General features: G+C 51.9%; 6 protein-coding genes and 1 long non-coding RNA gene across 30 annotated transcripts; 3 read left to right on the top strand and 4 right to left on the bottom strand.

Moving 5' to 3' along the window:
• Positions 1-7083: 7083 nt before the first annotated feature.
• CDK12 (cyclin dependent kinase 12) lies at positions 7084-37059 on the bottom strand. Of its 4 annotated transcripts, none has more exons than XM_074891987.1 (14): positions 35579-37058; positions 28560-29444; positions 24395-24571; positions 22720-22859; positions 21941-22111; positions 20901-21090; positions 19970-20026; positions 19309-19410; positions 17880-17957; positions 17274-17390; positions 16526-16657; positions 15527-15741; positions 13347-13805; positions 7084-10889 (listed from the first exon to the last, which is right to left on the bottom strand). In XM_074891987.1, the coding sequence occupies exons 1-14, from the start codon at positions 36628-36630 to the stop codon at positions 10207-10209; spliced, it is 4458 nt and encodes a 1485-aa protein (XP_074748088.1). In that variant the 5' UTR covers positions 36631-37058; the 3' UTR covers positions 7084-10206. The 4 variants fall into 4 exon arrangements, with proteins under 4 accessions (XP_074748088.1, XP_074748089.1, XP_074748090.1 ...); XM_074891988.1 differs by having other exon boundaries at positions 7084-10862; XM_074891990.1 differs by lacking the exon at positions 7084-10889 and adding an exon at positions 12044-12496 and having other exon boundaries at positions 35579-37056.
• Positions 37060-37328: 269 nt separating this feature from the next.
• MED1 (mediator complex subunit 1) lies at positions 37329-54239 on the top strand. 3 transcript variants are annotated; one of them, XM_074891984.1, is made up of 17 exons: positions 37329-37833; positions 39689-39795; positions 40621-40699; positions 41152-41206; positions 41335-41467; positions 42212-42240; positions 42625-42696; positions 43015-43089; positions 43699-43772; positions 44141-44230; positions 44960-45071; positions 45345-45469; positions 45657-45775; positions 46404-46605; positions 46804-46899; positions 47007-47112; positions 47941-54239. In XM_074891984.1, the coding sequence occupies exons 1-17, from the start codon at positions 37806-37808 to the stop codon at positions 51188-51190; spliced, it is 4752 nt and encodes a 1583-aa protein (XP_074748085.1). In that variant the 5' UTR covers positions 37329-37805; the 3' UTR covers positions 51191-54239. The 3 variants fall into 3 exon arrangements, with proteins under 3 accessions (XP_074748085.1, XP_074748086.1, XP_074748087.1); XM_074891985.1 differs by lacking the exon at positions 40621-40699; XM_074891986.1 differs by lacking the exons at positions 37329-37833; positions 39689-39795; positions 40621-40699; positions 41152-41206 and having other exon boundaries at positions 41383-41467; positions 42141-42240.
• A 394-nt stretch (positions 54240-54633) lies between these two features.
• Positions 54634-98404, top strand: FBXL20 (F-box and leucine rich repeat protein 20). 8 transcript variants are annotated; one of them, XM_074892072.1, is made up of 17 exons: positions 54907-55105; positions 55752-55965; positions 56066-56112; positions 71406-71467; positions 78685-78739; positions 81088-81162; positions 83605-83699; positions 84139-84207; positions 84384-84479; positions 86010-86136; positions 88143-88217; positions 89856-89986; positions 91427-91487; positions 92015-92059; positions 93391-93447; positions 94472-94684; positions 95839-98404. In XM_074892072.1, the coding sequence occupies exons 1-17, from the start codon at positions 55064-55066 to the stop codon at positions 95944-95946; spliced, it is 1572 nt and encodes a 523-aa protein (XP_074748173.1). In that variant the 5' UTR covers positions 54907-55063; the 3' UTR covers positions 95947-98404. The 8 variants fall into 8 exon arrangements, with proteins under 8 accessions (XP_074748177.1, XP_074748178.1, XP_074748179.1 ...); XM_074892077.1 differs by lacking the exons at positions 94472-94684; positions 95839-98404 and adding an exon at positions 93542-94459 and having other exon boundaries at positions 54906-55105; XM_074892073.1 differs by lacking the exon at positions 81088-81162.
• A 775-nt stretch (positions 98405-99179) lies between these two features.
• Positions 99180-100163, bottom strand: LOC141953545 (uncharacterized). The gene is made up of 2 exons (XR_012631925.1): positions 100024-100163; positions 99180-99588 (listed from the first exon to the last, which is right to left on the bottom strand). It is a non-coding gene; the product is annotated as an uncharacterized LOC141953545 (long non-coding RNA).
• Positions 100164-100360: 197 nt separating this feature from the next.
• LOC141953452 (transcription factor CP2-like protein 1) lies at positions 100361-105074 on the bottom strand. Of its 6 annotated transcripts, none has more exons than XM_074892008.1 (15): positions 104955-105074; positions 104700-104851; positions 104518-104591; positions 103782-103887; positions 103605-103711; positions 103366-103518; positions 103026-103136; positions 102834-102931; positions 102707-102761; positions 102479-102572; positions 102297-102387; positions 102100-102179; positions 101874-102019; positions 101629-101759; positions 100361-101562 (listed from the first exon to the last, which is right to left on the bottom strand). In XM_074892008.1, exons 1-15 carry the CDS (start codon positions 105017-105019, stop codon positions 100950-100952), a joined length of 2076 nt encoding a protein of 691 aa, XP_074748109.1. In that variant the 5' UTR covers positions 105020-105074; the 3' UTR covers positions 100361-100949. The 6 variants fall into 6 exon arrangements, with proteins under 6 accessions (XP_074748109.1, XP_074748108.1, XP_074748113.1 ...); XM_074892012.1 differs by having other exon boundaries at positions 101385-101562; positions 101629-101680; XM_074892007.1 differs by having other exon boundaries at positions 103782-104591.
• Positions 105075-105964: 890 nt separating this feature from the next.
• Positions 105965-109806, top strand: STAC2 (SH3 and cysteine rich domain 2). 7 transcript variants are annotated; one of them, XM_074892131.1, is made up of 11 exons: positions 105965-106150; positions 106489-106681; positions 106786-106883; positions 107169-107250; positions 107378-107475; positions 107566-107635; positions 107731-107786; positions 108669-108784; positions 108924-108975; positions 109106-109195; positions 109300-109806. In XM_074892131.1, exons 1-11 carry the CDS (start codon positions 106067-106069, stop codon positions 109393-109395), a joined length of 1035 nt encoding a protein of 344 aa, XP_074748232.1. In that variant the 5' UTR covers positions 105965-106066; the 3' UTR covers positions 109396-109806. The 7 variants fall into 7 exon arrangements, with proteins under 7 accessions (XP_074748232.1, XP_074748228.1, XP_074748234.1 ...); XM_074892127.1 differs by having other exon boundaries at positions 109058-109195; XM_074892128.1 differs by having other exon boundaries at positions 105966-106150; positions 107734-107786; positions 109058-109195.
• Positions 109807-110874: 1068 nt separating this feature from the next.
• RPL19 (ribosomal protein L19) lies at positions 110875-113684 on the bottom strand. The gene is made up of 6 exons (XM_074892137.1): positions 113532-113684; positions 112986-113092; positions 112412-112534; positions 112063-112183; positions 111622-111732; positions 110875-111062 (listed from the first exon to the last, which is right to left on the bottom strand). The coding sequence occupies exons 1-6, from the start codon at positions 113534-113536 to the stop codon at positions 110939-110941; spliced, it is 591 nt and encodes a 196-aa protein (XP_074748238.1). The 5' UTR covers positions 113537-113684; the 3' UTR covers positions 110875-110938.
• Positions 113685-114085: the final 401 nt, after the last annotated feature.

Genomic DNA, 114085 nt, shown 5'->3' with positions numbered 1-114085 from the left:
ATCCTCATCATCCCCACCACCCCCATTATCCCCACCACCCCCATCACCCCCATCACCCCCTTCATCCCCATCACCCCCACCATCCTCATCATCCCCACCACCCCCATCACCCCCATCACCCCCACCATCCTCACCCCCCCCATCACCCCCATCCTCCCCACCCTCATCCCCCCTCGCCGGGCGCTGGCGATGAAGACGCAGACCCCGAGCGTATGTCAGGAATCAGTGCCTGTCGCAGGCGTCTAATCTGTTTTTCTAAGCCGCCCACGAGCAGCGCGTTTGCCGAATTAGGCCGACAGCTGCTACGGGTCCTCTCCCCCTCCGCGCCCGCGCCGCGACGCCTGCCGCAGATGCCGAGGCCGGGAGCGGCGGGTACCGCCGCTCCCGGCCTCGGCATCTGCGGCTGGCGTCGCCCGCCTCGCACCTCCCGCCGCTCGGTGCCGGCACGCGGGCATCACCACACGAGGCCCGCGAAACCTCACCGGGACACCCAGCACCCACCAGCAGCTCCCACGGGAGCGGGCGCGGGGCACACGCGTGTGCATCCGCCTCTAATTTTTTTTTTTTTTTTTTTTTTGGATAGCAGTAGAATGCAATATGCAAATGAGATGGTTATTACCGCAATGTTCGTCAAGCTGAGCTGAGAAGACATTAATAGCCTGATGAATATGCATGTGAATTTGTTAATTAAGTTAATTATTCTGCTGAAAATGCATTCGTCTTCCAAGGACATTTTCCCAATGATTTTTACATGCTTCAGTCATTAGTCATGCTATATTTTATCAGGGAAATGAGTTTGCTTAAGTTGTAAAAAAAAAAAAAAAAAAGAAAGAAAGAAAGAAAAAGGAAAACGGGGGAAAAAAAAATGAAAAGGGAGAAGAAAAGAGAAAACAAAGCGCGGGGCAGGGCAGGGCTAGCAGCTTTGGGGGGGGGGGGGAAACTTCAGGGAAGAGCCAGGACCGGGGCTGCAGGTGGGTGCAGGTGGGTGCAGATGGGTGCAGGCACCCCCCATCTCCCCCCCCCGTCTCCCCCCTTTTTCCCTCTGATGACAAACTTTTTTTTTTTTTTTCCAGTGCCAAATTTCCAACACATTAATTAATTGTTGTAGCCAATTAACTGTAGTTGTGCAAATGAGTTTAGCACTAATTACCATGCAGTGCCTGTAATCACATAAAAAACTTGCTGAGAGGTGGAGGGAGCGGGGGGGGGGGAGCGGGGGCTCTGCTGGGGCGCGGGGGGACGGGGGCAGGATCTGGCCGTGGCGGGGTCCGGTGCTCGGCTGGGCCTGGGGGACAGGTGGGAGGGATGTGCCACCCTCGCGGTGACACTGGTGTCCCCAGGGCCGGCCGGGGCTCGCTGGAGGGGACACAGAGGGACCGGCCACTGCGAGGGTCACGCGGGGGCAGGGGGGGTCACAACTGGCTGGGTCCTGCACTCGGTGGGGCCGAGACCCCCATGTGCTGTGCCAAACCGTCATGGCAGGAGAAACCACGGGCCCACGTGGCACCGAGTGGATGTCCCAGGTGAGACCCCAAACCCCCAGCCCCCCCCATGGGCAGAGCCCCCACAGCACCCGGTTTCTCCCCCGGCCGTGGCCCCTCTGCCCACCTATGACACCCTGGAACAAGGTGGGGACCCTCCTGCCCCCCCCAGCCGGTGGTTTGGGCAGGGTTGGGGTGGCCAGGCCAGCGCTGAGCCCCCCGGCACTGGGTTGGCACCTCCCGGCGAGGGGCAGCCGGGGGCAGGGGGGCAGCCAGGGCCGCATCCCCTCCGCCAGCCGGGCTGGGTGGCAGGCGGGCACCGGCGATGGGCTGGCACCTTGCCCGTGCGGAGGATTAGCCGTGCCATGGATACAGACTCCCCGGGGGGCTACTGCGCTGCCGGCCTGGGGCTCTGGTGGCACGGCACGGCACGGCACGGCACACCACGGCACGGCACGGCACGGCACAGCACGGCACATTATGGCGCAGCCTGGCATCGCACGACGTGGCACAGCGCAACACGGCATCGCCGGCACGGCCGCCCCCCAGGGCTGAGCACCGCGGGGCTCCCCAGGGCACCCCCCGAACCCCCACCCGGGAGGCAGAGAGTTAAAGCGGGACCCGCCGCGCTATAAATTTTGCATCGTGCAGGGGGGAGCTGGGCGGGAGCCAGGGGCTGTCTCTAGGTAACAATAAACACCCGGGCAGGAGCAGCTGGTGCACCGACAATCTCTGCATCACAATGCCGGAATAACGCTAATAAACCCGCCCGCGCGCCCGGCCGTGGGGCGAGGGGCTGTGACTGGGGCGAGGGCGCAGCCATGGCGAGGGCCCGGCCGCAGGGCGAGGGGCTGGTCGTGGTGAAGGTTCAGCCGCGGCGAGGGTCTGGCCAGGGCGAGGGTCCGGCCATGGCAAGGGTCTGGCTGGGGCGAGGGTCTGACCGCGGGGCACAGCGTCCCACCGCCCCTCCACGTGCAAAGGGACGTCGGCGCAGGCCCCCGGCAGCTCCCGGCAGAGCATCCCGGGATATCCGGAACAAAAGGGTCCGACACCTCCGGCCTGAGCCGCCGTGGCTGCGTGGCCGAGGGCCGGGCTCCGGTGACGCCGCATTTCGCCGCCAAACGCCAAAGCCAGCGCACGGTGGACGCTCCCCACGTGTGACGTTGTCACCGGCTGTCCCCGTGGCCCCCACGCAGAGGTGGCACCGCGGCCGGTGGCCTGAGCACCGGGGAGCCGGCCCAGCGCCGCTGCACAGACGGGCTGGGAACCCCCCGGGGCTTCAAAGGGCCAGAGCTTGGCCACCACCACATTTCTCACCTCCCGCATGCCCGGAGCAGGGACCAGGTGCCTTGGGATGTGTCCCCCCCCCTCCCGCCTCCCTGCAACTTCTCCGGGCAGGCAGGAGGTGCGTGGGGGCCGTGGGGCTGGGGGGGCCGGGGGGGTCTGGCTGCGGTGGCCGTCCCCACAGGCTGCGGTTCACATTCCAGCGCAGGAGGCAGCTGTGCTGCCACCCCGGTGTGGCCCCCCCAGCGCCACTAAATATTAATGCCTGCCCTACATTGTGCCGCGGCACCTGCCACGGGTGAACCCCCCCCCTCGCCCCCCCCCGGCCCCTCGCAGGGCTGGGCAGCTGCCCCCAGCCCCGCCATTCAGCCCGGCCCCCCCGGGGCTGGGCTAGAAGGTGGGGGACACACACACACACCTGAACCAGCTGTGCCCCCCCTAACCCTCCCCAGGGTGGGAGGAACAAAGCGAGGGTGGGGGCACGGTGGGGGGCAGCAGGCACCGAGACCCCCCATGGTGGGGGAGGTTGGGGCAGAGGGGCTGCTGCATGGGATGGGGGTGGGGGGGCTGCCCTGGGAGCCCCCCACACCTCCCCCCGGCCCAGGGGTCCCAGTAAGACCAACCAGGCAGCAGATTGGGAGCGGGGTTTGCTGCGGAGAGAGGAGCAGGTCCGTGTGCCAGCACAACCCCCCCGGCACAACCCCCCCGGCACCGCTGCCAACTGCAGCTGAGGACGTGCCGCTCATCACACGTGTGCCAGGCAGCACCGAGGGGCCGGGGGAGGGGGGGGGGGGGTGGCCGCGGCCCCAGCGCCCGCCTTGAGCCGCAGCCAAAAGTCCGGAGCCGAAAAGTAGGGGGTGATTGATGGCAGCGTTTGGCGGGTAAGCGCACCCCGCGGCCCAATCCTCCCACCTTCCCCAATTCCTCCCCTGCCCCTATTCAGAGATCATGTTGTCTCATGTTGGTCCCAGAGGCACCATTAATTAAAAATACATCCAATTAAATGGCAGGTGAAAGCGTGCAGGCGCAGGCCCTCCCCCGGCCCCCCCCCCTTCCTCTCGCCTTGGCTCAGCTGCGCTGGCGGCGGCGGGGAGGGCGATGCGCCGGGTCGGGGTGCGGTGCCAGGCCCTGTCCCCGCTGCCACAGGAGTCCCCTGTCCCCATACGGGCGCCCGCTGCGGTCCCTGGGGGGTGTGTGTGTTGGGGTCACCCTGCCTGTGCCCCCCTCCCGCAGGCTGGGCAGCACATGGGGCATGGCGGTGGCAGCGGGCACGATGACCAGGAGGGGAATGTCCCCAAAAATGAGACGGGGAGGGGCACGGGAGCGCTGGCACAGGGATGTGGGGACATGGGGCACAGGGGCTGGGGTAACGCCGGGTGGCCGCCAGCCTGGGAGGTGGCACCGGGGGGTACACGGCGGGGGGGTTGGGGAACCCCCCAGGCTGCAGCGGCTTCGCTTTCCCGCTAATTGGAGATGTTAATCTCGGGCGCTTTTCCGCTCGGGGTGCTGGCAGGAGGCACCAGCTGTGCCGCGCCGCCCGCGCCGCCTTTTTAATCAAGCTGCCGGTGCAGCGGGGCGGGGGCGCGGGGGGCTCGCCGGGCCAGGTGGCCCTGTGGCACAGGGACCGCGTCACCCCGAGGAGCGGCGACAAGGCGGGACCCTTCCCAAAGAAACACCCCCCCCCCCCACCGCCAAGTCCCCCTTGGGCCTGGCAAAACCCCACCTGGGAAAGGGCAATGGGGGGGGGGGGGCACGGCCTGGTGATGCCACCTGAAACGTCCTCGTAGTTCCCAGCGCGAATCCCGGGGGATGGAAAGCGCCGGATCCCACCAGACGGGAAGCACCAGGGCTCAGGCACCCATCCATCGCCCCTTTCCCCCCCCCAAAAACCAACCCCAACACCCGCCTCCATCCTCCATCCCCAGCACATCGCAGCCTCCACCACCTCCACATATTTTTTGGTGGCTTTATCCCACCCCCCTTCCCCCAGCGCTGGTTCTTTTTCAATCCTTTTATTTCCCCCCCTCCCCAACCTCAAATGCCAAGGAAAGGTGTTAACGGATTTTTGGAAGGAAACGTCTAAATTGCAAGAAAAAAACCCTTCGTGCCGACAGCCGGAGCAGCTGGAAGGACAAATATAGCTGGGGAGGAGGATGGGGAACGCGGTGGGAGGCCGTGGCCGCGCCGAGAGCGACACCTGGTGACTGACGCACCCGGCACACGCGTGAACACGCGTGTGCACGTGGCCCCCAGGTGTGCGCACACGCGTTCACGCGTGTGCGCACACCTGGGGGGCCGCGTGCACACGCGTGAGCGGGCGCGCGGGTGCCGACGCGTCCTCCCGCGTGCTCCGGCGCACAAAAATGAGCCCGTGGGTGGGGAAACTGAGGCACGGCTCATCCAGAAAGCCGAGTGGGAACCCCCGCTCCGTGGTTTTCACCGCACTTGCTCCCGGTGGCAGCGCCGCGACGGCATCCTCTATCCCGTATCCTTCGCGGAAAGCCCGCTGCTCCTCCTCCTCCTCCTCCTCTTCGAGCCCTTTCCAGATCATTCTCCACCACCACGCCGTGCCACCAAGGTCGACGTCCGGGGTGCCGACACGCGCCGGCAGCCGCTGCCCACGGGCACACGCCACCACCACTGGGATGAGCGGGAGAGTTGCCCCCACGAGGACTTGGAGGGGGGGGGGATGAAGGAGCCAGGAGGGTTGTGCCGGATCCCACAGCGACGGCGGGACCGGGAGAGCCGCGGCTCCGCCGAGCGTAACCCAACGGGGAAGAAGCGAGCGGCGGAGATTTACAGCACCGGCTCCGCGAGCACCGCGCAGCCCCCCGGCCATTTGGCACAGCAGCTGCTGCCGGGGAAGTTCAATGCGAAAAATAAATTAAATAGAATAAAACGCTCTGGTCACCTTTGGATGGGGTGGCGGCGGCGAGGGGGACGCTGCAGGAACCGGGGGGCCGTGGCGGGGACGGCCACGGCTGCCGAGGGGCTTTGTCTGCCCGTGGTGGAGCCCAGGCCGGCGGCGTGGCGGGGTTGGGGCCCTTCTGCCGTGGCGGGGCGATGCCCCGGAGCTGAGGGGGGACAGCCCGGCTGCCCCCCGCCCCGGGCAGCGACCGGGAGGGTGGATGAGGCGCCCGGTTGCCCGTGTGGCTTCCAGCTGCCCCGCTCGTAAATCAGGAGGGCGGCCGGGCCGGGTTGGGTGCTCGCAGGCTCGCTCCCGCGTCCAACGGCGGAGTAAAGCACCCGGTGCCGAGGCCGCCTCCGCCCCCCCCCGCCATCTGCATAGGGATATATTTTAAGAGGTGTCAGCGGTGGGGATGCTAAACCCGGCAAAAGGAGAGCAAGAAAGCCGGGGCTGGAGCGGGAGCTGAGGGAGCCACGGCCGCGGTGCGGGGACCCCCCATCTCATGGGGAGCCCCGGAGCGAGACCACAGCCCCCCACCAGCACCCCTGTCTCCCCCCTGCCCTCTCTGCTCGCCCAGCGCTGGCGCTGGGGGCTGCCCACCCGCCCCCAGCTCAGGCAGAGGCCCTGGGAGGAGCAGGGAAGGGTCTGTCCGAGCCTGGAGAGAGCAGAAAGTGGATCCTGGGGAGCCAAGGGAGCCCCTGGGGCAGGAGCAGCCCCCACCTGCTCCCTCCCTGCCTGGATCCTGCCTGTGCACCAAACCCTCCTCCAGCCCCCCCGGGAGCTGGGTCTTATGTGGGGAAACCCCCGTGGAAGGGAGATGGGCAGCTGGATGGAGGACACAGCCCCTGTGCCACGGCCACAGCCCCCTCCCCGTGCTCTGTGGGCTCAGGGCAGGAGCAGAATCGGGCTCCCCGGGGCCCCCTCCAGAGCCCAAGGGGGTGCCAGGAGCTGGGGGAAGGTTTGGGGCCAAACCTGAGCCGAGCTCCTTCCCCTTCTGACCCCCACGGCCCCGTCTCCTCTCCCGCCTTCGCTTCAGCTCCAAGTTTCCTCCTTCCTGCTCCCGCCGGAACCGAAGCAGCCCCCGCGCTCCCGCTCGGGCGTCGCCCACCCAGGCGGACACCAACACCCCCGGCGGGCGGCCGGGTGCCACCCGAGGGGCTAACGAGGGACTCGCAATTAGCGGAGTCGGCTTTGGGTGCTCAGAGAGGCTGCAGCCTCGCAGGGCTGAGGGCTGGCGATGCCAAACCCCCGCTGCCCTCGTCGCTCCGGCACCGGGCCCGAGCTCGCTCACCGGCACCAAACTACGGCACCAGGACGAGGGAAAAAAAGGCTTTTAAAGGAAAAAACACAGTTACCGTGTAATCTGCAAAGGCTACAGCAAGTAATTCAGTGCAATGGAGCAAAAGGCAATACAGTAACAGGAAATATTTAATTTTCCAATCTCCACTTTCCATTTTTATAAACTGAAAAGAAAAAATTTAATATATTACAAAATATCTGTACAGAGACAAAGGTACAACCGAAAAAAGGCGCGCTCAGTCTCAAAACGAAACTCAGGAGAGGTACAGTAAGAGTCTTACCAGACGCTTCTCTGCTGGGTAACTGGCTACAGCGTGTTAGACATTGGCATTAAACCCAAAAACGATCCGTGTGGAGGAAGAAAGGAGGGGCGAATTGCCATCTAATGACTTGTCTGTAACCTGCACCACATTTTAAATCCTTTTAAACGCATACGTTCCCCCCCCCCCGCCCCCCAAGTAAATCCTTTTGTCTTCTTTGTACAGAGACCCTTGAAAAAAAAATTAAAAAAAAAGAAGGAAAAAAGAAGAGCTGTTGGGGGGCCGGGGAGGATGTGAGCAGCCCCGCAGCCCCCAGCTTTGTGACCGGGGGCCGTGTCCTGGCCGGGCTTGTCCCCCCGGGTGCCCGCGTGTTCCCTTCGCCCTTGCAGGGATCGAAAGCCTCTTGCTGGGACCAGTTAAGAAAAGCCACTGGAGATGGAGCAGCGGCCGCCGCCAGCGCCGCGGCTCTGCCCAAACCTCGCCGGGGTGGTCAGAGGGCTCGGACCAGGGAACGGTGCAGACCACCTCCTGTGGGAGCCCAGAGGCACCTCCCGGCCCCCCGGGGATGGACGGCAGATGCCATCGGCCCCCCCAGAGCAAGGGACAGAAGCCTGGGCTGTCTGTCCTTGACAGTGGGACAGAGGGACAGGAGCCCCCGCGGCCGTCAGCGTTACCTCGAAGGGCCTCAGCACCTTTTCAGCCCGTTGCAAAACCAACCGGTGTTGGCGAAGCGGCCCCGGGGGGGTGGGAGAGCTGCGGGCAGCATCGGCACCACCCGGGCAAAAGCTGGGCCAGGCCCCCCTAGAACTGCACCTACAAGTGGGAGCCCAGCGCCGGGGGGGGGTGTCAGGGGTGCCGAGGAGCGGGCAGAGCCGAGGGGGTCGGGGGGGCGCCGGCGGCAGGAACGCTCGCTGGCGGCGGGCGCTGCTGGGGATTTGCCAATTTGGAAAGACAATAACTAGGCATCGGCTTCCTAAGAGGATTCAGTGCTGGAACACGACTTTTCCTTCCAAATTGGATGGGCTCAGGAAGAAAAGCCAGAACAACAACAACAAAAGCTCCACCACAGACCAAAGCTGGCAGCTGCACGGTGGAAAGAGAAAATCTAGAAATTAAAAAACCCCTCAGAGGTGACTGGTTTATTTAGTGCGCTCTGCGTCTTACAGAACTTTTTTTTTTTTTTTTTTTCCCTGCGCATCAGGCATGAACTGGCAATTAAAAAAAAAAACACAAACAAAAAACCACCAACCAAACCCAAAACCCAACAAATTTATACTTGGAATTCTGATAAGGGTGTCGCTGCTCAGCGCTGACTCAACGCTCCGAGAGCCGCTGGTCGCTGCTGGCGCAGGGGCCTCGCGCGTTCCCAGCAGGGTCTGTATCTACAATCTGTGTTTCTTTTTCTTTTCTCTCCTGTCCTTCCTCCCACGGCAAAGCTGCTGGGTGCAGCCGCGGGTCTGGCTGTGTAAGGCAGGTTTTCCCCAGTTAGAGAAGCACCACCTATTCAGGTGCATATTTTTTTTAATTTTTTTTTTTTTTTAAATTTATCTCTCTTTATAAAAAGAAATGAAATCAAATCCTGTTAGTAGCAAGAAGGTCTCTCGGCCCCCCGGACTCCCACCCATTTAACACTTCAGAACACTGCCATCTCTAAAATTAAAAGAACCACCGTATGTTTTCCATAGGAAAGGCCTACTCAGAAAAAAAGCTCATAAATATGTACCTTTGTTTTATTCATCTCTTTTGTTTAAGTCTCATTGAAATGGACAACATCGCAAGGTTCTGCGGGAGGAGAAAATTCATTGTAAATACTTCCTTGACAACAACAAAAATATATATGCTTATAGAAATGATACATTAACGCCTGGTAAGCCTCGAAGTACTGAGATGCTGCTTGGGGACCCCAACCGACCCCCGTCAGGACACGCAACACCAGCCCAGAAGGATGCTGGGTACAAAAGACACTCCTACGTGGTGGCGATTCCCCACCAGAAGTTGTTTTGTTTTTTTTTTTTTCCTTTTTCTTTAATTTTTAAAGTGTTTTGGAAGTTATGAACGACAAAGAAATACATATTTTTAAGTGAGGTGTTCTCTTCAGCTCTTTAAAAAAAAAAAAAAAAAGAAAAAAACCCCCCTGATTCCTACTGCAAAGTTATGGCAGGAGAGATACAAAACCCAAAGAGACCCTTCAGAAAAGCCAATTTGCTCAGGCTTCTGTCAGGGACGTGGCCTGGACCCGGAGCCGCCCGGGGGGGTCCAGGAGGGGGGGGCCGAGCCGGGAGGGGCAGCCGGACGCTTCACGGCACGGAAACCCCGTCGGATAAACCGAGTACAAGCCAGTGCCCCAACCCAGGTCTCCGCAGCCAGGATAACTGATCCAGGTGCTGTTGCAAATTTTTTAATTTTTTAAACATTTTTTAAAGGGGAGCGGGAAAAAAAAAAAAAACAAACAACAAAACAATGAAAAAATTGCTTTGGGAACCAGACTCTCCCCCAGCCCCACCTGAACATTGCCCTGCGCTTCCCCCACTGAGAAGCGCCAGTGCCCAGCTTGTGAAACTTTTTTTTTTTTTTTTTTTAAATTTCCTTCTTCCCACATGGTTGGGTTTGTTTCATTCCTATTTTTAAACAACTCTCCCCCCCCCCCCGCTGGCTCAGGGCAGAAAGCTCACCGCCATTTGCGATGGGGTGTTTTTTTGTAATTTTTTTTTTTCTTTTCTTTTTTTTTGTGTCACTAACCAAGCGCGAGAGGTTTTGGCCAGCGAGACACCCAAGCGGGGACCCTACGGTCAGTCACGGGGCGCCCGCCGGCAGCCTAGCAAGGAATACAACGGGGAGCTTTGCAGCAGCTGAAATGCGAACGAGACCTTGCTCTGGCGAGGAGAAAAAAAAAAAAAAAAAAAAAAAAAGTCATGTCGCTAAAGGTGGAGAGGCGAGGGAGGGGAGGACCGGCGCGAAAGGCGCATCGCATCGCTCAGTAAGGAACCCCTCTCCCCCGACCGCCCCGCGGAGGCACTCTGCCAGGCCCACGGTACGCCTTCCCGTATGAAGAAGTCGCCTGGGTTGGGGCACCCCAGTTGGGACCTGTTCCTGCCCCACTGGAACCGGCCGTCCCCGGTCCCAGCTCGCCGTAATTTTGAATTTTGGCCTCTGGATGTACCAGCGTGTTGTTGCTCCCCTCGACTTTCGTAAAAGATTGCCCGACCGAGTGTATGGCGACGGGGACTCTGGCGAAGCGGAGGTCCTGGTCCCCTGGAAACTGGACAGATCCTGTGCCCTGGTAATTGCTCGTCTCCCCAAGGTGGCTCACGGAGCCCAAGAAGGTCCTGCTTTTCCCCAGAGGCTGGGCAGAAGGTTCTAGTAGCGTCTGGCCCGAATTCAGCTCCTCGGCACCAAATCCCCCCTCTGAGCCCTCGGTGCTGTAAGTCCTGGAGGGGTGGGACCTGCCGTAGTCCGCGGCTCTCGAGGCTTGGTGTTCGTGCGTCGCGTGGCCGAGCGACTCCGTCTCTTGCTGGGAAAAGAGCTGCAGCAGCGCGGCCGTCACGGCCGGGTTCAACTCTTGGGCTGCGCTGGCGAGATCGCCTTCGGAGAGCGGCGGCGGCGGTCCGGGGGGCTCGGGGGGTCTCTTCTCTGGTGGGAGAATGCGAGGAGGACATGCTGTGGAAGGGTTACTTCTTTTAAACACCATCTTAAAACATCACGCGAACAGATATAAATACATTTACATGAAAAAAAAATTAAAAAAACCCCAAAAACCGAACAGCCTACCGAGACAGTCCGCTCTCTAGGACTGCGCTGGGAAAGAGGCGGAGAGTTTTAAAAGCTGCCATTCATTGCAAGATCAATGCACATGTTCATTAACGTTCTCCCCGTCCTCGCCCCGTCCCCCACGCTCCCAACTAGTCGGCAACAGCTGTCCTAACACATGGGCACCCGTGGAGGGAATTCCTGCTCTCGGATCAAAGGCTAACGCCGAGCAGGAGCCAGATGTGGAGCCACACGACAGCACACGCTCCCCGAAAGCGGGGTCTCCCGCGGCACCTCGCTGCTCCGGTACCGGCCTCGGCGGCAGCGTGTGCCCCGACGGCTTAGAAAAAACACAAAAGCAAAACCCAACCCCGAACCCACACGGGCCGGTTCCTGACTGCACCCAGGATGGACTGAAGGGAGTGGGTGCACCCTCTCGTGTCACCCCACTTTGCTCCTTACCAGAGCCGGCCCTGCTTTTTGATTTTTTTTTTTTTTTTTTTTAAACAAATGACATTTCCAGCCCACGGTCCAAAACAATCTCAACCCCCAAATATTTGTGTCCTAGAGCACGAGAAAATCCTTTTGCCCGCCCCGTCCCCTTCTCCCCCAGCCCCCCCCCCCCCGCAAATGAGACCTGAAGTGACACGGATTTTGGTTTCCAAAGGACCCCTCCTAGCAGGAACAAAAGCACCCTTCGCACACCCCCACCTTCGCCACGCTCTTACTACTTTGTGTTACTGCTTTGGAGCCAGCAGGAAGAACAAAGCAGCCTGGTGAGGCGGTGGGGAAGGCGAGCAGAGCTCCGGCCCTCCCCCTGCTAAGGCACCAGAAGTGACACCGCGGAGGGGGGGGCTGCGGCTTCCCGCAGGACCCGATCTGCTCCCGGTGCCTCACGCGCCGGCTCCGCTCCCCAAACCAGTCCTGACTCCTGCAGAGCAACACAACTCAACTGACTCCGTCTCGTTCATCGACAAAAGGAGCGGCTACACGGTGATTAAAGTTATTACTGGCGATGACGTAAGAGGCCACGGACACCTTGTTTGAATCAGATCCTCAAATCATTTGCAAAACTGGTTATTAAAAAGGTCAAACTTTATTGTGAAAACCAGTAGTCTTCCAGGACCACCCCTCCACCCGTATCAGTCAGTCCACTTTAAAACTAGATTGTATTTAAATCCAGAAAACAATCTTCAGGTAATTTTAAAGCCAAGCTGATTTGGGGACAGCATATCATTTAAAATAATTATAAACAGAGAACAACGTTATTTAATTGAATCTGCTCTACAATAACCTAGTTATCTTCCAGTACTAGGGCAAAAAAAAAAAAAAAAAGAAAAAAAAAAGCATGATCACAACTGGCTTGTGGTGGGCGGGTGTGTTGAAGGCACGAGAACACAGCACGTTCAGCTACATTGCAGAGGAGTTGTGTATCGGGCCAAAAGAGGCTCCCTGGAGAGTCTGAGACATACTCAGGAGGCGCTTCTAGAATTGGGTGAGGTCGTCACAGGATGTTGCTAATAATTCAAAAAATCAACAGAAACAAAAGACATGGAGACATTTACACTCACCTTTGGAAAGGAAATCCACGAGTTCACTGATACAATCAGGTCTTTTAAACATGCCTCTTACTTGCTCTACAAGAACCAGCCCTTTGGCTCAACTTCAGAAGTCGCTGAGTTTCAGGACTCGTGAAAGTCAACTCTGTGTGTAACGGGGCACACCAGAGCTGGACGTGCGAGTTCCTTACACACACAACTGCCACTGTCCCTCCCAGCACTCTCCAGTATTTCAGTTCTCATGTTCTTTAAAATCATCTCCACACTTTTTTTTTTTTTTGAGAGGGCAGGAAGGGAATGGTGAGAGTTGGGACAAGCAATAAGATGGGAAAATCCACAGAGATTCAACGTCCTGTGCAAAAAAAACTACCTGAACGCGTAAACTGATGACTGGGGGTATTAGAGGTAGGGCTGACCCCCCAAGCTTCCCTTTCATTTTTGGGCAACAACCAAAACCTTTAATCTTCACTGACCCATTCACAGTGGAGCACTAACAGATTTCATATGCTTTGGAGATGCGAAGCCAAGGAAGCATTTTTGTGTTTGGGCTTTTTACAGTTGTTCAAACCTCCCGAGCAGTCCAGCACTTACCGCAGGGAGCGGGTCAGTGTCTTTCTCAGTCTTGAAATCTGAGGCTTGACCCTGTTCTAGCACCCAGCACCTTTCCTCCTCCCATCCACACCCTCTGTCACAGCACTCGAATGTCTCGAGGCCGCAGTTAAACTCGAGGCACTCGTCTGGGATACTTTAATTGTTCAAACAAGTGCACAGCATCCAAGATGCACAAGCAACGCTCGTGATTAATTACCTGTACTTTCCTCCGGGTGCATTGTAGGGGTTTTCCTCGGCCCCCGTTGCTCGCTGCTCTTCTCCCCGTTGCTCTCCTCCAGGCTGATAACAGGCTCCTGGCTCTTCATCAGCTGACTCAGCAGAACGGCCAGCACGTTCTGCATATCTCCCTGAGCACTGGCTGCTTCTGGAGTCGCCTGCTCCTCCGGTAGCTGGGCCTCCGCGGGCGGCTCCTCCACAGCTTCCTCTGCTGCCGCCGCCGCTGCCGCCGCCTGAGACTCGTGCTGCTGAGTGGTGGCTTCTGTCAGAGCGTTGATGGACTGGTTGAGAGCCTCCAGCTGCTGCTGCATCTCTGGGTTAGAGTGTACGTTCAACAGCTGGGCCATCTGGGGGACACTCAGATCAGTCTGGCTCTGCAGCAAGTTCAGTAAAACAGCCAGTTCGCTCTGATTCAGCTGCTGGGTGATTTCTCCAAGGCCTGCAGGAAACACGAGCAGCATCACAGGAAGGTGAAGCGAAGCTGGGCCACGTGGCTTTGTAATCACCACACAGCACATACCAATAAACACCTCTTCTCCGTGTCCCCCGGGCCGCGGGAAGGCACTGAGGCTCTGGGAGGAGGATTCCTGGATAGTTTGCTCAGCTTTCCACCAGCAGTTTGCCCCCCTCAAAGCTGCGATCAGCTCTGAGCAGCGCTGCAGCAGCACCCCGTGGTACTGCGCACACACTGCACTCGCCCAAGGCTACAGCAGGGAACTGCTCCATTAGCCACCCAGGGAAATTCCTCGCCACCCCCCTCAAATCTACCCAGCTGAGCCAAACCTCGGTTAGCTACGCGAGGGCACCCCAAGAATCAGACCGGTGGATGTCACCGGTTACGGCAGCGAGTCTGAGGACGCGCGATGCCGAGCAGGAGCCCTCAGCCCCCTTTGGTGGCCACTGGGGGTGGCCATGGGGGCAGCACATCTTCCCGGGTCCCCGCGGAGGTAAAGCACTCCCTCCTGCCCTGGGAAGCGGGTTTCCAGGGATAAGCTGCTGTTTGGGAGGGAGGAAGGGTGTGTTCCGCTGATGCAGCAAAAGAAATTAGGTCAAGCAGAAAGCAATTCCTTGCTGAGAGCTGGCCTGGGATCAGAGGACTCTGTCCTGACCCGCAAGTATCCAGGTTAGTCTAAAATCCAACCCTTGAGTGGCATCACCTCCCCTGGCACCACGCTGGGGCAGAGCCTCCTGAGTGACAAGTGACAAAGCTGTCCCTTCATGATGACTCCAAGTCAAACTTTTTGGGAAGAAGGGTGCAAAGGTTTGGTTTTAGAAGCTTAGAATTAAGCTTCTCTTGCTGGTAGGCAACTAAGAACGTGACACTCACTTTTCTCAGCTGTTTGTTAATCCAACCACCACCTTTGGTCCATCTGCCATGTTTCATTGAACACATGGATTGTGCACTCCCTGGAGCAAGAACTGTCTTCCCTGTTACTTGTCAGTACAACATCTGACACAAAGGAAGCTTTAGCCCATATCTGGGTTTTTATAAGGCTTCTACAGAACAATCAGCATGGTCTGGGCAGTTCTGTGTATCTCTGCATTCCCAGGAACCAAAACATCTCCCCTCCAACTATTTTCTAGACACAGAAGGTTGGTCACAGGTTTGGAAACCGTGCACAAGTCTTGGTCCTGCAAGACTTTATGACTAAGTGATCTTTTCCGCAACAAGGAAAGTGCAATAATGCACACTTTTGCCCACCAGCCTGTTACATCCCATGCCTAATCTTTGTATAATTTGATCAATAAGATCAAAACTTCAGCTCATCTGCACACCCTTTACATGGCTGCACCTTCCAGCCTATTATCTGTTAGTTTGCTGGCTTAAGTGACTAACGACTCCTTCCATTATCCTGGGGGAAAGCATGCTTCTGAACCAATAGTGTAACTCATAGAACAAATTCACAGTCAGCTCATCAGTGAGTGACTTTTGAAGGCTAGCCAGAACGCTCTGCAGCCAATAGTTTTTACAGCAGAGGGAAAAAAAGGAAAAAAAAAAAAGTCAGGATAGGAAGATTCTGGAATGTCCTTTCTGTAGAAATAGAGGTGAAAGAACCAGACTGGCTTGAAAATAGACATGAGCCTCTCACACCCCGAGCAGAGAGGGCAGGGAGGTACCACGTCAGGAGGAGCCTTTCACAGACCCGACGGGGCACTGACCTACTGCATCTCCAGCACCAGGCTCTGGTTTGAGCTGGGCAGGCTGTGGGTGCACAGGACTGCTGTTGTTTTTGACAGGGTCTGTGCTTGTAACAGAGGTAGTTTCTTTCCGAGAAACTTTTGATAACGGTGGCTCCTCCACTGCAATCCCGCTTTGCCGCTGCCGTCGGCGTTTCTTGCTCCACAGCTCGTGGCAATCCTGCCAGTGGGGAAGGCTGGAAGAGAACAACACTTCGCTGTCAGGAAACATGGCAAGAAAACCAATTTAATCCTCAAAGACCACAGAAAGTTATTAGTGCCGTAAAAGCGGCACAGATGTTCCCCTGACTGCAACCATACTATTAAACCAAGAAGGGGCGAGTCCTAGAACCAGGAAAGGCAGCATAATTGCATGCAAATTATTTAATTTGCACTGGGATCTCAGCTCTGAATGGACTGGGTTAGCTACAATGCACACAAGCCCCGGTGAGCCAAGTCTGCCAAGCTTTGAGAGGCCGGTGGCTTTAAGAAAGCAGCTGCCTTTAGGAACTCTGAAGGAAAGAGGACTCAAAAGCTACTGCCACGCTTGCACGCAAAGCGGCTAGAGCGGAGCTTTATAATCGGTCTGATTGGAGTGGGAGAAAAGAGCTGCGGTGTGGTACTGCTCAACAGCCACTCTTCTAGTCAATTAACAAGCAGCATAGATGAGGCCTGGCCAGTCCTCCAGGGCACAGAGGACAGGGATATGCTACATGCTACTCTTGCATGTCTTCCAAGAGTTTCAGAGCACCTTACAAGCATTAAACTGAGCTTTATAAAACCAGCCTGTTATCAGGCAGAAAACCAACAGCACAGGAAGAGCTACTTGCTCAGTCATATGACAAAATGCAAGGGCAGAGTCGAGAAAAGAAATCGTAACTTAATTCTGACTGAGAAAAACCCAAGGCCAAGGCAGTGGCTCCTTCCCAAAGCTCACGAGCAGAGAGCCCACTGCGGTGGAGGATGCCAGCTGGGACTTACTCCGGAGGTGCCATTTTGCTGAGGTCAACATCCTTAAGGAAGTCACTCTGCAAGGCCTGTTCTGCTGTGCAGCGCTTGCCCGGGTCTAGCGTCAGCATGTGGTCCAGCAGGTCGAGAGCAGACGAAGGAATGCTGCACAGAGAATTGGAATAAGGCTGGGTTAAGGGGTTGTTCTGACCGGGGCAGAACCTGCTTTCAGAGAGACCTCTCAGCCCTAAGAGAAATCCCTGCAGTCCAGATTTATTACCACGGGACGCAGCAGCTCGAAGACATCACCAGAACAGACACCAGATACGCGATATTTTCAGTCTAATTTTTGCTATTTATGAAGAGCAACTCTGCCACAAATCCCAGAGGATTTTTGCACAGTTATACTCTCCCCCCAGAGAGCACATCTCTGGAGTCAGACGGCCTCAGCGCCGCGAGAATGCCACCCTGCTTCCCGGGGGTGCTTCCCGGGGCAGACCCTAGCTGGAAGTGCCACAAGCTGCTGAGGCAGGACACCCCTCCAGCAGACACCTGCGGCAGAGCGGATATTTAGAAAGGGGAGAACAACCCCAATTCCAGCCTTCCCAGATGGGAGAAGCTCTCCTGGAGAGGGCTGCCCGAGGGCAGAAGGCAAGGAGGGGAAGCACTGCTTTATCCTGCCAGGTAGACTAGAGCCAAAGGAGAGCAGATGAGTCGTACAATGTAACAGAAGGCCATTACCCCCACGCAGCCACTTATCCTCTCTTCTACCAAAACTCACAAGGAGAACTCCTCACGCAGGCGCCTTCGGTATTGCTTCTTCGGTTTCATAGTGTTGAAGTAGGGCAGCTTGATGACATCTGGCCACACCGCTGGACAGGGGCTCCCGCAGAGCCGGCTGAGAACCAGAGAAGCAGAGGACGATCAGCTGGCGGAGTGCAGCTCGGGGGAGGACAGTCACCAACCCGAAGGAAAAAGTCTCCTTTCTAAGCAATTTACTGTACCAAGAACCAGGGTCTGGGCACACTTCAATAAAGATTAGATAACCCTCAGGTTAAAAATGAGGTATCGGGAAGAGGAAAAATGCTTGAGTTTATAAACCATCCAACACAATGCATTTTCAGCGTGAGCTGTAATTTAGGTTCATGATTTTTGCACTTAACTAACAGCAGCAAAGTTTACTGAGGGTGCATACATTAGCAGCCACACACTCGATGGTAGGCATGGACACCTAAATGCCTAACTATTCCCATCTGCAGTTACAGTCATTTGCTGGTCCCATTTTGCAGGCAGATTAGAGAAAGAGGCCTCTTATAACACAGAGACTGTGTGCACGAGCAGTTCCTGCAGTACCTCTTCTCATAGGCATGCATGTGCAATGCTTTACCTGATTAATTCAAGCTGAGCCAGTTCCAGATTGGCTTGGAAAATAGGCTTCTTTGTAAACAGTTCCCCGAGGATACAGCTGGAAAGAGGAAAAGCAAGAGGTCATGACAGCAAACCCTTGGGATGATCGTTTGAACACTGCAGCGTTTCTGTTCAGAAGCAGGTTTGCCTGAGGAGAGTTATTTGCATCAGGGCTTGTAGTTGAGAACTGACAAACTAACCTATGTGTACAGAGTCACCACTTCTACGCAGCTGGGAAATAACACTCACTAGTAGGCTGGTTAACATGTCACAGGCTTCACGCTTTAACTCTTTGCTGGGAAAGGAGGATGTGTCAATAGTAGGACAAGAAAAACAGCCAGGCATCTCATTTTTCCTCCAGATTCAGCCCATTTATCTTTTCAGCGTTACTGAGGGATATCTGCTGGCCCAAAGTATCCTCAGCTGCCAGTAGCTTATTGTTTGTCATTGTCCGCACAACGTTCGTACGCGCACACGACATTTGTACAGCTGGAAGGGAAAGAAGAGGAGGGAGGGGACAACCCTGACTCATTCAGGCCTTAACATCTACCCTTAAGCCTCCGACAGGAATGACAATTGGTGTCAAATATAGCTGTGGGCTGACACGGGCACCTGTCTGCTGGAACTGGGCTCATCTGGCACAGGACACCCAACAGCAAGCAGACCGCAGAGCCCAAGTTTCCAGAAGTAATTATCAGGGCCTGACTTTGACCAACCTTTGTTGTTTGTGTACTAAGCTCTGCTGAAAGTTTACCTGGGAGTCTCACAACAGGAAGCACACATTCTGGGACTTCCAGGCCCATTTCTAAATGCTGAATCCTCGAGAGTCTGATTCTGAATCATTTGGAAAAGTTTCCGTCTTTGTGGCTGAACTGCCCAGATTCCTCCCGCTCACGGGGCTCCCTACACTACTAGAAACCTGAAATCTCTACTTTAAAATGTTTCCTAGATTTGGCTGAAAAAATTAGGCGACGGAGCAATTTGAAGAGGTTACAGAAAACCTCTCTACTAGGTCATTAGAACCATACCCTGAAGCTATGACCAGCACAGAGTAAACTTGTCACCCCTTCTGATCTTCGTGGTCCATCATTACCAAAGGTTGGTTGCTCTGGTTTTTAGATAGCGAGGACAGAGACCTTTCACGCTCTCACACGTCGATACCAAGAAAAGTCTCGTTCTAGGAGTTTTTGCTAAATGGTATAGCTTTAGTTTGGTGACACACACCTATTTCCTCAAAGCACAGAATTTTGGAAGTAGTCCTACACTATCACAACACACTTCGCGTAGCTGGAACAGATCCAGTGTCAGGAACTAGCACAAAGCAAAGGCCACCTTCCAGCAGAACTATTCGATTCGTGTGCTGATGTTCACAGCCCAAACAGGACAAGAGACACAAACCAGGCACTTACCCACAGCTCCACACATCTATGGCTGGTGTGTAACGCTCCTCACCTAGCAGCAATTCTGGAGGTCGATACCACAATGTAATGACTTTATTTGTGTATGGACGGCTGGAACGGAAGATACAAATGTAAACTGACGACAAGAGCCACAAACCCCTTACAAACTGTAATTTGTGCTTCCAAACTGCAGAGTTAGGAATGTCAGTAGAAGCAGGGGGCTTTCAGGTGCCCCGACTTCCACAGCACCCGCCCGAGCTCAATAAAGCTGATGAGATATGACAGATTTTACAGGTCTGCCTGTGGGCACAAGACAGTAAAAGCTGCAGGTACCCAGGACTGAAAAATCCTGACCTGCAACAGGCAGCAGCAGGCTGCCATGACTGAATAGTGACTGATCGCAGAGCAAAACGTGGCTCGTGGCAAGCAGAGAAGATGCTTTGTTTCCTTATCAGCTGGTTTGCCTAATGAAGAGCTATTAATACCAGCCAGGAATATCTTTTTCCAACGGTTGGAGCTGCATTATACCACTTACACTGGAAACCATTTCTCAGGCAATACCAGGACTTCCACTTGAAGGGACTACGTGGATATTAAGAAGAAAGGAGCTCATCCCACCTAGGTAAACCATTTCCCCCTTCCTCCACCCCTCCACCCCGCCGTGCCTCACCTCTCCTCTGAGCTGTAGAGTCGGGCGAGTCCAAAATCTGCAAGTTTGATTTGCCCACTGAAAGACAAAAAACAAGTCACTGGTTTGAATCACCGCTGGGCTCCCAGGCTGCAAGCAGTAAAAGGTAAGGAAATCCCCTCCCATGTAGTAGAAAGGCCTAACAAAGCAATGTTTGCAGTAACTACTTTTGAATATGTCTGACTTAATTTTCCAGATCCTATTTAATGCTTCAAAGAAGCGAAAAGAAAAAAAAGCAATAATTCAGTCTCATCTTTATCACAAACCCTCCCCAAAAGGCCCATGTTCCAGAGAAATTCTTTAGATGTATATCCAGACATGTGGATGCAATTATGCACAGTATTATTCTCAGCAGCTCTAAGTTTTGTTATGGATATCCAGATAAAGAGTTGAGAATTAACAGCGAATGAATAATTCTTACATATTCTGTGATAAACTACGTTACTGCCAAACACTGCTATCTAAAGAAGAGAGAGCATTCACGGAGAACTGCTGCTTCCTACCTTAACCCTCAATGGTTTCTCTGCTACAAGCACTTCCAATAAACAGTATTTTTGCCAAAATACCATGGAGACCAAGCGTACACAGAGACCCATTTACTTCAAGTCAACATGAAAGAAAATGAACTGTGAGGAGCTGCAAAGCGGTGCTACCCCCAGCAGTTCAGCAGGAGGCTGCGAGGGCTCTGCGGCAGGAGCCGTGTCCTCAGCCGGCAGCAGCACCCAGGAAAGCCACTGCTTAATTACAGCTTAATTACAGCCCTGGTGGAAACACGCAGGGTTGTGTTCCTGCAGTGGATCAACCCCTACTGCTCCCAAGCACAGGCAGGGTGAAGAGCACGACGTGCTCTCAGCTGAGCCCAGGCAGAGCGCAGGGAAGAGCTGGGACAGAAGCGTATCTACTCCCAGGTTACCTGTTGTTCAATAAGATGTTGGAGCACTTAATATCTCTATGAAGGAAGTTCTTTTTGTGACAATAATCCAGACCCTCCATTAACTGTTTCATGAAAGACTTGATATGGTCCTCTGAGAAATGTACCAAGCCAGATTCTAGCAGCCCCATTAGGTCATGGTCCATGTACTCAAACACAAGGTAAAAGGCACCTGGTATAACAAAGAGAGAAAGGATTTAAGACAAGAGAGGAGAGACAAAGGAAAAGGAGGAATGAAAGTAGATTAAATTGTTGAAATATTCTTTTTTGTGCACTGTTGAGCATGTTCTGTGGACAGTTTTCTTTAATGCAGTCTTGTGATATTTAGGGCTTACTGGGCATCCTAGATTATTTTTTTTTTCCCCCTCAAGGGGAGAAAAAACCCAAACCAACTAAGTAGCCCCTCTAATGCATCAAGCTGATATCTGAAATCAAAATATGCCCCCAAAATAAATTCCTCTGAAATTCTGGTCACGTTTACTGATCTGTTTTTTCTTTCAAGCTACTTTGCTGAAGGGATACTGCTATGCGTGGCTTCCGCTGACGTTTGTGTTGCTCCCGTCTCTCTCATGGAAGAGAAGGCCCCAAACAAAAGGTAGTGGGATGCAAGAACACCCTTTTTCCACAGTGACAGAGGACAGAAAACTTTTCACTTACTGTTAGTAAGTTTGTGGCCACTAATCAGTGTTAAAAGTAACCCTGTAAATGCTTGGGGTTTGTTTGTTTTTTTTTTTTTTTAATTTTAAGACAGCTCTTTTGTGACTCTACAGGAATGCAATGCATCCTTTGAAGTCCATGTCTACCTCTGCCCTGCAGTGCGACAAATCATTTTGACTGGAATCTATCCTTTGATGTAAGGCCAAATCCAGATGCCAAACTTGCTGGAACTATGTATGAAGGAGGAATGCAAAAAAGAAAATCTACTTCAGAGTTTAGATTTTTTAGTTTTACACTAAGGATAAACAACTGGAGTTGCATCACCTCTTTGGCTAATCAAAACCACACCCTGCAGCAAATACTACCTTTGTCCTTCTTGAAATCCAGTGCATCTTGTTTGTCTGTGACAATTTCCTTCATGTTAACAACACTGCGGTGGATGAGCTGCCGAAGGATTTTGATCTCGCGGATGGCCGTGATGGGGAAGCCCTCCTTTTCATTGTCCAGTCGCACCTTCTTGAGAGCCACCAGTTCACCTGCCAAAGGACCCAGTGTCACAGCCCCTGCACACACCACTGCTAACAGGGGGAAGCTGGAAGCAGCTGTGAGCACAGTCGACATCCAGCAAGAAACAGCAGAGCCTGCTTTAGTTACCACCCTACTAATTTTTGTTAAATCGCTCTGTCAGAAGTTATCACACCAACAACTCAAGACAGGTGACACCAGAGGAAAGTCACACAGGTGACCATAAATTTACCCCGGAAACCACTCCAGGCCCTTTCACAAGCTCTGCTACAATAAACTCTGACAAAGGCACACTGAAAAAGCAGAGGTTCAGCCGGCATCAACAGCTGCTGTAGCTGTACCTACCGCAACCGTCAGACCCGACACCAAACCACACACACAGGGCACACGATTCCACAGGCAGAGAGGGCAGCTGGGCACTCAGTTCGGATTTCAGAGCTTCTGTTCTTTTGCCCCTTTTGAAAACACCTGATGTAAACACTTACACCAGGGCTGGAACCATTTCTAGTTCTACAGGTATTTGTCACTGACCAGCAACACCGCTACCGCTGGGCTGGGTTTTAAGCACACCTGCAGGAACAAGGCCTTAAAGAAGTGGAGTCAGTCTGAAGCCACTTACCTGTGTCCTTGTCCTTGGCTTTGTACACCTGCCCATACGTCCCTTCTCCAATAATCCCAATGATATCGAACTTGTCCACGCAACGCTTCCCCCAGTCGCTCTCCGTCTGCCTCCTTTCCCCATACCGAGGACAACAGATTCTGGAAGAGGGAAGAGGACCGTTAGACACCCGAGTGCTCCACCTCACCCGCCATCCCACAGCCAAACGCCCGTTCGACTGTTTTAAGCTGAACCCTAAAAACAGAAAGCAAAGGTCAGGCACCCCGTCTTTACACTCCTAGCGAGTGTTCAGCAGAGTTTAATGAATTATGCTCTCTAATCTCAACAACTCCAGATACAGGCACTGCTACACAGGACTACTATCCTTCTATTTTATTCAGACACTAAAGCACGCCAGCCAGAACACTCTCACTATCGGATCTTTTCACTTTGGTTACGCATTTATCAGCTGCATACAGCTAACGAGCAATACATTGCCCCTCCTGGGGAAATAAGTAGTGCAAAGAGGGGGGAAGACAAGCGAAGTGGGTATGATGCCACCTCGTTTCCACAGACTTTGAGGCGGCAGAAGCATTCTGCTGGAGGGGGCATGCGGTTAGCTACACAGATTTCTACAACTATCTCATTGCATACTTCTAACAGAGTAGCTTGAAGGAGAAGCAAACCGGTATTTTTATCCAAAAAACACCAAAGAATTATGCTACAGTAGGACAAAAAACAGGGTTTGAAATCTTTGGCAGAAACACTGGACATTTGATTTTTGTTTAAAACAAAGTGCAGCTAGCGCTCTGTGTACTAACGCCAAGGCAGCTTGCTCCCTTGACAACTGCATAAATTTTGTTATCAGGGGGACTTGTAGATACCGTGCAACGTGAGCAACACTTCAACCGTGCATGAAGAAAAGGTGTATGTCTCCTGTTTGGAATAAGCAACCCCTAGAAGCACCACGAGCTCTATACAGGGACACTCACCAGGAGGTTTCTCTGGCCTGCAGGCTATAGGCTCAATCTAACGAGGAGAAGCTTTCGGGGCAGAGGTGGCTGGAGATGGAATATGACACACTCCAGCAATTTCTACCCCTGAAATGGTCAAAGGGACAACAGAATCTGTCACAGCTTCACTACCACACCTGAACCGTACGTAGGCTCCGTTTGGGTGCACAATTTACACAACCTCCTCTTCCCAAACTGCTGTACTGTTAGTTCTCAAATAGATGGGGCAAGTGGCCTTCAACTGTGAGTGGCCCACATACAAAACAACCCACAGGAAACAGGTAATACACCCTAAGAAAAAACAGAAATATGAACCTGCTTTCTCCACATTTCACTTCCCTCAGTAAAGACAGCACTCAGACGAGTCTGGGGACAACAGAATTTCGATACAACTGAACCAAGTCTGGCTAGAGATTTATAAGTAAGTGCATGTTAAGTGTCCTCCCTGTGCAATAAACGGTGGGGAGGCTGCTGAGAGCTGGCAAAGCAGCTGCCAGATTCAATTTCAAAAACGACTGCACGTTCAGCAGCGCCGTCTCCACACAGAGCGTGCAGTCAGCTCTTCTAGGAGAGCTGGGGGACACACCGAGACTTACAGCTTTGGAAACCTACACTGACGTCTGCGTGAAGAAACAGAAAACCTAACAACTCAAAAAAGCCGGAAAAAAGAAAGCCAGCCTTACTTTGGTCTCTTTTTGAACGGTTGCTGAGGTGGTGTGGCTGCCTTTGGTTCCGGGGAGTCAGGAGGAGACGGGTCCCCTCCAGGGAGCTCTGGAGGGAGCGGGAGGTCCGTGAGTAAGTGTCGTGGTCTCTGCTCTCTATCTTTCTTCACAGGTTTTGGAGGAAGAATCTCTTTTGGACTAAACTCCGAAAAGTTAATACAATACAAAAGTCAGACTTAACAGCCAATTAACAAACAAAAAAAGCCTACTGTAGGACAACAGCTCTCTATTTGAGAACGTAAAGTTTAGGAGCCCAAGTTTAAGTGCCAAAATTAGCATAGCCAAGTATAAAACAAAACAGCCTTAAATTTTACAAATGATAATACATCAGGAGAGAAAAGTGTTAGGTTTGAACCCCTGTCTTCAAATAAACACACAGCTCTCTGCAACTAGAACTTGCTCAATTTGCACAAATAAGCAGTTATTCTGAGTTTCCTGTAAGACAGTTCAGGTTATCAGCCAGCACCCACTTTCTGACCCTCACTTCCTCTATTTAGTCCATTTATTGTAATGAAATTAAATGCATGACTTGTTAAGGACCACTATAAATACGAACCCACAACTAAATCTCTCTACATAAGTAACTTTTAACTTCTTAGCAAGGACTGAAATGTAGCTCTAACTTGTGAAAATTGCTGAGAAACCAGAAGGCGACTTTTTTTTTTTTTCCTTTTTAAAAAAAAAAATCAAATTTCCAATGGCATCAGACGCTTGGTTTAGACTGGCAAGAGTCTCATAAGCAGAACCTAACGTGTCTCTCATGTACGCAGCGGGGAGAATTCCTGGGTCTGAAGAGTCAGGAATTCTTCTCCACGCAAATCTCCACTTCACCAGGAAAAGAAAAAGATTAAGAGATACGAACAACCTTCCAAGGTTCATTTTTAGGGCAGGCAGCAGGAGGTTTGCTGTTTGTCAGCATCACCGAGTCTAACGCTTCACCACGGAGAACTCTGCATAAACGAAGTGATGGAAGTAGGTCGTTTTCCCAATTTTTTTATTAGACGCTGCCTAATCTGCAGGACAATCTCTTGTGAAATATAGTTAAGAAACAAGGAAGACAAAGGAGGATGCTATCCTGGCACAGAGCTCTGACATCTCTAAAAGCTGAGGGAGCAACGTTATCCCACTGCTACGGAGTCACCAGGCAGCGCAGAACTAAGCGCAGGTCACGCCAGCCCAGAGCTGCGGGGGAAGCAGCACGGAGGGGCACTGCTACCAGCGGTCCCTCGCCTAGAAACACCACAACTGGCAGAGCCGCACGGCCTGAAGCTCACCCCATTAACTGCAAATTCTTAATGTGCACAAGGACACCCAGCCGGGTCACCTCACCGAGGAGAATCCATGTTAAACCTCAGAAGAGGTTCTTCAAAGCGGGGTCTAGACAGCCCGCACGCGGGAGGCAAGAGGCTTTGTTCCAAGCGAGCAGATCAGCTAGGCTTTGCTTTCTTTACGGCTTTCGTACGTGTATTTGAAGCACTGATCTAACATCCAGTTCTTACAGACTGAACGTTCACAGTAACAAAAACAGCAGTTGTTTGACTTTGTGTTTAATCTACTTCTAATTGGCAATTAATTTGTTCCTGATAGTATTTAAATATCTAATATATGTGCTAAGCTTGGGCCCTTTGACCCTGTCAGAAAGATTCAGCCTTTTTCCAGACACAAATCAAAAGCCAACTTATTTGCAAGACTTCTTGGGGAGGGCGAGGGTGTGTTTGTAGGTTTAACCCGCGGGTGCCCAGCCTTCCACCAGGTCCCTTCTCTCCCACCTGCCAAACGGTTTCCATTTTCTCGCTGACACACTGTTATCTGTGCTTAGTTACATACAGCTTAGTTAATCGATTTGCATATCAGCACTAGTGCTACTAGATGGTCACTATAACTTTAATTACCACCAGAACGCTTGGACAATTTCACCAGGCGTTTCTTTCAAAGTGAGAAAGTCAAACAGACCCTTCAGAGTTGCCCAAGCAGAAAAATGACAAAGTGCGAACACCAGCTGCCTGACAAAGACTCCTAGAAGCTACCTCCCTTCCTCCCCTCCCCTTGAATAGCAGGAATGTGACCCGTCAGGTCTGCATTTTTAACTGTTAGTGCTGCAAACAGTCAACCAGATGTTCCCAGGAACCTATGTAAGCGATGCGACTGCCGAGCGCAACGCCAAACACGGCCAAAGTTTGTACCACTCGCTCCTCAACAGCTTTTCCTCTCCTCCTGCTAGGTGAAGCGACCCACGACACACCTTGACTGCTGCCAAGTCTAGAAGCGTTACAGACAGATGGTAAGTCTTGAGAGCTCGGCAAGCATCAAGACAAGTTAAAGAGTCTCCCATCGAATGAGGCGGTTTTGTACTTGGTCATTTCAAAGCACGTTTCCAAATCCTACGCTCACCACGGTCCCAGAGCTGGAGCATTCTCCCAGTCTCAGCATAACGAAAACAAAAGTTTATCCAAGAAAAGTTTTGTTCGTAAATACAAAGGCAGCTGATTAAGAGTGAACTCCTGTACAGCCAGTGCCATATGCAACTGCCACTAGCCTCAGCAAAATGAAGCGGGATTTCCCGTCCTTTTATCGGGAAAAAGTCACCGTAAATCCATTTACTAAGCTTAGCAACCAGCTGTATTATCGCCCACACTCCTAAGTTCGTAGTGATGGCAGAGATAAAACACACTTTGGGAAAACTAAGCCACACCTGGGTAGTAAAAAAAAAAAAGTGCTTTAGGTGTGAACAGCTAAAAAAATAAAATACAGTATTTACAGGCCAATTTCTGTGTCTGGAAATAAGGGATCACGCAGCAGAATCTTGCTTAGACTGGCATTTGAGTGGGGAGAATTCTGCGATCTGTTAATAGCTACTGCTCATCACAGATACGTTTAAACTACATGGATATTTGCTGAACAACATTACAGCTTAGGAAGGGCAACATCAACATGCAGAAGCCCAACTTTTACGTGGATGGCAGTGACAACATTACCCTAATTTACATCGATACCAGGAGAAACCATGAAAATCAATTAAATGAATCTGAGTATGTAACATACTGTGTTCACTTAAAGCCACGGGGTAATTATAGCAAGTCATAACTATCGTGTAACACACTAGTCATTAAAAAACCATGCTTTACTAACCACCTTTAGTGACAGTTGGAAAGATACAGAAGTTGTTAGGAAACTACAGGCTAAGCAGATCAAGTAGAAAAAAACCCCTATCAGTGATGACCTTATGTTAAGAGCTCTACAACATACTAACAGCTACAAAAGGGGAAAAAAAAAATTAATTTGTTTTTCTTCCTCTCCACCTCCATTCTGGATGTTCTGTTCCTTTCTCCTCTTCCCCCCACCAAAAAAAACCCCACAGTGAGGTTTTTTCTCAGACAAGTTCGTATTAGAAGCCAAGATCACCACCAGGCAAGACCCAGAGCAGCGAGAGCTACAACCACAGGACAGAATTAAGTCTGCATGTTTTGATTATAAATGATAGGAAATGGAAAGTTGAAGTAGGTGTGGTTTCACTCTTTCATTTTCAAACTCTTTTTCAAACAAACAATACCTACTTCTTAAGCAATAAGGATTGTATTTATTATTCAGTAATTGAGACAATACTGAAGTTAAACCAATGCCATTTTTTTTTACACGCAGGCATGGCCAGCACGTTCGATGAATTTGGAACAGAAATAACTCTGGTTTGTGTTCTTCTACTGGAATTGTTAAGCTCTTTCCTGTTACTTAAGTACAGGTTTTGGAGGAACTAAACAAAAAAGCAATTTCAAAATAAGCCTGTGCAAATGGCTGCAACGCAAGGGGATGCATAATTCGGATCCGTGTTTCATTCCTGTCATAAATATGAACGAAGGGTGATGCGTAACTTTTACTAACCAGCATTAAAACAGCAGCCAACCCTCTCTTTCTCACCGAGGTAAGATGTAACTACCTGCACAGGATCATAAAACTCTCCACATAGAGCTGACAAGGCCAAAACCAGGAACGGCCGTGCAAGAAGGCATTTATAGCAGCGGCACAGTCCTCAGCGTACGCTGCAGGGTAAGCTAGTAACTGCCAAACTAAAATCTGTTTACTTCAATGTTTTGCTTTTAAATGCAAACAGGATGCTCTCGTGTGACCTTACCTATCCAAGTCATCTTCCCCAACTAAAATAGGGGGGAGCGGAAGCGGAGGCAACGTTGAAGTTTTCAGGTGTGGGATAGCAGCCGTCACAGACACTTGTGTTTTTGTAGCGACTTGGACAGAGGACTGAGAGTTCACCTGAGAGGATAAAGTAGACGTCCTTGGGTGGGAGGAGGATGGCAAAGACGTTGGGGCTGAAGAAGGGACCTGAACGGGAGTCAGTTGGGATGGTGGCAAAGGTGGAACAGCAGGTGATGGAGGCAAAGGCGGCAACGGCGGGGTGGGAGGTGGCGGCGTGGTTGTCGGCAGAGGCGGAGGAGGTGATTTTATTGAGGGTAGTGGGGGTGGAATCTCCTTCTCTGCTGTGTCTGTCTCTTTTGGAGATAGGAGGTCCTCTACCGCTGCTACAGGCTTCAAGTCTTTTGTTCCCGTCTGTTTCGAATCTCTAACTGGAACAGGATGTTTCCTCTCAGAGTTCTCCTCTGCCTTGATTTTTGTTGTCTCTGCAGGGGCTTTAGTCTCTGCATTCGTATACAGTAAATTAACTAACTCTGTATCTGAAGATGATTTTTCAGATTTAACAGTTTTGATGGCCTTTTTAGATTCTGTTCCAGACTCCTTAAGTTCAGCTAAGCTGTTCTCCTTTCTAGAGAGGAAAACAGGTGAGCCCTTTGCCTCCTTCCCATCCACCTTGGCTGCAGCTGCTGCCGCTGCCGCTCGCTCCTTTTTCTTCCTGCTGAGTTCTGCCCCCAGGCTGGAGTTCAGCGGTAGCCTTGTCGGTGAGATACTGGAATGGCGACTGCGTGACCCAGACCTCTGCTTTTTACTGTGAGATGATGAGTGTCTTGAATACCCAGGACTCCGGCTTCGGGACTTCACAGACTTCCTGTGGAGAGAATGGGGAGAAGGTAAGTGAAACGAAGCATCTCTCAGCCTCTGAGCTACTCACCAACATCAACAGCTCTCTTTGAAAATAATCTGGATCCATTATTTGTCAACTAAGTTCAGAGAGTCCATAACACCTGTCAGGAGAGACTAAAGCTACTGAAATGAGTTTATTGACTAAAGCAGTACAAGTTTCAGTTCATCATCCAGCCTTCCAATGTCAGGACTACCCTCACTATCACACTGTTAAGACAGAAACGAGGGATCAAGATTGGACAAGCCTCAAGGTAAAGACAAGATCACAGAGGCACGCACTGAACAGAAGACTTCAGTTGAGAGCATGAGCTGGCAGTTTACGAATCTTTCACAGTAATTATGTACAACTTTAAAGGAAACAACGGATGAAATATGACTGCCCTCATGGGAATGCTGCCTCAGGAAACATCTCACTTCAAGCTAATTTTTCCCCCTGGTTCCTTTACTATCATCAGAACTCAAATTTGCATATTGTGATTGAGGAGACAAAAAAAAAAAAAACACAACAGGAATCTTAATTCTGTTTGAGGTATGTCCAGAGGGTCTCAGCCTTCCTCTACAATAAACAGGCTCTAAATTAGGTATATATGCAGAAATAAAAAAAAAAAAAACACACTGAAAATCTGTGTGGTGATACAAGCAACAAGCAAGGCAGGAAACACCCCCCACCGTCAGGGAACACAGCGCGAGCTCGGGGTGAACCTAGTCAGGAGACAGTAACCACCACAGGCTCACCGGAGACTGGCGTGGAAACAAGATAAAAAATAAAATGGAACTGGAAACTGGTACTTCCAGTGTCCACATCAAAATAACTGACACGACTGAACTGTTTCCTCCACTTGAGGAGGAACTAGGACTTTGCAGGTTATGAGACAGCGTCCTGTAACTGCACGTGTGGTGGGCTCTGATGGGCGCTCAGCTGGGTGAGCCAACAGGAAAATGAGAAATTTTGAGATCAGACCCTATGAATAGTACAAGAGAAAATAAGCTCAAAGTTTATATTTTTATTCTGTGATTTATTACTCGGAACATATCTCGTTTTGAAAATACGGAATTCTCTCAAAACACAGTTCCACAGAAGGTATAAACACACCTAACAGCAAGCAGGTTTATACACAGCAGCTGCCGGCTCGCTTGCAACCGTACTCAGACACAACTAACAGCAAGGTCTAAACTGTTTATAGTGCTACACAAATGAATATTATCCTGAGACAACAAACATTTGGAAAACAAACTGGGTAACTGAGACAGACCAATGCAAAGTTCCTGGCTAGACCCCACCAGCACCTTCAAGAGTTGTGACCCTGCCCTGGAGGCGAAGGGTCTCGCTGCACAGTGGTGTGGAGTTCACCTGAACCCTCTCCCCTTGCTACTCCAAGCACAAGCATCCTGCCCTCACACGAGTAAGTACAACCCCAAACCTCATGCTAACAGCGGTCAAAGAACACCACGGCCGTAGGTAGTCCTTACCTTTAGACTTGCAAAATAAATAGACAACCAGAAGGAGGAAAAAAAAAAATAAATAGTGAAGTCACTCAACTATTTTCCTCTTTAACACACCGTTCTGCGATGGGAATGCTACCTCAGGATTGTCTCTTTTTCCAAGGTTTCTGCTTAATGAATGAATGGTTTCAGACGCAGTTCACCGTTGGGATAACAGTTCACCTGCCACATCCCAGCACAAAGCTGCCAGGAGCTGAAAAAGCCGTTACGTTTTCACTGTGCTCAAAGACATTTACAGGCAAAGGAAAACATTCCTAATGAATCCTGTAGGATGTAGTTTACTGCAACCACAAATAGTTTTGGGGTTAGCATTCCCTACTGCAGTTCTTTCAGGATTGATTGTTTAAGATGTTGTGATACTCCGTTTCCTGCTCCCTGTCTCCCATCCTCCCCCGTGACGAGCGCCCCAGTTACTCCGACTCAACTGGTTGCAGAGCAACATTTCAACAAGATCACTCAGCCGATCTGCTATCAAGTAAACTTCTCCAAAAGTCCAGTTTTACCTTATTTTTAATAGTGCAGCCACTAAAGCCACCTGCACGGACACAAGCGAGGGAAAGGTGACTCTGGAGGAAGCGGTGGGGCGTGCAGACAGGACCCCTTCCTGCTGCTGCGGAAGGAGCTGCACCGCAGACCCAGCACTTCCGCGGGCTGGGGGCGACTCCCCGACCTTCCACCAGCAAACGGACGCGCTCCTCTGTTCCACCAGGACTAAACCCCCTTATTCCCCCTCCTGGTAGTCTTCACCGCTCCACAGGCACCACTCACACTTTTTCTCTTCAGCTGTCTAATGATAATTACCTACAGTTATTATACAAAGAGCTGTTGTTTCTGAGCCCATTTTCCAGCTTGGTGTTTACGGCTTCTTTGTCAGACCTGAAAAAGGCGCCGCATCCAGAAGCTTGTCTGCTTTCCCAGCTCTATCAACACAACCAGTAACAGACCACTCTACCACAAATCTCACCTCCAACAGCCCCAACAGCACTACGGCGCTTGCTGAGGGGCAGTCGCCCACTGCAACACTTGCTTTTATCACTGCTGAATATCTCCAAAAAGATGCAACCAGACAGAAGATGGACAGGCAGATTTTGCTTTTTGAAGATATTCTTCCCATCCTCCGGAATGATCTTTTTGGGGCTTTACCTGCAGCCAGTTCATTAGCACTTTTACTCCTTTCACCCTTAATGTGTGTTAAGGGAACGCTCTACAGCTTGCTTACCTTGCTAAGATTATCAGAGATGGGGGCAACTCAGGCACACAGGCAGTTCTTTTTTGGGATAAAAATGCTCTGGGGTTAAAAAAACCTTGTTGTCTCTAGCACTGGAAACTAGAAATACAAGATACTAACCATGACGACTGAACTAACATAAAGAAGTCAGAGATGATGGTTCATCTAAAAATCCAAATTAAGAAGCATTATTAGATTAATTTAACTGATACAAACAGAAGATCAGAATGGTCTTTGGAAGAGCCCTCCAGACCTCCTCATGCTGAAAACGACCACAGCTAACAGCCATTAGCAGAGGTGACCCTGACTCGTTGGCAGAACAAAGCCTCACATCTACACACTTCCCTATCGCCCACCGTACAAACTCCTGGGAACATCTACAGACATCAAAATCTTTTACCTGCTCCAAGCCACAACCGAAGTTAAGAGTAAAGTGGAAACTCCTATCTGGGAAGCCTGACTGCGTACCCCGCACTCTAATTGCTCAGGAAAGAAGCTCAAACAGAAGGCCAACGTTTCTTATTTATGAATGCCCGATGACCTTTTGCCGTGGCAAGGATCTGCGTAACAGCGGCCACTACTACAGCACGTGCACACCCTCACACTTCGCTGCTATACTTAGCACAGAGCACAACCCACCTTCAGCGAGCTGAACTCTGGAATTTCTTCTTCTAGTTTTAGCTGCAATGACAACAGTTGCTACAAGGAACAGCAAGCCACATCTGTTATTTTCCCTGCTGACCAAATCATCCTCATTTCCTCCTAAATCGAGAGCAAGTTGTCTTGCACAGCCATTTGAAATGGAAACATTCTGTATTTTCTCCAATCAGCACAGCACATTGATTCAGTTTCCTAACACTGTATTTCGGACGTGAAGATTAAAGAAAACAGAGAAGGCACCAAAAAAAACCCCAACCGTATTGTCAGTCAGTGGAAATAATTCAGTGTCCCAGAAAAGCCTGCATTACCTCCTCTGAAGAATTTAAGCCAGTCTGATGTTCACTGCCTAAGTGAGTGTGCCAGTTAAAGACGTTTTCTCTCCCAAACTGTTCCTGCCCCTCCGCAGGAGCCAACAGAAGAGATCATGCAGTCACTCCCAGGCTACGCTGGGGCAAAGTCAGCTGCCTCCATTTACACCCTCCTCTGCAGCAGATCAACCAAAGCTGGCTCCGGGGAAGCTGGCGAGGAAGGCTCAGCTGGCCCCCTCCCTCAGGTGAGCTCCTCAGCAGCCATCAGCAGAGGGGCAGCCCCACCTTTGGCTTCTGGGCAGACATTTGACCATGAACTTACACCAAGTGCCTCACCGTACAGGCTGCAAGCTCAGCAGAGCAAAACCAACAATGAATTACAACTTACAGTTTGCCTAATGTATGGAAAACACATTAAATTCCCTCTGTCCCTTTACTAGAATCACTTCAGGTGGATGTTTTCTGAAAGCATAATCCATATTTTTTTGTTCTGCTTTAGAAGAACACCACAGTCATTAAGTTATCTGCCCAGAAAAGAGAGTAGCAGGTTATCAATTGAAGTCAGAATTCAGTACAAGCTGAGCGTAAACAGTAAGTAACCTTTGGAATCTATTTTGGTTTGGGGTCTAGCACTTTGTCAGTGAGGCAAAGATGTCCTTAAGGAGTTTCTTACGTGGGTATGTAAGTTCAGGGAAGCAGCACAAAGTGCTTCAAAGTTGCTCCCATAATTAAGATCAGGAAGAGATAACTGCTTGATTTCTCAAGTCAGAAGCAACTAGCCATTTACAAAAAGAGCAAGCTTCAGGTTCTCCTGGGAAGTGGAGCAACCTGGTGGGAGAAACACGCCTCTATAGATCACTCCAGTTTCCACATGGTTTCTGCCTGGTTAGGGCTGAACATGGACATTTCGCAGGTGCCATAATACACAATTACACCATGAAGTGTGTGCATATATATACACACACACGTTTTCTACTACCATGTTCTCACTCTTCCAAAAGCATTAATTAGCAAATAACATGCAAGAGCAGTGCCACCAGGGCAAAAAGGATTGAGGGGAAGGTGAAGAAAAACATCAAGGACTATCCCTCAGAACCTCTCAGGTGTACCCAGAGAAAAGAGGGCAGAGGAGAAACAGCCTGAAGGAAATTTTCACTATGTAAAATCACAGTGGAGTAAGTAGATTTTACGTAACAGCTTCCAAAAACCCAACACACCTCTCTCACGGCAAGGACAAAGGCACTATTTCAAGCCCACTATGGAAGATGGTATCCCTGAAGTAATGAGAAGAGCTCTAGTAACAAAGGCCAAATTCCAAAAGCCCCGAGTTGGGAACTGCTGATCACATAAATGCGCTCTGGAGGCAGCCTCTTCGCTCGCAGCTCCTGTTTGGAGCAGAGGATGCAGTACAGCTAACACAGCACAGAGCATTTCTATAGCGATTACATTCCAGGTCACATCTTAATTGCCATGGAGCTACAACCAAAGCTCCACAGCACCCGTGGTGACAACTGGAAACTCACTTAACATAAGCTGAAGCTAGAAAAAAAAAGAATCAACATTAGACTATGTGTTCGTGCATGTAACAGGACGATTAACAAACATCTGAAATAAAACACGCAGAACTACCTTCAAATAATAGTTTCCTTCTGTAGCAAGGTTACTGACCAAAGAAAAAAAATGAGAAAGTTATAGTTAAGCCAGAATACAGCTGGTTCCTACTTGCCCTTCCAGAATGCCCCGATTTCAGAATGGAAGCAAGAAACTCTAGTACTGAGAAAAGCAAGTTTAGGGCAGGAAGGTGGAGTTTACATGTGGTCATCTAATTCAAGGGAAGAGAAAAGACAAGTCAGTTCAGAAAGAGCAAAATACACTCAAAACAAGCCACCCTCCCAAAAATTGTGATCAAGCTCCCACACGTAGTAAACAGGTAAAGGCTTCCAGAGACAGGTGAAAACATTCTCCCTGGCTGAACTTCCTGCCAGGGAAGCGCCTTAGATCCCACACCAGGAGCTGAACGGCTCCGTCTCCCTTCAGAGCACAACCCTCCCCAGGAGCCTTCGGCCCTTCTGCGGGGGCCACCTCCAGAGGTGGGTGTAATTTAATCCCAGGAGCTCATTCAGCCCTCGGCCGCGCTGCTGAGAACCAACATGGACGCTGCCCTCCGCCAGTCAGGGAGGTGCCTCCCAAAGCGCGAACACCATTTTAAAGTGAATTGCCACCAACCCAACCAAAGCGATTCCACACAAATCGCTCTGCAGCCCAGTCAGGCAGCCAGTGACCTGGGCCCCACCGACATGAGGAAGGGGGTTAACTCCTCCCATGCCCAGAGCGACCCCAACCACCCCCAGCCACCTCCCCGTTCCCCAGGGCAAGGAAAGCCACGTGGAGAGCACGCACCTGGCGATGGGGCTTCGGCTCACAGACCGCTTGGCGGCAAAAGGGCTGCTGGAGCGGCGTCGGCCGTAAGGGCTCGGTGACCTCCCGCTGTACGAGCCGCTGCCTCTCTCGTAGCTCGAGGAGCGTCTCCTGTTGTAGGGGCTTATGGACCTCTGTCGCCGGCTGTAAGGGCTGGGAGAGCGCGTGTTCGACTGGTAAGCCACGGGCTCCTTGTAGGGTGGGCTGATGGACTGCCGGCGCGAGGAGCCGCCGGGGCTCTTCCTGTAGGGATCGTAGTTACTGGATGTGTGAGAGCGGGGAGGGCTGAGATCGTACTCCTGGATGTAGGAGGCTCCTGAGGGGCTGTCGTCCAATTTAGGGCTGTCGGACCATTTTCTGTGAGGACTTCTGGACTTCCGCTTCGGACTGTCAATTGTTTTGTAACTTTTTGGAGCATCCCTTTTCCGATGGCTTTTACTGCGCTCTTTGTGGCTGGACTTGAGCTCCCGATCCTTCCTGGATTTCTCCTTGTGCGCTTTGGCTGACCGGGACTCCTTGTTGCTACTCTTTGAGGACAGTGACTTGGGGTGCTCCTCGCTTTCGAGGAGCCTCTTGGAGGAGCCCGATATTCTCTCCTTGGTGGACCCGGACCTGCTGGATGCCTCCAGGCTCTTTTCTAACTTCCTCTCTTTTTCCGCCTGTTTGCTCTTCATCAGCTCACGAATGCGTTTGTGCTGGTGGTGCCGGTGCTTCTGTATCCTCTCACTCCTGTCCGCTTTCCTTTCCTCGTTCTCCCTCCTGTCCAGCTTGAGGGCCACATCATCCGAGAAGGTATCCGAATCCGAACTGATGTCATCGTACTCCACCAGCGGCTTGATCATCGCGCCCAAGGGTGCTGCTGCCTCCTGGGCTGCCAGCGGTGACTCCTTGGAGTGCCTGGACTTATGCCTCTTGTGCCTGGAGGCCAGCCGGTGCCTCTCCTTGCTGTTCGAACTCCCGCTGCCAGGCGCGTGTTGCGAGGACCCCCCGCCGCCCCCATCCTTCTTGCCCCCATGTCTCTCCGGATTTGGCATTCCTCCTCCACTGTGCTCGAGAGAGGGGAGGGGGGCAATCCTCCAAAACCCCCAAACTTCAAACTTCCTCCGCGCCCGCTCCTCGCACCATTCACCCCGGCCTCAGCCCTCCCTGCCGCCAACACCCCCTCCTACATGGGGAGCGGGGCAGGGAGCGCGGCCCCGCGGCGGCTGGAGGCCCCGGAGGAGGCGGAAGGGGGGGTGGCAGCAACCGGGAGGGGAGGGGGAAGGCCACCGGCCTCACCGCCTCATCCGAGGGGCCCAGGCCCGGAGGGCAGCGCCGCCGCGGGGGCGCCCCGGGAAGGCGGGGCCTGGGCCCGCGATCCCTCCCCGCTCCCTCAGCACCGGGCGTCCGGGCCCCGCGGGCCGCCGCGCCGATCCCTCAGCCGGAAGGCCCACGGGGCACCACCGCCGCCCGCGCCCCCCCTTGCCCGGTCCAACCCGGCCCGGCCCGGCCCCGCCGCCGCCCCCCGCTCACTTCCCAAAGCGAAACGGCTCCGCGTCCAAGGGGGGCACCCGCCAACTCTCGCGAGACCCAGCCGCTTCTCGCGAGAGCGCCGCCACCCACCGCCCGCCGCTCCCGCGAGACCTCGCGCGCGGCCTCTCGCGAGAGCCGGGGCCGGTGACGCGCGGGTCAAACTTTATTGGGGCGCCGGGCGCGGACAGCGCCCGCCCCCCCCAATCTTTAGAGAGGCGCCGCCGGCGGACACGCGCGCGCTGCCCCTCAGCCTGGCCCGGCCGGGCGCGGTTTGAAGGCCGCTGTTGAGCCGGTCTGCCCGGGAAGGAGCGCGCCCAGCGGGGCGCTGGGGCTGACCGCGGCCGGTAACGGGAAGGGGGGGAAGGCCCGGCCCGCTCTCGCCAGCCGCCGCGCTTGAGGGAGGCGGGGGGCGGAGCCTGTGGCCGCACGCCCCGCCCACTCCCCCCTCCCGCCGCGCGCGCGTGCGCTCCCGCCCTCTCGCGAGACCCGCCCGCCTCTCGCGAGACTCGCCCGCCCCTCGCGAGAGGGCGGCAGCGCAGCCGCGGCCGGAGCGATGGCGGCGGCCGCCGCCGTGTAAGGCCGGCGCGCAGCGGCCCGGCCGCGGCTTCCCCCCCACTCCCCCTCCCCGCCCTTCCTCCGCTCCCGGCCCGACGTGACGCCCGCGGCCCGCTGTGGGCCGCCCGTCCCCGCCCGCGCCATGAAGGCGGCGCCAGCCGGCGCTGAGGGTGAGTTGCCGCCGGAGGGGCGCGGCTGGCGCTCGGGCTTCCCGCCGGCCCCCTGAGGAGACGGGGTGGGGGCGGGCCCCGGCGTCGCCGAGCTGGGGCTGAGGTGCCTCTCCCCGAAAGGCGGCTGCGGGCCGACGGGGGGGTGAGGATCCCGCGGCCGGTGGCACCGTGCCGGGGTTTCTCCGGCGCCGTGACTCGCTCCCCCGGCCGGGGCTTGGGGCTTCGTGCCGGCTGCGGAGCGGTTCCATTTTTGAGGGAAATAAAGGCGAATATCCTCGTGATGCTCTTAACTTTGCTGAGATCTGGCAGAACTCTCCCTGCCCCTGGACTTAACGCGATCTTATGGATGTACATAAATACCTGGAGGGAGGGGGTAAAGCAGAGGGAGCCCGGCTCAGTTCAGGGCAGAACTGGAGGCCACGGGCCCAAACGGAAAGTCAGGAGCCTCCACCTGAGCATCAGGAAACACTTTTTCACTCTGAGGGTGCTCAGAGAGGTGGTGATGTCCAAAATCTATCTGGACAGGGCCCAGGACAACCTGCTTGGGCAGGGGCTTGGACCAGGTGACATCCAGCCTCAACCACTCTGTGATTCTAACGTAGCTGAGAGGTATAAAGTGTCTGAAAAATGTCTGGCAAACATTTATTTCTTACACTTGGATTTGGTGGGGTCTGCACTGGGTTTATAAAGTGTACACGCATCAGTAATGGAAACAAACCCTTGACGTTTTGCGATGAGGGCTTCCAGCATTGCATGTGGCAGTTAAAATGTCGTAGACATCTGTTTGCCTTGGCCCCACTAGTGCCAGTGACAAGATTAATTTTGGCAGTGATGTCCGCTGAGATTTTTTACAAATGCAAGTGTAGAAAAAGCTGTCTCTTGGTAAAAAATGACAGAATTGTAGTAGTCCTGAAACCTGAGTTCTCTCTGCGCCTGTGTCCAGCTAGATAGTAGAGAAAAAATGAACCATTTAATCCTGGAACTTTTTTAGCCAAACTGTCCAACACTAGGTTTTTTGCTTAGTCACTGATCCTGTATCCCTCCTTTTCTCTCATCAGAGAGATATTATTCATAACATTGGAACTTTCTAAACTCTACAGAAATGAGCTTGTAGAACCACAGGTCTGGGGGATATGAGAAGTGTTTTGTAAAGGCTGAGTAGGTTCCAGGCTGGTAGAGATCCGTGGCCCCTCCAGTTGTCCACTGCTTCATTGTCTCGCGGTGGACGGAGCCGTGCCCGGGCTCTGGAGCAGCACCGAGGAGACACCAGCCCGCGGGTTTCAAGCCCGGTGAGGGAGGAGTGTGTCTGATCAGAGAATTTGTGACAACTGGCAATTGGACTGATTTGGTTGAGGTTTTCGGTGGTGGAAGAGTCTTAAAATCTTTGTTGTACAAGAGGTTGGAGAGTGGGAAGAGTGAACAGTGAAGGGGAATCTAGGAAATGAAATTTAACCTCACTTCTTTAACACAACGTTTTCTACTCTCTCTATTTCCTCTCCCGGGGAAGCTTCATCTTTAGACCGTGCTGTTGTATCTTCAAACGGTGCCCTGATAAATTCCTGTCATGCCAGAACTTAATCTGATGGGGCCACATCGTTCACAGTCCGTGCAGAACAGGAGCTGGGCTTTTCCCAGCGGGCCCGTAGGCATTTTATGGTCCTTTAGGTTTCGATAGCTTGTGATGTATCCTTAATGTTTGCTGAGCCTTAAGGTCTAGGTCACAGGGGTAAATCAGCAGTAAATCGTGTTTAGCTTAAAGGCGGAAAGTGTTTCTATTACAACAGCCAAGCTGTTTTATTTATAAAACTTCAAATATTGTCTCGTTCTCTTTTCTGAATATTCCTCTGTCTTACAGAAACAGAGAAGCTGAATAAGATGAGTACCCTCTTAGAAAGACTTCACGCAAAGTACAACCAAAACAGACCATGGACAGAAACCATGAAGTTAGTCCGTCAAGTCATGGTGAGAATTGTTGGGATCTCCACAGGAGGGTTTCTGAAGTTTCTGTAGTAATAATTTTGCTGTCGGTTTGTTAGATCTCCTCAAAGAGGAGAACCTTTTGTTCAGGCCTTGCCTTCCTCCTGGGCCAGCGTGGCTGAGGCGTGCCAGTTCTCACAGCCCGCAGCGCGCAGGGGAGGGAGCGATGTCCGTACCCTTCCTGTCTGATGGGCCTTTGCCTTCCCCAATTCCAGCCTCCCCCTCTGCAGCCCAGTTGACACGGGGCAGCTGTCAGCTCAGCGCCAGGAAAAGGCTCAAACTTGGGGTTTCAGCCGGTGCTGAGAAGCCCAAACCGTTCTGCCACTTGCTCTTTCAGGATGTTGTGTTTTGTAAAGCCACTTGCTCCCTGTTCAGTGATATTCAAAACTCTGTGTTGGCTTAGTCAAACGCGGGTTTGAAATGCTGGTCTCTGGGTGGGGGGAAGGAGGAGCAGGAGGCAGGGGAGAGCTACATCAAAGGCTTCTGTATGTATTGTGGTGTTAAAAATTTGTCTGTCTCGTTATTATATAACTCTTGGCTTCTGCCTATTAAAAAGTCGCTACAGTTGGTTCTTCCAGATGAGCAAGTTGCTTAAAAGAAAATAAATAAATTCCAGGCCTGCCTTTGTTACCTGCTTCCAAACCAGATACTGTTCTCCTACAGGAATCAAAGTGAGGATGTAATTTTGGGATGAAATCTAATCTGCTTTTAATTACCTAAATAAACTTCACTTGACTGAGCAAATGTTGCAATAATTCCCTCTTACTGAGTGATACAGAAAAAGGATGTTTTTCCTTCTTTCTGACTAAGGAAAAGCGAGTTGTGATGAACTCTGGGGGGCACCAACACCTGGTGAGCTGTTTGGAGACTTTGCAGAAGGCGTTAAAAGGTTGGTACATTCGGCGCCTGCGCTTTACGAACTGCATCACAGCGATACGCTGTGGAGATCCTCCAGATCGTAAAAGCAAGCAGGGTTCTTGCTAGTGCATTTCACTGCCTTCCTAGCAGATCTGTGCTCTCGTTTACACAAGCACGTGTGTCTCGGTGCCAGGCAGCACCACTCGAGATTGCCCGTGTTACTGTTGTAAATGCCCACACCTGAATTCCACTTGTGGAAGAAAATCCGTCCTCTCTTTGCAGTTCTGAGAACGTTTGGTTTTCTCTATTCAAATTGTTCTGCCTGTGTTTCGAGAACAGATAATGTGTATAGTTGCACATGTGAAGGTGTGAGCAGACATGGGAGGGAGTAACTACTTGAGATTGGTTTTAATGCTGACGTCTTACGCCTGGGGAAATGTCGAATCATTTCACTAAGGCTTGTTTTTTGCTCTCTCCATCCAGTATCTTCTCTGCCTGCCATGACAGATCGCTTGGAGTCTATAGCCAGACAAAATGGGTAGGTCCTCTCCTTTATTTTATGGCAAAGGCTTTTCCTGTTTATCTGTACACATCGTAATCTCGCTGCTGGTTTGATTATTTTTTGTGTGCATCTCAGAGCAATTTTTGTTTTGTTTTGTTTGTAAGCCTCGGATCTCACCTTAGTGCGAATGGCACCGAATGTTACATCACTTCAGACATGTTCTATGTGGAAGTGCAGTTAGATCCTACAGGGCTGCTGTGTGATGTCAAGGTGGCTCACCATGGAGAAAACCCTGTGGTATGTATTACTGACAAAGATGAGGGTAATGCCTTCGTGTCTTTGGAACTGCATTTTGGGTCCCTTTTGTTTGAGCAGAGGAAATGGATTATATTGAATGTTCCCCCAGATGCAGCGTTACACCTTTGCTGCTTGTTCTAGTGGAAGGTGAAAGCCTCCACGGAGCAATCTGTTCTCGTGGGTTAATCTGATCGATAGTGTGTGCAAGGACCCTTCTTCTGATGGTCTCTCTTTTTCTCTGAGTGGTTTTATAACTGAGGAAGTTATCACTGTGTTTCTGAGAACTTTATTTCTGGAGGGAAATTAGTCTTACAAAACTTAGATCTGTGAATGGAAAATACTGAAACGTGGAATGCTGAAAGAAAATGGCTTTGCTTCCCTTCTGCACATGTGTGAGAGTTTGAACTTGCTGTTTCCATTGGCCTAGCCACTCTGCTGAAAACAGGCCATTTTTAATATCTCTCTATAAGACTGTAGGTTTTCAACCTAAGGGTTCCCAATTTTAAAAGTTTATCTCAAATCGGTTGTTTAAGAGGAAAGAGTATTGCTTGAATTTGTCCCAGAGGGGGTTGAGGAGCAGAACTAGAACCATAGCAATGTGTAGTTGTGAGCATTGTGTTGCTGCTTCTGAAAAGCTGATGCTCAGGAATTTTACTGTCCTAATATTTTACAGTTGCTGTGCTGCACAAAGACTGAAATTGCTGCATTCGACATTGATATCCTTGTATGTTCTTTCCTTTTCAGAGTTGTCCAGAATTGGTACAGCATCTGAGGTGAGCAACAAGAGTTGTTTGTAGCATTTTCTGACAGGCTTCCCTTTGCAGTATTGATCTGAGGCTATTTTATGTCTGGAAATGCAAAATGTTTCATAACTGTTCCTTCCCTACAAAGTCTCTACTTCTCCAGGGGATTTTCTGCCCTTGGTTCAGATACTTCTGATTCTGACTGCTGTGTGTACATGCTGTCTTGGAGGCCACAGCACAACATTCATCAGAATCATTAAAGCTGGATCATTTAAAGAACATGTTTTGTAGCTTTCATGTAGCAAAAGTCTTTTGCTAAGTGACTTACTGTCTGTATTAATAGAGTTGTTTAAAACAAAACCTTATCTGCTACGAATCTGAATGCATGTTGCTTTTTCTCCCTCTTCCTTTCAGAGAGAAAAATTTTGATGAATTTTCTAAGCATCTAAGGGGGCTTGTGAACCTGTATAAGTTGCCAGGAGATAAGTAAGTCTAGACTATGTATTATATGTATTTACAGCCACATATATAAAATTAACAAATCCACAAGCCTTTCATTCTGTGCTTAAATTTTCTTTGTGTGTGATCCTACTGACTTCATCAGTGTGGCTCGCATGTGCACGTGGTGGGTGGGGAAGATCTGACGTGAAGTGGGAATGCAGAATGAAAAGTTATAATCTCTAAATGCTCAATCTGATGGCAAGTGCTGCAGCGTGTCAGCCGGCAGTTCTGTGAGCTGGATTTCATTGCACAGTTCCTTTCAGTTTTTCTTATATTGTTTTGTGGTTTGTTTTTTTTCCCCAGCAAACTTAAAACTAAAATGTACTTGGCTCTGCAGTCCTTAGAGCTGGATCTCTCAAAAATGGCGGGGATGTATTGGTAAGGATGTCTGTGGGGTTTGTGGGTTTCTGGTGTTGGTTTGTTTTTACTTAATAACGCTGCATCCTGTTGGCAGATGCAGGTCCTGCCGAGTATCGTATAGCCGGGAAGTGTCACACTGGTGCCTCTCTAGTCTGACATTATTGCTAAGAAGTGCAATGCTGAGGCTATAAAAGGCCTGTGCTAGCAGGGGAATGATATATATGTCTCTAGAGAGAAACATTGCTTGGAGCTTTCTGAGCAATTCCTTTTTAACTGCAGAATTCAATTGGAAGAAAGTCTGGAAGGTAGAAAGTTTGTAACTAGATGGATTAGTGGTAACATGTTTGTGCTGGTTTTGGCTGGGATAGAAAGAAATTGGTACAGTAAGAAATTGAGAAACATTTGACCATTTTTCACTGCAGTAGATTCAGTGGATAAACCCTCCATGCTGTAGAGAGTAAAGTAGCTTTTGTTTTGCCTATAACAGTGTGAAGTTTAAGATCGCTACCTCTGTGTGACCGAGAAGTGTGTATATTGAGCCAAAATCTTAGACTGCCATCAGCACATGAATTTTGGCTTCAGGTGTGACTCCGGCTTGTTACAGAGCTGTGATTGCCTCTCTTGCAGGCAAGCCACCAATGCAAATCCCCTCGACAAGATTCTTCATGGCAGTGTTGGCTATCTCACCCCCCGGAGTGGAGGTATCTTTGATTAATACTTGAAAAGAATAAAAATTACATTGTTCAGGGTCCCCGTTACGGATGTTAGTTTCATGTTAAATGATGGCAGTAATGGAGGGGGAGTAAAAGAGGGACAAGGTGGTTGAGTATTTGTAAGTCCCACGTGATCCAGAAAGGCACCTTTTCGTCACAAAGCCACACACGGTAGTTCTACGGCAGGTGGCCGTGTCTGTGTCTCACAGCAGAGCAACAGTTCTCTCAAGGTGCACTAGCAGCTCTGCACAGCACGTGCTGTGTTCCAGTGCAAATGTGACGTGGTGACAGGGGTTAATAATAATCGGGTTAACTTGTGTGGTCGGGACGCCTGTTCAAAAGCTTCTCTCCTGCAGGTCTCCTGATGAATCTCAAGTATTATGTCTCGCCCTATGATTTATTTGAAGATGGCACTGGAGCCTCCGTTATTTTGCACGAGAACAATGGTAGGTCAGCTTGAGAAGCTGGTGTGGGCTACTACTGCTTGAAGGAGAGAAGAAAGCAGAATTCCAAGTGTAGCTCCCCTCTGCTGTCACCCTGTAATACAGGAAAATCGTAGGTTGACTTAGAGAGGACGCGGGTTCAATGAGCCCAGGTGTAAGTGCTGGCTCAGTCGCCCATCTCGAACCCTGGGGCTGTGCTGGGGTTTGAACTGGGCGGCTCCCGCAGGCGGTGGGGTGACAGTCTCCAGACAGAGCCTTTTTCCTTAGGGTGAATTTCATTGTTAAAATGGGATTTATCTTATTGGGGGAATATTTGTGTCTCTGACATCTTACTGGAAGATTATTTCTTCTGCATGTACACAGATGCTGTCTCTCGCTAAAACGACAAAACCAAGCACTAATTAAAACTGAGACTGGTCTCAGGAAAGAAGAGGGTGAAATTGTCCGAAATCATTATTTGTTTTGCTTCGTAAAGAGCATATTACAAACTTACAAATGTATTTGAAATATATTTTCAGAATTATGCAATTGGTCTACCTTGCCAGAGAAACGTAGAGCATTGGGTAGCGTAACTAGTTTGGCCGTAGTCCATTTAGTGGTGAAGGTGGACGCTGAAAACTGCCTTGTGGAGAAAGTGAGATATTTCCACCGCAGCGATATTTAATTCCTAAAGCTCGCATTGTTTTTTTTCCCATCGGCCTATTTGTTTTCTTTTCTTGCCTCCTCTTGCAGTTCCTCGCTCTTTGGGTATGAATGTGTCAGTCACAGTGGAGGGGACCATGGCTATGTACAAACTTCCAATCGCGCCTCTGATCATGGGCTCGCACCCGGTGGACAGCAAAGGGTGAGCGAGGGACGCGCCGGCCGGACCTTCTCTAGATGCAGGTTGAGTCCCCTCTCGAAGCCAGAGTGGGGACGTGACTGTGTAATGTCATAGCATTATATAAAGCATTTATGTGCTGTCTTTAAGCCAAGAAATAGTGTTTCAGGCATGTGACGTGCTTTTGAGGAGTGTCTTTAAGAAGGTGTAACAATCTGCTTGTGTTTGAGCAACCATGAAGTTGTACAGAGTGATGCCCTGCATCTAATAAGATCCTGTGTTACCCCAATATTGCAGAACTCCGTCTTTCTCATCAATCACCAGTGCCAACAGTGTGGACTTACCAGCTTGTTTCTTCCTGAAATTCCCTCGTCCCATTCCAGTATCTCGAGCTTTCATCCAGAAACTTCAGGGCTGCACAGGTGGGTTGCAGATCGGTCAGATACTCCCTAGATTTGTTAAAAAACTGCTGCTAATTTTTAAAGTGTGCCAGAAAAGTTGCTCAAGGTTTTGTGCTATTTTCAGTAAAGCTCTTACTACGCCTTCTCTGCCCCACCATCTCTTTCCGGCTCCCCGGTGCCATCGTTCTGTGCCCTCCTCTTCCCTCAGGTATTCCATTGTTCGACACGCCACCGACGTTTGTGCCCTTGTATGAGTTGATCACACAGTTTGAGTTATCCAAGGAGGCTGATCCTCTACCTTTAAACCACAATATGCGCTTCTATGCAGTAAGTATGTGGTTACAACCAGGGCGTTACGCTTGTAGATGAGCAGTTGGGGTTTTTCATCTGTTTCGGGTATCTTTTGAGTAGGATAAAGGAAAACGGTACAGCATTTATTCATAGCAAAAGCTGTGCTACCCAAGGATTAGAGTTCAGGTGCAGACATGACCACAGTAATTAGGAAAGTTAGGTAATGAAAAATCCATTGGTGTTGAAGTGCAGCTGCAGGAGTGACAGCAGAGGTATCGGACTGCGCCTTCCTGGGTTCTGTCCCTTCCTCTTGTTCGGGCTGCAGGGTGTGGCTGAATCACATCGCTTTGGGAGAAATCCTGGTTCTTAAATTTGTCAGTAACAGGTCTCCTGCTGCCTTCAGAGGATTTCTCTTCCCCTCAGAAGGGGTGCCACACTGTATGAAACTGGTTTAGTGGGGACAGTGAATACTGTTTGGCAGTACTACTTCTGAGGAGTGTTTTGCTTGTTCAGATTGGAAGGAAAGCGTCTTCGTTGTTTGCTGTTTTCAGCCGGAAAGGTGGCTTGGCATCACTTGGATCTGGGGCCTGCTCTTTCCTTCCTAGATGTCTGTTGTTGCCTTGTACCCAGCAGGAATTGGAGTAAAGCAGAAATTGTTTGTCAGGCTCTTCCAGGACAGCAGCACTGTTACTTTCTGAACAAAGATGCTCCTCTCCCAGATGGACGAAGTCTTCAAGGAACTCTGATTAGTAAAATCGCCTTCCAGCACCCTGGACGGGTTCCGCTCATCCTCAGTTTGATCAGACATCAGGTGGCTTACAACACACTGATCGGCAGCTGTGTCAAGCGAACAGTTTTAAAAGAAGGTGGGTACTGCATCACATGTGGAGAATAAGAAACCCTGGGTAATTTTCCCAGGTGTAGCAATAAGAAATGAGGCCTATGCTGCTTTCCATTTTTTCCCCCCCTTTTTTTTTTTTATTTCCTTCTATATGAGGGTGTTGAGCTGGTGCCTCTGGTTCATCCCCCGTGTTCCCTAATTTAACAGTTCCCATGTCTTTCAGATTCTCCTGGGATCCTGCAGTTTGAAGTTTGTCCTCTCTCTGACTCCTGTTTTAGTGTATCCTTTCAGCATCCTGTGAATGACTCCCTGGTGTGTGGTAAGTGGACTCGGTAAAAGCGTGAGCGTGTTTATGGGAAGGAAGGCAGGGTGTTCTTCCACTGGTACCGGGAGTTTGATCTCTTCCAAACACCTTCTCTCTTTTAGTGGTGATGGATGTGCAAGACTCGACTCACGTGAACTGTAAGCTGTACAAAGGGCTGTCTGATGCTCTTATCTGTACAGATGATTTCATTGCCAAAGTTGTTCAGAGGTAAGCTGGATTTTTTTGTGCCGCCCTCACTCCAGATCATACAGGTGAACGCACTGTCTATCTCCTATTTATCCCGGCGGTTTTGGAGCCGTTCTGTCTGTGGATGAGTTTTGGCAGTGGTTATTTGGAAGAGAGGAAAATTTCCCCACTGGAAATTCCATTCCAGACGTTCAACCACAGCCACTTATTTTTGAGCGCGTGTCCGAGGTGCCACCCTGGTCCTGCCTTCTGTAAGCGCTTGCTTTCTAAGTCTTGTGAAATGTGGAAGAGCTCCCCTGCAGTTTGTCATTTGCACAGGCCTTTTACCAAGGTTTCTCCACCCCAGCCACCATTCAGAACACAGCACAGTGTTAACAGGGCACAGCACAGACGGTTTTGAGTGAGAATAGCTATTTTTTCTTTCAGAACATTATCGGCTTGCCCTTGAGTAGAACGTGGCACTATCATTGATTTTTACAGCGTTGCAGGAAATCGGGTTTGCCAAGCTCAGGCAAAGGTGTTTTCTGGCAGAATCAGAGTAACAACCTAGATTGTTGTCCTGTGCTTTAACTACAAGATCGTGATCTGTCAGCTATTAGAGTTAATTGATTGATTAATTCTCCCTTTGTGATTGCAGGGCAATGCCTAAAGGCACAGTTGTCTCGTGATGGGATAAGTGTAAATACAGGCAGAACAGGAGGGCATTTCCAGTGCCCGGACCTGTTGCTCTCCTGTGCCCAAGAGCCTTACTGCTTGCCTTATGTCTGATGAAGCTGTTAAAACGTCTTCGGCGAGCGTTGCCACAGGGCAGCAAAATGCATGCTAGCCCCTTTGTCTTGTGTCTTGCAGGTGTATGTCCATTCCTGTCACCATGAGAGCAATTCGCAGAAAAGCAGAAACAATTCAAGCAGACACGCCGGCCTTGTCCCTCATTGCAGAGACAGTAGAAGATATGGTGAAGAAAAACCTTCCCCCAGCCAGCAGCCCAGGGTATGGCATGACCACAGGCAGCAACCCAATGAGTGGTACCACTACCCCGACCAACACTTTTCCTGGGGGGCCCATCACTACTTTGTTTAACATGAGCATAAGCATGAAAGAGAGGCATGACTCGGTGGGCCATGGGGAGGACTTCAGCAAAGTGTCTCAGAACCCTATTCTCACTAGTTTGTTGCAGATCACAGGGAATGTGGGCTCTACCATTGGCTCAAGTCCAACCCCTCCCCACCACACCCCACCACCAGTATCCTCACCAGCAAGCAACACCAAGAACCACCCCATGCTCATGAACCTTCTTAAAGAGAATGCCCCTCAGGATTTCTCCACTCTGTACGGGAGCAGCCCTCTCGAAAGGCAGAACTCTTCCTCTGGCTCCCCCAGAATGGAAATGGGCCCTGGGGGGAATAAACAAAAGAAAAAAAAATCCCGCATGCCGGCCGACAAGCCCAAGCATCAGACTGAGGACGATTTCCAGAGGGAGCTCTTTTCAATGGATGTTGACTCCCAGAATCCCATTTTTGATGTCAACATGACTGCAGATACCCTGGACACCCCCCACATTACTCCAGCACCCAGCCAGTGCAGCACTCCTCCTACCACCTACCCCCAGCCTATACCTCACTCACAGCCCAGTATTCAGAGAATGGTTCGACTGTCTAGTTCGGACAGCATCGGAGCCGATGTCACCGATATCCTTTCGGATATAGCAGAGGAGGCTTCCAAGCTCCCCACCACTAACGAGGACTGTCCACCCATCGGTACTCCCGTCAGAGACTCTTCTAGTTCAGGACATTCACAAAGTGCCCTCTTTGACCCCGATGTTTTCCAGACGAACAATAGTGAGAACCCGTACACGGATCCAGCAGACCTGATAGCAGACGCTGCTGTGAGCCCCAACAGTGATTCTTCAAACCATTTTTTTCCAGATGGAGTAGATTTCAACCCTGACTTGCTGAACAGTCAGAGCCAGAGTGGCTTTGGGGAGGAATACTTTGATGAGAGTAGTCAGAGTGGAGACACTGATGATTTCAAGGGCTACACATCCCAGGCTCTACCTCCTTTGGGGGTGCAAGTCTTGGGGGCTGATGGGGGGGAAAATAAATTTAAGGGGAGCAATCAGTCCGATACAGTAGACTTTAGTATTATTGCAGCTGCAAGCAAAGCACTGGGGTCCTCTGACATCATGGAGCATCACAGTGGAGGTCAGAGCCCTTTACTGAATACAGGGGATTTAGGAAAAGAAAAGTCTCAGAAACGGGTAAAGGAAGGCAACGGTTCTGGAAGTAACATGGCAGGTCCCGGGATGGATGGGAAGCCAGGGAAGCGCAGCCGGACGCCGTCCAGCGATGGCAAAAGTAAAGAGAAACTTCCAAAGCGGAAGAAGCAGGAGACAGACGGGAAGTCGCCGTCGCACAGTTCATCAAACAGGCCCTTCACGCCACCAGCAAGCACAGGTGGGTCCAAATCTCCTGGGAGTTCAGGCAGATCTCAGACTCCTCCCGGTGTAGCTACTCCTCCTATTCCAAAAATAACCATTCAGATCCCCAAAGGAACAGTGACTGTTGGCAAACCGTCTTCGCATGGCCAGTACACAAGTAGTGGCTCTGTCACCTCCTCCAGCAGCAAAAGCCATCATAGCCATTCTTCCTCCTCCTCCTCTTCTTCCTCCTCTTCAACCTCAGGCAAAATTAAAAGCAGCAAGTCAGAAGGGTCTTCTGGCTCAAAGATGAGCAGCAGCCTCTACTCAAGCCAAGGCGGCTCGAGTTCGGGTCAGTCCAAGAGCTCGGCTCAGTCGGTGGGAAAACCCGGATCCTCCCCCATCACCAAACACGGCCTCAGCAGCGGTTCTGGAAGTACCAAGATGAAACCTCAAGGAAAGCCATCGTCGCTTATGAACCCTTCCATGAGTAAACCAAACATCTCTCCGTCTCATTCGAGACCCTCGGGAGGTTCTGACAAGCTTGCTTCTCCCATGAAACCTGTCCCAGGTACTCCGCCGTCATCTAAAGCAAAGTCGCCGATCAGTTCAGGTTCCGGAGGCTCCCATATGTCTGGGACCGGATCAAGCTCAAGTATGAAATCGTCTTCAGGAATGGGATCCTCTGGGTCTATGTCACAGAAACCGCCTCCGTCATCAAATTCTTCGACGGCATCTTCCTCTTCCTTTTCATCTAGCGGGTCTTCCATGTCTTCATCTCAAAACCAGCATGGAAGTTCCAAAGGCAAGTCTCCGAGCAGAAACAAGAAGCCATCTCTGACTGCAGTCATAGACAAACTCAAACACGGGGTTGTCACTAGCGGGCCTGGTGGAGACGACCCAATGGATGGACAGATGGGGCCAAGTTCCAATTCCTCAAGCCATACGATGTCCTCCAAGCACAATATGTCCGGAGGCGAGTTCCAGGGCAAACGTGAGAAGAGTGACAAAGAGAAATCTAAAGTCTCTGTTTCTGGAGGATCCGTTGACTCTTCCAAGAAGACTTCAGATTCCAAAAATGTTGGAAGCACTGGAGTGGCCAAAATTATCATCAGCAAACATGATGGTGGTTCCCCTAGCATTAAAGCCAAAGTAACTTTGCAGAAACCTGGGGAAGGAGGTGGGGATAGCCTGAGGCCTCAGATGGCTTCTTCCAAAAGCTATGGGTCCCCTCTAATCAGTGGGTCCACTCCAAAACACGAACGCTGCTCTCCCAGCCACAGCAAGTCACCAGCATACACTCCCCAAAACATCGACAGCGAGAGTGAGTCGGGCTCTTCCATAGCAGAGAAATCCTACCAGAACAGCCCCAGCTCTGACGATGGCATTAGGCCCTTGCCTGAATATAGCTCAGAAAAACACAAGAAGCACAAAAAAGAGAAGAAAAAAGTGAAAGACAAAGACCGGGACAGAGATCGGGATCGGGATAAAGACCGAGACAAGAAGAAATCTCACAGCATGAAGCCAGAGAGCTGGTCCAAGTCCCCAATTTCAGCCGACCAGTCTCTGTCCATGGCCAGCAGCGCCATCCTTTCGGCTGAGCGGCCGTCCCGGGCCAGCCCGGAGTTTCTGATCGGGGAAGAAGATGATGATCTCATGGATGTTGCTCTGATTGGCAATTAATTTTCTTAGTGTCTTGAACAGATGAGCTGTACGCAGGACCTGCGGGTTCTAGAGATTGAAAGAAAGGAACCGTCCGTTGCAAACCTGCCACGCTGATTTTTATGGGGTGTGTTTGAAGAGGAAAAAACAGTATTTCCGAGGATCTCCAAAGTCTGAACAGAAGGTGTGAGTGCCAGCAGCTCGTTCGGCACGCCAGGGTCCTGACTGTGGCCTTTCTCCTGCCGACACTTACCCTCCTTCTTAATTTATAAGTATTAACAGCCCCATTAGTTAATGGGTGTAAAGCTGAGTGTGTGTGTAAGTGTGGGAGCAGCCCCCAGACCGGTGCAAACAACACAGGTTACCCTGGGAGAGTCCGAGCTCCTCTGCCCTTCCTCCCATTCAGAATAAGTTGCTTTAGTACTTAGGAAGTTTTAAACTAATTATTTTAGGGCATGTTTTAGGATTGGGTTTTATTCTTTTTAAAAGGGTGGTTGGAAGCAAACAAAAAATCTTTTTTCATTTATTTTTGTGGCATTTCTTCATCGATGAAGGTGTGGTGCTGGGGAACTTCAGCTTCCTCTGACCCGAGCTGCTCTGCAGAGTCGGGCACCGTGTTGTGATGGGTGTCAGCAGCTGGTGCCAGGTCGCCGCGGTGAAGGATTGCGGGCTTACGTTTGACTTCCCTTTCATTTTGGCTATTTATTTATGTCCACATCGGAGTGCCCTGTGCTGCTTGTCTTCACACAATCCCCTTTAATTGTGTGATGCAGAGCCCAGAGGGGCGTGGGAATTTGGGTAGAGCCCGTGGATTTGGGCAGCTCTGCACACGTGCAGCCACTGTAGCTTTGGTGAAATTGGTGAAATTCTGGCGTGTGTTGGAGCAAATCTGAGTTGGAAAGGGACTCCGGTGTCTTCATCTGAGCGTTGCTTCCTCGGAAGCCTGGCAAACAGAGCTTCCCCAGAACCCCCTGGTGCTGCATTTGTAAAGCGACGGACTGTAACCCGCACGCGTGCCAGTCCTGCGAACACTTTAGAGCCAGGCTTAACTTCTCCACGACGAATACTTCCATTAGTGTCGCTCGAACAGCTCGTGTGCATTCACGGTTTGAAAACGGGCCTCGTTTTCTCGGTCTGTTCCTGTTGCTGAGCCCTTCAGGGTTTCATTGGGGTTTTTGATTTTTTTTCTTTTAACTTCAGCGTGCTGCTCAGATAGTCGTCGTGGCGATGCAGACAGGCATCGCCTTCTCTCTCTGGGGGGTGTTAGCCTGGCAGAGTGAGTCAGCCGTGCCCTGGTGTCAGCACTGACACTGCTGGAAAAACAGCCCCTGACTGGTGCATCTGGGATAAGAGTTGCAGCAGAAGCAGCTTTCCGCTTTTGGCTGGAATTAAGAGCATGACTCAGGCATCCTCTGTGGTCTTATCTTGTGGCCCCTGAAGGAAAAGAGACTCAGGAGAGTGTTTTATTTTTAAAAGCAGTTAAATCTGATTCACTGAAGAGGAATGTGGGAAACCAGGAGTTCTGTGAACACATCTTTTGAATTACGTACCGAGCAGAATCCCGCTCCCGTTGGATTTTGCTCTTGATTCCCAAAGGCCAGGATTTCCCCCGTGGGAATGAGATGATTCTCCATGTTTGGGGATGCAGTCTGAAAAGACGTCAAGGATTTAAGTTGCTTTTAAACCAGAGGGATTTCCAGTCCTGCTTACGGTCCAACCCCAGCGATACCCCAGGCAAGCCGGTTCTGTTCCGGCTCGTTCCAAGCCGTAGCGAGGCCGATGCCTTTTCAGTAGGGTGGCAACTATTCAGTTAATTACAGGGATTTTTCGCCTCTTCCTCCTGCCTTTGGTTTAATTCCAGGGCTCCTGCAGATGTGACTTTCTCCAAAGCCCCCCCAGGCTCTGGGGAGCCCTCCCTTGTATTTTCCACCCTTCACGCTTTGCGTACCGTAGCTTCCCGCTCACCATCTTCATGTGCTGAGATAACGGGAAAATCGTAAATAAAGTCTGAACCTGGAGCAAATGAAGTTATCTTACGCAGCATCGGAATCGTTTGGCTGTGGGGTGTCTGTGAAGAGGATGTAAGAAACACACCACCGGATGAATTTATCTGGAGACCCTGCGACAGCAGCTGCATCCCGGCGATGACGCCTGTTCAGACTCCGGCAGGTTGTCATCTGGTTTCCTTCTGCCCCTCTTTTTTTTTTTTTTTTTTTTTTTTAAGTGGTTTTCTTTCACAAAAGCCCTTTGATCCGTTGGGGGTTGTGTGAGGCACAACCAGCCTTCAGAAAGAAGCGTGCTTGAATCAGGGCTGGGGGGTTGACGGGACGGATTGCTGGACTTGTCACGAAGCAGAGTTGTGTTTTACTGGTATGAAACAGTAAAAATCGGAAGGAAATGCAGTTCGGCTTCATAATTAACACAAAAATGAATTTTAATGGAACGAGCTGCACACGTTTCCTCTCTGCTCACCCAAGACCAAAGTTCAATATCCTAAATTTCTCCTGCAGAAACAGAGGGAACAGCCTCACCGCGGCCGCCGGAGCCGCCGCACCCAGGCCGCAGGGCAACACTTTTAAAGCTTTTCGCCCCGTTTTGGTGAACTGTCCCCTTTTCCCTTTGTGTGATATAAATCATGTGAGAGAGAGAGACCGGAGCCGGGCGCCGGCCGTGCAACGCCTCCGTCGCTGAGCTGAGAGCCGAGGGACGCGACTGCGCCGACGTTTGAGCTGTTAATGCTTGGTCTCTGACAAATGTTTTATTTTTAAAATATTTTTGCTTATCCTCGATGATTATTTTACATCTTTCAGTATTGGAAAGATAAAAAGGTGTAAACAAAATAAAAGCCAAACCTTTTAATCTCAGGTGGTGAAGTGTACATGGAGATTAAAAGAAAATGGTTCTTTCCTAAATGGTGGTGATGTAAATACCTGTCTGGAAATTTGCGTTTTTTGTAAATAATCCCGGCTCCTTTTGCATTCTTTTTGGACGTAGAGTGTACTTTCAACTTTTTTGGAAATATGGCAAAGAACACGTTTATTTACATGCAAATAAATCTCTTTGGTACAAAGCTCTCGGGTCTCTGGAAGCGGCGGGGGGGGGGAGGTGGCGATCCCCGCCACGCTCGATTTTCCCGCGGGAATGACATCACCGTGACGTCACGCCAGCGCGGCCCGTGGTTGGTCGAGCCCCGCGGCCTTCCCGCTCCTCCCGGAAGGGAACGGAGAGGCGGGGGACGCCCCCCCCCCTTTCCCCGGGACCCCCGGTCCCCGCGGCGGCACCGGGGTGGGGTGGGGGGGCGTTGGGGGGAGGACACCCCCCCCGGATATGAGGGGGAGGATCCTCGCGGCCCCGGATGTTGCGGGGGGGGGTGGGGGGGTCCTGCAGCCCCCGGTGTCGCGGGGAGAAGGGGGGGGCGCCCCTCACAGCCCCCCCCCCTCCCTCCCCCGTCGCACCGGGAGGACCCTGGCGGCGGCGCGATGGGGGCGGCGGCCTGTGGGGTAGGTGGGGGCGGCGGGGGGGTGTTCGCGCAGCCCCCCCACCGCCCCAATTCCTTCTCTTCCCCGCTGCCCCCTCCCACCCCCCCCCCCGCCGCAGCGCTGCTGTTCCCCCCCCCCCCCCCGCCGCCTCCCCTCCGCCCGCCGCCGCGCGCCGTGCCCGGCGCTGGCCAATGAGCGCGCGCGTTGCTGGCAGGTGCGGAGTGTTTTTGTTTTGGGTTGAAGTTGAGGCCGGAGGAGACGCGGCGGCGGCGGGCGGAGGCCGCGGAGCCCCGGTACCCCCTGTCCTCCTCCCTCCGCCGGCCTTCCTCCCTCCCTCCCCCCCCCTTCCCCTTATCCTTCCTCCTCCTTCTCCTCTTCCTCCTCCTCCTCCTCCCCGCCCGCCCCCGGCCCCGCCATGCGGAGGGAGATGAACGGGGTCACTAAGAGCCGTTTTGAGGTGAGGCCCCGGGGGTGCGGCCGCCCGGCCCGGCTGAGGGGGTGGGGGGGGGCAGGCCGCAGTGTGTCCGTCCCCCCCGCAGCGTTGAGGTGTGGGGCGAGGCCCCCCCCCGGCCGGGACAACCGGTCATCGCGGCCCTGTGGTAGAGCTGGGGGGGGGGGGCGGCTTTACCACAGGCCTGTGGGCGGGGGGACCCCCGCGGGTGTGGGCGGGGGGGGTCGGGCCTGTTGCCCCCCTTGGAGGGTGGACAGGGGTGGTGTGAGTGTGAAACTTCTTGGCCCACCACCACGGCCCCGTTGATATCATTTTGCCCCAATTTGCGTTGCCCCGTCAGATGTAAACTCCTGGGGGGGGGGGGGGGCTGCGGGGGGGGGCAGGGCGGCTGCCAACGTGTTGCTGCGGGTGTGAGCGCTGGCAGGGAAGTTGGTGGAGGGGGGGGGGTGGGAATGGAGCCTGGAAAACAAGACAGCCTGCACGGGGCCGGGAGGGGGGGGGGGGAAGGTGGCCCCACCGCGGCTTTTTTTTGGGCAGTAGCCGGGAAAAAATTTGATTACGGGGAGGTGGGGGATGGAGAGGACGGAAGGAGCAGAGGGTAAACAATAAGATCTATTCAAAGACCATGGCACAAAGCGGGCTATCGCGCCAGGGCCGCTTCCAGCTCGGCATTGTTGTAACAGCTGTCTTCCCCGGGTGGGGGAGGCGGCTGGTATCGGCGCTGAGAGCAGCAGCAGCAGCGGGGTTTACTTTTCATCGCTCTAAGAGGCTGTTGTGGAGGATGAAAATACCTGCCCGTTCCTTCTCTCCACCGCCCGGCTCGTGTTTTGTACCAGGACAGCATGGGAGGAAAAGAGCCCGGAACGGTAAAGATGTGGCTGTGTCCCCCTTCGTGGAGGGGGGACGGGAATGTCATCAGGGGAAAATAGCGGTTAATGGTAAACTGAAGAGTGTCTGGTTCTGCAGAGAACGGCGTTGAATTCCCCAGGAACCTGGCTCTGGAGTTGAGAAAGGTGCAGAAAATAATGCTTTTGTGATACTGCACAAGAAATTATTTTCTTCCTCTGTCACATCTCTGTCAGCCGGGATAAATAAGTAGCAGCGTGTCTGTTTAGAACGGTTTCAGGTTAAGGGGTGTTATGATATTCATGCTTCTGTGGCACTCAAATGATAAAAACATTGAACTAAATCTGGCGACTCAGAAAGAGAAGGCTGCATGCGTAACGTGTTTTATCCGGGGTTATTGTTTTTACCGTTCTAGTCTTGTTCTTGGCTGCACAGATTTTTTTAATTTTTTTTCCGAGAGGTTTTTTTTTTTTATTACTGCGGAGTGGCTGGTTACAGAGCAGCATAAAGAATAAAACCACGCTGGTAGCAGTGTTCTGTGGGGAAACACCTCATACAGCAACAACCTCTTTTGCTTGTTTAGCCTTTGTCTTGAAGTACTAGAGTTCGTTCTGGTACTGGGAGAGCGTTTCATCAGGGTTATACCAAAACAAGATTAGCCCAGCTCTTTGTGGAAGAGTAGGGAAGAGTTTTGGTTTGGGTGGGTTTTTTTTGCTGGAATTGTCCGTTTTTTACTATGGGAAGAAAGTAACGCACAAGTTGAAAATAAGCAAAATTCTCAAAGAGTATTTGAGGGCTAAATTAAGATTCTTTTTCACTTTATATTTGTACAGGAAGAGTCAGTGTATTATAGAAGGGCTTACTTTGGGCTGCAAGAAGTGCATTTAAACATTATCCCGTTTCTTGGATATGTGTTGGTGGGAGGGCATGGTTTTATTAGCCCTAGCATTGATTATCTCTGACCCACTCACCTATATGTCCTGGAAGGGACGAGTTTAGAACTCTTTTGCTTTAAATACATGGTTTTCTAGCGAGGGTGGTTTGGTCTGAAAAGCTTCTGAAATGTTGGTGTATTCACACTTACAGATTTATTTTTCAGAGGGGAGGCATGGGTAGAAATTCAGCCATGCTTTCTAGAAAACAGTTTGCAATGTTTCTGCTTTAAAAGTAAAAGTCCTATTCACTGAGGAGAGCTGCCTTTTAGTGTAATAGTTCACGTTTAATGTGACATAAGGACAATTATGCAAAAATGTGTTGAGACTGGAAGCTGCTATTCAAAGTTGTTGAATATTGTAAGATCAACGAAGACAGCACGGGGTTGAATGCTCGGTGATTAGTATCCTCCTACATAGCCCCTCTGCCTTACCGCTGGATCAGGCACAGAGCTGACTGCCGTGGTAGTTTCCCGGGCTGAGGAGTGGTAAGTAGGGCCTTGGAGTCTGGAGTCTTGGGGAAAAAATAGCTTGTTGCAGAGTTGTGACTAATGTATATTGTGTCTGTTTCAGACTTTAAATAACAAGCGAATTATTGAGGGGGAGTTTGGTTTGGGTTTTCAGACTTAGTTTATTGACTTTTGTTAAGCCACGTAAACAGATTCCTGAACTATTGTTGTTGGGTAATTTTAAAATCCAATCTAGAATGGATTTAATAATAATTTCTTCCTACTGTAGTAATAAAATATGGTAATGGAATATGGACTAAGCTTCTTAAATTTGACTTGCATATGGGTTTCTGGTACGTATGTGTAGCCAGCCGTCTGTTCCAGGAAGAATGGAACTCTTTTTTTTTTTTAAATGAAAGAATGAACTCTGGCATGCCCAGCCAAACGAGCATATTCTAAATAAGTCCCTTTATAGGAGGTGTGGCCACCACAGAGAAAATAACCACTTACTGTAGCAAAGCAAACAAAAAGGGAAAACATTACCCAGATTGACTCCTAATTTTCTGTGGTGTCGGTTTAATATGGAGCATGCCCTGGCAGATTGTAGTCCTGGCTTATATTTGGGGTTCCTGCGCTTCCTGTCGTACCTAATGTGCGACGCCTGATGCTGAGCAACAGCAGAGAGGAGGGGTGTCCTCTCCTGATGCTTTGCACTGGCTGGTACTCTACTGCGTGTGAGCGTGTTTGCTTCCAAAGCCCTAGTTCTCATCACTTCTTTAATCTGTTTCATCTGCGCCCTCCTGGCCTGGGATGTCATCTGGAGACCAAGTGTCTCGGGTTCGCTTTCGCTAACTCGCTGCTCTCGACGCGTCGTCAAAAAGCAAACGACGACGTCTTCTGGGGCAGAGCTTCTGGTTTTGAGAGCGGAGTGGATGTGGTCGGGTGGCACCGCGCTGAGGTGACTGGCACGTACACAGATGTGTGCCCGGAGCTGAAAGAAATGATCCAGCACAAAACTACCTGCCTGTGAACAGGAGCAGAGTTTTGTATGAAACTGGCTTCCTTGGTGTTAGAGCAACCGTGGGACGACTTCAGCATCAGCAGACTCCTGGCTCTTAAGCTTTCCCCTCGCAGGGATCTCTTGCTCTGTGGTGTCTTGTGTCCCATCGAGCCACATTGTCAGGCTTAAATAATTATAGCTGCTTTTGTTCCAGACTGTGAGCAACACATGTAGTCTCCTCTACATCCTTAAACAAAAACAACAACACAAAAAAAAAAGCACCGTCCTTTCCAGCTTCCTCCGGGAGTCTTCAAAACCTCCAATTAGCAGGAGCTGATTCTGGCTGTAAAGCATTTCTTTATGGGGCAGTTTGTCCTATTAAATAAAACGTGAACACCCAAGGATGTGTCTGAGGAACGAGCGTGTGTACGAGCCTTGCGAGCACCCTCAGCCGGACACGTGCACCGGGCCAGTGCATTTCACAGCATTTCACTCATCCCACGATTCAGGATCCTCAATGTGAGGGAACTCTTAACTCTTCTGAACGGGGCTAGTGGCCTCCAGAATTCCTAGGTCTCGCTTGAACGTAGAGCTGCCGTGAAATGAGGTAAGCTGAAAGCAAAACGAGAAACTTAAAATGCTTCAAAATCAAGTTGCCTTCTAATAATTAATCCTGTCTACGTTCAGAAAGCCAGATTGAATAATCTCGATTACCCTAATCCCATTTTTGAATCTGCTGGGTTCCAGGCTCTTAAATGTCTTTTCGTATTTCAGGGTTGCTTGGCTTTACGGTTTAGAGCTGATCCTTTTGGGGTTCTTTGTTCCCTTTGCTGGGCTGCTCCTGTGCTTCTTTCTATCCTTCTGGTTGGGCTTTGTTATTTCAGGCACTGGAGGTTGTGTAAACAGAGGGACACAAACAAGGGCAGGGAGCATCGATAACTCTTTGCATCCCATGGCGTCTCTCCTTGCTCTTTTCTAGCAGAAACCTGCAAAAACTGGTGTTACACTTACCCTGGTGTTTCATTTTCTATGGCAAGAGAAACTGTTGCTGACATGAGGCAGTGAAGACACGAGGTAGTGCAGCTGTATCGCAACAGTTTTGTTTTGGCAGATACCTAATAATGCGGCTCATAAGTAATGGGAAACACTGTCAAAATAAAAAAATACAGATTTGGGGGGGTGTTAAAGCTGACGGCTTTTCCGTACTCTTGTTCACTCCCCCCACCCCCATTTATTTTTTATTTTGGTGTTATGCCACACTTAACGTGTAATACTTTTTAAGCCAGCGCTTCTTTTTTTGGCAGATGAATAATAAAACGTTACTTTATTGTGTACAAAGTGGTTGTTTAAACATTAAGATAATAAGAGATGTAAACTGTAACTTTGTTTCACACCCTCACCGTGCTGGTCCTGTGGCTGTGCTCTGTCCTCTGGTAGAGGAAAGAGGAATCCAGCGAGATTGGGAAGCAAAAGTCAGATCGGTTGTGCCAAAGATAATTTACCCAGGCTACAGGGAGATGGGGAAGGATTAAAGAGGAAGGTGGCTTTTTGCTGGAGGACAGGGCAGTGGGGGGAAGTCTTAGTTGCTCTGAATTTCTCCTTTGCAGTCTACGTGCCGTATTTTGCCATGCAGGTGCCATATAGACAAGTTGCCAAAAGCCATAGAAGGTGTAGTGTGGGGGAAGAAGTTAATTCTAAGATTGACGGATAAAGAAAACGTTATTTCAGAAACCAGTTCTGATTGCTTTTCTTTTGCATCTTTTTGTTAAGTTGGTGCAGGGGGAGGTTTCAGTCTCGCAGCTCTTTCACCTTGTAGTCTTTGTACTAGGCAGCCAGAGGCACATCCCTGCCGTAATTAGGTAGAGCAGCAGCTTTACAAGCGGTGGATTATGTGTGTGCTTTGACCTTAGCCCGTGTCACCTGAGAGACCAAGCTTGTGTTGCAAATTTATTTTTTTTTCCCGAATGGGAGTCTCTTCTTCCTCCTTCTTCTGCAAGGAGTTGAGCTTGCAAGTTGGGTAACAGTGGAAATGTTGGCCCTGGCAAACAGTAATTTCAGCAGGAAATATAAGCAGAAATGCCAGAAAACCCGTATTTCCTCCCCCGTCCCTGGCTGACGCGTGGTGCAGTGCTGGGGCAGCGCCCGATAAGGGCTCGTCCCTGATCTGGCCTGAGCCGTGTGAAGAGCAGTGGCTGTGCCTGAGGTTTGGGCTGTCGGTGTGCGGCGCCGGTGGGGGCTCTTCTTGCAGGTTACTGAGGTGAATGGTGCCAGAACGGGGGTTCCCCGAGGGGGTTTCGCTTGGAGCTGCCGGTCGGAGCAGCCACTGCAGACCACAGCTTGGGGACCGCGTGTGCTCCCGAGGAGAGGCACCCCCCTGCTTGGGCTGCGTCCGTCTTGCATCGCAGCTCGTGTGACAGCAAAAGGGGTTCGAGAGCCGGCATGCACCGGTATGTCTCATTTTATTTTAGATACCATTATTAATTGGGGCCTGGGATAGATCAGGTAATTGTTGTTTTCACAGTTGGATTCCCTTGCTGTGTATTGCATTTGACTCACACCATTACGAAAGGCAACCCGGCGAATGTTTCAGCCTTACGGATACGGTGTGAAACCTTTAACTGCGCGGCTGTGCGGAGGGGCCCAGGTCTCTGTGTGCCTGGTGGTTTTGCTTTCAGATCGACCGTCCTTTTACATGTGGTGAACTCGCCCAACGCCCGTCACACCTCATCGCAGGTTTTTGAGATGCCATCATTTGACTGTTATTTCCAAGTATATATACCAATAACACCATCATCATCTTTTAGATAATAGCTGAACACAAACCCAGTAGTGAAAAAACCTTATTGCCAGTAATGTAGAACTGTAGGCTCTGGAGAGGGGCAGAACTGTAAGAAATTTGTTTATCGAAGCTTATTTGAATCATGATGAGCCTTGGTACGTACTTGGGGAGCTAGAGGAGTCTCAGTTTTGGCCTGAAAATATCAAAGCATGTCTCTGGTTTTGGGTTTGGTTTGTTTTTTTTTTTTTAAATCCATTCAAAGGGTATTTGTAGTAAACTGCTACCCTGCTAAAATGAGCTCTAAAAAGAAAAAAATAAATAGTGGTAGTGGGTGTTTTATAGCATAGTCCATGGCCATAGGCTGTGTCCCTCTGAAGTCAGGAAGTCTTTGTCTTATTTATATTCTACTTCTTTGTTGGTCTTGGATGTTGTTTTTATGGGCAACGGTGTATATTTAAAACTTCGAAGGGTATGTGTGCGAAAGTAGCATCATTTTAAATCAAATATCTGTAATAGGTCATAAAACGCCCAGATGACCACTCGCAGGATGCTGAGGTTTTTAATGGAGCTGAGAAAAGTAGACGCCCAAAACCAGCTTTGATGACAGCATATGTGGTATTTTTGCCTCTCGCTGCTTGCCCCGTCTAGTTAACGTATAATGCCAACTAACTTTGACCTCTGCAGTTCTTGGACGTGCGAGCTATCGCTGACGTTTTCGGAGAGTGTTTTTCATTCAGCACCAGATACAACTTCTGGTAAAGACAAAGCCGATTAACTGCAAGCTTCTGCCTCCCCAATCTGTCACCAGGCTGCTCCAGCGGGAGCTGCTGGGGTGTGGATCTCCTGCAGCCTCTGTCAGCCGGGGAAGTCGGGCAGCAAAAACGCGGAGAACGGCTGGTGCTGGTGGTGTCTTTTAAATTGCAATTTAAAAATGAACGCAGCGAGCTTTTAGGTGTAGTTGTGGGATGCTTTGTTTGTGGAAAACTGTCTCGGAGCCAAGACTGGGATAGAAGAACAAAACAGATGAACAAAAAGCCTGTGAACGTGCCCTGTTGGTATCTGACAGCAGTTTCTAGTTTTTTAAAAAAATAGGATATAGCACATGTGGTGCTTGCCGTTGAAATGGTATTTCTGAAATCATCTAGTACCTCACCTGCGCATCTGACTTTGCGCTCGAAAAGTAAAGCTTCAACACCACGACCTTGTATATTTGCACATAAATCACCTGATGAATTTCTTCTCCGTGGCAGTTTCTGCGTTACGCTGCTACGTCAGAGGTGTGTGCAGCGGGCAGTTCTTTATCGTGGGCTTGATTTCTATAGGGCTTTACTAATCTTTTGTTCGGCCTCGTGCTTTTAGCATTGCTGATTCAAAAAAAAAAAAAAAGCTATTTATTTAACTTTGTTACTGAATGCAGAATAGTCAGGCTGCACAGAGAGGTGGCTCATCCATGCCCCAGCTGTTTATCACCAGCAGAAATTTCAGCTTTTCCAAAGCAATGACAAGCAGATGAGGAAGAAGTGGTCTGACGGTGTGTGTCGAGTAATTTGCCTATTGAGCTGGTTTTAGGAATATTAAGCCTATAACAAGCCTTTTCAACCAGGGTCTGTTGCACGCCGGTTTTGTACTGCTTAGTCACAGTTTGGTTTGAGCGGAGCCCTGGTCGTGGGCCCGGCTGGGCGAGGGCGCCGGTGGCTCGGCGCGTGGCAGGAGGGCGGCCGGTGGCTTCACCTCCCCAGCTGTCGAGGAGGCCGGAGCATCACGACTGCTGATGATGGAGCTTGTCACGGCAGCGGCTGTATTCGACAGCCATTTTCCTTGGAGACTTAACACAGATTAAGCTGGATGAGTTGTTTTTTTTTTTTTTTTAAAAAAAAAAAGTGCCTGTGTGGCTAAACCCTAGAAGGGAAATTCACCCGATCTGAACTGCTCGTGGATGTAAACAACTTCATGTCCTCCAAAGAGCCTTGTATTTCACTGCCACTTCTGTCTGACTTATCTCTGCAGTGTAATTTTTTCTTTGCCTCCAGTGAGGCAGCTCAGTCTGCTTAAACTCCTGCTTCCCTCGGATCTCGCGCTGCGGAGGGAGCACTTCAGAACTGGGACTCGATGCACGTTGGTTACGTTTCTGTTATTTGAGCCCTGTAACAGTAGTAGAATTTTTTTCCAAAATGAACACAACTAGAGGCAAGGTGTTAGTGTATATATATATTGACAGTGTTTGCAAGAAGTCACTTCAAAGCTTCGCTGAGCCTTTCTGAGGGAAATGCAGAACAAATTCCACATTTTTCTTGTTTTGTTTTATACACTCAGCTTTTTTGACTAGCCCGGAGTTGTGTGCTATGTGCTAGTTTGGCATGTGTCTTGTCTTGTTTCAGTGACTCTGTACTGGGCTTGTTCATCTCCTCCATATGGACCACAGCAGATAAGGGATGTAAATACTACCAGTAATACTCGATTTTTTGGGTGTGAGCCAGCAGCTGTATAGCTGAAGAACACCTCACAGGGCATCTCCGACTCGCCAGGATTTAAACTCTTTGAGTGAATTTGCACAGATGTTTCATTTCAGCACAGCAAAAGACTCTTTTATAGCTCTGAAGGTTAATCTCAAAGTGTCTTGATGATACAGATTGGGTGGGGATGTAAACTGACAAAATATGCCAGCTACGTATGTGATCCTTCGTTTGTGACTGTTGGTTCCCCACCTTTCCTAGCTTAAAAACAATTTCCAGAATGCATTATTTACTGTCTAATAATTGCAGTCTGGTTTCTGTCTTGGTTTTAATTGCTTAATTTCCTGTGGTTATAAGCAGTTATGGAGGGTCTGGCCAGCATTTGCTTGTGGACCAAGGATAGTGAGCTCTAGGTCTAAACAACAGCTAAAATACCATCCTTGGCACATGGTTACCTTTTCCTTTCGTAAGGCTGCTCGAAGAAGTTTGTCTTACACCATTTCTGTTACGCAAGTAAACAAGTTGCAGGATTTAAAAATTACAATATTTGCTAATATTTCACAAATTGTTGAGAGGGTATGCTTTTAAATTCTGTATTGCTTATTTTGCATGAATTGTACTGGGACATGAAACACTTCATTGGTTGTGTTTGTACTTTCAGAAATGTCCAGTTTTCGTTTCCTGCTGCCCACCTGTAAGAATGTGTCTCGGTTGGTTGGTTTTTGTGCTGAAAATGGATGTCCATCTTCTTTCTTTCCCTCCCTCAGCATCAACCTGACCATGTCCTCAGCCATGGCAGCGCACACGCTGCGTTTTGTTCGTGCTTCTTGGGCTGTTCCACGTTTTCGGTCTGCGTTCTCAAGGGGCTGGGTGTGCCGGACCCCTTGTTATTTTTACTTGAGCGAACATTAAGTGGATAACTGTGGGTCTCGGTGTAATGACTGATTCGAGTGCCGTTGCTGCCTTGTAGCCATGGATTCTGTAAAACTCCAAATAAGCTTCATCCCCTTTTCTCCATTGAGCTTTGAATTTTCTGCTTTAGAAGGAAAGTGTTTGAGTTCAAAGTCCGCATCTAGGCTAACGCTCTGCGCTCCGTTGTTGGCTTTGGCACTGACGCTTTTAAAGTTAAGCCCCGTGTGATTTTTATATATTTTTAAGACCAACCATCCCCCTCCCCGTGCTGATGCCAGATGCAGGCTCAGTTGAAAACCAGCTGTGTTTGTCGGCAGTGCGGTAAATCCTTCCACCCCAGCTGATGTATGCAGCAGCTGTATGACGCTGCTGGCTCGCTGGTGGTTAGCTTGCATCAAGCACTAACACGGACAATTACTTGATATCCTGTTAATGTTGATGATGGCGGGTTTCTTGTCCAGCTGAACGTACTACTCAAGTTCTTTAGCACTTTTCAGGACAATACAGGCCTTGAAGACCCCCGTCTCTGTGCGTGACCCCGTTCGTGTCCGGGTAAAAGAGCTCGGAGAGGGCTGCTGCTCCTTTCCTCCTCGGTGCCCGTAACAGTCACATCGAAAGCGAATGACTCCTTGTGATCAACCTTGAAACTTCATGCCAGTAAATTCCCTCGTGTTGGTTGACAGAGCGGGATTTTGGTGGCGCTGGGACGTACGTTGGTCAGTTCAGGTTCTGAAGTTCCAACATCTTGGAGTACGTGAGTGTTTGTGTATCTCAGAAATCCGCCTTAATTGTAGACCACCCGTGTTATGCTGCACATCAACTCTGTCCTTTTTCTGCTCCTCGTCTCTTCAGTGGGCAAAATTCCGTGGAGCAAAATGTTGGGAAAATTGATGATGTTTTTCAGTGTCTGCTGTCGTATAGGCAAGGCAGTCTGGTATGTCTTTATGTCTAAACAGCACTTTATTGAAAGAAGTCCCTGCTGCTGTTCTAGTGGAAAGTCTTTTGGTATGTCAGATGAGTAAACTGTTGTTCTCTTAAAAATGCAGCCAGTAACTTAAGAATTGCTTACAGAGGGTGGTTTTGAGCATTTAGGGTAATATAAAATAAATGTGCTTTGTATTCTGTACGTTAATATTCCTAATTACTTCCAGTAAACTCTAAATGTTGAAATAACTCATTTAGAAACTTCTCAAGTGTGTTTTTTCCAAACACAAAAAAGTGAAAAACAAAACTTTTGTTCCCTGTAGGAACACCCCTCCAGCCCTTCCCCAACAATAAAATCAAAACCATTGCCAGACGTGACATTTACAGGAAAGCATCACCCCTCCCTCTGCCAGCCCAGACCGCAGAGGAGCTCTGCAGCCCGGAGCCTGCGCGGAGCCGGGGTCCGCAGCAGCTCTGGTGGAGTTTTTCCAGCTCTCTGTGAGCAGGGAAAGGCAACTTTGTGCCAGTGTGTGTTTGGGGACTTTCTGTGGGACTGGGGGTGCAGGGAATGTAACTGTTCTGGAAGCAAAGATTTAAATTTTGCAGAAGCTGTTGAATAAACACTCTTCTCACTGGAAGAGCTTTTACTTGCTGCTGTGGAATAAGTCAGTCAACCTGATCTTGAGACCTCCATATTAAGACAGCAACTTTCTCAGATGCAAAGCTCTAAAATCCAGCGAAATGTATGTTGAGTGTGGATTTCCTGAGGGGAGCTGTCGGTGGTGGCTGTACCACCTTCTGCACTGGCATTTGCCAGTGACACACGTTTGTGCCGTGTGATCGGGAGCAGTTGCGCAGCCCATCCGTGAACACGGCAGCTGAATCAGTCCAGGATGCGGACACCTCGTTTACATGCTTAAATATTGACCATATCCCTTCACTCCGGGCAGGATGGGTAGCGTGGCACCAGGCCTGAAGGAGAGAACCAAGACGAGTCTCCGTGCTTGTGTGGCTTTTGAAGCTCAGTCCGCGACAACGCAAGACTTGCTCAGGGGCTAAATGAATGCCTGAAATAATGACACAATGCTCTACTTTATATTTGAACTCAAATAATGCATGCCTGCGAAGAGTTGCTTCACTTGCAGAGCTTGCATCAACTGTTGTTGACATCCCTCTTTGCATGTGTGATGAGGACAGTACATGTGTGGGGTTCTTGAGCAGGGACATAATTACACGCTGCCATCCCCTCCGCGCTCAGCTGCGCAGTGCTGTCACCTCGCTCCTGTGTTGATGGCATGCAGATGACCCAGTTCGGATGGCTCTGCCCTGTAATGAAGGGCTGACACGACCGATGCCTGAATAGCCACTCTGTCTTCTCCACTCAGTGCCTCACAGCAGATAAATCTGTTTATTAGCCCCGCACAGAGCACTCACAGACCGCTGCAGGCCTGTGCAACCGGATCAATTGAGCCACTTTGCAAAACTTTTAATATTCTGAAAGGCGAGGGAAGAATTATTAAAACAAATGGACAATTACATGTTGTGCTAAGTGACTTCAGTGTAAGGCTGCAAGAACTGTATCTTTTGATCGCTTCTGTCCATTTGTTTTCATAAACTTGCTCAGTTTGAATGCTTCTGGGTGACAGTGCGCTGGAGGGAAGCCCAGCAGTGCCCGTAAATACATCCTGGGCAGTACCAGATTTCTGTCTTCTGGGTTATAATCTCTGGGTGTTCAGTTACCGTGGGAGAGTACTTGAATTCAGGGGATAACTAGTGAGTTCCTGTGGATGACTGAAGGTTGGATGCTCCTTGTCCTCGCTGCTAGCTCCTCTGGCCATCTACTCTCAAAAACCCACGGCAGAACAGGCCCCTCTGGCTGTGCCCTTCGAATGCTGAATGCACCGGACTGTTCTAAACCGGGAGCCAAATAGTTACGATTCTCCTTTTACTGAATAGTAAATATAAACGGTGTATTAACATTTTAATTGGTTTGTGAGATAAAGGATTGATTTGTGGATTAAGTCCCCCTGGTTTGTCATTTCTCGCGAAGTTGGTGCTGACCACTGAGTCGCAGTTCGATGGATCCTGTTTCCTCGCCTGTTTGAGCCCCTGTTGGAAGAGGGGAAGTATTTCCACGTGCACCGCTGCTGAAGTGCGGCTAGGCAAAATCTCTCACGGATTGTAAAATGGCTTTCTGTGTGAAGTATAAAACTGCTAGCAGACACGTGCCCTGGAAAACTCGGCGGGTTCTGCCCGCTTTCTAGCTTTGGTAGGAGAGCTGGGCAGTACGATATTTGCAGGAAAATTAAATCATCTGAACAGCGCAGTGACCAAATCCTGCGCGTGCTCTGGCACTGCACAGCTCCAGCTGCCCAGGCAGCAAAGCCATCGCTGCCACTAGCTGTAGATGTTGCTCTGAAGACCAGTAAGAGATTTATAATAAAATGACTAGGAAATGCAGCACTCTCTATAATAGACTTTGTCCAGCTCTGGTGGTTTGACAGGACGTGTTTTCCTTCACCTTGCAGCAGATTATAGCAACCTGTACTAATTTAATTCAAGTTTTGCACTCTAGTATCTGCTTCCGTGGTGTTTGTTCCAGATTTATCCCTTCTGTTCTAGCTAGGAGAGGCTGTTTCAAGAGAGTAGTGCACTGCTGGTCTGCCTTCGTCTTGATGGGTGGAAGAGCAAGAGGAGTTTCATCCTCTTCCATCCCTTGTGTGTAAGGGATGTGGCTTCACGCAGCAGTAAACTCGATGCTTTGTGGAATGCTCTCTATTTTACACAGACTGCAAAATTTAGATGCAGGAAAGATAGGTTTTTCTATATCCTGTCAAGAATAACTTATTCTACTGAATAACACCTGGTAGTAAAGGATATTAAGAGAGATGTTAGGAAAAGCAAACTCGGGTCACTTTTTTTTTTTTTTTTTTTTTTTAATCCCCAGAAGAAATTTCAAAAGCCTGGAAGTCTAGAATAGCCTCTAACATTTTTTCAGACTAGTTTTATTCTTGTATGGACTTGCCAGAAGGTCAGAATGTCCATTGGTATATTTAACTAGCTATACGTGCTGCCGTGACTTAGCAATATATCCCAATTCCAGCCTGTTTTCACCCAGCCTCTGTCATCTGAGCACCCAGTTTTGAAGGAAGGCTTGAGAAAATAGGTCTGGTGATGTACCCTGGCACTTCCCAGCCTTCCAGTGGAGGGACAATTCCAGAGCCGAGGTCCTCCCACTGAGCACATCCTGCCTCGGCCCTGTCACGTTTAAGTCCAAGGACTTTTTTAGTAAGACAAAAACCAAATGTTTCTCCAGTATAGTACTGGTCAAAGGGTAACTTCTACAGAAAAACAATTTAAGGCTTTGATTTGCACTGGAATCAAGATGAGCTTTTTCTGCTGCGCAATGTAACGGGCAGAAGTCGAGAAGTTACCTGTGTTTGCACAAAGCTGTCTGTCCTTGCTGTCATGCCTTGGCTAACAGCAGGCAGTGGCTGTTGCCTGCATTCTCACGGTAACATTTGAATTCAGACAAAGCCTTGTTGCCAGTACAGATGAGACGGAGAAGGCTGGCTGGCTGCTTCTGGAATCTCTATTTTAATACTTCCTGCCCCTTGCCTGTTCTCTTCGAGTCTGGTTCCTTTTCGGAAGTCTCCTACTGCTATCTGATTTGCTCCTTTAATTTCTCTCACCCTTTTTTGTGAGGGGGGTGGAGGGTGCTGGTTCAAAGATTCCGGCCTGGACAACAGTGGGAGAGAGGACAGGGCTGCCCGTTCACTATTGTTCTTGAGACTATGATTTTTCTTCCCTCAGTTATGTTTTCCCATGAATAATTCCTCTGCATTTGTCCTTCATTAGAGCTTTCTCCAGAATTTCCTTAATTTCCCAGCTCGTCAGCTAAGCTGTCTGATGAGATGATCCAGTCCCAGAATGCACACACGCGTTAGCTCCCTCCACGGCCTCGCAGTCTGTCCTGCCCGCGGCGGCGCTCCGCAGTTATCTGCCAGGCGTCAGATCGCGTTCGTGACCGAGTCTGAGCGCGGTCCCCGACTTGAGGAGATGCTCTTCTGCCCTAGTCTCTGAGGGAACAGACTTCACAGAATTTGTGTTAGCTGGGGAGATGGCAAAACTTCCATTTTAATTATCTGCAAAATGGGCTGAGTAGTTGCCTGTCTAGTGGACCATTTAGGACTTGCTAACTTGTGATATCTTCTGGTGGGAAGTGATAAAAGCGTCTGTGGGGGGAAAACAACACTTCTCTTCTGTGTGACATTTTGGGAGAGAATGCTGGAGAGTTCGTGTCCCACTTCAGCATCATGCTTCAGTATCTTGAGATTATTAAAAAGCAAACTGTGGTTTAGAAGCACAGCTTTTAAGTTTGACTGCCTCTAAAAGCACTGGGTTTTGTGGTCCCTTGCAGTGGTGGCATTATTCTGTTGTCACTTTGTTATCGCTGGTTGGAGCATGTTAAAAAGCTGCTTGGCGGCAGCACGTTCGCTCTTCACGTTAAGCTGTGATGGTTTCTTTGGTAGGTGGTGGGGTTGGATTGCTGCTCAGGTACCGAATACTTGCTGCTTGGAGAAGCTGTTGTCGTCTCTCTGAGGCCTGACGTACAGCTTCGTAAGCCACTAAGATCTTACTTTCCTTTTTTAACTCTTAATCTGATCCTCTGCCACTTAAGTGACCCAGCTGATGCTGGTTTTATTTGCTTTGCATCCATACAGCTAAATTGATTCAGACCACTTAACCAACTGATTAGAATCAGCTTTTTCAGACTGTAATTTCAGCAGCAGTTTTTACCAGGTGTGTAGCTCAGGAGGATCAGCTCTTAGTCGTTCCAGAGGTTAAAGAGAAATTTTATTAATGAAATTAAAGCTCATTCTCATTGTTCCCTGCTTTGCTTTTGGAAATGTTGAGGCATGCTTCTAAACGGAATGAGACATCCCTGCTCAGCAGTCTTAGTTCCCAGAGCACTCTAATCATTCCTCCCACAGGCATAAGTGTGTGGAGGTTGTTTGTTTATTTTTTTCACCATGGCAAGACAATACCGAGTCTTAAATATATGTAGATACTTCTCAAGAAACACATGAGTCTTTGCTCTCTGTTTTTCTTAGGACTCATTTGGAAAGAGAAGTTTCATTCTTAGAGCTAGTGAGATTGTTTTAACTGGTCTAAAAGTCCATTTCAGATCTGTAAATTGTTGGCCACTATGCTGATGCTTTTTGCACGGGATACAGCAAACAGCTCTGGCTTCATTGCCTTGGAAGAACACAGCGTTTTCCCAGAACCATCTCTCTCCTGATGCAGCACCAAAGATGATGATTCCCTTTAAGCCAAGAAAATACCGTTTGCCCCCAAGCTCCTCAAGTCTGCCCTCAAACGATTTGCAGCGAGAACGATGCGGGCCCTGTAACAGTTTTTTGTTAGGCTCCCGTTCGCCCGTCTGCAGCCTTTTCTGTTACTGAAGCCAGTCCTGCTCTGCCTGCGTCGTCAACCTCCATTTGTTGGATGTTGGGGCTGCTTAATCACTCCTGTCAGAGCCCTTCCCTCCAACCCCTTTGCCATATGGTTCTTTGCTGCGTAGTTACACTTCACGGCTTTAAAGCGCCCGTGCTGTGGTGCACCTTCACAGAGCCGGGGCACAGATGGAAGCCCCTAGTAATGCTGTAGGTGACACCTTCTAGAGTCAGTGCCAGCCGACAGGTACGCCCTAATTATCATTTGCTTGAATAGATAAATTTTAAAAATCTCAGTTTATATTTAATCTATCAATCCACAGAGCATTCTTGGACCATTTTTAAGCTGTACTGGATGTAATATTCTACCCAACTGTGGTCCAATCCTGCAGTTTGAAAGCTTGAGCGCAAAGTTTATCTTTTGAGAATTTATTGGGCCAGATGTCTCTCTTGAAATGGCCTCGTTAACCAACAACTTCTTCCCTAGAGTAAAGTAGATTTTGTTCCCTTAATGAAAATATATGGCTAAATTGTTTAAATTGTTTTTGTTTACAGATGTTCTCAAACAACGATGAAGCTGTGATCAACAAAAAACTTCCAAAAGAGCTGCTGCTTCGGTAAGCCTTCTTTCAGTTTATAAGCCTGGAGACTGTGGGGTGTGTTGTTATTTGCAGCCAGTAGCTGATTTTGTTGGTGTGCTCATAAATCGTGAGCTTGGACTGGGTCGCTTACAAAGCCCTAGCCAAACAGAAGCAGATCAGAGGTCTGCATCAGCAGCCGTTTGGGCTAAATATTATTAGGTTTTGTTTTTCAAACTGCTAAATTAATTTGCTGGTTGCCTGTTTTGTAGAGGGAAGAACTATAGGGCTAAACAAATCCTTAATGAAAATAAATGGTAAGTATGGGCTGACGTGTAGAACGGGATTCTGCCTCTCTCTAAAGCGTTCCATTTTAAAAAAGGGTTCCTCTGCTCCGGTTACGCTCGAGCAGACTTTGTCCTGTTCCTCGTCAATAAGAGACAGATGTTCAGCACCTGGCAGGACGGTCCTGTTGGCAAAGATGGAACAGATCAGACTTTGTGGATCTCAGTAGCTAACTCTGCCCTCTCGCTCTGCTGCCCTTCTGCACGCACACACGTCTGGACCTTTGGAAGTTTGCCTTCCCCGGCGCGCGGTGGCGTGTGGGGTTGTACCTCAGTCGTCACAGTTTGGCGTCTTGAAGCAAAGTTGTGTTCATCAGTGCTTTAAGCTGAGATGCTACACTGTAAATGGTGAAGGCAATTGCAGGTGGCAGCTTGAATTATTAACACGAACAAAATTCTTATGCTGCAAGGAACGGTACTACTGTCAACACTCAGTGGCAATAAAAAGTCTGGGGAGAGGAGCTCTGACACAGGAAGCTGCTTCTAGCTCACTTGTGAGATAAAATGAATGGAAAACCAGCCTGACTATCTTTTCTTTTGACTGCACTGCCTCCTCTGTTCTCTGTAATGGTATCTCCAATCTGATTCAGTTTCTTTTATTCCAGTATTATTCAGCCAAAAGGGAGATGTATGGCTTCTAGAGCCCTCCCTGCTCCCAATGTGGGTATTTGGGTTTTGAGCCCGGTACACAGGCAGATGATTGTCCGTGCTGTACAGAGACTGCTGTGTAAAAACCAGCCGTACCTGGAAGAGACAAGCAAGCTGTGGGAGGAGCAGGATGGAGTAACAAATACCATCGGATGCCCTAGCCCAGACAAGTGTGCACAGTTTTTTGCAGGTGACAGTTGTCTTCACTCTGCACTTGCCCTGAACTGTTGGTATGGATGTGTTGCAGCAAAAGGGGAATTTGAAGAGTGAGAAAAATGTCCCTCTGGATTTTCTGAGTGGGGGATTCTTTTTCTGATGGGAGCAAGTAGGTGCTGGTACTGCAGATGCAACAAAACCAGGATTCACCCTTGTGGTAAGGTGACGAGACTCAGGTAGCTGGGGACAGGTTGTGAAGAGCACTGACATGTGAGGCAAGGCGTTCGTGTGGCATAGGGAAAGCAGGGAATCTGGTAGGGAGAGAAAGGTAGGGGGTGGAATTTAACTGAGATTTTGCATGGACTTTGGGGAAGGAGGTGTGTGGTCACTGGGCTCCCAAGGAGCAGGACCTTGGCTAGAGCTTTGGGTGAGCTTTTTGGTAGATCAGTCAAAGTGGAATGATCCTGAGTGGGACCAGTAAGCACATCTTGGTCTGTAGGAGGTAGCTGGTGTTGAGGGACGTTACTAGACAGTTGGAGAAGGATTTGTGGTAAGTAGAAGGGAAGGTCCTGCACCAAGCAGGGAATTTTGGCAGTACAGGCCACAGTGCGGCTGAGTTCTCAGACAGACGCACGCTTCTGCCCTGCAGAAATGTTTCTGTCTTTTGTCTCTTGATATCACTAATCATCCTAACCTGCTGTAGAACAGAGCAAGTGTTGAGGGTTGTGTGGAACCTAGGAGAAATCGGGAGACTGAGTTTATAAATGTTAAAAGTTCATAAGTAATGGTTTTGAGAGTTGGAATTCACTGTTAGCATACTGCGAAAATTAATTAGTGTGGATTGACAGTGCAGCCTTTGAAAGAGAAACTTGGATGCGTTTATCTGCAGGAATCTCCTGTAAATGAGTGTCACTGTCTACAAGACAAAGACTTATGTGTTGAAGCAGTGCTACTGTGTAAAGTCTTGTTCTCTGGTTTGTTCATTCTGCAGATGGCATTGATGTCTCATGTATGTGGTTGCAAAGTGGAAAGCTGCACTTGAGCAAAATAAAGAGTAGGAGGATATAAAAGGGGTGAACAGCAGCCTTTGTCACACCCCAAGATACAGAAATGTGCAACTCCAGTAATGCTTTTGTCTGGGAGGATGGGGTGGAGGTGTAAAGTGCTCTGGAGGCTGCCCTCAGAAATCTCTCCTACAAACGTGTCCGTGATTCAGCTGTGCCGTCACGTTCTGCCCTGCCAGCGTGCTGATGTTTCTCCTGCGTTCACCCGCGAGCAGGACTCTGAGCAAAGCTGTCCTGCAGCACGTGGGTAGAGAGATCAGCCGATGGGTCACAAAGCCTTGTCCTGATACTGCCCTACCTGCTTCAGCTTTGTCTCCTGCCAGCTGCGTTTCTAGGAGCTTACGCCTTTATACATGAATACACCTTTACAAAATGAGCCAAACCAGCTAAAAGTGGAGTTGTGTTCACCGCCCTCGTTCCTTTGCTTGCCCCCAGCTCCTCTTCAGACAGCATCTGAACGGTGAATTCGTGGTCTGCGGCGGCCCTGGCCACGGTTGTTTCCCCAGAGGGGCATTGTGTCCCTCTTTCCCTGTGCTGGCATTAGCGACGCCCCGTTGAAAAGGTGCATTCATTCTCCCAGGGCTGCCTGCCAGTCGCTGTTTGCCTGCAAACCAAACCCCAACCGCCAGCCTGGATTTTCTGGGGCAGTGGTGGTCTCTGCTGGTTTCCCGCAGAAGGTTTACTCTCAGCGTGACGTGGGGCTGCTGAACAGCTTACGCTCGGCGGGGTGGAGGGGACCGGGGGGCGGGAGTTCGTCTTTTCCTTATTGGTTCACGGGCAGGTCAAGCAGTTTTCAATTCTCTCCTGGCGTAAGCAGCTTTTACTCCATGCCACCTCCTGCTGCCTGCTAGCCCGTTTTCAGCACACCCAGTCACTGGCACTGGCTTTGCCATCTGACCTTCAAGCCCCACGTTGACTTATTCCTCAGGAGCTTGAGTTCTGCTCGGGACAAGGAAGCAACGGAGCGTGGGGGGGACCGGTGAGTTGGCAGCCAAGTTGTCGTTTCTCTCCTCCTGGCCAGCCCGTCGGCATAAAATGGGTACGGAGCAAAATTTCACTTGATTGGGGGGTCACTGACATAAATTGGTGTTGATAATTTTAGAAGGCTAAAGGTCTAAGCTAGCTCACCTCAAAGCCTGCAGCATCCAGGGATTACATTAGTCTTGACCCTAATCTAATTAGAGTGGCAGTGGGAAAGTGAGGAGTCCTAGAAAACCCTGAGCGGATTAAGAGGTTGAAACCTGAAAAATGCTTTAACCTCCCTGTGTTTCGTTAAATTCTCCAGTGCTGAACTGCTCAGGCGAACTCCTGAACGCGGGGAGTTACTCTGCAGTGGAACAATTTAACCTGCTGCAACACCAGACTTGTTTTAATTCCTGTTTGGAATGCTCAGTCTGCCTTCACCTGTGATTGCTGTTTGATGATAAAGTTATTGCTGTGGATTATTTTCTTACTGTCAGCCCTGAAGAGTAAAAAGACCAATGTAAGAGCACAGCAGTCAGCTGGGAGCAAAACAGAAATCCTGTGTGTTGGATGTAAAAATAAACATCCCAGCTATGTGCCTTTTGATCTATTAAGGGAGAGTTGGGAAAACCATTATTCAAGTAGTACTGTTCAGTCTGCTGCTACTTTTCTCTGCTTTCTTTCACCAGATAAACTGAACCTGACCAGAGCAGCAGATATTTTCTAAGGGTTTGGTGCTTTGGAACAATCCCAGGGGGATGACCACTCTCTCGTGCTCCTCTATTACTGACAGGGGGTCTGTGGCTGGATAGCCAAGTTGCATCCAAATTACCCGACACCCCAGTATGTCTTCATTGTCACGTCCATAGGGTATTAGCAGGAATGCGTATTATTCCAAGTGAACATATAGATTACCTTGGCTTTATTTTATGTTGTGCAGATTTCTGAAAAGAGACCCAGCCTTTATGACCCGTACTGTGCTCCTGTTGGAAGATGACAACTGCTCAATCATTGCTGAGCCACGTGAGCAGCTTGTTTGTGGTTTTTTGGGTCAGGTTGTTGGGTGGTTTTTTCAAATGTTCCCCAGCAGCTCCTTGGAGAAAGAAAAAGCCCGTTCTCAGGGCTGCATTAGAAAAATTAGCTTGGGTCATTGTGCCTGCAAGACTTTAACTGTGCTCCTGCTGTTCTCTCCAGCTCATGTGAAGGGTTGTAGTTGGAGCCAATTCTGCAGTGACCAAAACGCGCAGCAGAGTAGTGACTGCTGCCCAGACAGTCCGATTGTGCTGAGTCATTGGATAATATTCCTGAACAAATGCAAGAGCAGTTCAGAAAACACTAAAAAAATGCTCTTAAGCTTTTCGGAGCCAAAGTCTCCAAATTAGACAAGGGAGCTCCTGGCGACGCTCAGCAGCGTTAACCTCGGAGGTGAGAGGGACAAGAGTTCTGCTGTGTTGACATCCCTTTTACTGTGTGGGTAGACTGGGAAGGGAGGAGCAGGAAGTAGAAAAGAATTTGGCCAAGACCTAATAACCCTGACAGAGGGATGAGATGGTTATTAATAGCCTGGGATTTCCATGGAGAAAGCAATTTTAATGAAAATATAGAAAGCTCGTGTAGTTATCGACCTAGCCGCTGTTCCCATGGAGTTTGATAATTTTTTGCTCCTACGATGGGAATCTAGGGTGAAAGTAGGAATTTTCTCTGGCTTCTATCATTCCCCAGGCTTTCCCTGTATTGTTGTACGTGGACATCGTGCTAAATAAATCCTCAGTGCTCACATACATGCGCGAATAAATGACATTTAATTCATGGGGAAGACTTGGCTGTAAGGAGTGATAGGGAACCGCTTCAGAAACCCAGAAGTGGGTTCCCAGAACAGCCTTACAGGAAAGTGCATGTTAACTCTCTTCCCACCCTTCTTAACTGCCTGTCACTGGACGGTTTGTCTCATGATGGGATGTGTAAGGAGCAGATGAGATGTATCTTGAACCAAGCTCCTCGAATCCGAGTGTCTTTGGGCAGTGTAGAAACCCAGGAGAGCGTGTGGCTCTTTGTTCTGCCAGATCCTGACTTAACATTTGACTGTTGAGCTACATGATACCTGTGAGCACCTGTGTTTTGATAAATAATTTGCATTCATCCTCCATCAGTAACATTCTTTCCTCTTCCACCAACATTGATATTTCTAAAGTGCTTTTTATATTTATATACCCGCTGGTCAAGGAAGCTTGATCATGGAATTGTTGTATCATAGGGGATCATCTCAGCCTTGCTTGTGTCTTTTCCTCAAATTTGAAGCTCCAGGGTTTGCTATTTCTATGTAGCAACATACAAATACACGGGGGTGTGTGAGGGTGTGTGGCACATACTAACACACGTACAGAACTCGGTGTCGGTAGCAGAAGCCTGGATAACCCCTCGTCGTTTATCTCTGGGACAAAGTGCAGTTTATCTGTGATGCACACCATGTTTGTTCACTGTTCTCAGCACCTCTTCCCCCAGCTTTATCGGTATCTGTGCTGTTTATTCAAATATATTCTTTGTACTTCTCTGGGAAGATGAGTACATCGTACAGCTTGGTTGGTTTTATATGAGAGTTTAGTAATGCATTGGTGCAGGGTGTTTGTCAAGTTTCTAAGTCACACAAGAAGAACATGCTGCCAGCAACGTCATCTCGTTTCTGAGTCTCTCCTAGCACAGGCAGGTCTGCTGAGAATACAGGAAAGCTTTTGTGTGCCCCCCTCCAAGCACAGAGCTTGTGGGGAGATGACTCAGGTGTTGCAGGTACCCCGACGATCGCTGATCTGGGTGGACACTGTTCTCTTGGGGAAGTCTGGAGATTTTTGGAGCAGCGGAGTTGTGTTTGTTCTCAGAATTTCTCCTGGACAGCCAGGCTTTATCTGACAAGAGTATTTTATGAAATGGTGTATAGCACTGGAACAAAATTGCTTGCCCCATACCTTTAACACTTGCATCTGAGAACATTTGCCTTCTCTTTCTGGTGGTCCTCAAGTTTAAAATATTCAAGCACATGTGCAAGTGTTTTCTTGTAGTCAAACACTTGTATTATCTTTGTAAAAACACTTCATAGTATAATTACAATCAAAGAGACTGAGACCTTACTATTTTTTTACAGTCCGCTTGACCTTCTCTGTGTAGTGGCATATGATTGCTTGAATAACCATAAATGGTGAAATGATGATACTGGTACATTGGTACAGATTTGGGAGCTTTAAATGGGCTTGGTGCTTCCTGCATTCACAGGCAGGGGTGTGTATGCCCGAGATAAAAGCGTGGATGTCTCAGCCCAGTATAGCATTGCAAAGTATTACTGTCTAATTCCTTTATCCCAGTAAATAGGACAGCAACACCAAGGTGTTGGCCTGAACACTTGGGTGTGCCCTGGCAGAGGAATGACATACCACAGAGGAGTGACCGCATCAGCTTAATCCTGCAGGCGTCTCTCCTAGACACCGTCCCGACCCCGTCAGCCAGGCCGGCCGGCCGCGCGAGCCGCTTTGCAGCGTTGCAGAGCAAAATACTCCTCCTGCCTCCGCGTTAACGTGGCCGTGCGCCTGGCAGAGCTGTGTGAAAAATAGGAAATAATCCACGCGCTGGAATCAGGCTGTCGCGCTGGTTTGATTTATTATCTGTTAATGATGACGCTGCCCGCTTCGGGAGAGCCGTTGCTAAAGATGTTTGTGTTGAACAGAGGTGCTGGGCGCAGCGATGCTGCTGGGCCGAGTAGAGAACAGCCCGACGTGACTGTTCTGCCGTGTCCTGACTTAACGTTTGACTGTTCAGCTACACAATATGTCTGTTTTGAGAAATAATCATTCGTTTTACTGGCGGTAAATACTACAAGGTGTGAGATTAATATTTCGCCGTGGCTCAGTGTCCGTGTTTCGCGTTCATTTGTTAACTGCTAGGTCTGCGCTTCTTTTCACAGTTCAGCTTTCATCTGAATTACAAAGAAGTTTTGCTGTCTCCAGTCCTTTTTTTTTTTTTTTTCCTTTGTTTTCCATGTTCTCTTTGTTTTAAATATAGATAACTAATAAGGTATCTTTTCTTTCCATTACAGAATTTTCTCTTTCCTGGATGTGGTCACTCTGTGTCGTTGTGCTCAAGTTTCCAGGGTAAGAACCTTCCTCCTTGCTGGTGGATTTTAACAGTTGATTGGATTTGGGTGACAGTCCTCTCGCTCCAGCCTTCCCTAGCGTGTCAAACCGGGAGGATTTGTACCAGGGAGCTTTGTGCAACTCAACTATTGTTATTTAGTGTCCCGTATTAACGCCGCAATACCAGAAACTTCTGATGGCACCAGTGAAGGGGAACTCAAATACCATTTGGCTGGTGTCCCGGGCTCTGAGCAGGTTACGAGGGGGAGGTGGCTGACTTCTTGCCCAAGGACTCTCCAGTCAGCCTGGGTTTGTACAGGAGGCCTGCACTGATGAAAATACCAAACTTGGAGGAGTCTGAAATGACATCTTGTGGGTTTTTTGGTGGAGATACAGAAATTATGACTCATAAAGATGCTGCACGGTCACTGAAAGTTTACTTTCCTACTTGGATGTAGTTGAAGTAAGCACAGAGGGGAAAAAAATGTGTGTCTGTGTTGTTTAGGGTTGTTTTCCTTAAGGAGCTCACAGTTTTTGTGGGCTTCAGCTAATGAAATCCAGCTTGGATTGTTCGCTTGGGAAAGTGCCTCCAGCTGCAGGTTCAGTTATCCAGAGCTACCAGATTTGTTCAGATGCTTTATCCTGCCAGTATCTAGTAAGACACGCAGAGGAAGCATCGCTGCAGCGGGAATGGAAAGCTGGTTACCTGGGAAGGTGTTTGTAGCGGTGTGTTCTCTGTACTGGCAGTACACCTGTACAAAACTGATCAATCCTGGGTTCAAACTTGAACCGTAACTTGTTTCATTATCCAGAGCACATAAGAATAAAAAGACTACGTTTAAACGTTTTTAATTGCTTTAACAAATATCCCGTGTGATGTCTAAGCATCACGGTTATTGTCCCGTGTTCTCTGAATAACAGATCTGCTAGTGAAAGATCTTCCAGCTGAAATTCTCTGCTCCAGCAGAACAATATTGACCAAAACGGGCTGTTAAAGATACTTGCCAATGTCAGTGAACTCCCATTTTTGGCGCTTGCTCCTGTTTACACAGTCCACAGGGCATCAGAGAACGTATTAGTCATTATGTGACACAGCTTGTATTGTAAAGGGCTAAAGTACCTGCGCAGAGCTCCAGAGAGGCTGTTTGTAACGTCCTACATTGTCTGCTGTGTTATAACTTGCATCCACTGATGCATTTCTTTTTCGCTGGAGCTATTGTCTCATGGCGATAAGTAGGACCTTAAAACAAATATCAGCAATGAGATTTAAAATGCAGAAAATCAATTCATGCTTACAGTCCTGTTGGCTGTTCTAAGTCTATACGTGGCTTGCACAAGAACTGGTATATTGTGGTGGTGATGTAGCTTAGTGCATGTGATAGATGTAGTATAAAAATATGCCTATATACATATACATGCACTCTTTCATAATGATGGACTCATGGTTATTATGAGATCTAGTTGTTTACTTTGATTATGTAATTAAAACTTCAAGTACAGTACTGTGTTGACAACCTTTTTGATTCATTAAGGGCAGAATTACTAACTTTCAGTTCCTGGTTTTCATTTGTAGCATGAACCACATGAGATTTGTTTGTTTGTTTAAAAAAACACCAAAGCAAACACTTAAGTCAGAGGTAGCGAACACTGTCCCTCCGGCAGTGGTGTGTAGCTCTCAGGTAAGAGCTGGCTGCTGTATCTGGACGGCTTACAAAGCTTTGAGTTTCTCCAGCCGTGGGACGCAGCACCCCGTGCACCGGGCTGCGGAACTGCCTTGAACGCCTCTTCCCGCGGGAGGCGAGAGCGAAGGTGGGCAGGATGACAGCCTCACCCGCCGCCAACGGGATCTCGCCGCAGAGGCCTCCGTCCAGCGCCCCCGAGTCCTCCGCGCCCTCAGAATAGCTTCACTTCTCGGGGTAGCGGCCTGGTGTAGGGTCTCCTCTGGGTCTCGCCCGCGGCCCGGCGTCCTCCATCCTCGTGTTGGCCCAGCTAGCATCCTCTAAAGGCGTTGGGTCAGCTGGCGACGCTGCGGAGGGGGTCAGATTCCAGCCAGGACGGTGAAGATGCCCCCGCTCCAGCAGCTCCCCCTCCCGCGGGGGCCGGCGTGGCGGGGGCCGGCGTGGCGGGGTCCCCGCGCACTCGCCTGTTCTGGGCACGTGCGAAGAGCTGGGCCGCGTAGGTGAGGGGACTCTTGTCTGAGCACGTGGTTCCGGTAACTGCACAGTTTTCCGTGTTGGCTGTAATTACTTGTTGCTTTTACATCTTGAGACAGAATGTTGTTTCTGAAAGGAACAAACTGTAACTAGGTCCCCACTGGCATTTTTTTTCATATTAACAACACGTTTACATTTTTTCCCCCGATAAAGGCATGGAATGTTCTGGCCCTGGATGGCAGTAACTGGCAGCGAATTGACCTGTTTGATTTCCAGAGGGATATTGAGGTATAATTAAGTGACATACAAACCCATTTTTCTTGTTAAAATGTAATTACAGCCTAGAATGGATTAATACTCCCAGCGTAACCCTTTTTACCTTCCCTGGAGATAGAAATCATTAATTTCAGTTCTTGTTAGCTTCAGGGAGTCTTTAAAGTCTTGGCAATCCATTCAGCTTTTGAAAATGGACAGAATTATATATCTGTATCAAGACTTAAAGGTAGTGATAGAAGGAAAGTGTTTTTGTGTGTGCTCTGAAAACAGAAACGAGTAGAAAAGGTCTGTTCTTGGGGAAAACTACTGCTTCTGTGTAGCAGAATTCAGGCTACTTTTCCCTTCACTCAAAGAAACGTTAACATCGCACTGACTTAGACCATTAAGACTGAATGTCTTTTGAAACGTGGCCTGCAGTATGTCTGACCTTTCCTGTCTGTCTTGAATATCAAAAATTGAAATGTAAGTGAGAGGTGAGGCAGGGGAGCAAGGTCAAAATTATTTCTAAAAGATGCAACCTTGGAAGTGCTTCATTGTAGCTGTTCTAAATCTGTTAGATGTGGACTACTCAGCACTGGTAGGAATGGATGCTGTTGTCGTGCTGTTCTTAAAATTAGAATTGCATTAATTAGGAAAAGGGATGAGGAAAAAAAACCAACCTTTAAGTTTCTTATCAGAATGTTATATCCTCTTTAAAACGTGTTGGAGGAGGGAGATAAGGAGTGTGTAATTTTAACTCGTTATAGACAGAGGCATAAACCAGATGATGAGTGAAGATTCACACCTTGTTGGAGCTGGTGGGAAATGCACATGTTATTTGTGGAGGAAAGAGTTAAAATAATCTCTTTCTGCCAGCTCTGTGTCCAAGCAGCTGAGACACCCGAATAAAGGACCAGGCCTGTGATACTGTGACTTCTGCATGCTTGCAGGGCTCTGAGTGCCTGAGGCTGCTTGAGGGGAGTAAACGGTGTGATTTTTGTTCTTAGTAATAAATCCTTTATCTCTTAACATGGCTTGAAAGTTCTGGACCCGTATAATTGTTTACTTTCCTAGAGGCAGAGCCAAGCTCTCGGTGGTGCCTGCTCTGTGGAGGTAGCAGGAAACGTGGACAGAGCTGCTCAGCCTTGCTGCTGTCGTTGGTCTGTGTAGGAGGGAGAGAGGCAGGAGTGCTGTGAATACAAACTAGGCTTTTCTCATTCCTGAGTGGTTTTTGCACGGTTTTAATGTCTCTTTGTTCTCTAACACCACTCTATACATCAAACACATGTTCTGGCATCAGCACAGACTTCCCCCTTTAAAACAAAATGCTTGAGTATGTTGTACCTCACCTGAAAGGACCCGCTAGACTTTCTGATGTCCTCAATGTTGTTTGCTTTGAAGGGATGTAAATCCATCAGTTGATGTAAATTCTATATATAAACGTGTTTGAATCCTCTAATTCAAGCATATGAATTCATAAGCTCGCTCGAGGAATCGCAAAACCACACGGGCTGTTTCAGCTTCTCCAGCCCTTCTGCAGGGACGTGCAGGTCAGGCTTCGGTCCTGGGCGAGCGTCAGCCAGGGCAGCGCGGCCGCAGCGCCGCCCCCGGCGCCCCGCGGACCGAGTGGCCAGATGTCACCAGAAGCTCGTGCAGAGATCTGCTTAAGCTGGCGTCTCTTTTTTTGATTGTGGTATTACGTTGTACCGAGCCTGATGCTTCATATTTTTTAATGGACTGGCAGAAGATTATAGAAGAGTATTCCTCATCGTTACAGAGGCCTTAAATGCCGGCGAGTACTTGAAGAACCAAGCGATGCTCCTGTTCTGTGGTGAACAACCACGTAGACTAAAGTAGAAGGGAAGGGGTTTCAATTTCTGGACACTGATATGAATATTCTCTCAATGGTTTTTGCACTTCATTCAGTGAGGAATAGCTGGGTAAATGCGAGCTTGTAGCAGGGTCTTTGGAGGCTTCCATTGATTACAAATTTGAAATTAAAAAAGCATTTTTCTAGATCTCTTGAACACAAATGTTTGAATCCCTTTTCTGTGAGAATAAAACTCGTGGGCTGGTTCTGCCTCATCTCTATTTTGAATAGATATTTAAGTCTATCCATTTATAGTACATTGACTGTACTGATTTGTAAAGCTTACTGCCCGTGTTGTAGCGATGGCATTGCTTCTTTCCTCTTTCTTGGGTAGTCTGTATCGATGTCTGGGCGCTCGGAACTGGAGGAAGTTCCTCAGTCATTAGCCTGAGTGGCTTTAGGTGATTGTTCCTTGTCTCTCCATCTTCAGAAGCTGAATAATTCTCCCTCTCCCTGCCTTAGATTATTATCGTGGCATTTTTGTTTTCTTAGCACTGTTTTACCTAGCATAAGAAACTGTAGTTAATCTGCAAAGTTTTGAATTCAACTTTTTGAATGATCAGGTGACTTCTGGATTTTAATGTAATTCTTTCTGTCTCCGACAGGGCCGAGTAGTTGAGAATATTTCTAAAAGATGTGGGGGTTTCTTGCGGAAGTTAAGCCTGCGTGGCTGCCTAGGAGTGGGAGACAATGCGTTAAGGTAGTGGTGTGGCTTCTTCCTGTTCCTAAATGTGCTGTAAAGAACGATTCTGGAACAACTCATGAACACTTTGAAACTGAGATCTTTAGCCCGTGTGTCTTCACTTAAAACGTCAAGAGCAGTAACATATAAACCTTCTCAATTTATCATTTTTTAACTTCACGCAGTAGCCGTTTTTCTCAGTTCTCATTAAAATAACGCAGCTGCTGCTGCAGGCTAAGTAGTAATTGGCACTGAATTACAAGCTTTTGCCTTTAGGCTGGGAAATCCCAAGGCAAGATATGGGGCAACATAAATTATTTATTTATTTACGTATTTATTTTGCTTGAGACAGTTTTGTAAAATTACATCTGGTGTGTTACGGTTAAAATAAACGCTGTAAAACATCTGGAGGTCTATTACCTGAAGAATACCGTGTTTTCCCTTTCCTTTAATAAAGGACTTTTGCACAGAACTGCAGAAATATTGAAGTATTGAACCTCAATGGCTGTACCAAGATCACAGATGCGTGAGTAGAATTCTTTTTTCTGTTTGCCCTGTCATCCCCGTTTCTGTGTGCACCATGCTACATTCTCCATCTCATTTTTTAAGGGAAGGTCAGGCTTGTGCACGCAGTAGATAATACAATTTATATGACTTTGAATAAATCTCTCGTGTGAGTGTGTCTCTTATGCTGTCTTTCAGTACGTGTACCAGCCTCAGCAAGTTCTGCTCTAAACTCAGGCACCTTGATTTGGCTTCCTGCACTTCCATAACCAACCTGTCTCTGAAAGCACTGAGGTAGGAGTCAACAACTTTGACTTTTGCGGGTTGATTCCAGACGGTGCGACCCGCCGCTGCCCCGTGTGCTGCCCCGTGTGCTGCCCTGTGTGCTGCCCCGTGTGCTGCCCCCGTGTGCTGCCCCCGTGTGCTGCCCCGTGTGCTGCCCCGTGTGCTGCCCCGTGTGCTGCCCCCGTGTGCTGCCCCCGTGTGCTGCCCCCGTGTGCTGCCCCCGTGTGCTGCCCCCCGTGTGCTGCCCCCCGTGTGCTGCCCCCCGTGTGCTGCCCCCCGTGTGCTGCCCCCCGTGTGCTGCCCCCCGTGTGCTGCCCCCCGTGTGCTGCCCCCCGTGTGCTGCCCCCCGTGTGCTGCCCCCCGTGTGCTGCCCTGGTGTCACCGTGGTTGGAATTCTGGCGTTCCCCAGCAGAGCTCAGCATTCACACGTTGTGCCTCCTGGTTTGCCAAGACGGAGGAGGAGGACTCAGTAAAAGCTGCCCTCAGCATTGTTTGCATCCGTCCTGATGGTTATTAGCAGTAGAAAAAGAATTATATGCTATTAAAGCCTTGGAGGGATTTTTGGGAGCGACAGAAGTCTTAGTCAGCCTTTTCAAAATGCTCATTTACTAACAGTCGACTTCGTTGCAAGTGTACCACTGCGTACTTAGCAATTGTTTACATAGCTAGGAGGAGAACGCCAGCATGTGACTATTTGTCTTTTTAAACTGCTTAGGAGACACATAACTGCTTAAATCTGCTAAATGGAATTGCCAAGTAATGTAGAAAAGGAAGGGACAGACAGACATTGGTGGGAAGATACGGGGACAGAGGCAAGGAGGCAAAAAACCCACTAAAGGTAAAATAGAGACCAAGCTATTAAAGAAGAAAAAATTGAAGTGATACACCAGTGGAATAACAGAAGGTACAGGCAAGCTGTATCACGGGGAAAAAAATACTAGAAGGTGAATCTAGACACCAGAAGAAAACAGAGATTTGAAAGAACAGGCAAATTAAATGAATTAAAATACTTTGAGCCTGTTTTTTCCTTCCCTTGAGGGTCTTCATCCTTGTCTCTAATTTCACTGGTCAGATTTGTGCTGCAGCCGTCTTAAATACCTGATAGCGTGTATATCTCTTCCTAATTACAAATGACACTTGAGTGTCACTCCTGCTGGCCGCTATTTGCAAATGCAAAGTTACACCTGGAAGGTCAGAAGCAGCGTGGCAGGAATCGACCCTGGTTTTGGTTTCCGTTGAGGGTGGTTTGGTTGTATTCAGACCCAGAAAGGCCGTAGTGTCTGTCCTTGTGTAGGAGCTGGGAGGTGTCCAAAATGGGTTAAATCGGTGGTATTTTACCCTGATGCTGCCTCTGCAGAGCTATTTCATCTGGAGATGATGTTTGATGAAAGTGTTCCCCGTAGGTGTGTGGGGTGCGGGTGTCCATCCGTGCAGGTGTGGGTTCCAGAAATGGGGAATTTCAGAGATTCTGGCTTTCAGCAGGATTTCTTTCCAAACCAAAACCCAAGTTTCCACACGCTTTTCCTTTCACCTCCAAAGCGAGGGATGCCCACTGCTGGAACAGCTGAATATCTCCTGGTGCGACCAAGTGACGAAGGACGGGATCCAGGCTCTGGTGAGGGGCTGCGGGGGACTCCGAGCCCTGTTCCTGAAGGGCTGCACGCAGGTACGGCTCCGAGAGTGCTCGCTGGAGTAACAGCTGGCTCCGTGCTGCTGGAACTGAAAGTGTGGGGATGAAGCATTGTGGATTTTTCTATTTCCAGAAATGTTATGTGGCTGAAATTACTCACAATCTGTCTGTTGGAGATTAACTGCTTTTATTGAAATCCTTTAATAGCTTCGAGCTCAGCATGAATAGTGGGACAGTGAACAAATTGCATATCTAGCCATAGAATCATTCTTCTTTTTTCCCATCGGGAACACATTGAGCAAACTTTTTTTAAAGAGGAGATAACTGTTATTCATGGCTAGACCCATCCGTTTCGGAAGGCTCAGAAAATTTTAGAAAGCGTGGCAGTACTTTCATCTGTGCTGGTGATAGAATTTCCTCGGCGTGTCGTTTGGATCTTTTGGTTAGTCAAAGAGAATCACAGTGTGTGTGACTCCTTGAGAAGACATCTCTGCAGCCCGTCAGGAGCATAGTGCTGTTCCCTCAGGAATATCCTGTAGCTCTTGTGCTATAACAGTGTATTTTGAAGAGGCTGCAGACTCTGGTGCTTGTACTCTGCAATATGTAAGTGGTGCACTAACTCCTACAACTGAAAGGGGTTTTTCTGCCCTCTTACTACACTTCTTGTTATTTAGACTAACTTCCTTTAATCTTTCTGTACTGTCTTACCTGGTGAATCATTGAAAATGTTGATATGTTAAATACTTCCCTGTATTACAGCTTTACCAAGGAGTTACATCAGTGATGAACTGGAGCGTGGGGAACACCAGCCTTGAGCATTACTCTTTTAAAGAGCAAGAGCTCCTTGCAGAGCTCTTTCACAAAGAATGTGTGGACTATTTTTTCACTTCAGTGGGCTGGGGTCTTTTTAATGCAGACAGGCTAGAAAGGAGCAAACGTGTATCTCGGAATTTTGTCTTTGAAAAAGGAGAGTAAAACGGACCCCACGGGAGTTGAAACCTGTGACCCAGAAACTTCCGAGAGTTTAAGAGCCTCGAGGTAGACTTGGAAGATGATCTCTGATCTGTTGGGTCCTTGTACCCAAACATGGACAGCGCTGATTTGTTTTGGATTTAAGCTTTTTTTCTTGGGGGTAGGGATTCCTGAAGTATGAGTCAGTAAGTGCCATTTTTGTCAGCTGTGTATAGATAAACAGCTATATGTTTTGATTTTGCAAAAAGCGTATTTCTCCTGTGCGTGGACACAGAAAGTCCCGAAAGATTATTGCTTTGCTTATCATAATAACACACTGGTTATGGGCACAAAGCAGTAATACCCTTGTGTGCACAAGAAAACCCAGCTGTAAGGGCTACAGTCGGTAGTTTTTCTAATTTTATACTACTGTTGGATTTTTAATACGTGAGATGGGTACACATGGCTGTAAAAATGACTTGATTAAAGATAAAACAATCTCAGCCTATTTTGAGAATTCAGGTCATAGAAACAGCTTGAGTTTCTAGTAATTTATGGAGTCGTGAGTAATATTGATGGCAATACATCCTTGTTATCAATTACTTGCCATCTGTTCTTATAGATTTAAGAATAGCAGGCTTTTTTATCATCAGAAAGCAACCTGGATATGTTTGTGCTCCTCACATTAAAATAAGACTTTTTTTTTTGAGTTCCAGTATTGCAATATAAAAATAGTGTCACTTAAAGGCCCTCACTAGTGAAGCATTTCCTTAATTCCTGTAAACAGTTTCTGATTTCACGACTTGCTTTGTTAATTATGCATGTTTTATCAGATCAGCTTCTCTTTAAATCAGTAACTTAGTGTTGTGGGTCTTTGAACTCTGTTCCTGAGGTGGTAAAAAAGGGGGAAAAAGAGGAAGAAAAAAAAAAAAAGGCATGCACTTACTGCTGTGTATTTTGAGACTGCAGTGCATTGCCCTCCTCCCCCATAGGTATCCAGACCACAGATGCTTTATTGTTCTCAAAGCTTTATCTTGAAGATTGCTTCAAATACTAACAGATTGCTTAAGTCTCTAAATTTTTCTTCCCAGCTTGAGGATGAAGCTCTGAAATACATTGGTGCACATTGTCCCGAACTGGTGACTTTAAACCTTCAAACATGCTTAGTAAGTAAAGCTTCCTATGATTTCCCAGCTCAGCCATCATTGTGCATTTAGAGGCAGAACCGTGCAGAATGTGCTCCATCCCAGAAACATCATCCCTGCAGACAGGGCAATTGTAAATTTACGAGACTTTTAAAAATAGTTGATGAAAACCAGCTTTTTTGGTAGCATTCAGTAATGTTGAATAAGCCCCCAAAACAGTGTCATAGCATTCACTTTGTCAGAATTGTTTGTCTTTTTGCCCTGCCCACGGGGCTTCTAAACTCATTTGCAGGACTAGCTGGAAAAATTCTTTCCATCGGGCTGGAGTGTTTGTGGTGATCTAGCCAGGCGGTTCCTCTGCTCTCTTTATAAAATTGAACCAAGAAGTGCAGTTTCCCTGCACAGAAGGGCTCTAAACCCGTTACTCTGCAGTGCCAAAAATGTGTATTTATGCCAAAAAGGAAATCGGAAAGGGCTCTTTGTGCATACGCGGAGTGAGTAACCGGACAGTCTCTTCCTTTTCCACACAAGTGGGCAAGGCCTTTGGGGGCTGCAGGGCTGTCCTTCCCCAGTCCTGTTTGAGGAGGAGTTTTACCAGTTACTAAACTGGCTAGACTGGTGCCCATCCGAGACCGGGTGCTTGCAAAGGAGGAGCTGAACTGTGAGCAGGTTCCAGACCTGCGTCTGGGATCTAGGGGAGAGGCAAACGGGAGAGGAAAACTAAGAAGGTTCTTGATTGCCTTAACTGAAAATACCAAGTTCTACTCAGTTTCTATTTCATCTCACTCCAGAACTTGGGCTTCCCAGCTCACAGACTTGCTCTTTGCTATTTTAAAAGAAGCAGTGCCAGTCCCTAGGTTGGTGCTTTTCTGTGGGAATTGAGTCCGGCTGCCTCTGAAAATGCAGAACTGAAGAATGAAGTGAGGTTTAACCTGGTGCTCCGGCACTCAGAGCCCCTGCCACCGCTTGTCCCTCTTCCCCTTCTCCCGCTGCCCACGTCGCTCTGGGCCTGTGCAGCTCTTTGGCACAGCCACACTCCCAGCCCCTCGTGCTTATGTGGGGAAACACCTGGAGCAGATTTGTGCGCTGTCACCATCCCAGAGAAGAGCACGTGGGGCTGGACGGAGCCTGAGTGTCCGGGGACGCTGCAGGTCGATGGAGCTGCTGTGCCACGGCGTGAATTTAACGTGGGTTTGGCTGAATGCCGGTCTCTTATGGTTCAGGTTTTGGTCCTAAACCACTCAAGTGTTATTTTACAAGGCTGTTTGTGAAAACAACCTGCTTATTTTGTGGGTAACTGACTGTTAGGTGCTTTCTTGTCTCAGGTTTCAGCCAAGAAGGTCTTTACAAGCGGGGGGTTGCAGAGGAAGGCAGGAGACCCAGCCTAGGCCATGCCTTCCCCCATCGCTCACGTGGGCCAGCTCAGAAACATTTCCGTGCATGTGGAATCACTTTCTGAATGTTTACAAGTCCCTTCAATGTGGCTTATCCTGTTTCAGCTGCTCCAGTGAAATGTTTGAATGCATTTTTGGGTTGAAAGAAGCGTAACGTGGCCTTAGTTAAGTGCCTGGTTGGAAGTCTGAGAAGGAAAATATGCAGTGCCTTGCACCTCCACCTACGTTGTTATGGCTTGTGATGTTGTTATTGTTTTTCTTGTAGCAAATAACAGATGATGGTCTCATTACAATATGCAGAGGATGCCACAAGTTACAATCCTTGTGTGCTTCAGGCTGCTGTAACATTACCGATGCCATCCTGAATGCCCTGGGACAGAACTGCCCGAGGCTCAGGTAAGTTTTCACCACGGAGCAACCCGAGCGCCAGTGACCCGCTGCGCCTTGAGCCAAGGATCTTGGCGACTCAGTCGTGTGGTCTTTGAGCCCTTTTAGACTCCGAAGGCCTTTCTGAAAGGGCACTTTTTAGTCACTGAGCTTTTTCCACGCATTTGCTAGGGGATGGTCGTAGTTGTACCCAAACTTCTGGTTTCTAAAGCGGTGCGAGTAAAAGAGTGGTAGAAGAGCTCCCTGCCGTGGTGGTGTGCGCTGCCAGCGGACGCGCTTAGGAGCAGTCTCCTTTTACACCATTGTGTATCTACTTTTGTTCTTTTATGAAAAACAGTTGAGGTTAGGTTACTTTTGTATTGAGAACTGAAAACACATTTAAACAACATTGTTTCCTCTTGACATGTGATATTAACAGGGTTTTTGTGATGATTTTTGGAATTTGTGCAAACTTTTACTCTGCTTGACAGAGTGGGCTTCCAGCGACATCTCTGCAGGTGCTTTTTTTTTTTTACTATTTTTTTAAGACTTTTTTTGTTAGGACAAGTTTCTTAAGAAGGCTTCGCTATAATTCAGAAAATGGCCAGATGCAGAAAGAAGAGACAGTTTTATTATCTGACATCCGTAACAGCTGAGTGGCCTGTATTAAATAGCATAAAATACATGTTTTCCAGGGGAAAACAAACCACAACTGTTCTCTGTGATATCTCATTTAAAGAGCTACGGGTACAAAGCGCAGCATAGAAATGTATGGGAACCAGTTTTGAAAGAGGAAGGTAAAATACAATTTTGGTTCCAAACGGTTTCTGTGTTTATGTTCAGCTGCAGTTTACAGTGTCACGCTCCCTACGGTAAATGCATAATGCACCGCAGGCAGGCTGGCTCCCTTTTTTCTAAAGGTAGATGGACACGGTAACGCTGCGAAGGAAACCTCTGTAGAGCTGTCGTGGCTGTCAGCCAGAAGGTTTATCTGTTGTCACAGAAGCAAGCAGTTTGCCTCTTAGAAAACTTTAGACTCTTCTCTCGTGGCATTAAATATTTATTCTCTTAATGCTCCTCTGCCGGGTTGTCGAGTATCACACCCTTTGTCGTGGTGAGCTCTGTGCTCGGGGTGGAAACCAGAGGAGATCACTCGGGGAGGTTGTGGAGTGTCCAGCAGTGGGGGTTTTTAGGAGCACTTTAGTCCAACGTTTGTGGGATTAGACCTCCCTGCCTCGTGGCGGGGCACAGACTGGGTGACCCGTGGAGTTCCCTTTTAGCCTGACTTCTTTTTTTCTTTCCCTGTGACCTACACTCAGGTATAGAGGGTGGATGCTCTGTGCAAATTATCCTCTCAGAGAGCACAGCCTAAACCGGGTCAAACTTTTCTGGGTTGCTGGAAGCTTTTAATGAAACACTCTGAAAAGCAAAATGACTCCACCATGGTTATTATAAATTCTTTCTGTGCAGAATATTAGAAGTTGCAAGGTGTTCTCAACTAACAGATGTGGGCTTTACCACTCTAGCTAGGGTAAGTGCTCATTTCCACTTTTTCATCAAGTATCTTTTTTTTTCATGATTGATAAGAAAAAACAGTAGCTTTCTCTTGAATGTAGATTTTTGCAATGCTGTTGACCTCGATGTTTGAGTGGAAGCTAAGTTACAAAAATTCAGTTGTAAGTAATCGTTGGCATTGTCCTGACCCACGCGTCTGGGACGATGTGCATCCAAACTACCTGAAATGGTAAATCCTTGGGAGTTAAACTTTACTGTTTGTTTCTCTAGATTAAGCTGTGTTGTGTACAAGTGACCCTAAATTTAACTACCTTTACTTTCTATGAATAAAAAAACCTCTGTGCTTTAAATGAATGAAACTGCTACACATCCTTTACTATACTTGGTGCTGTTCGTAAAGAACCAGCAAACTTCCCAGTCATGATGTTTCATGGAGGAAAACCCTTCATTTTTAAGAAGAATTCTCTCCATTGTAGTTGTGTTTGTATTTGCTGACTGAACTTTACACTTAGTTTGTGCGTTCGGTCTTCTGTTTGTTCCTAGAACTGCCATGAGCTTGAAAAAATGGACCTGGAAGAGTGTGTTCAGGTAGGAGGTGCCACCTCTGGCTGTTTCTCTTTTCGCACAGTCACAGCAGTGTGGAAAGGTGGGGAAAAGTAGGAGATTGTCTCCAAATGAGAACTTGATGTAGAATCCTGAAGGAGAAGATTGGATGTATTGGATAAGAAAATACTGGTTTTGTAGTTTGATCCTTTGTTCATATTTCGTAGTAGTGACTGCTGCTGTAAATAATAAAAAATCTTTTAGTAGTAATAGATATGCCCTGAGGGTCATGTCATAGGTGGGTGAATTGTGACCTTTGTCACAAGATAAAGTCCCAGATGAGATCTCTGCGTAAGGCAAGGGAAGGTTTGTGCTGTGTGTATTGCTGGAGGTAATGGGGGTTACTTCTGTTTTGAAAAAACATAGCAACAAACTTGAAGTAAAACTGGGGTGCCCATGCTGCCATTGGCCTTCCTCAGAGGCGGTGGGACGTGGGTAGGGGGTCTGTTATCGCTGGGTCTCTGCGCTGCAGCCGCTGCCGTAGTTCCGAGGAGGTCTCGTACGTGCCCACACACTGTTCTGTGGGGTACCTGCCCTAGGCCGTAACTGTTTCAAGGTAGCATTTACAGGGAAGCAGTTGAATTTACTCAAGATCCCATGAAAAATCTCTAAGGACAGATTTGAAATCAATTCAGATAAAGACAGTGGTGATAACAGGGGTTTGCTTCCTGCCATGAGAACAGCGTGACCCCGCTCTTCTGTACTTCCTGATGTTTACAGGGCAGAAATTCAGATCACAAAAGGAAATTACAATAGTCCAGACAGGAAGTGATTTAAACCCAAAAAAGGAATCAAGAAAAATTGGGCTGTGTCCTTGGACTGACTACACTGAACAAAGACAGCCCAGCAAGTTCTCTTCTGAGTGCTCTTAGATGAGGAAGCTGTTGTGTTGAGTCTGTCTCCTCCTGAATAAAGAGGAACAATTGGCCAATCCACCAGGCTATTGGAAGGGGATTTGAACGCCTCTTGTATTTTCAGAGACAAATATTGAGACACTGTGGTGTTGAAGAGGTCTTGCTCACTTGCTTCTCTTAATTGGGAGCTCATTTCATGAGAAGAAGTTCAGAAAAACAGCAGTGCCTCTGCCTTAACAGTCCTTTAATGACTGGAGTTGATTTCTATAAGGGAGTGGGAGAATCTAGACACGTGAAATTTGGTCACGGAGGAGATGAGTTCCTGAGGGGCTCAGGAGAGTGACTGCAGGGAGCACTGTCATGGATTAGGTGAAAGTTTACATCTTTTTTTTTTTTTTGTGGGAGGGGAAAAGTCCTTGTGCAAAGCACCCAGCATGAAAGGGCATTTTCTTTTTTTTGCAGATAACAGACAGCACACTAATCCAGCTTTCCATACACTGTCCACGGCTTCAGGTTCTGGTGAGTGTTATAAGTGAGACTTTCAGCATTTTCTTTCTATAAACAAAGGGATTTTAAGCACTGCCTGTGGGGATTTGTCTCTTTAACTTCATAGACATGTTGCGAAGGCTTGGAAGAACTCGGCTAGAAACTTGACCCTGAAGAACCTATTGTCCCTCCCCTACTGCTAGCATTAATCATGCGCCAGGCACCCACAGCTGCCTGAAAATGAATTATAGGACACTGGATTCTCCTGGTACCAGCCTCTGGCTGTCCTCAGCCTAGCAGAATCTGTCGACAAACCGGGCTGTCAGTCCGTCTGTAGGAGAGCAGAGTGCAGCCCTTCTCACCTGGGCAGCTGAGACCGGGGAAGCTTGCTGGCTCAGGAAGGCGATGTTCCTCTTGGTCTAAATTTCTGGGAGTTCAGTCCTGGTCTCCTCTGCGTCCCTGTGTGGGCTGCTCCGTTGTCATCATGAGAACACCCGTCCTGGGAGGTGGGGGGATGCAGCCGCCCCTTCTGCCCGCTGTGCCCCTCGGCACGGCAACAGGCTGACACCATCTCCCAGCTGCAGCCCCGCTTCCTCCTCGAGAACTTTTAAGATGTGGCCCCTTCCCCCAAAAATGCACCAAGTAGGTGACATTATATTTCTGCTGGTTCTTAGACCCGGTGACAGGGTCCTTCCCGTGACCTGTAAGGCCACGCAGATTTTACAAAGGTGGTATTTATTCCATTGCTGTGCTGTGCTGTCTCTGGGCCCCGTGGGTCTCCTCTTCCAGCAGCTCGCTGCGCTCCGGCCGTGAGCTTTTCCTCGCAGGCACGTCGGTCGCTGGTGGCCCGCGGAGCCCAGTGCCCGGACTCTGGAGCGCAGCCGTGGCTCCTGTGCAAGGAGGGAGCATAGACCCATCCAAAACACCACTGTGGCAAACCACTCCAAACCTGTGAAACATGGGGTGTCTTCTCTCTCCTCCCACAGTGTCCCCCGGCCGGGTGTGGGCTTCTGTTTGCCAGTGGCAGAGGCTGCTAACTTGCTCTGTTTGGCTGCAGAGTTTGTCCCACTGTGAGCTGATCACGGACGATGGGATTCGTCACTTGGGAAACGGCGCCTGCGCACACGACCGCTTGGAGGTGATCGAGCTGGACAACTGCCCCTTGATCACGGACGCCTCCCTGGAGCACCTGAAAAGCTGCCACAGCTTGGAGAGGATAGAACTGTACGACTGTCAGCAAATCACGCGGGCAGGGATCAAGAGACTCAGGGTAAAAAAAGAAATTAAAACACTGCTAAGGCTGTGGCTTGAACCCTCTGTGTGGGGAGGAGGGAGGGCTGAGGTTTCAGATTCCTCATGATCTGCTGCTCGTTCTTAAAAGTATTGCGAGAACCGTCTGTGAATTTAATAGCTGTCCTGCACTTGGAAGATTGGATGGGGACGGACGCTAGCTGGTAGGGAAGAGAGATAATTGCTGTGTGCGCTGAGTAGCAGCAGAAAGGAACAGAGGAGACCCAGCGAGCGAGTGCTCGTTTAGAGGCACATGACTGGGCTCTTCTGAACGGGGGACCGAGAGTTCGGGCCGCGGCAGATGTGTGGAACGGCACCTCCTCTCCTCTCCACTGCTCAGCGCGGACTGCGGTGCCCTCTAGACCGACACGTCCCGTGTAACCACCTCGGGCTACTCCCGTAAGGAGCCAGTCGCTGCCGGGGAGGCTGCGTGGCCGTGCGAGGGGGGCAGAGCCGGGGCCGCTCCGCGAGGGCGCGCTGTGTCCCAGGGGTGCCCTCCTGAGCCTGCTCCTCCTCCTGTAAAAGAGGAGCAATGGTCACATGTGCGAAGAGAACACCGGTCCGGGGTTAGATGTTCTGTTCCCCGCAGCTCCCACGGGATTAACGGGGAGGAACGAGCATCGTTTTTTCTCACTCCCTATAACTCCCGTTTTCTGGTAACAGAAAGGCCTTGCTAATGCCCAGGCTGGGGGAGAGTCGTGCTGGTGAACTGAAAGAGTTCGACTCTGGTTTTTATGTCTTTAGTTTGTAGTCTGAAGACAAGTAAGCTGGGCCTATTTCAGCTTCTCTTTGACTCTTGCGCTGCCGCTACCCGTGTCAGAGACTTTTTACTAAGACCTGTAGTGACAGGGTAGGGGACAACAGCTTTAAACTGACAGAGGGGAGGTTTAGATTAGACACAAGGAAGAAATTCTCCCCTGTGAGGGTGGGGAGGCCCTGGCACAGGTTGCCCAGAGGAGCTGTGGCTGCCCCCTCCCTGGGAGGGTTCAAGGCCAGGTTGGGCAACTTGGTCTAGTGGGAGGTGTCCCTGCCCGCGACAGGGGGGTTGGAACGAGATGATCTTTAAGGTCCCTTCCCGCCCAAACCATTCTGTGATTCTGTGTGTCACTTTATGCATTGTGTTTGTCTTTTCAGACCCATTTACCCAATATTAAAGTCCACGCCTACTTCGCGCCTGTGACTCCACCTCCTTCGGTTGGAGGCAGCAGACAACGCTTCTGCAGATGTTGCATCATCCTATGACACTGGAAGTGGTCATCCTTGCAAACTGAGTATTTAATTACACTTGTAGAATTACGGTGGACACCAGTATCTCCAAGGAAAGCGATACCAGTGTCATTTGCAAGGGCCAGCGAGCCGGGCTGCGGTGCCAGGCCCCTGTAGCCACCCATACACGTACATATACACACCCCGCCTGTTCCAGCAAACTGATGAACTCTGCAGTATGGGAGCTGGAGCTGTGTTGGCTTTTTCTGTAGGTGGATTGGTATAATTCTGAACCATTCCTACTGGGCATGCTCAGATGAAATCATTGCGGTAAGGAGGGGAGGTTTTTGTGAACCCGGAACGACTGTTGCTGCTGTTGAGGTTGGAATAGTAACCGAAACCCTTTGACATGGGGAGAGGGGGAGAGGGAAGGAACATGCTTAAACCCTGCATCCGTTGTCCAGAAGAAAAAAAAAAAAACAAACAAACACCCAAACCTGAAAATCCCAACAAGTTTTGTGTCCATTTTTCAGTGAGGGAATGAAGCAGCAGCTGTTGTGAGCCACGATTTCCTTGTGCTTCTCTACTTCCCGTTCCCTGCTGACCACCCTGAGCATGCTCACATTGAAGGTTCATCTGTTTCTTCTGTGTTCTGTAGCAGCCAGCTCAGAGGCTTCCTAGATTGTTGTGATATAGCTTGAAATCTGTAATGTCAGGCTCAGTTTTTTTACCCTCCCTACATCCTGCTTTTTTTACAGATTTCTAATTCAGTAATTTTTTGAGATTTACCAAACGAAAGTTATGAATCAATTCAAATTTAAAAAAAAAAAAAAAAGTACTTTTTACCATTAGAAGCCTGAGCCTGTATTGACCTGTTAGGAAGATTTTTAAATGGCAAGTGAGCTGCACTACAGGCGGGGCTCTCGTAGGCTTCTTGGCCTGTTTTTATCAGCGATTGGGTGTCCGGATTTGTTTTGCATTTCAGGTTTTAATCCCAGTGACAAGAATATAACTCTTGGTATAGGGGAAAAAGTTATAGTCTCTGTTCCAGTGGCTGTAAGTTCCCTCCTACTCCTGTCCTGCCCCTCGGACCCTTCATCCTGCCCCCAAGGAAAAGCAAAATAGAGTCTTTTTGCTTCTTGCCCTGATAAAAAGACTCGCTGATGGAAGCGGGAGGAGCAGCGGGCCTGAGCACACGCCCTCCGTTACTGTCACCTTTTTGTACGCTGGGTGGTTTTGCTGACTTTTACATCTCCTGCAGGTAAGTGTCTTGCCCCGGAGAAGGAACCATCAGAATGAAGAGGGGGTTTGCAATGTGCTGGCCCTTCCCAGCTGCCGGCGTGTTCGTCGCGGCTGGGTTGGAGGCGTTTCAGGCAAGATTAGCCCAGGTGCCTCAGCGGGGCGCAGAGAGCTGGGTGAGCTCCCGGTTCTGCACGTGCCCTGGGTGAGCCGTGTGGCAGATGGGCAGACGCCGGGGGTTTAATGGGGCAGAGCTTGGTCAGACTCTTCAGGGGGTTGCGGAAGACGAGCTGCCGTGTCGGTAATGGCGCTCCCGCCGCTGTCGGCGCCCCGGGACGGGAGGGAGCGCGCGTGTCGCTGGACGGTTCCCGGCTGGCTGAGAGGGGAGCGAGTCCCTTCAACCACCCGAGCTGCCGGCTGAGGAAGTGCTGCTTCACCTTTACGCCGAAGGTGGGGGGAAGAGCGGGGGCGCAGCACCAGGAAGGGCTATTTTAGGGTCCCAGAGGCTTGTTTTTTTCACTGGGGGTTTGCTTTGAGGACAGTGTGTTGCTTCCCACCCTCTTACCGTTGTCTGAGCTCTTGGGGCAGTCGGAAGGGTCGCTTAGTACCACCAAAGCTGTATCCCCTTCATCTACAACTTAAATTTCCCCCTCCCATCTGTATATGCTTAACAAAGTCTCGCAGATGCACAGTCAGCTGGGAGGAAAACCCCAGTGCGCTGTGTTTAAAAGGATACTGTCAATTCCTTCCCTGTAGATCGCTTTCAATCCGTTATATTTATTCAAATCCTCTTTAGCGCGGTGGATTCTCTCTCTCCTCAACGAGCCTGTTCCTATCCTTCACTGGCAGAGCTCCTTTCGCCGGTTTTCAGGGTGGTGGAAGATAATGGCGTTTCCCATGGTAACAGAGTGACTCTGAGCGGGCGGGTGCGCCCGGGGCAGCACCCAGCAATCAACAGTATTTGCACAACTCTGGGCAGAACACTTGGTTTAGTTCATACTGTGGCAAGGGAGAGCTAAAATGGATTTGCAAGCCAGGGTGTAGTTGGCTGACTGATTTCTTTGTAACAGAGTTTTCAAGGGAAAACTCAAGAATACAGAACCCAAAGCATTTTTTTTTTTTTTTCCCCAAACAGGGTGACAGCATTAAGGTAGCTCAAACTACTTGACAGTGTCCTTTTAAGTCAGTTATCCGTCTTCAAATGGACTCTTCCTTATGTTTGTATTTATAAATACCAATAAACACCATTTTCCAAGCCGTGTCTTACAAGAGGAATACTTTTCTAGAGCCCAAACCCTCGCTGCGCCCGGGTTTCGCTGAGCTGGGCCCTGGGCTGAGCCCCAGCCCCGGCTTCCATCGGGCGGCAGCCGAGAGCGCTGAGATCCAGGGGCCATCGTTTAGAGCAATGTCTTTTGTACAGGGGGGTTTTGAGGGGGAAGTGGTGCAAAACGGGGGCTCTGCTGAAAGGTTCAGTGAGGAGCAAGCCCTGACTGAAAGAAAAATGCAATTTGAAGCACCCTGCTTGTGCCAAACGCCTCTTTTCCGGTCTCTGCGCTGGACTGGCAGGACCAGGACGCTCCTTGATGGGAGACCATGGGCTGGACGCTGGCCCTGGGCCCTTTCCTTGCCCTCCCTCGAGGGAGCCCCCCACAGCCCCCAGCTGCCTGGGTCCCGGCCGGGTTGCGGAGCGGAGGCTGGGCCGTGTTACTGCCTCAAAAAGCACCATTTTGTCACCCGTTCCGGTCGCCCCGGCCACGTGGCGTGGCCCAGGCGGAGCTGCCGTGGCCTCCGCGGGCTCTCGGGCTTCCCCAGCAGCCGGAGGCGAAGGGGCCTCTGGGGAAACAGCCCCAGGTGACCTGGGCTAGTGCTGTCACGATCCTCCAGAGAGGTGGTGTGAGATCGAACGTCACCAAAAATTAGGTTTTTCTGGTCTTTCGCGACAGATCCCAGTTGTGTGACTGGTGAGGTGAGGATGGGGCAAGTGTGACATCCTGTCAGTCATCGAAAACAAAAACTTCAACAAACTCCGATTTTCTAAGCATCATTGTAATTTCCTTTTTTTTTTCTTTTTTTTAATTTTACTCTGTGTTGTTCATGGCTGGCCCATGGTGTCATGGTTTTTGGGTTGGTTTGGGGTTTTTTTGGCGGGGTGGGGGGTGGATGGGAGATCAGTATGACAAGGTTCTTCGCTACAGTGTCCCGTGGTGGGGATGTGCCCCGAAAACGGGGTTTAAAATATCTTGTCCTCTTCTGACAAAGGATTCCGTGGTTGAGGGGGTTGTTTTGGTGTTGGTGGTGGTTTTTTTTCTCTGATTTGCCTTGTTTTCTGGCATCCAAGCAAGCTGGCCAAGGTTTCTGTTCTCTCTCCGTGCTGAAGCCTGGCAGAGGCACCCGGCTCCGCTCGCGGGTGCTGACGTCCCTGTGCTGTGGCTCGGGGAGCTGGATGGGGTCAAAAAAAGAGGGTGTGGGGGGAGAAGCCGCTTTCCTCTTTCATTCGCGGCTTCAGTCCCTGCTCGGGCAGGCTGGGCTGTGCCCTCCCAGCCCCTTGCACCCCCGGGGACCCTCCCGGGGCTGCTGGTGCTGCTGTCAGGAGGGGACATCTCGGCACGGCTTCGCGGCCCCTGCTCTGCATCTTGGGGGGAGATTTGGGGTTGGGTTTTTTTTTAAAAGATGAGGAAATCCATCCCCTGCTGCTGGCCAGGCTCTTCCAGTCCCTGCCCTGCCCCGGGAGGGCACCCAGGCTGCTGTGGGGGGCTGTGGAAGTGCCCCCCTCCGCCAGCGATCCCACACCCCCCACACCCTGCCCGTTCCCCGGGGCTCTTTGTGCTGCAGCCACCGACCTCCCTCCATCCCTAAAGCTGCCTCCGAGCTCACCTTGACTTTCCCCACTGGCCCCAGGCCCCGGCTGTTCACTCAGCGCCTGCTAAATCGGGATTATTCCCCCTCCTCTATGCAAACCCCGAGCGCTGGGTGTTCCCGTCCTCCGGCTCCGTCCCCAGCTCAGCTTGGCCCGGCCGCTGCAGGACGCGCGTGGGGGCTGCTCTGCCCACAGACCCCCGGGCTGGGGGACGGGGCTGGCTGCCTCGGTGTTTTTAACTCATTTTTAAACTCGGGTGGGCTCACGATGTCTGTTCAGTCTGATGCACTGGACACGTGAGCTGGAACCTTGTCATACGCTCCCTTGATTATGTGTATATATATTATAGAGAGATCTGTAAAATACTATTTTAATGATATTGTAATTGTGCTTTCCTTGACACTGTGTGGATATAATAATGCCATTAACTGAAAGTAAATATATATAAATATGTAGGTAAGTTGTCCCTTGTCTCAGTGATACACCGTACGTGATCCCCGCGGGGCACTGAGGGTCCGGGGACGGAGGGACGGTCAGGAAGGGGCTCGTGGGACCAAGCTCCAGCTCCCCTTGGCAGTGACTGTTCCGGGGGGGGTCGTAGGTGTTTCCTTCTCCCCACCCTGCACCCACCGGCCGTGGGGCCACAGGCCTGTGTCTGTCTCTGCCCCCCGTGTCTGTCTTTGCCCTCCCCTCTCCCTGTGGTTGCCAACACCCCCATCTCAGACCCGAGCCAGGGCCTGTCCTGGTGCCCTCCCAGCTTCTCGCCCGTGTCCTCCGGCTCCTCCCGGGCCCCGTCCTTCCTCTCTGGGGAAATCTGCCACCGGCTTGTTTATCCCAAACCCGTCGTTTCCTCCCAAAGGCGTCCCCCGTCTCGCTTCACCCACCTCTGCCCACTGTGCCAGCAGCGGCCGCACCGGACGGTGCTTGGGGGAAGGACTCAGTGTTAAAAATAACCCGTTCCCTGAGCTGAAACGCCGAAATGAGGCTTCGCTGGGTTTTGCCAGTCGGGGCTGCCCAGGGCTCTGTGCCACGGCCGGCTCCATCCCTGCGGCGCAGGACACGACCTGCTCTGCCCGCGCTCCCTCCCCGCTGACCCCGGGGCTGCCGGGGTCCCACCGGGGTGGAGGGGCTGCCCCTGTGCCCGGCCATGGGGCTGCTCCCACCCCGCAGCGGGGGCAGGACCCCGGGGACCCCTCGCCCAAACCCGCCGCGGGGACGAGGCCGTGCTCGGGGCTGGCTCCCTCCGTCCTTTAATACAAAACGGGGATGAGGCAACGGGGCGGGTGTGGGGACGCAGCTGCCACCGGCATGGGGAGAAAGGGCTGGGGGGGAGCCGGCAGCCAGGATGGGACCCCATCCTCTCACCCCTCCGCACGAGGGGCCACTGGCAGGGACGCAGGGAGGGCAAACGGTGTTTGGAGGACGGGCGCTGCGGGACGGTGCCAGCCTTGGGCTCCTCTCTCGGTCCCGGTGGGAGATCTCCCGGTCCGGGGGCGACGCGGTGCCGGGGGCCGGGTCCTACCGCAGCACCAGGTCGTACCCCTCGGGGCCTTGCGCTGCCCAGAGACATGGCTCAGCCGGGGCCATCGGGCCCTGCCCGCAGCCCCTGGCCACCACGTTACCTTTGCTGATGGCCACCACAAAGCACGTCTCGTCCAGGAGGTTCCTGATCATCTGCGGGGCCACGGGGCGAGGGGAGGGGGGGCCAGGTTGGGGCTGCGTGTCCCATCCTGGAGCCTGGGCCCCCGTCCCGCTGCAGCGAGGGGCACCCGTGGGGGCTGAGCCTCTTGCTGGGAGCAGATTGGGGACCCCAAGGGCTGCGGGGTCCAGCACCGGGCAGCGCCCAGGTGTCCCCCCTGGTCCTTACCGCGTCGCTGACGAGGATGTGGATGCCGGAGGGGCCCTGCCGGGACACCCGCAGGATTTGGGCCACGGGCAGCCCCAGCAGCTCGGCCAGTTTCCCGCTCAGCTCGGCCACCGTCAGCTCCTCCAGGTGCAACTCCTGGTACAGCCCTGGGGACAGGGTGGGGACAGGGACGGGACAGTGAGTATGGGCCCTCCGTCCCTGCGCTGCCCCGCGCCCTCCCGCTCACCTGAGCATCCCTCCCCTGCGCCCTCAGCCCCACCGGCGGGTTCCCGCGACACGTAGAGGGTCAGTCGAGGCCGCAGGCACCTGCAGGGACAGAGGGGGGGTCGGGTAGGGGGTGCAGGATGCGGCCAAGCACCGCGGAGCCTCCCGGGGGTCCCCGGAAAGAGGCACCGAGGAGCCCCACGGGCCATCGGAGCCCACCTGCCCGTCAGCGCGTTGCAGAGGCGGATGCCGTCGGGGGCTCCGCAGATCTGGATCAGGTCCCTGCGGGAGAGCTTCAGCAGGTCAGCGCCTGTGGACGGGGGGGGTCAGGGCGGGGGTCAGAGCTGCAGGGGCTGGCTCGGACCCCCCGCTCCCGTCCCCGTTGCTGCCTGCGGCCTCACCTGCGAAGTTGGCGAAGACCCGGGCGTAGGCAGAGAAGCGGCGTTTGTGCAGCCACTGCTGCGTCTCCAGGGGGGATGCGCAGGGGCTCAGCGCCTGCCGGCAGCGGGAGCGGAGCCTCAGCCGGGGCATGAACCGAGCGGGGACGTTCTCAGCCCAGCCAGCCTCTCCTGAGGGGGGGTCCCGGGGGGCTGTTGGGGTGCAGGAGGCTGCACCGATGGCACCCTCACCTCGCCAGGACTCTCCGCGGGGCTCTCGGCAGCGCAGGCGGGTGACACACACACCCTGCGGGGAGGGGGGCCGGGGCTGAGTGGGGGACCCCAGCAGCGGGTGGGGGCCCGGGGGGGGCCCACTTACCTCTCGGGGCTCAGCAGCTTGAAGGTGTGAGGAGACGGCAGCCCCGGGGTGCTGGGGGGGCTGGGGGGGGCACCCAGCACGTCTGGCCACGGGGTGCACTGAGGACGGAGGGAGGGGGTCAGGGTCAGGGGGTGCAGGGTCCCGGGGGGGCACCCCGGCCCGCAGCAGGGGGGTGCCAGGGCCGGCCCCCACCTCCGCCAGCACCGTGCTCTCGTAGGCCGGCTGGAATTTCTCCCGCTCCAGCGCCGGCTGCTTCTCCACCTTCTCCCGGTCCGTCTTCTGCTTCCTGTCAGCCCCTTTGGGCTGCGCCGGGGGCCGTCAGCCGAGGGGGGGGAACCCCAGACCCCCCCACACCGACCCCCCGGGGTGCTCAGACCCACATACACCCACCCCCCGAGCACCCAGACCCTCATCCATCCACCCCCCTACCCGAGGTGCTGCCCCACGCTCAGAGCGGGATTTGCCAGGGAATGGGGTGGGGGGGGGGGGCACTGGTCACCCTGGGGTCACCGGTGTGTCCCCCCCCCAATACCTTGAACACTTTGACGAGGCAGCTGGCGGAGTGGAGGTGCTCGGGGGGGTCCCCCTTGCCCCCCGCCCCGAAGGTGTCGATCTGGATGCGGAAGGGGACGCCTTTCTCCCCCCCGTTCTTCCGCAGCGTGAACTCGGTGCTGATACAGTGAACCTGGACGGGGAGAGCGGGGTCGGGGGCGGCCGCCGTGGCCCCCCCCCAGCCCCCCCCATCCCCCCCCCCCCAGGCCTGGCTCCCACCTGCACAAAGACAGACGTCCGCCTCGAGGGGTCCCAGAGAAACTCCACCGTGTTGAGCAGCGTGGGGTGGATTTGGGGGTCGAGGATGCCGACGGAGAGCGGGATGTCTGCGGGAGGGGGGTGAGCGTGGCCCCCCCAGGGCCCCCCCAGCGCCCCCCCGCTGCCGCGGGCACCCACCGATGTCGAGGATGCGATCGCCCGGGCGGCTCCACCGCCAGCCCTCCAGCTGCTGCTGCTCCGAGTACTGCAGCCGCCGGTCGTGGAAGACCACCCGGACCACGCTCTGCGCCGCAGGATCAGGCCCGCGCCCACGGAGAGATGGGCTGGACTGGGGCTGAACTGGGGCTGGACTGGGGCTGGACTGGGGGTGAACTGGGGCTGAACTGGGGCTGGACTGGGGCTGGACTGGGGGTGAACTGGGGCTGGACTGGGGGTGAGCTGGGGCTGAACTGGGGCTGGACTGGGGGTGAACTGGGGCTGGACTGGGGCTGGACTGGGGGTGAACTGGGCCTGGACTGGGGCTGGACTGGGGCTGAGCTGGGGCTAAACCGGGGCTCGGCTGGGACTGGACCAGGACTGAACTGGGGCTGAACTGGGGCTGAACTGGGGCTGGACTGGGGGTGAACTGGGGCTGGACTGGGGCTGGACTGGGGCTGGACTGGGGCTGAGCTGGGGCTGGACTGGGGCTGAGCTGGGGCTGAACTGGGGGTGAACTGGGGCTGGACTGGGGCTGGACTGGGGCTGAGCTGGGGCTAAACTGGGGCTCGGCTGGGACTGGACCAGGACTGAACTGGGGCTGAACTGGGGCTGGACTGGGGCTGGACTGGGACTTAAGGTCAGAGCTTTGCCCCAAGGCTTCACCCCAGGTTTTTTTTGGGGGGGGACACACACACCCCCCCCATCTCCATCTCACCTTCATCATCCTCCGTCCCTCCCCAGCGGGGTCCACCCGGGGGTTCCCCATCATCCGGATCTCATACGATTGCCCTGCGATGAGGATGGGGGGGGGGGGGGGGCAAAAATGGGTGCTGAGCCCCCAAATGGGGGGGTGTCGTTCCTCCCCCCCCCCCCTCCCCGGGGGTGCCCCCAACTCACCCTGGTTGAGGTAGGTGAGGGTCTCCTCGTGGTGCCGGACGGCGGGAGAAGTTGGGGCGCAGAGCACGTACTGGAAAGGGGGGCAGGGGGGGTGCGAGGTGGAGATGCCGTTGGGCTCCTCCTGCTTCAGGTAAGGCAAAACGGGGGGGTCCCTGCGGGAAAAAAACACACCCCCCCGCGCGGGGGGGGGCACTTAGTGGTGCCTCAGTTTCCCTAAAACCAAGGGAGGGTTTAAATTTTGGGGGGGGGGTGTACCTGGAGATGGGGTACATCTCCCCAGCACTGGACCAGTAATCAGGTTGACCATGCCAAAAAAGCATAGTGGGGGGGTCCAGAAAGGAGGGGGGGGGGCGCACACACACACACACGGGGTGACAGCGGGGAGGGACAGGTTGGTGGCCCCCCCACTTTTATAGGAGAAGGGAAGGGTGGGGAGAGCGGGGTTGGGACCAGTTGGGACCAGTTTGGGGGAGGGAGTTGACAGTAAATAGTGGGGTGGGGGGGTCCACACCTTGTTTGTTGTTAATACAAAGTGGGGGGGCAGCGGGGGGGGGACACGCACGCGCGGGGCTGCTCCCCCCCAGCCATGTCCCCTTGTCCCAGCCCAGCCAAGGACATCTGTCCCCCCCCCCCCCCGTGCCCCCCCCCCGCTATTCCAGTCCACCCTGTCCAGGGCAAGAAGCCAAAGCCGCCCTGTGCCAGCCCGCGCGGCCCCCGCTGCATTTTAATTCCTCTAATTCCACCCAGATTTGGCTCATTTCGGGGGAGAAAATAAAAAAGAGGGGGGCACTCACCCCCCCCCCCCGTGTGAATGGGGGGTTATGGGGTGTTGGGGGGGGGGAATATGGGTGCTGCCCCCCTCCCCTTAGGGTGTCGGGGGGGGGGGATGGATGGAGTGTCAAAGGGGGGGTGTCCATGGGTGCTGCCCCCACCCCGAGGGGAAAATTGGGGGGGGTCTATGGGTGCTGCCCCCCCCAAGGGGGCAATGGGAGGGGGGACATGAGCTCTGTCCCCCCCTCCCCAATATTCGGGGGGGGGGAGGAATGGGTGCTGCCCTCTAAGTGTCAATGAGGGGGGTCCCTGCGTGCTGCCGCCCCCCCCCCCCCCCCGGCTGTCAATGTGGGGGTTCCCCCAGCGCCCCCCCCCCCATATGCGATGCCTGGTGATGGGTAAGCCCCGCCCCATGGGGGCCGTCAGCCAATGGGCAGCCGAGGATTAGCATATCTTTCCATCCATCCCCCCCCCCCCCAAGCCCCCCCCCCAGCGGGGAGGGGCCGGCGGCAGCTTGAGCGCGGCGCTGTCGCCACCGGGTCGCGGCGCTGTCGCGACAGCGGGGGGGGGGCGGGAGCGGGAGGCGTGGCGGGCGCATGACGGAGTCGCCCGGGGAGTGCGAGTCGGTGGCCCCCCCCGAGCCCCCCCCCGCCGGCCCCGGGGCCGGGCACGGCAGCAAGGTACGGGCATGGGGGGGGGGGGGGGCGGTGAGTGTGCAACGGGAGGGGGTGAGTGTGAAACGGGGGGGGGGGCGCCTGTCCCGCTCTCAGCCGCTTTGGGGTGTCGCTGGCCCAGCCCGGGGGGGTTCAGCCCCGACCCCCCCCCCACGGGCTGATCCCCGGGCTGGTGCAGCGTTGGGGTGGGCGGTCCCGTCCCGGGGTCTCTGCCATCCCTGGGGGGGGGGTCAGGGGTCCCTCCCATCTTTTGAGGGGTGCCCCCGGCCCCTCCCGTGGTCATTGTCACCCCTGGGGGGGGGTCCCTGTCACCCCGGGGGGGGGGGGGGGTGTCCCTCCGGCAGATGCAGCGGTTGAAGCGGTCGCTGTCCCTGCGGACGCTGCTGCGGAGCAAGAGCGTGGAGAGCCTCTTCCCGCGGCCGGGGGGGGGGGTGCAGGGCCCGGGGCCCCCCCCGTCCCCCCCGCGGACACACGGCTTCCAGCAGTACGTCTTTAAGAAGCATTGCCCCTGCGAGCTGTGCCGGCAGCTCATCGCAGGTGGGTGCTGGGGGGGGGGGGGGATGCAGAGATGGGGATGTAGGGATGGGGGGCAGGGATGGGGGGGGGGCAGCCGTGACCCCCCCGCTCCTCGCTGCCTGCAGGCAACTCCCGGCAGGGCCTGCGGTGCAAGGCGTGCAAGGCCGGCGTGCACCTCTGGTGCTCCGAGGGGATCTCGCACCAGCAGTGCCCTGGCAAGACGGTACGTGCTGGGATGCTCCCCCCCCGCTCCAACCCCCCCAGACCGGTCAGCACCCCCCCCCCGCCCCAGCCCGGGGGGGCTGCAGGCAGCCGGTGGGTGCGTGGCTGCGCACACGCGTGTGCCCATGGGTGTGTATGTGCGAGCACAGCCCCCCCCCCCCCCCCCCCGCGCCGTGCACGGGGAGGGGGGACCCCAGCCCCGGGGGCACGCTTAGGCCCAGCAGCTCCACGGCTCTGGGGGGTGCTGGGCCCCCCTTTTCCCCAACCCCCCTGTTTTTGCCCCCAGGCCACCTCTTTTCGCCGCAATTTCAGCTCGCCCCTGCTGCTGCCGGAGCAGGGGGGCTCCGCGCAGGGTGAGCCCCCCCCAGGTGAGCCCCCACCTTGGCCCCGGCTGCACCCTGGAGCCAGGCAGCACCCACTGTGCGGTGACCCCTCTCCTTGGGGTGCAGGCTGGGCTGGGGGGGCCCTGACACACCCCCCCGTGTCCCCCCCCAGACCCCCGCGGGAGGGTGGACCCGGTGTACGAGGCGCTGCGGTTCGGCACCTCCCTGGCGCACGGCACCGGCCCCACGGAGCTGCCCCCCGGCATCCAGGTACCCCCCCAGAACTCGGCGGGGGGGTGTGGGGGGGCACTGTGGGGGTGTGGGGACCCCCCCCACGCCTGAGCCCTCCCTTTGCTCCAGGGTGACAAGGTGGCAGCCAGGGAGGAGAGCGGGGACACCCCGAGCGGCGTGGGGAGCCCGAGTGGCAGCGGTAAGGGGGTGGCATTGGGGTGGGGGCCGGGGGGGGGTGGGGGGGGGTGTCAGGGCTGACTTTGTGTGTGTGTGAGTGTCCCCTGTCTGTCTCAGCAGTTGTCCCCCCAGCAGAGAGGGACAGGGTGGAGGAGAAGAGCCCCGGGCAGCAGGTGGGGGTCCGGGGGAGCAGGGGAGGGCAGAATGGGGGTGAAGGGTGGGGACTGGGGGGGCTCAGGTGATGCACTGGGGCTGGGGGGGCGGGTGGTGTTGGGAGGGGGCCATGGGGCAGTGGGATGGGGTGTTGGAAGGGGCCGTGGGGCAGAGCTGGGGGCCGTAGGGCAGAGCTGGGGCCGTGGGGCCGGGCCGGGGGCCGTGGGGCAGGGCCGGGGGCCGTGGGGCCGGGATGGGGGCCGTGGGGCAGAGCGGGGGCCGTGGGGCAGAGCGGGGGCAGTGGGGCAGGGCCGGGGGCCGTGGGGCAGGGCCGGGGGCCGTGGGGCAGGGCCGGGGGCCGTGGGGCCAGGATGGGGGCCGTGGGGCAGGGCGGGGGCCGTGGGGCCAGGATAGGGGCCGTGGGGCAGGGCCGGGGGCCGTGGGGCAGAGCGGGGGCCGTGGGGCAGGGCCGGGGGCCGTGGGGCCAGGATGGGGGCCGTGGGGCAGGGCCGGGGGCCGTGGGGCCGGGATGGGGGCCGTGGGGCAGGGCGGGGGCCGTGGGGCCAGGATGGGGCCCGTGGGGCAGGGCCGGGGGCCGTGGGGCCGGGATGGGGGCCGTGGGGCAGGGCCGGGGGCCGTGGGGCAGAGCGGGGGCCGTGGGGCAGGGCCGGGGGCCGTGGGGCCAGGATGGGGGCCGTGGGGCAGGGCCGGGGGCCGTGGGGCCGGGATGGGGGCCGTGGGGCAGGGCGGGGGCCGTGGGGCCAGGATGGGGCCCGTGGGGCAGGGCCGGGGGCCGTGGGGCCGGGATGGGGGCCGTGGGGCAGGGCCGGGGGCCGTGGGGCAGAGCGGGGGCCGTGGGGCAGGGCCGGGGGCAGTGGGGCAGAGCGGGGGCCGTGGGGCAGGGCCGGCTGTGTCCGCAGGCTGCCCGGGGGCCGGCGTGGCGGGACGGGGCCCCCATGTTCTCCTACGTGGCTCTCTACAAGTTCGTGCCCCAGGAGCAGCAGGACCTGGCGCTGCAGTGAGCTGGGGGGGGCCGGGAAGTGGCGGGGGGGCTGCGGGGGGGGGGGGGGGGGGGGGGCCCAGACCCACGGGGGTGGGGGCAGCGTGGGGTGGGGGTGTGAGACATCCCCACGCTGCCCCACACTCCCCCCCCCCAGGCCCGGGGACAGGGTGACGCTGGTGGACGACTCCAACGAGGAGTGGTGGAAGGTCAGTTGGGGGGGGGGTGTCCTGCTGGGGCCCTTCACTGGTGCAGCGAGTTCGCGGGGTCTCAGCCGCCGCCGGGCCGCAGGGGAAGGTGGGCGACCGGCTCGGCTTCTTCCCGGCCAACTTCGTGCAGCGCGTGCGGCCCGGAGAGAGCGTCTGGAGGAGCTGCAGGAACATCCCCGGCGACCGGGAGCAGGGACGGCTCAGCCTCCGCGAGAACCAGGTACGGGGTGTGGCGGGGCGGGGGGGGACAGGACGGGGACACCCCCCCTGGCTGCGCCAAGGCCCTGCTGTCTGTCTGTCTGTCTGTCTGTCTGTCCGCCGCAGATCTGCGTCGGCGTGGGCAGGACCCAGGGACTCGTCCGGGTGACCAGCGGGAGGAAGCGGGGGCTGGTCCCCGCTGAGGCGCTGACTGAGATTTGAGGGGCCCCCCCCAGCGTCTCCATCCGCCCCCCCACAGGATCACCGCACCTCAGGAAGCCCCGTCCGGGCAGCACTTGACCCCCCCAACAGCGTCCCCATCCCTCAGGGTCCGGCCTGGGAGGGGACAGCGGGGACACGGGGGGGCCCCCCCACAGACAGAGCCCCCCCCTGCAGCTGCTCCTGAACCCCCACAGCAGCGGGGGGGTGGGTGTGTGCGCAGCAGCACGGGTGTGCAAATCCTCGTGCAAGCCGCAGGGCACACCCCTCCGCCCGTGCTCCAGAGCCGTACACGCCTGGATCTGTGCACTACTAACACACGCGTGTGTCACCCCCCCCACACACACACACACACGTGCGTCACGCCCCCCCCAGATCCCCAATTAAAACGCTGCCGCCGTGGTGTCGCTGCCACCGGGTTATTTTTTGGTGCTTCTGCGTGTCTGGAAAATTGGGGTGCAGATGGTGGGGGTGTTCCCTCCCCGTCCCCCCCATCCCTGCCCGCCATGGGCACAGGGACTCTTTTTTTCTGGCTGCGGTGGGTCACTGGCATGAGATGGGGGGGTGGGGGGTGACACACTGGGGGGCACTCGGCCCCCCAACCCTGTGCCTGGGTGGGGCCATCACCTGTGTGATGAGGTGGGAGGGTCTCAGCTGTGTTCCCCCCCCGCCCCCGACCCCATAAAAGCCCCAGCGATGGGGCAGGGCCTGGGGGTGTCTGTCCCTATCTGCACCCCCCCGGCAGTGGGGACAGTCCCCAGTGTGGGGTGACAGTGCCCGCAGTGGGTGGGGGGGGGGTTCAGTAAGGAGCTGCTTGGGCAAGTGGGGGGTGTCTGGGGGGGCCAGACCCAGATCTGGGGGGGCTCCCTGGCATCAGCTCTAGCCCCAGCTCCCTCACACTGGGGGGGACACACAGACCTCTGCCCCCTTGGTGACTGTCCCCAAACAGGCGCCATACAGGGGCTGTGGGGGGACAGAGCCCCCCAAAACCTCCCGACTGCCAGCTCTGGCCTGAGCCCGGGGTGGGGGGGCTGCTCCAGGGTCACACATGCTCTCAGAAGCCCCTCCTGGGGCTGCCCCCCCCCCCCCCCCCAGGCCACCGCAGCTGGCTCCTACCCCCTGAGTCGCATCAGGTTCCCCCCCCCAAATGGGCTGGGGGCAGGTTGGGGGTTTTGGCTACTAAAAGGAGACCGAGGGCTCCGTGCCCACCCCCAGCCCAGCTCTGCCATCGGCCACTTCCCATCATGGCGCAGCCACTCATCAGGGTGTTGGTCGTCGGGCCAGGCCCCATCCTGGGGGTTCAGGTCCCCAAACCCACCCCCATCCCCTCCTGGGGGGGGGGTCCAGAGGCTCCGGCTGAGGACGGTGCTGAGCAGGGACCTGTCCGGCTCATTGGGGTCCCCCCAGCCCCTGGGTGGGGAGGGGCAGCGCATCCCCAGCCCTCCCCCTCCCAGCTCCAGCCACCCGGGAGAGCACCAGGAGTCCCAGATGGGGGTTTATTGAGCACCTGGGGGTGACAACCCCCCGTCCCCAAGCCAGCCAGGATTTACTTCTTGGTCTCCTCCTCCTTGGAGAGGGTCTTGATGATCTCCTCCTTCTTGGCTTGCAGGCGTTCCTCGCGGCGCTTGCGAGCCTCCTTGGTCTTGGACCTGCGAGCCTCGGCCTGGTCACTGCGAGGAGGTAAAAAAAAATAAAAAGTTTGTAAACGCACAAGAATCACCTCAAACAGCCCCGAGGAAGCCGCAGCCACCCGGGAGCTCCTCTTGCCCCACCAAACCAGCTGCCGGACGGAGCTTTGCTCCAGCAGCTCCGTGTTAACCTGGTCCCATGGGCTGCCCCGGGTCACTTTTACTAGAGACTGTGGGTTAAGGTACCGGCTCCTTCATCAAGCGAACCCCCCCAGCTTCTACACCCCCTCACTCCCCTTTTTGCTCATTTACTGATCCGAGTGGCCGGATCAGCAGATCGACCAGTTTAGGGCTGTAGGAGCCACGAATGTTCTCTGCTAGCGGAGCGGCACAAAGCTCTGCCGGGGTGACGTTATTTCTCTGCTTCCAGCCAGCCCTACCCAGTTTTGGTTTGATTCTTCACCAGGGCTCCAGATAGAGCCACCAGTGACAGAAGCCACCTGGAATTACCGGCTGGCAGAGGTATTTAAAAATAAAAAAAAATAAAAAAATTGACTCCACAACCTGCAAGACCGAAGCTTAAGAGTGAGGCAGCACTTACGCCAAGAGCTTCTTGCGAGCTTTGTCCGCCTTGAGCTTGTGGATGTGCTCCATCAGGATCCGCTTGTTCTTGAAGACGTTACCCTTGACCTTCAGATACAGGCTGTGATACCTAACGGAGCAGAACAGACCATAAACGAGGCCGCCCGGGAGATCAAACCGCCGCGCAGCTTCCAGACACCCCCCAGCCCTCCTGGCACACAGCAGCGAGGTGAGGAGCAGGGTCACTCAGAAGCTGCTGCACTGGCTCTTCCCTCCTCCGAGCAGGCAGAGAACTGCTGGGATTACCCCGGAGCAGCTCCCCGGTGCCGTGCTTCCTGGAGAGGACTGATTTTCATCAATCCGCACGCGGAGCTGGCCGCAGAAGCTGCACACAGCAAGAAAGGGGGATCTGAGCAGGCGGACACGCGACCCAGAGCTGACGTGGCACTGGCAGGCTTACATGTGGCGGTCGATCTTCTTGGACTCCCTGTATCTGCGGAGCAGGCGCCTCAGAATTCGCATCCTCCTCATCCAGGTCACCTTCTCGGGCATACGAGCATTGGCCGTACCCTTTCTCTTACCTAGCAAGGGAAAAATGGGATGAGAGTGAGGCCAAATTTCTGCAAGTGGAACAACACGCTTTTGCTGGAGTGTTCAACCCTTCTCTTTACCTCAAGAAGAAAACTATTCACATACAGACTGTGTATTTTTCAGCCTTGCCACAAGACTCGTGGAGATGTTGCTCAATCTAAGCTTGCAGGTGGATCACGTACCGTGGAAAAGAGACATTTCTGGGAGCCAGCACTTACCGATGCCCATGTGCCTGCCCTTCCGGCGGGCCAAGGTGTTCTTCCTGCATCGGGCACGGGAGTGAACGGTCACAGGCTTGCGGATGATCAGACCATCCTTAATCAATTTCCTGATCTGCTGACCTGTGGAAAGAACGTCCGTGTTCAACATCTTACGTGCAACGAGAGGACACATCAGGCAAGTACAGACTCCCGTCCGGCTTGTACAAACAGGATCCAATGCAAAGGACAAGCCAGACCGTCCCCCAAAGGCCCCTCATGCTGCTGTAGCTGCTCTTCTCCCCTCCCATCTCTCCCTCACTAGTTACCTCAGAGGACACCACGTACTAAACCCGCTACCACGAACTCACCAGGCACCAAGTTCTTGTCAGTGCACTGGGGAGCTTTGCAAATTCTGCTGATGGACTCATTTCCACTCTGAAGTGCAAAGCAGTTGCCAAAGTATCAGAATTTTATCTAAGCCAACCTCCTTGCTACCGAGCTGGTCAGAAAACCTCTTCCCACACCCCTGACGCATCCCTTTTCCCCAGGGCAAGGCAAGCGATGCGCAGCACGGCCGCATCCGACGACTTACGCGAGTTCGCGTTGGCGATCTCATTCGTTTCGTTGGGATCCAGCCAGACCTTCTTTTTGCCGCAGCGCAGGACGCTGGAGGCCAGCCTCTTCTGGAGCCGGAGCATACTGCGGGGAACCGCGCACACAGCTCAGCGCCACGCCGGCCCCCGCGCCCGGACGGGGCTCTGGCAGCTCCTGAAGGCCGCGGGGCCGCGCTGCTGGAGCAGCACGACGGGGGAAAAGGGGGAACGGCCACGGGCCGCAGGGCCCAAGAGCAGCGGGATCGGCCGCACTCAGCGGTCCCCTCCCTCCCTCTGCCCCCCGAGGGCCCCTGGGGCTCCCCTCAGCGCAGGCCCCGGCCGCCATTTCGCCCCCTCCCCAGCGCGCGGCCCAACCGCCATTTTCCCCCCCAAGGCCTGAGGAGGCCGCAACCGCCTCGCAGGGCCCGGAGTCCCCCCCGCAGCGCAGCCGGGCAGCCCCCGCTACCGAGGGCTCCCCGCCGGTCACCCCCGCTCCCCATCGCTGCCGGGGCAGGCCCGGGGGGCGGCGGAGCGCGGCCCCTCACCTCATGGCGGCGGCGGCGGCCGGGCTGAGAGGAAGAGGCGGCGGGCCTGGCCGCGCCCACAGCCAGCGCCGCGGGGAGCGGCACGTACCACCCCCCGCCTGCCCCGCTCCGTCCCCGCGGCCTCGGGGCGGCCCGAAGCGCGGCGAGAGAAGCGCAACGGTGGGGTTACGGGTGGAGAGGACACCCGGGGAGACGGGACCCCCGCGGGACGTGGAGAAAAAGTCGCGGTTTTTTCCTCGCCCCCCCCCCCCCCCCCCCTCGCTGCGGGGTGGTACAGCCCGCGCCTGCGCGCGGGGCGGGGCCGGGCGGGCTCGGCGCATGCGCGGAGGCGCCTGTGGGCAGCACGTGGGTGAACTGGGAGGGCTGTGGGGAGCACTGGGCAGTACTGGGCAGCGCTGGGCCGCAGCTGGGGGGGCAGGAGCGTGCCCGGGGGCCGCGCAGGCAGGCTGGGGGGCTGCGGGGGGCTGCAGGGAGCCGGGGGGCTGCCCCCTCCCCGCCGGTGGGCCTGCCCTCCCTGTAGGCCTCCCCTCACCCCGCGGGGGGGTGGCCCCCAG

Source organism: Strix uralensis, chromosome 22, assembly GCF_047716275.1.
Source record: "Strix uralensis isolate ZFMK-TIS-50842 chromosome 22, bStrUra1, whole genome shotgun sequence".
In the NCBI taxonomy this organism is placed as follows: Eukaryota; Metazoa; Chordata; class Aves; order Strigiformes; family Strigidae; genus Strix; species Strix uralensis.
Note: the sequence above shows the minus strand (reverse complement) of the source record. Positions and strands in the feature narration are given on the sequence as shown.

What these genes read in the sequence shown, in the direction of transcription:
- CDK12 (XM_074891987.1), bottom strand. Translation starts at nt 36,630, where the DNA reads ATGCCAAATCCGGAGAGACATGGGGGCAAGAAGGATGGGGGCGGCGGG. An exon ending in CCGTTCAAAAAGAGACCAAA is followed by an intron (nt 22,860 to 24,394) that starts GTAAGGCTGGCT and finishes TCCCTCTTCCAG; the next exon opens with AATCTGTTGTCCTCGGTATG. An exon ending in GCTCAGCTTGAATTAATCAG is followed by an intron (nt 17,391 to 17,879) that starts GTAAAGCATTGC and finishes TCTGGTTCTCAG; the next exon opens with CCGGCTCTGCGGGAGCCCCT.
- MED1 (XM_074891984.1), top strand. Translation starts at nt 37,806, where the DNA reads ATGAAGGCGGCGCCAGCCGGCGCTGAGG. An exon ending in GAATTGGTACAGCATCTGAG is followed by an intron (nt 42,241 to 42,624) that starts GTGAGCAACAAG and finishes TCTTCCTTTCAG; the next exon opens with AGAGAAAAATTTTGATGAAT. An exon ending in TCTCACCCCCCGGAGTGGAG is followed by an intron (nt 43,773 to 44,140) that starts GTATCTTTGATT and finishes TCTCTCCTGCAG; the next exon opens with GTCTCCTGATGAATCTCAAG.
- FBXL20 (XM_074892072.1), top strand. Translation starts at nt 55,064, where the DNA reads ATGCGGAGGGAGATGAACGGGGTCACTAAGAGCCGTTTTGAG. An exon ending in CTGTCTCTGAAAGCACTGAG is followed by an intron (nt 84,480 to 86,009) that starts GTAGGAGTCAAC and finishes TCACCTCCAAAG; the next exon opens with CGAGGGATGCCCACTGCTGG. An exon ending in GTCCACGGCTTCAGGTTCTG is followed by an intron (nt 93,448 to 94,471) that starts GTGAGTGTTATA and finishes GTTTGGCTGCAG; the next exon opens with AGTTTGTCCCACTGTGAGCT.
- LOC141953452 (XM_074892007.1), bottom strand. Translation starts at nt 105,019, where the DNA reads ATGCTTTTTTGGCATGGTCAACCTGATTACTGGTCCAGTGCTGGGGAG. An exon ending in AGAGCACGGTGCTGGCGGAG is followed by an intron (nt 102,932 to 103,025) that starts GTGGGGGCCGGC and finishes CTCCGTCCTCAG; the next exon opens with TGCACCCCGTGGCCAGACGT. An exon ending in AAGCTGCTGAGCCCCGAGAG is followed by an intron (nt 102,762 to 102,833) that starts GTAAGTGGGCCC and finishes CCCTCCCCGCAG; the next exon opens with GGTGTGTGTGTCACCCGCCT.
- STAC2 (XM_074892127.1), top strand. Translation starts at nt 106,067, where the DNA reads ATGACGGAGTCGCCCGGGGAGTGCGAGTCGGTGGCCCCCCCCGAGCCC. An exon ending in GCAGGGTGAGCCCCCCCCAG is followed by an intron (nt 107,251 to 107,377) that starts GTGAGCCCCCAC and finishes GTCCCCCCCCAG; the next exon opens with ACCCCCGCGGGAGGGTGGAC. An exon ending in AGCTGCCCCCCGGCATCCAG is followed by an intron (nt 107,476 to 107,565) that starts GTACCCCCCCAG and finishes CCTTTGCTCCAG; the next exon opens with GGTGACAAGGTGGCAGCCAG.
- RPL19 (XM_074892137.1), bottom strand. An exon ending in GGGCAGGCACATGGGCATCG is followed by an intron (nt 112,184 to 112,411) that starts GTAAGTGCTGGC and finishes TTCCCTTGCTAG; the next exon opens with GTAAGAGAAAGGGTACGGCC. An exon ending in AAGAAGATCGACCGCCACAT is followed by an intron (nt 111,733 to 112,062) that starts GTAAGCCTGCCA and finishes CTGCTCCGTTAG; the next exon opens with GTATCACAGCCTGTATCTGA.